The 114,844-nt window shown below is 40.2% G+C and overlaps 2 protein-coding genes across 23 annotated transcripts; both read left to right on the top strand.

The window, feature by feature from the left end:
• Window positions 1-9,939: 9,939 nt before the first annotated feature.
• Window positions 9,940-36,909, top strand: LOC125467450 (nuclear transport factor 2-like). Of its 3 annotated transcripts, none has more exons than XM_048563294.2 (5): window positions 9,940-10,009; window positions 17,436-17,562; window positions 18,319-18,390; window positions 23,845-23,943; window positions 36,434-36,909. In XM_048563294.2, exons 2-5 carry the CDS (start codon window positions 17,464-17,466, stop codon window positions 36,545-36,547), a joined length of 384 nt encoding a protein of 127 aa, XP_048419251.1. In that variant the 5' UTR covers window positions 9,940-10,009; window positions 17,436-17,463; the 3' UTR covers window positions 36,548-36,909. The 3 variants fall into 3 exon arrangements, with proteins under 3 accessions (XP_048419251.1, XP_048419233.1, XP_048419241.1); XM_048563276.2 differs by lacking the exon at window positions 9,940-10,009 and adding an exon at window positions 10,236-10,342; XM_048563284.2 differs by lacking the exon at window positions 9,940-10,009 and adding an exon at window positions 10,305-10,390.
• A 22,449-nt stretch (window positions 36,910-59,358) lies between these two features.
• LOC125446315 (activity-dependent neuroprotector homeobox protein 2) lies at window positions 59,359-96,792 on the top strand. Of its 20 annotated transcripts, none has more exons than XM_048519893.2 (10): window positions 59,359-59,492; window positions 60,407-60,569; window positions 60,690-60,852; window positions 64,032-65,380; window positions 69,076-69,174; window positions 70,709-70,804; window positions 71,924-72,058; window positions 81,944-82,062; window positions 88,792-88,881; window positions 90,364-96,792. In XM_048519893.2, the coding sequence occupies exons 8-10, from the start codon at window positions 81,955-81,957 to the stop codon at window positions 93,055-93,057; spliced, it is 2,892 nt and encodes a 963-aa protein (XP_048375850.1). In that variant the 5' UTR covers window positions 59,359-59,492; window positions 60,407-60,569; window positions 60,690-60,852; window positions 64,032-65,380; window positions 69,076-69,174; window positions 70,709-70,804; window positions 71,924-72,058; window positions 81,944-81,954; the 3' UTR covers window positions 93,058-96,792. The 20 variants fall into 20 exon arrangements, with proteins under 20 accessions (XP_048375850.1, XP_048375826.1, XP_048375886.1 ...); XM_048519869.2 differs by having other exon boundaries at window positions 64,032-64,139; window positions 65,308-65,380; window positions 69,076-70,804; XM_048519929.2 differs by lacking the exon at window positions 69,076-69,174 and adding an exon at window positions 70,217-70,267 and having other exon boundaries at window positions 64,032-64,139.
• Window positions 96,793-114,844: the final 18,052 nt, after the last annotated feature.

Genomic DNA, 114,844 nt, shown 5'->3' on the forward strand with positions numbered 1-114,844 from the left:
CCAAAGGGTTCCCGCCCAAAACGTCAGCTTTCCTTTTCCTCTGATACGGCCTGGCCTCTTGTGATTCCCCAGCTCCACACTGTGTTATCTCTGACTCCAGAATTTGCAGTTCTTGCTATCTCATCACATCACCTCCCTTTTTTTTAAAAAAGAAGCTTTGACCTTTGTATATTTGGAAACTTTTACCCCATTTCCAACCGCCTTTGCCTCTCCAATGCCCTGCCACCATCCAAATTGTCACATTTCATTCATTCCATGCGTTAATCCAAGCAGGTTCCTGTCCATCAAAGTTCCAAAAGGTTCTTTATCATAGTCATATAGGTTGTCTTTGCCAACAGTGATGACCATTGTTAAAAATCACTTGCTAACAAGTGTGGAAATTCCCTGTCACTGGTAATGAGTTCTTGGGATTAGGGTTATCCTAAAGAAGTCTGGGACATTTATCCGATGGGCCAAGGAGTGGCAGATGGAGTTTAATCTGCATAAATGGTAGGGCAGATCAGGGTAGGTCTTGTACACTTAATCCTGGGGAGTGTTGCCAAACAGAGACCTTGGAATGCATGTTCATAGTTCCTTGAAAGTGGAGCCACAGGTTGACAGGCTAGTGAAGAAGGCATTTGGTTTGCTTTTATTGGTCAGTACATTGACTATAAGAGTTGAGATGTCATGTTGCGGCGGTGCAGGACATTGGTTAAGTCACTTTTGGAATACTGTGTTCAGTTCTCGTCTCCCTGCTATTGGAAGGATCTTGTGAAACTTGAAAGGGTTCAGAAAACGTTTACAAGGATTTGCCAGGGTTTGAGGGTTTGAGCTGCAGGGAGAGGCTGAATAGGTTGGGGCTATTTTCTCTGGAGCATTGGAGGCTGAGGGGGTGACCTTTAGAGGTTTATAAAATCATGAGGGGCATGGATAGGGTAAATAGCCAAGGTCTCTGCTCCAGGATGGGGTCCAAACCTAGAGGGCATAGTTGTGGTTGGAAGGATCACTGAGCTGGTTCGTTGTTCCGCAGACATTTCATTATCCTGTAGCACTGTTGTATTTTCCCACCTGTTATTTAAACTCTAGTGTCCATTGAGCTGGATTACCTCCCTTCTGGTTTTTTTTTCATGATGGAGTGCATATGGGGTCTAGGTCAGTGTTTATTGATGGCTTTCTTAGTAGAGAACCAGGCTTCTAGAAATTCCCATGCTTGTCACTGCTTCGCCTGTCCCAGTCAAATTGGTGGTTCTTATCCATGTGGATGGAGATGAGCGAGTATTGGTCATGTCTTTTTGCGCCAGTTGATGTTCATGTACCCTTGTGGTTAATTTCCTTCCTGTTTGTCCAATGTAATGTTTGTCGCAGTCTCTGCAGGAAATCTTGTATATGACATTAGCGCTGTGCATAGTGAGTAATGGGACTTTGGTTCGTGAAGGGTTGATGTTGGTTTGTGTGCTACTCTGGATGCCCAGTGGTTGTAGGAGTCCTGTGGTCAAGTTCAGATTTGCTCTTGATGAAAGGTAGCGGGATGAGTGTGTTGGGGCGTGTCGTATCTTCCTGGTGTCATTCATGTAATGGGCATCTTCTGACCCAATTTTTCAGGTATTCATTGTCTTTGAATACTTGGAAGAGGTACTCCTCTACTTTTTGGCAATGTTCCGTACTGCTGCAGTATGTTGCCCGTTTAATAATGTCCTCAAACAACTTTGTGTTTCAGGGTGGTTGTTGTTGAAATTCAGAGCTTGGTCAGTGTGTGTGGCTTTCCAGTGTACTGAATTGTTCAGAATTCCCCATTGGTCCTGCATTCCGTGATGTCATCAAAATAGTATATCCATAGTTTTGGTTGGATTAGCAGAAGGGCCATACTTTCAAGTCTTTGCATTACTGCTTCTATTATTAGTCTGGAGATAAGTGGTCCCATTGGGTGTCCTGTTGATCTGATCGTATATTTGGCCTTTAACTGTGAGGTGGGTGGTGAGGCACAGGTCCAGTAACTTCAGTATGCTGCCTGGAGATAGTGTCACTAGGATCTTGATCTTGTTTTAGTAGTGTTGCCACTGTTTCTTTTGCTATTCGTAGATCTATCAATATTCTGGTTGGCGTGGATGAGTTGGACTAAAGGGTCCGTGTTTGTTCTGTACATCAGTGACTCTGTATCGCACTTCAAATGTTAACTGTGTTTCTCTTCACAGGTGCTGCTCGACATACTAAGTTTTCTTCTGCATTTGTGGGGTTAATTAATAACCTAGAGCGACCAGAGTGGTGGTTCAGTGGTTAGCACTGCTGCCTCACAGCCCCAGGGACCCGGGTTTGATTCCACTGCCAGACGACTGTCTATGTGGAGTTTGCACATTCTCCCTGTGTCTGTGTGGGTGTCCTCCCACAGTCCAAAGATGTGCAATTTAGGTGGATTGGCTCTGCTAAACTGTCTATAGTGTCCTGGGGGTGAATTAGCCATGGTAATATGTAGAGTTATTGGGATAAGGTGTGGGACTGGGCAGGATGCTCTTCAGAGGGTTGGTATGGATTCAGTGGGCCGAATGGCCTCTTTCCACACCGTAAGGATGCTATGGCTCTAATGACACTTCATCGGTCAATTAGGAAACTTGAGCCCACAGCTGGAGTACTATGTTTGGTATTGGTTTCCTTCCTTCAGAAAGGATATAAATGCATTGAAACCAGTTCAGAGAGGATTTTCCAAGCTAATTTCTGGAATGACTGGATTGTCTTACGAGGAAAGATTGGACAGGCTAAGCTTGTGCTGCTGGAGTTTAGAGGAGTAAGTGGTGAATTGATCGAGCATATAAGATCCTGTGGAATCTTGACAGAATAGGCGAGGAGGTAATATTTCATTTGGAAGAATACAGAGCCAGCCATCACTTTTTAGGGAGTGACCCTGACTTACTTTTTCACCTTGAGGGTTACAAGTCTTCCAACTCTCCCCCAAAAAGTAGTGGAAACAAAGTCCTTCAGTGCTTTTAAGAGGTACTCCTCCCTTGTAAGCATTGCGCAGGAACCGTTCCTTCTGGAATACCATGATCCAATCCTCCAAGCTCAATGTCCCCATGGCACGTTTCCATCAACTGCAGAAGAGACTTGCCGTTTTAAATCTTACCTCCTGAGGCCCCAGTTATGCTTTCCAGGTGAAGCACTGATTTACCTGCACTTCACTCAATCTAGTTTACTGTATCGCTGCTTACAATGCAGTCTCCTCTACATTGAGGTGATGAAATGAAGGCTGAGTGACTACTTCACGAAACACCTACATTTGATCTGTAAAAATGACTTTAAGCTTCCAGTTACCTGCCACTTCATAACACCATGCCAGAATTTCTTTCTCAGGCCTGCTGCAATGTTCCAGCAAGGCTTACCGCAATTTGGAGGAACATCTCATTTTCTGCTTGCAGAGCTTGTAGCTTTCAGTACTCGATATCAACTTCAATAATTACAGAGGCTTAACGTCTCCTTCCATTGTCTTGTACTCACCCCCACATCCCAGGACCTGTCATAATGTGGGTTGCTTTCAGCACAGCCAGCCCATTTTCACCCACTCAATCCCCAGCATCATCTTTCTAGCTTTTCTTCCCTGGCTTCATAGTAACCATCCCTTTGCCTACTTTTTTTTTGTCTTTCTAGACTCATATTGGCCCTTAATATCAAGGCATATCCAGGACAGTCATCTCAGCTCGGGAAACAATATAAGTGGACATTCATCAGACTCTTAAGCATCATTTGAGGTAATCATCTTTCTTTTCTTCCATAGTACATTTTTTTCCAGTTTCCTAATCCACACCTCAAATAGTGGAGATGTTCTGGGATAATGCACTGCAACATGAAAGCATGAGAAAAATGTTTGACTACACTGGGAACATAGCAGACTTGTCAAAGACAATACGTTAAACAGAAAAAGATTAGAGTTTTTCCAGAGTTGGCTTCCAATTTATTTAAAGTGCCATTTAACAATACAAGATAAGGCATTGTAAGGTGTGAATATATTGAATTTGTTTTTCCACACTTAGTTACTGTTTTCATTCTTTGACACAGTTTGTAGGCAAAGCACAACAATGCAAGTTAAATTGGGGCTTCCTTGGATATCTTGAATTTCCACGCAACACTAATTAATTCCCCAACATATGATTTGATTTATTACTATTTTATTGTAATTTGACTTTTTTTGCCATTTGATGAAGATTGAGTCTAAGTTATGCATTTGAAAATTAGGATTCTTGATAGTGAAGTATGTGCAAATTCTCTACTGGCCAGTACAAAGTTAGATCTCTCCTTTAATCCTAATACTATCCTAAACCATGTAGTTGCATTGCTGTCAGCTGTTTGTTTAACCTTTTACACTATCTGATAATTTAGTGTTAGTTCTCCAGTAATGTTAAGAGATCCATTGACAACTTTTTTTTAATCAAAAGGCTAGGCTGGATAACCTACTTCCTTTGGGAATGTCTTTGGCTTTTCTTTTATAGCTTATTTGACCTCATCAATTTCTTTGCATGAACAGCTATTTGACATATTGCTGCTCTGTGACAGTGTCCTTCATATTTTCTAAAAAAAACCTATTGTTTTGTAGATAGAGCATTTTTTTTTCACTTGCAGGGCACTCCTTGCACCTATGTGGTTTTCTTCCAACACAGCGCAGACAATTATTCACTCATGACAATTGGTCCTCAATGGTTAAACCAGTATTTATTGCCCATCGCCAGTTGCCTTTGAGAATGGCATGGTAAGCTTCCTCTTGAATTGCTGCAGTCCACGTTCTGTAGGTCGACCTACAATGGCATGAGGAAGGGAGTTTGAAGATTGAGAACCAGCGATTTATTACCAAGCCAGGATGGTGTGTAACTTGGAGTGGAACCTGCAGGTATTCCCATGTGTATGGTGCCCATGTCTTTTGAGATAGTAGTGTATGTGTATTTGGAAGATACTGTCCAAGGAGCTTTGGTGAATTTCTGCAGTGCACCTTGTAGATAGTACACACTGCTGTTAATGAATATTGGTGGTGAAGCGAGTGGATATTTGTGAATGTGATGCCAAACAAGCCGGCTGTTTTGTTCTGGATGATGTCAAACATTGAGTATTGTTGGAGCTGCATTCATCTAGGCAAGGGAAGAGTATTACATCACACTTTTGACGCGTGCCTTGTAGATATCAGGCAGGCTTTGGGGAGTCAGGAGGTATTACTTGCTATAGTATTCCTAACCCCTGACCCTCTCTTGTAGCCATCATATTTATGGCTAGTAGAGTTTTTGATCATGGTAAAATACAGGATGTGGATGGGGGATTCTGTGATGGTAACACAATTGAATATCAAGAGATGATAGTTCAATTGTCTCTTATTGGAATGGTCATTGCCTGCCATTTGTGTGTCATTAATGTTATTTGTCAGTCTTCAACCCAAGCCTGGATGTTGTTCAGGTCTTGCTGCATTTGGACAGGGAATGCCTCAGTATGCATCATGAATGTTGTTGAACATTGTGCAAATATCAGTGAACGTCCTTTCTTCTGATCTTATGATGGAGAGTTAAGGGCATTCATGAAGTAGCTGAAGATAGTTGGGCCTAGGACACTACCTTGAAAAATGTTCTTGAGCTGAGATGACTGTCCTGAATATGCCTTGATATCAAGGGCCAACATGAGCCTTACCTCTGGAATTCAGCTCTTGTCCATGTTTGAGCCAAGGCTGTCATGAGTTCAGCTGGGTGGACCTGATGGAAAAGAAACTTTGCATTCACAAGCAGGTTATTGCTGAGCAGTTTGATAGCACTGTTTATGACCACTCTTACTGTGGTGATCGAGAGTAGACGGACAGGTATTGTAATTGGTCACATAAGATTTGTCCTGATATTTGTGTACTGGACATACCTGGACAATTTTTTCCAGACTATTGGCTAGATGTCAGTGCTGATGTATTGGAACAGTTTGACTAGGGGGCCTACTCGCTGAACTGGTTTCTTACATAGATCTTTAGGGACTTTGAATCTTAAGAACTGAATACATTCCTTTGATCTCCCATGAAAGGTATAGAACATTACAGCGCAGTTTAGGATTAATGTTTGCTTCTAGGTGCCAATTTTACTCACCGTCTGTATTGCATTCTCTCAAGTCAAATCTTCTTTTCAGTGTAATAAATCAAAGACAGCCTCAACAGCAGTTCCAATAATAATTCTGTCTGAAGTTCTGCCTTCAAATCTCTATAGTCACTGTTCCACTGATCATTAATGAAATTATCCATACATTTGCCAGGATGTTGAACTATTTTGTTAAGTTTTGTTCTTTCAAGATTTTATTTGTTCCATTTAAGTAGTTGCCAAAGACTTGCTTGATTAAACTATCAGTTGTTCTTTTACTCCTACAGTAATTTACTGCATTCTGTGTCTCAATAGAATACAAAAGTACATTTAGTTGTACAGCTTCTAATTTAGTAAGTAGTTTGGAATTGATTCCCAGTCATAGACATTTTGGAGAAAACTATTCCTAATTCAGTGTTCTATTCGATCCATCTCTGAAATTAAATCTTCCTGGCAATGTTAATTCTAATGCTACGTCTTCCTAAAGCAATTTTGCTTTTTTTTTGTTGCTTTTCTTGCTTTAAAAGACTTTAATTCTGCAGTATGGAAATGGCAGTACTGTGCACTGCTGTTCTGGATGTTTTCCTTGCACTTTGGTCAAAACTGCAGAAGGCAAGAATCTGCTATAAGATGGAATATTCCTGCCTTATGCAAATAAATTGGGTGATTTCTACTTTTTTGTGGCACTGTAGACAAATCCTACTAATCACAGTCTTCAATAAATGATTCCCATTCTCTTGACAGCTTTATCAAATTAATCCCACTGCCTGTAAAACGAAAGATGAAATCTTTTCCTGTAATGGAGCAACTTAGGTTATTCCCATTATCTGCATGTTGCAAATAGACTCATCCTTCAATTTTCTTTCGAGGTGACCCCTGCTGCCTGTAATTTGAATAAATGTTTTCCACCTTTTTACAGCTGTTTAAATAATGGATGTCATGCCTTTCCTCTGCATGTCCACATGCGCCAACATTTGGACAACATCATACTTGGACTGCTTTGTGGCAAGTAACATTCACAAGGGGCTATCACCCCAGGACATTACCATCACTGAATACCTCACTATCAACAATTTGGAGTTATGATTGATCATAAACTGAACTGGACAAATCGTATAATTACTGTGGCTACAAGAGCAAGTCAAGTGTTCCGAGATCTCTGGTAATTAACTCATGTTTCCCAAATGCCTGTATACTCCTTGTTTGCCTGTTTGATTGGAACTCTATTTAAAGTCAAGAAGCTTGATATCATCCGAGAGGAGAAAATAGCCTGGGCTTGATTAGCACTCAATTCACCATTCACTCCCTTCACTGCCAACACACAGTTGCAACAGTGTGCACCATTTTCAAGCTACATGAACTCGCTAGGGTTTTCCAACCTTCTGCTACCTCGAAGGACAAGGGCAACAAATGTTTTGAAAATACCACCACCTGCAAGTTCTCTAAATCACATATTGTCCTGAGTTGGAATTCTAACACAATTCCCTACCACTGGGTCAGAATCCTTGAATCCCCTTCGTAACACCATTGTGGTGCCTGTACCACCACCACCACCACCACCCCCAATGACTTATGCAATTCAAGATGGTAGCTCACTACCACCTTCCCCAGCACAGTCAAGGATGAGCAATAAAAGCCAGCCTCAGCAGTAATGTGCACATCTATTGAAGGGGGAAAAAAAATGTTCCTAACTCGTGCTCACTTCTATTCATCTCTTACCAGGTCTGCAACATTTTTTTTACTATTGACTGAAGTTTCTCCCTTGCAGAATCATACCATATGGTTCTCTTCTGCAGAGTTCTTGCATGTTCAGCTCTTTCAACCGCTGAATGTGTGCTGCAGCAATCATCTTAAAGCTGAGTCCAAAGAATCTTCAGGTCACTGTGCTTGACTACATTTTCCATGTGGCAGCTAATAGAGTCCATGTGAGGAATCCATACCACTGCTTATCATGTAGGAGCTCCTCTATAATATTGCCCTCACAAAGTAGACTTCCTGCCACCATCCTTTAAAGGTAAAAATCTATAGAGCATCCTCGAGGTCATTTGGTGGAGGAAAGCTGCATAATAAACTAATCGAGGTTTTGTCTTAAGCGAGATGTAGGTTGTTGCAGGATAGCAACTATCTATAAGTTACACCAATGTGGTAAGCGTTACAGAGACTGAAGAAGAACCAAGGTGGTAGGTCTTTCTCTCTCAAGATGTTCCCTGCACAAGTCCATATCAAATCACAATGGTTCATGATGGTACTTAAGGCACTTCTGAGCATTAACTCATTCATAGCAGCATCTGTGCTATTTACTGTGCCATCCAGTTTGGTGCTCATGTGAACTTGCACGTTTATCTATATATATTTATCCATATCATTGAAAAATATAGTGTAAAGCTGCACAGATTCCCATATCTAAATATCTGTTGTCTCTGGATGGGAGTTTGCTGGCTGAGCTGGAAGGTTAGTTTTCAGTCGCTTCTTCACCATTCTAGGTAACATCATCAGTGAGCCTCCGACGAAGCGCTGGTGTTATGTCCCGCTTTCTATTTATCTCGTTAGGTTTCCTTGGGTTGGTGATGTCATTTCCTGTTCTTTTTCTCAGGGGATGGTAGATTGATTTGGAGCCAATGTGTTTGTTGATGGAGTTCCGGTTGGAATGCCATGCTTCTAGGAATTCTCGTGCATGTCTCTGCTTGGCTCGTCCTAGGATGGATGTGTTGTCCCAATCAAAGTCGTGTCCTTCCTTATCTGTATGTAAGGATACGAGTGATAGTGGGTCATGTCGTTTTGGGGCTAGAGCGAACAGCCAATGGGGAACTTCAAACCAGCGTCTACAGGAAAACAACACATATGGACCAAATACTGAACTACAGGAGCAACCATCCCAACACCCACAAACGAAGCTGCATTAGAACATTATTCCAATGAGCCACCACACACTGCAGCACAAAGGAACTATGCAGAGCAGAGGAAAATCACCTATACAGCGTATTCAAAAAATTGGGTACCCTATGAACACAGTTCGCCGATTTCTCAGCAACAAACCCAGACAAAACGGGCTCAGAAACCATAACCACTCTCCCCTACGTCAAAGACATTTCCGAAATGACTGCCAGACTACTTGGACACCTTGGCATCAGGGTAGCCCACAAACCCACCAACACACTAAAACAGCAGCTAATGAACTTAAAAGACCCTATACAGACAACAAATAAAACGAACGTCATCTACAAAATACCTTGCAAGAACTGTGACAAACACTACGTTGGACAAACTGGCAGAAAGCTAGCCACCAGGATACATGAACATCAACTAGCCCCAAAACGACATGACCCACTAACACTCGTATCCTTACATACAGATAAGGAAGGACACCACTTTGATTGAGACAACACATCCATCCTAGGACAAGCCCAACAGAGACATGCACGAGAATTCCTAGAAGCATGGCATTCCAACCGGAACTCCATCAACAAACACATTGATTTGGAGCCAATCTACCATCCCCTCAGAAAAAGAACAGGAAATAACATCACCAACCCAGATAAATAGAAAGCGGGACATAACACCAGCGCTTTGTCGGAGGCTCACTGATGATGTTACCTAGAATGGTGACGAAACGTCTGAAAACTAACCTTCCAGCTCAGCGAGCAAACTCACATCCAGACCCTCAACCTGAGCTACAAATCTTCTCAAAATCTGTTGTCTCTATTTCCAGTTTCCTGTCTCCTGACTGATGATGGGGTAGCTGTTATTCCAGGATTTTCCTGAAATTTTCAGGAATTAAAAATCAATCGCTGGACGTTGCTACAAGGAAACCATTATATGAAAGTGACAAGGGGCATTAAAACGTATCTTAATTTTGCTTTTAACACTTCTGTGCTCAGTAACTGAGGAAGAGTGGTTGACTCACATGGACTGTTAGAACTCTCCTAATGAAGGCACACAAGAAAACAAAGCCGGTAATCCCAAACTCGAATAACTTTGGATAGATGTGTCAAACTAATTATTTATTATTTTAAGGTATTCAAAACGTTTAAAACATTGAAATGAAACTACATCCACGTGGATCATGACGCCAAGCAAACAAATGACATTTCTCCACTGGGCAAACGGACCTTCCGGTTCCATGGACGGGCTCGTGGTCTCGTGCGCTGGCCTTTTGGGCGGGGCCCGGGGTCTCGTGCGCTGGCCTTTTGGGCGGAGCTCTTTGTTTGATTTTGGTGTCAACCTGCTCTCCCGCGCACCCTGTGAAAGGCTGCTGGTTCGCGAGTTTCATGGGCAGACGAAACGAGGTCGGAATGAGCTTACTCTTAAGTTCCGCATGTCTGCTTACCAGACTGGTAAAACTTTTGTATTGGGTTTGATTATATTCCCCTCATTTCGTCAGTGATCCTAACCCATGGGCCTTGTTGCAGATTGAAATGTAACATTCTGTTGCTTCTTTTCCCCACAGTTGTCTTGTGCAGTACCTCGCAGTTTTATGTGTTGCGCCGATTTTGGCCGCAGAAGGTTGGGACGTTTTCTTTTAGTCATCGGCTCAGTCGGGTTCGGTGCATTCGTTCCGGAGACTTTGTAGAAACAATTCCCTGATTATTTCAGTCATTTGCGATGCCCGTAGAGCTCGGTGTTTACCTTTTGGGCTTTTCTATTTTGAATTAATAAGTTTTAGACGTCAGAATTCCCCCCCCCCCCCCGTTATCGTTTTAGAATATGTCAACGTTTGAAGTGAAATGAATGATAACATAAACTATGTTAGTTTATGTTAGTTTCAAAACTTAGGACGTGTCAAGTGATAGTTCTTGTGCCACACAAATGCCAGGCAATGACCATCTTCAAAAAGGCATAATCTAACTGCTGTCATTCAATGGTGTTCAAGATTGAGATGGTTGGAATGTAGTGGCTTCCGTACAAATGCTGCTAGTCTGCATCCTATAGATTAATAACTAGTGCTCGCCCGTTGATGAAGAAACTGCATGCTCTTCATGACTGCCGTTTGTTATATGTACTTTTCCTAACAGGCGAATTGATAATTAAATACTTGAAAAGCATACATTTGAATTTAATATAATTGATATCCTTCTGCCGATCGTGTGATCTCTACACTTTGGTCATTTTAAAACTGTTCTTGCTCGTTTTGCATTTAGCATCGAGTGGAATTGTAGTTTTTGGGTTTTTAGGCAAAGATTTTTTTTAAAGACACGCAATACGTTACAGTGTGTTCCTTGCTTTCTGATAATTTCTACAGTTTGCTGATTCAACTTCTCAAAGTGCGAAATAACTGAAATTTATATAGCTCCTTTCAAAGCATCAGAAAGTCCCCAACTACACTTTTTACATACTTTTTGAAGAATGGTTATGTAACTCGGTAGCTGATTTGTGCACGCAAGTTCACATGAAGAGTAAGATAATGATCAGGTAATCGCTTTTCATAATAGCATTTGAGGAATACATACTGGTCAAGGCACCTGTATAATTTCTCCGTTTTACCTTTGAAATAGTCCCATCGGAATTTCTTTTACCTGCCCTGACAGGGCACTTCTGTTAAGAAACTCATTTGAAAAACTGACCAGAATACTTTTGTACTCCTGGATTTGACAACTGTCACATCAAAAGTGTTCAGTCATTTCAGTGTTATTTTTGTTTATCGAAGATTATAAAAATCTTGATCACTTGAGTCAATGGGCTGAGGAATGGTGATGAAATTTAATTTGGATAAATGCAAGGTATTGTATTTTAGTAAAACAAACAAATGCTTGACTTTGTACTATTAATGATAGGGTGCTGCTAAATGTTGTAGAGCAGAGACAGGGTTTGCGATTCTTTGCAAATTTGCATCGCATTTGGGTGTTTAACAAGGCATTTAGCATGCTTGGCTTCATTGGCAAGGAACAGTCCTTTGAGTATAGCAGTAGGGACATCATGTTGAGTTGTTCAGGATGATGATGCCCTCTTTTGGAGTACTGTGTCCAGTTCTAGCCGCCTAGTAGAGGAAGGATATTGCTCACCTGGAGAGGGCTCAGAAAGGATTTACCAGTATGTTGCTGGGAATAGACGGCTTAAGTTACAGTAACAGCCTGGATAGGCTGGGACTCTTTCTCTGGAGTGTAGCAGTTTGGGGTGGGGTGACCATTTCGAGGTTTATAACACCACAAGGGGCATAGAAAGGATAATACTACGGGCCTTTTCCCTAAGGTGTGGGAGTGCAGAACTTTGAGACATGAAGGACAACTTTTCTAGTGTTTCATGTGTGCAATGAATTTTCAGAGAGAACGATGCATGCAGGTACAGTTATAACATTTATAGATATTCCAAAGACATTTGGATAAGTAGATGAATTGCAATAGTTTGGAGGGATATGGGCCAAACATAGATGGGACTAGCTTAGTTTGGGAATATGGTCAGCATGGCCTGTTGGAAGCAAAGGGTCTATATCTATGCTATGTAACTTCATGACGAGCTTAGGGTTGTCATCTGCATCTATTTCTATAGGTTCGCTTATGTGATGTTTACCAGTTTATGTGCAATTCTTGCATCCACACTGGTTTAGTATCTCTGTAACTATTCAAAATGTTGTCATTGTATGAAAGATTGTTCAAATTCTGCATTGCTTTAAAACAAATATTTTGGGAAGTACTATGTAGGCATTTGTCCTAAATACCAGAATTATAAGAGCATGGAAAGACAGGACTGCAGCCAGTAGTCATTATTCACTTTAGAGGAAGAAATTGTATTTATGTTAGTTTCAAAACTTAGGACGTGTCAAGTGATAGTTCTTGTGCCACACAAATGCCAGGCAATGACCATCTTCAAAAAGGCATAATCTAACTGCTGTCATTCAATGGTGTTACCATCAGTTGATCACCCCCACCCCCTAACTATCAACATTTTTGGGGTTACCATTGACCAGAAACTCGACCAGAAACTCAACTTGCAATTTAAATATGGTCGCTACAAAAGCAGGTCAGAATCTAGGAATACTGCATTGAGTGACTCCCCAAAGTCTGTCTGTCATCTACATTTCATACGTCAGAAGTGTAATGGAATATTCCCCACTTGTCTAGATGAGTGCAGCTCCAACAACACAAGAAGCTTGATGCCATCCAAATCAAAGTGAGATCTTGAATGGCATCACATTCGCAAGCATCCACCAAGAATGCTCAGTAGCTGTAGTGTATGTTGTCTACAAAATCAATTGCAGAAATTCACCTAGTTCCTTAGACAGCATCTTCCAAATCCACAACTGCTTCCATCTTGAAGGACAAGGGAAGCAGATGCATGAGAATGCCACCATCTGCAAGTTTCTATCCATTCTGACTTGAAAATATATTGCCATTCCTTCACTGTTGGGTCAGAATCCTGGAATTGCCCCTCTACCGCATTGTGTGTGTTACCTACATGCACTACAGCAGTTGAAGAAGGTCCAGTTCACCACCAATTTCTGAAGTACAACTAAGGGCTAGCAATAAATGCTGGCCAGCCTGCAATGTCTATGTCCCATGAGAGTTTTTTTTTGTTTAGAAAAGCTTCACTGTATTAGTAGATACAAAACGTCAGTTTTTGTGCTCCTCTGATGCTGCTTGGCCTGCTGTGTTCATCCAGCTTCACACTTTATCATCGTAAATGTAATTGCTGTTGTAATGCTGGTAAATGCAGCAGCTACTGTGTACATTGCAAAGTGCCAAATTCAGCAGTATAACAGTATGAGAAGCACTGTAAATTGCTTTCTTCAGTTAGGTCAATACCGTGGAGGAAGCTTTTGAGTTACAGTTTTTTCCCTTCTGACATGAAACAGAAAAAAAATTAGGTGAACGTAATTTAAAATGCTAGACAGTCCACTAATATACATTGCAAATGCATTAACACCCACAGTTACTGTGATTGCACTTCACATCATTAACACTATCCTCTATTTTGATTAACCCTCCCCCTTTGTTTGCAAAATCTGCTCTCAGCAGAGGTGATCTATTTCTCTGCCATTAAAATTCTATTTTTCTGTATATTTTCTCTAATTCCAATAACATTCTTGCTTTGGGTATCCTTCCCACTTGTCCACTTGCTCCTCCTTGCCCAAAATTCACAGCATAAAACCCATCACTTTTCCAGCCCCCTTCAATTCTAAAGTTAGGTCACATGTGATTCAGTGTGGCTTGCCAATTGATTTTACATAATTGGCTTAATGGCAGGAAATAGACACCGGTGATGGAGAGTTGTTTTCAGACTGGAGGCCTGTCACCCACAGTGTTCCACAGGGGCCCATAGATATGATTTGGTTGGGAATATAGGCATGTTCATTAGTCTGCAGATGACACCTAAATTAGTTGAATAGTAGATGGTGAAGAAGGTTTTCTAAGACTGCAAAGAGATCTTGATCAAATGGGTCAATGGGCTGAAAAATGTCAGATGGAGTTCAATCTGGATGAATGCAGGGTGTCTCATTTTGGTACAACAAACAGAGGTAGGGCTTAAACAATTAGTGGCCGGGCCTTGGGTAACTCTCTAGAATAGAGAGACCTAGGGGTGCAGATACATAATTGTTTTAAAATTTTCATCACAGAGACAGGATGGCTAAAAAGGCATTTGGTGTGCTTGCCTTCATGGCTTGGACCATTTGAGTGTAGGGGTTGTACGGGACGTTGGTGAGGTCTGTTCTGGAGTACTGTCCAGTTCTGGTTGCCCACTTATAGGAAGGATGTTATCAAGCTCGTGAGGGTTCAGAAGAGACCTACCAGAATTCGCCAGGTATGGAAGGTTTGAGTTAGAAAGAAAAGCTGGGACTTTTTTTCACTGGAGCGTAGGAGGCTGAGAGGTGACCTTTTATGGAGGTGTATAAAGTTGTGAGGGGCCTTGATAGGGCTAATGGTAGGTGCCTTTTCCCTAGCAAGGGGATTTCAAGACTAGGGGCACATTTTTAAGGTGAGAGGAGAGAGATTTTAAAGAGTTGAGGCAAATTTGTTTTAGAGGGTGGTTCATGTGTAGAATGAGCTTCCTGAGGAAGTGGTGTCTGTGGGCACTGATCAAAGTGTTTTTTAATACACATTGTAAAACTACATGAGTAGGAAATGTTTGGAGGGATGTGGGCCTGGATCAGGTAGGTGGGACTAGTTTAGTTTGGAATTATGTTCAGTATGGATTGGTTGGAACAAAGGGTCTATTTCCCATAATCTATGATCCTATAAGCCTAGTATTGGACTTGAAATTTCGACTCTGGTTCTTTGTCCATAAATGCTGAGTTTGCTCCACTGGTACGTTTACTGACTACCAGCCATAAGATGGACTTTTTCCCTTCCTGATGTGGCATGAGCACTGGTGAGGAAGGTCAGGAATTATGAAGGCAGTCAGTTATGCTATACTGTGGTAGTTGCATTCCTGTGCATTATAGAAGATCATGTTAGAGACCAATGCTTTATCCTAGCCATTGTTTGTCTTTTTTTCTGCTTCACAATAATGGCCTGAATACACCACAGCCACTGTCATCCTCCAACCTTTGACCCTTGCAAGTTGGCTTCAGCAACTCCTCGGCCCATTCACCATGTCTGCTATTGGACCAACTCATGCCACATCAGCCCTTTGACGCTTTATATTGCAGTATGGGGACACCTGTGATGTGCATGCTTCTGCCAGGTTGCTTTGCATATGGGTGTACACTTGCACTCATATATGCGTATACGACGCATTGTTGTGGCTTTTGGCTGCTTTTGTTTTTAGTGATTTCAGCTCTGACTTAGTCTGCCAGCTTCCCTGAGGGTCACATTACTTCATTATCTGTGTTTTGTGTTCAATTAGAGTCTGTGAGCCTTTGGATTGCATTGCTTTTTAGCAGAAGGAGACGCAGGTAACTTATTAAATTTGGAAGTACTGAACAGTCAAGTGGGTGTTGTTGCCCAGCACTGGGCAACATCAGTGACTCACCTTAGCATCTGAAGGCAGTTTACACAGCAAACATACACTGCTTCAAGCAAATGGCCACGTCTGAAATTCAAAGGGAACCGGTTGGGTGAATGGCAACTACAGTCAAGGGGTCTCCATCTGATTACAGTCTGAGTTTTTTGTCATAGTCAGTCAGGTGCTGGGTCTTATCTGAGCCTGGGCACCCATGACCTTGTAGTTCAGAAATTGGACTGTGGTCAGTCTTGCAGGTCAAGTTTATCCAGGGATACAGGTGGGTTAGTCAGGATGCTATGGAGGCATCTATCCAAGGTGCTTGGTTAGCATTTCCTGTGGTGCGATTAAGATCCAAGTGGATGAACAGCAGTTAGTGGTGACGCATGGGCTGGTGAGGAGATGAGTTATCCTTGGTGAGTGAGTTGGAAGCACCGGCCAGAGTCTGTGAGGATACGTTGGAAGACAGCCATCAAAAAGATGTGATGCATATGATGGTGAGAGTGGCCCATGATCCTTGGTGTATAGTGGCTGAGTTAATACTTGAGACTGAGACATAGCAGGGAAAACACGGTAGTACTTAGCCTTGAGGTGCAAAAAGTCACTGACCTTCCTGCAATGTTGGGCATGCTTTTTCAGCTGACCTAGTCTGCCTTTAGGTTCAGATTTTGATTGGTCTAGTGGTGTGATCTCCACTGGCAAGATGAAAGACTGCTGTCCTCACCAATATCCTGTCCACCAAGATCTTTCAGGCCCCTGTCAGTGGGGAGTGAGCTTTCCATTCTTAGTGCTAATGTCGAGCACCATGGGCATGAAGGCTAGTTTCTGGTTTGCAGTTACTTAAGTTGTGTGCAGCCAGGCTTTAAATATATGCCAACGATGTGAATGCCAGCAGTAACGAGCACTTTTTTTCTCTTGCTCGTGATTCCCCGAGTTCACAAAGGACTTTCGTGTTGCTAGCAGCAGTTGACAATCACTCCTCCATGCATGGAGTTTCCCAAGTGGTGCAGAAAGAATGGCAACTCTGGATCTATGTAGAGGAATGGATATGATGACTTGTGCGCACAGTGGTTGTGTTCCCATGTTGGTACTAACAACGTAAATAGGACTCCTAAAGAAATTCTTTTTAGGGAATGTGAGCAACTAAGGGCTTAAAAAGCAACTCAAGATAAGTATTTTTGGATTATTATGAGCCATGAATGAATTGGCAGAGTAAATAAGGTTATATTTCTGACCTGATTGTGACTGAAAATTGCCAATGTGGAATTTGGACAGAGAGCTGGCTTTACACAATTACAATTATTGGTGGCTGTATTCAGAGCATGATTTGTAATGTCAGAGTCTGCAGTTTTACAGATTGCATAATTTGAGATATAATCAAGAGTATACAAAATAACTTGAACATTTACTGTGAACATTCTAGAATAAATAGTATTGTATTGCCAACAGCTTAATTCAACTTGACATGCTATAGTTGGAAATATTAATTTCACATATCTTCAACAGGATTGAATCTTTGCTATTACACATCAGAATGGCTGAACACCCGTTGTGGGAACAAATTGGCAGAGGTTTTGTGCATCATTATTATCAACAGTTTGATGTAGACCGAACACAGCTTGGGACTCTGTATGTAAGTTATGTTTTGTATTTAGTGCTCATGTTGTTATATTTCTGTTTGTGTCCCGTTTCTTTAAAACAGAGCATGTGGTTTCTGCTTCACTGGTTTCACTGTATCACAATATTGAACTTGTGCAGTTTGCCATCTGACGAGTAGGATTGGTGTTTATCATCACCAGCATGATGTGATGAAATACTACTGACAGAGAATCCATGTAAGGGGAAAAGGAGAGCTCAAGCCTGGCTCAGCAAGAAGTGACACAGTCAAGTGAAGTCTCTCTTGAACGTATCCACTTCTGTGTAAATTGTAAAGGCTAAATGAGGTCCCAGCAATTGTGCAAATTTTGAGAATCGAGAATCATGATATTTTTGTTACAGGAGGAAAGCGGTTGTCCCAGTTTCAGTGATTGCTTCCCCCATTGGTGTACTAACCTTTCTTTTTACCCCCGGACCCTCTTGTGTGTATCATTTCCTCTTTAAATATGATTGACTTGCTTTCAGTACTTGTGCAAGGCAAAATGTTCTATTTCTTAGCAAGAATATTTTAAAAACTAAAAATCCTGGGACTTTGTAAAAAAAAATTAGATTTTTGATATGCAGTATGCTTGGACTGTGCAAAGTTCTAGTTTCTGTTTTACATGGGACGGGGTTGGGGGGGGGGGAGGGGAATAGCCCTGTTACAATAATTTGAGATGCATGAGATTTGACAAAATTGTAAAAATCTGCTTTTGATCAAATGCAAGTAACTTTAAAACGTTTTTGCTTCCAGAGTGACTGTTCCTGCTTAACATGGGAAGGACAACCTTTCCAGGGGAAAGCTGCAATAATGGAGAAAATAGCTGTATGTATAATTGTTATTTTGTATATCTGTTATGTTATCACATGTTGTTCTTACCATGGTAATGAGTGTGCTGGTCTGATGCAATGTGACATTTAGGGACCTTTTCAATAAAACGTTTAAACCATCATTTTAGCCTCTATTCAAAGTCACCTCTGGATTCTGCAGGTGAGCTTTTCTTGCTTTGTAATGTTGCTGATAGCCTGCAAACTTGTAGAGTTTGTACAATAGTCTATCTTTTTGAAGTATGATAGGGGAGAATGTTTAAGTTTAGTATCACCCTTTCTGTATCAGCTGGTTGTGCTTGTGCCAAATTCAAATTAACTTACTTTATCTCAATCTATTCAATTACTATTTCAGATCATCAGGAATATTAGTGCAATTTATCAGAAAATCAACTTCTGGTCTTGAGTCCATAAATTAATTAATATTTGTAGCGAGTACTTCTTTGTAGGTGCCATTCTTTGGCAAAATGCTAAACATATCTCTTCTGCCCCTCAGATATATGCAAAAGATCTTGGAGCACTACTTTGAGCCACAGCACAGTCCTCACTAGTGCTCAAAGCAATGTTGATTCCTAAAAACATTTGATCATACTTGCTTAGTTGTTGTTTCACTGCATAGGCTCTGATTCTGAAAGTAGTATTGAGACTGCATACAAATATATCAAAAAGAGATTTCTCTAATAGAAACATAAGAATTCTTCCAAAAAGTCTGGTTTCTGCCATCTACAATAGAATGATTTTCGTTGCCTGGGAATGGGTTCATGCCATTTCTGTGCATCAAATCAAGGGAAGATTGCTTCTGTGGTATTGTATTTGCAGCATGGCTGAAAAGTGGTGCAAGGTGCCATCAACAGTACTGTGTAGCAGCACCTGCTCTGAAATAACCTGTTCACTGCCCCGTTTGGATTCCACCACAACAACTACTTTTCTGAAGAAGGGTCGAGGCACGAAATGTCAGCTGTTCTGCTCCTCTGCTGCTTGGCCTGCAGTGTTCATCCAGGTCTTTGTTATCTCATTTACTCAACTTCTGACCTCCCTACAGCCTTGGCTCAAGTATTAGATAAGAGCTGAATTCCGAAGGTGAGGTGAATGTGATAGCCCTGACATCAAGGCTATATTTGACTGTGTGATATCAAGAAGCCCTAGCAAAACTGTAATCAATGGGGCAAACTCACCATTGGTCAGAGTCAAGCGTGGCACACAGGAACTTCATGTGATTGTTAGAGGTCAATCATCTCAGCTCCATACATTCCTGTAGGTCATCCTCAGTAGTGTCCTATTTCCAAACATCTTCAGCTGCTTCATCAATGACTTTCCCTCAGTCATAAGGTCAGAAGCGGGGATGTTTATGATTGCACGATGTTTAGTACCATTCATGACTGCATTTGAACACAGACAAATATCCAACGAGATCTGGATGATATCCAGGCTTGGGCTGACAAGTGGCAAATAACGCTTGCTCCCCAAAGGCCAGGCAATGGCCATGTCCAACAAGAGATGATCTAATTATTGCCCCCTGACATTCAGTGACTTCCCTGAATCCTCCACTAACATCCTGGGTATTACCATTTATCAGATGCAGTTGGACTTGCCCCACACAGTGGTTACAAAAGCAACTCAGAAGCTAGGAATACTGTGGCAATGAACTCCTCTTGTGACTCCCCAAAGCCCGTCTGCCATTTACAAAGTGCAAGTCAGGCATGTGATGGGATACACTCTGCTTGCCTGGATGAGTGCAGCTCAACAACACTCAAGAACCTTGACACCATCCAGGGCAAAGCAGCTTGCTTGATTGGCACAGCATCCACAAGATCCATTCCCTATACCTCAGTAACAGCATTGTGTACTATCTACAAGACGCACCGCAGTAATACACCAATGATCCAGACCCAGGACCACTTCCATCTGGAAGGACAAGGGCAGCAGATACATGGGAACATCAATACCTGTAAGTCCTGCCCCAATCCACTCACTGCCTTGACTTGGAAATATATCACTCTTCCTTCAGTTGCTGGGTGAGAATCCTGGAATTCCCTCCCTAAGGACATTGTGTCAACCTACAGTACCATGGATTGCAGGTGTTCAAGAAGGTAGCTCACGCTCACCACTACCACCACCACCAACAACAATTTCTCCCGGGCAGCTAGGGATGGTCCAATACATGCTGCCCAGTTAGAGATTCCCACATCCCATGAGTGATTTTTTTTTAAAACAAAAAGCCGTTGGATTTAGATTGTTGACAGGACTTGGCGTGTAATAGTTCAAGTTTGTCTGTTCCTTTTTTAAATTCCAGTTAAGAAGTAGCGACTCTAGACCTTTGAATGATTCTGGCAAGCCTTGGAAGCTGCAAATTTTAGCTTGTGTTAATTTTCAGGATGATACTTAAATTATCCATGTACTTAAGTTGCTGGTATATTCTTAACTTTGGACTGATAGCAAACCAAATATAGGTGTTGGCCCTACAATGAACTTTATTTGCTGAATCAGAGCATGTATGCTGTTTGGTCACATAAAATATTTTGTAGTCTCTAATATCTTTTGTGTTTTAAGTCTCAGCTATTGTTTGCCTTCACTGATAGAATCTACCTAATCTATCATTGGCCAAAGGTATTTTTAGGCCAATTTCCAAAGCCTGAGGGGTTGAAGTTGGGGCCTAATGATTGTATAAAACTAACAAAGGTGCTTGGCTGAACCTGGCTTCTTTTAAAGAAGAAGAAAGTTACTTGTATTTAAGGACATTCTTAATGTTTCATAGTGTGCAAGTTGCTTTTAGTTGTAATGTTAAGACAAAGCAACCAGTCAGCCAAGTAATAAAGTATGAAGCTGGATGAACACAGCAGGCCAAGCAGCATCTCAGGAGCACAAAAGCTGATGTTTCGGGCCTAGACCAGCCTCACGCTTTATTGTCTTGGATTCTCCAGCATCTGCAGTTCCCATTATCACAGTCAGCCAAGTAAATAGGTTAGCTGTTTGTGATTTTGATTTGGGGTTGAATACTTACCAGGATACCAAGAGAATATTTGATATACCCTTTGAACAGTTTCAGCAGGTATTTTATGCCCATGTTTGGGAGCAGATGGGACCTTTTTTGATTTTAATGTGTCATTTTAAAGTAAAGCACCTTCAGCCGTGTGGGACTCCCTTAGAACTGCACTGACATGGTCGTTTAGGTTCTGTAATCAAGGCACTGGTGTGGAGTTTGACCTCTGGATTTTTGAGAGTTGAGTGTTACCACTGAGTCAACCTAGGCATGGAAACTGGTGGGACTGAAGAAACATTCTGTAATGATATGGGATTACATAATACCCTTGGATAACTTGTTTTTGGAGCAGCCTTTCTGACAGGAAGTAAAACAAATAAAATTCTAGCCTGTGAATATTTTTTGAGCTCAAATGATCAACTAATTTTTGTAACAGTTATATCAGGTGCGATGAAAAGAGTAAGTTGTCGGGTTTGTTCCTGAGTTTGTGTGCTAGATTGTTGCTGTCTATGACTCCAAAACAGTATCAGACAAGAAGGCTCAACTTGCATAATTATTTTCAAACATGATGTTGACTGAGTGTTTTCCTTAACTTGCATGAGTGGTGATAAGAATCATGGCGTCCTCCCACTCTGTAGGGATTCTATTCAGCCCATTGATTCCATATCAATGCTCTAAAGAGCATCCTACCCTGTCTCTCTCCCTGGACACTATAACCTAACCTTCACATGTTTGGACTGTGGGAAGAAACTAGAGCACCCGGACGATAAGAGGCAGACACGGTGGTTGGGGGGTTGGGGGGGGTGGGGGGGGAAGAGAGAGAGGGGAGAGGGGAAGAGATCTCTGCAAACTCCGTACAGGAACCTGAAGTGGAATAGAACCTGAATCCTTGGTGGTTAGCACTGCTGCCCCACAGTGCCAACCTCCGATCCATCATGCCACTTCACTCAGACCTATGATCAACACTGGATAGACAGCCATACTGGGGAAGGTACGTGTGTTCCAGCTGAATCCTAATACCTGGTCTGAAACGTGGGTAACTGCGGTCAAGGAGGAGAGTCAACAACAGACTCTCGGATCTATGTGTCTCATTGGAAGCACCAGTGGCATGAGTTGTAGAAGTTATCAGCTAATCTGCAATACATACCTTACAGCTTCTCCAGCACCTTGTCCTTAGTGCTGGCTACTTGACTCACTTTGCCCCCTGACTCTGTTGAAGTTCTGGTATGCTGCTGGTGTCTTCCGTTGTAAAATCTGATGTAAAGTACAAGGAAACTAGGGCCTGAATAAGATTTGTAGCAGAAAGAAGGAGCTTTGCCTGTGGATTTTCAGTTTTCCCAAAGTCATGTGTGTGTAGCATGGTGGCTCAGTGGTTAGCACTGCTGCCTCACAGCGCCAAGGACCTGGTTTCAGTTTCACCCTTGGGTGACTGTCTGTGTGGAGTTTGTACATTCTCCCTGTGTCTGTGTGGGTTTTCTTTGGGTGTTTCGATTTCCTCCCACACTACAAAGATGTGCTGGTTAGGTGGATAAACCATGCTAAATTGCCCATAGTGTCCAGGGATATTTAGGTGGCTTAGACATGGGGAAATGCACGGGTAGGGGAATGAGTCAGAGTGGGATGCTCTTCAGAGGGGCGGTGTGGACTTGCTGTGCCGAATGGCCTGTTTCTACACAGTAGGGATTCTGCGATCGATGATGAATTTGGCTAGGAGCTGAGGTTAAATTGTGGTGGAATTTAAAATTGGACAAATAAGTCAAGATGTTGTGTAATGTTGTTTAGAAAACTGGGAATATGCTTGAATAGTGTTTTTTTTTGTAGTCAATATTTTCAGGCTGCAGGGTCTGTAAGGAAAAGTTATCCATCAGGCCTTGTAACCCACTCTATTCAAAATCTTTTGTTAATGGTATGTTTGGTGATTCCAAGAAATAGCAGTCTGAATATTTACCAGGAAATTTCAAAAATAATCGGTTTTCATTAGAAAACCTCTGGTGAATGCAATCTGGGATCTACTGTGTAGTTTGCCATTTTGAATGGGACTTATTTGTGGATGATTCCACACACAGGTATTTCAGGGGCCTTTTACCTGTGATATCCTAAAGTGTATGCTTCCTGCAGTGACTCTCCTCCCTGAGTGTGCCTGATTGCGCAGAAACCCGGTGTTCTACAAATTAAAGCATACTGGTTATTTTGCATTTTGTGATACATAAGCTGTCTAAGCTTAAAAAAGTAACTAGCTAGCAGGCCCTTTTGATCAGGTTGTCTGCAAAATATCTCTGTCCTAAATAATGGGATTTTATATTGTTTTCAAGAATTTGTTCCTTCCCTCAAGGTTTGGAAATTTGCAACATCACAGTTTCAGCTTTCGAGTCTCCTATTGGTAATGATTTGTCGTTTTATGCTTCAGATTTAGTCTAAATTATTAAAGTAAAGCTTTATTTGCCACTTCTTTCTTTCTTAAACTCTCTCTAGAGCCTACCGTTTCAGAAAATTCAGCATAGTATAACTGCAGAAGACCATCAACCAGCACCAGATAGCTGTGTTCTAAGTATGGTTGTAGGGCAGCTAAAGGTGAGTTGTGGAATTTTGGAATTACCTCCTTTTAGTGTGTGGCTCAGCTCAATAATGACTTAATGGAAAGCAATTTCCTTGACAATAGCAAAATGGATGTTTAAAATTGGTAGTATGATCACTTAAAATGCTGACACATTGTATTTTCCTTCATGTTCATTTTTTATTAAAACTAGTAAAATTAGTAATTACACTTACTTGAACTGTTAAAGGGCAGAAAAGCGGATTAGGCAATTGATCCTTGCAGGCTTCTTCTGTCATTCAGTTTGATCGTGCCTGATCTGTATCTCTGAATACTTCACCCACCTTTGTTTTGTAATCCTTTAGTAGTATTTCCCAACAAAAAGCTTATAATCTGGTTTGGGAGAAAGTTCCCACATTTGCACTGCCCTTTCGCATGAAGTCCTTGACCTGATCAAACCTTGTCCTTATCCAAAGCACCTTTTTAATTAGGTTTTCCATTCAAAGAAATAAAGCCAAGCCTATTCAATTTGTCCTGTTATCATAGCTCCAGTATCTGCTGGATCTGTGGTGCAATCTAAGACCAATCATGGAATTGTCATGTCTCAGGAGGAGGCCATTTAAGTTAGTGTGTCTGTATTGGGGCTTCAATGAGCATCATGACTTGGACTAAAGGCAAAAAATTGACACCATATTCTTCTATTTGTTTCTATTCACATAAACATTGAATGCCTCAGTTGACTGTGTCTCCATTCCACTTCCAGGCGGCGCATTCCAAACGAAAACCCAGCTTTTGTATAAGTTTTTTTTTCCTCTACCAACTTTCTTCTCTTGCAAATCACTTCATCTGTGCCATCTTCTACAACTGGAAGTAATTTCTCCGTATGTACTCCTCCCGGACCCCTCATAATTTTAAACACTTCTATTAAATATATTCTTTGCTTTCTTTCCACACAACAGCCCCAGTCTCTCCATTTAATTCTCATGTGAAGTTTCTTATTCCTAGAATCGTTTTTGTAAATCTCTTCTGTAATCTCTCTCAAACCATCCATCCTATCTTGTGCCTAGGACTGTACTGTAGACTCCACCTGAGGTCGAATTAGTATTGTACAAGTTCACCAAAACCTCATTGCTCTTGTACTGTGTCCCTATTAATAAAGCCTGAGGTACTGTATGCTTTAACTGTTTTCTCCACTTGTCTTGCCATCTTTAATCATATGTGCCTTGCTCCTGGGCCACTTATGTATTTTTTTTAAGTTTGCTCATGGAATGTGAGCATCTCTGGCTCTGCCAGTATTTATTGCCCATTCCTTATTGCCTAAAGGGCAGTTAAGATTCAATCACACTGCTGAGAGTCTGGAGTCATGTAGGCCAGATTAGGTAAGGATGGTACATTTCCTTTTCTAAAGGAATTTGTGAACCAGATGAGTTTTTTCAGGCAATTGACAACTGTTTTACGGTTGTCATTAGACCTTAATTCCAGATTCTTTATTGAATTCTAATCCCACCCTTTGCCACGGCAAGATTTAAATCCAGGTCCCAGAACATTAGCTGAGTTTCTGGATTAATAGTCTCGTGATAATAGGCCACTAAGCCATTACCTCTCCCATTACACCCCATATTTTATATTGTCCATCCACATTCTTCTTAGCAAAATGCATCATCTCATTTCTTCATATTGAATCCCATTTTCCAGCTATCTGCCCATTCCATCAACTTGCCTATGTCTTCTGCATAGTTTACGAATTCTTCCAAGCTTTGCAAACATTTAAATTGGCTCCTGCACATCAGATCTAGATTGTTTATACATCTGGTAAAGAAAAGGTCCCAATTCCAAATAGTTGGAGACTCCTCTACAAACTTACATCCAGCCCAAAACATTGAGTGATAGGAAATAATAGTGGTCAGCCAGTTTTTTTGGATTCACCTTTCTATTGTCCTTTTTTAAATTCCATGAGCTATAACTTTACTCATCTGTTATGTGACGCTGTATCAATGTCTTTTGAAGTCCGTATAGAGCACAACATCAACAGTATCCTCATCATTCCTTTCTGATACTTCTTTTAATAAAAAACACCCAGCAAGTTGGTCAAACTGGATTTCTGGCAGCAATCCATACTGGATCGCCTAAACAAGCTACCTTTTTCATGAGATTCCTAATTCTATCCCAGATGATTTCCTAGAAGCTTTCCCACCAGTAAGTGACAGTGCCCTTGCAATTTCCACTCACCTGTTTCAATTTCTATAGCTGTATCTCCTGCCAGTCCTCCTGCTTTGTCCACTTTGTCACAATAACTTAGCCACCACTTTCTCCATATCAATTTTGAACACTTCTGGTGACACAGCTTCCTCCTCTGTCACCATAGTTTTGATAACATTGGATGCAAAGTTTCTTCTTTTATTTACTCTCAGGATGTGGACATTGCTGGCTGGGCCAGAATTTTTTTTTTGTCCATCCCCAAGTGTCCTAGAAAAGATAGTAAGAATTCATTTAATGTGCTTTTCTCCACATGTAAATCCCCTTTTAGTTTCTAATTAGTTCTACACCACCTTTTTACCATACACTTGCTATTCATGTGCCTTTTGAAGATTTTGGAATTCCCTTTTATATCAGCCACCGGTTTTACCTCAATCCCACTTCGTCCTCTCGATTTTTTTCACTACCCCTCTTAACCTTCTGTATTCTTTGTTCTTTTTCTGCTACCTGACAGATTAGCATACTTCACTACTTTCTTTTAATTTGTATCTCCTTTTTTCCCTCCAAGGAGATCTACATTTGGTTGGGTTTCCTTTTTTCTTCTCAGGGATTATACCTTGATTGTATCCAAATCATCTCACTGAAGGTTGCCCGTTGTTCAACTACAATTTTACCCATCAACTTTTGGTTCCTTTATTTGGCCCAGCCTTGTTCTTGCTCCATTGAGTCAACTCTCCAAGTTGATTATTCTTACTTTGGATTTCCTGTTGTCCTTTTCCGTTATCATAAACCTAATGATGCAATGATTACTTTCTTCCCCAATGTATCCCCAGACGTTTGATCTACTTGGCCAACTCAGTTCTAAGAACGAGATTCAACAGTGTTTAAAAGGCATTGTTTAACAAATTTAATAAAAACACAATCTCAAGGCAAAATTGAAATAGCAGTTAGGAATTGGTTCACTATCTGAATGGAGTTAAGTCAGTGACTAGTCAACTTCTTTGGTTGAGTGTTTGTTTAAAGTGACTTTTGTCAAAATCCTTCATATAACTGGTTCAGTGCTATCTTTGGTGTAAAACTGCTGATTAGGAATGCAGACTCTGTCAGAAGCTAAACAAAATCCCACTAGCTACAACTCAGTTTTTTTAAATTGTCATCTCTCATTCTTTTTGCTGGCATTTTCATTAGCTAAGCAACAGGCATTTTTTGTTTTAAATCCTGTCAGTGGGTATGAGGCATAGCTGGCAAGGCCAATGTTTGTTGTCCTAATTAACCTTGAACAGAGTGGCTATTAGGCCATTTCACAAGTTGGTTGAAAAAACCAATACATTGCTTTTGGATTTGGAGTCACATGTAACTACAGTGGATTTCCTCCCATCCTTGAACACAGTGAACCAGATGGAATTTTCCAACAACCCGATAGTTTCATGATTTCAACGCCATGTGTTTATTTTGTTTTTGAATTTAAGTTCTGTATGTGGTGAGGTTTTATCCTATCTCTCAAGAATATTAACAATGCCATTATCTCCTTTTAGTGGCAGTTACAAGTTTTTGACATGCTGTTTAACTGTACAATTTTTTATCCCTTGGAACTGATAAAATGCCCAAGTTCAGATGTTTAGGTAATTAAAGTACAGTGGTAGTCCAACATAATATGGATTAATAAACCACTTATTGTTGTGTTTATAGAAAGATAGTTTTTGTGACCCCCAAATCCCAACTTGCACTGACTTCTTCCCCTGCTGCCATATTTTCTTCGCATGGTATCATCAATCAGCTGTTCACTTTTATAGGAGTCATTTCCAAAACACTTTCTCAAATGTAAGGTTCTTGTTGCAAATGGTGGGAGGTGATGGTGTCATTGTGATTGTCACTGTGGTAGTAATCTAGATTCGCAAACTAATTTTCTGGGGACACTGGTTGAATCCCACCATGACAAATGCTGAAATTTCCATTGAATAAAATCTGAAATTAAAAGCTAGCCTAATGGCAAACGTGCAACCATTATTAACTGTTGCATATACCTATCTTGTTCATTTATGTTCTTTAAGGGACTCAGCCATCCTTACCTGCTGGCTTACAGGTGACTCCAGATCCACTGATCTTTGAAATGGCCTAGTAGGTAACTATCAAAATGCTAAAAAGTCTAAAAGAAATGATACTCTGCAGACCACCTGACAGCCTGTGTGCCTAAATGGCAACATATCTATTGATCCTGCAAAGTCCTCCTTACCAACATCTGGTGGCTTGTGCCAAAATTGGGAGACTGTCCCACAAATCAGTCCAGCCACAGGTACTTTCAGAAGCATACCTTCTGATAGTGTCCCGGACATCACCCATCACTTTTTTTTTCCCCTGGATATATCGAGTCCAATGGTCCCTCAGCTTTCTTTCTGTTTCCTGAACTTAGCATATCTGGCAGAAACTTCAGGAACTGTAAGTGTATACCGTGATTAGCATGCAGGTACTGATTGTAAGCAGAACCTTGGAGAAGCTGTGTGCGTGGCTAGAGAGAATGTTGGTCTTGACCCACTGGATATACTTGCCAGATAGGTGACATGTTGGTAGTTACAGATGGGATTTACCCCAGGAATCCTGAAAATTCACTTCCAACCCTAGGAAATCTCATGGTATTGAATCAAACAAAAGCAACAAAAAACTGATTACCTATCTATCCTTCAGTTGGTAGTTTGTAAAGACAGAAGTACAGGAGATGACTCAAATAGTTAAGGGCCCTGTCGAGCATAGTGGGGGCGTGGAAGGGAATCCTTGAGGAAGAAAGAGGATCTGTTGGAGGCACCCCAGTGGAAGGTGACCTAATCACAGCAGTTTTGACATTTGTCAAACTCATGAGCCATGCAGCACAGAAATAGACCCTTTGTCCAACTCGTCCATGCCCAAGCTGAACTACTCCCAATTGTCTGCATTTTGCACATTTCTCTCAACCTTTCCTAATCAAAGAAATGGAGGATGGAGTGAAATCCATGCAGAAAGCAGGGAGAGGAAGTATAGTTAAGGTAATTGTGGGAATCAGTGGGTTTGTTGTGCATGTTTATGGATGCCTATCCCCAAAAATGGAAAGGTGAAATCAAGGATGGAAGTGAAGAATCTGAGATGGACCAGGTGAAGGTAAGAGAAGGACAGAAGTTGAACGCAAATTTTTCTAAGAATGAAGGAAGCAGTGCTGATCACATTGTAAGTGTATTGGAGAAAAGAATTGTGGGTGGGGTCTGCATGTAGGACTGAAACAAAAGTTCTACATCCCCCAAAGAGACAGCCATGTCTGGGTCCCATGCAGGTATCATAGCCACACCTTTGACATGGAGAAAATGAGATGACTTAAAGATAAAAGTTGTTCAATGTGAGAACCAGACAAAGGAAGTTGGTGGATGGTGACTGTTCCAGCCTCTTCATGGAAGAAGTGGTGAGCCTTCAGACCATCTTGATGAAGAATGAGAGTGTGGAGACATTATGTAAATATGGTAAGGAGGTGACTGCAACAGCCAGAAACCTAAATTATGAAGACAACATAAGTCAGACTAATTGTGAATTTAAGTGGGAGGAAACTGAATAAAGGGAAAAGTAGAGCCAAGATAGGAAGAAATAAGTTCACAGGAATAGGCTGAAATGATGTCCCTACCAGGACTGTCTGGATATTTGTGGATGTTAGGAAGGAGATAGAAGTGAGCTATGCACAGTTTGGGGATTGAGAGGTGGGAAGCTTTGGAGGAGACATCTTCAGAGCAAGAGGTCTGTGACAGCCTTGAAAACTATACTCTGATGTTCAATGGTGGGGGTCATGTGTGCGGAGATAGGAAGAAGTGTCTTGAGAGTTTGCACTCTGCTTCTGTCAGGTAGAGGTGAGCGTGCCAGATGACAACTACACCACCTTTATCAGCAGGTTTGATACCAAAGTCAGGATTGGACTGGAGGGAGTGGAATGCACCAAGGTCATGTTGAGATAAGCAAGAATGGATGAGAGGTGCAGAGAAATTAAGGCAGCCAATGTCAAGTTGGCAGTTCTTAATGATGAGATAAAGTACATGGGAGAATTCAGGTGGAGAGGGATTATAGGAGTGGTTGAAAGGGTCAGTGGTTGTCGGGGTGAAAAGAGGGTGGAGGGGAGGACTCTGCTCCAAAGAAGTGAGCACAGAGGTAAAGACAATAAGAATTCAGCAACATCTCATGGCTGAAATACATTGAGGTGGGGGATTTGAATGGATAGAACTAACTCCTTTGAGCACTGATTTAGCATCAGATGAGAATATTTGGCAAGAGGTGGTGGGGTGAGAAGGGATCAAGCCACGGGAGGAAGAATCCAAAAGGGCATTGGTACCTGAGCTTGTCTGTCTTAATGCCTGAATGGAAGAGAAGAAGTTTCTAGTTATAGAATCGAATGGAATGAAACTGTGGATCAGAAAGTTTTGCTATGTGCGTATAGTGGTGCAATGCACCAAATGTGGATCTCGATGTAGCAGGAGTAGCTGTCTGAGGAGCATATGTATTTGAGATGCTTGTAATCTTGGATGAATTTGAAATATGAAGAATGAAATCCATGCGGGTTAAAACTGAGCAAGAGACGTTCACTGAGGAGGGAGGTTTGTTGTAGAAGATGGAGACAGAAAACAGTTAGGTGGAAAATGCCAAAAGGTTAAAATGGAAATCTCGCTGGAGAAAATAGCAGAACTTCAAGGTTGGTATTCAGTGAAAAGTGGCAAATTAAAACAAAGTACTGCAGATGCTGAAGAAACTTCACAGGCTTTGCAGTAACTGTGGAGAGACAGAATTAATGTTTTTTTGAGTCTGATACGAGTCTTCAGAGTGGAAAGAACCTGGAAAATGGTAGCTTTTATTCTGACAGGAGAGAAGGCTTTTGTTCCTTAATACCTGAAAGAAAGAGACAGAGTGAGAATGGCTGCCCTGAATATCAAGGCAGCCATTCACTGAGCAGCATTAAGATACCCTAGCGAATTGCAGTCAGAATCAACAGAAAACACTAGTTTAAGTCATCCCCAGTAGAAAGGAAGATTGTTTTAGTTGGTCAATCATTCAGCCTCAGGACATCATTATAGCAGCTTCTCAGGCTGGTGCCTTGGTCCAAACCATCTTCAGTTGCTTCATGAATGACCTACCTTCCATCATGCGGTCAGAGTGGGGATATTGTGGAATCATCTGAATGTTCAGAACCATTTTTCACATTGTAGAAGACATGGACAACCTCTAAGCTTAGCTAAAAATATATTAGATAGTCAGCATGGGATTGTTTGAGGAAAATCATGGCTGACAAACTTGATTTTTTTTTCAGGAAGTTATCAAAAAGATTGACAGCAGTAGATGTTGGTTTTTGGATTTTAGTGAAGCCTTTGACAAGGTCCTGCATGGTAGACTAATTAGTAAGGTTGGGTCATGTGGGATTCAGGTGGAGCATGTCAATTGGATATATAATTGGCATAATGGTAGGAGATAGAAATGAAGGGTTGCTTTTGAGTGGAGGCCTGTGACCAGCAGTGTTCCATAGGGATTGGTTCTGGGTCCTCTTGTCTATATAAATGACTTGGATGAAAATAAAGAAGGCATGGTCAGTAAGTTTGCAGATGACACCGTTGTAGACAGTGAAGAAGGTTTTCTAAGACTGTAAAGAGATCTTGATCAAATGGGTCAATGGGCTGAAAAATGTCAGATGGAGTTCAATCTGGATGAATGCAAGGTGTCTCATTTTAGTACAACAAACAGGGGAAGGGCTTAAACAATCAGTGGTCAGGCCTTGGGTAGTGTTCTAGAATAGAGAGATCTAGGGTGCAGATACATAATTGTTTTAAAATTTTCATCACAGAGACAGGATGGCTAAAAAGGCATTTGGTGTGCTTGCCTTCATGGCTTGGACCATTTGAGTGTAGGAGTTGTGCTGCAATGTTGAGGTTGTACGGGACATTGGTGAGGTCTGTTCTGGAGTACTGTCCCTGTCCAGTTCTGGTTGCCCAGTTATAGGAGGGATGTTATCAAGCTTGTGAGGGTTCAGAAGAGATTTACCAGATGTCACCAGGTATGGAAGGTTTGAGTTAGAAAGAAAAGCTGGGACTTTTTTCACTGGAGCGTAGGAGGTTGAGAGGTGACCTTTTGTGGAGGTGTCTAAAATTGTGAGGGGCCTTGATAGGGCTAATGGTAGGTGCCTTTTCCCTAGCAAGGGGATTTCCAGACTAGGGGCACATTTTTAAGGTGAGAGGAGAGAGATTTTAAAGAGTTGAGGCAAATTTGTTTTAGAGGGTGGTTCATGTGTAGAATGAGCTTCCTGAGGAAGTGGTGAATGCAGGTACAATTATAATCTTTAAAAGATCTGGATAAATGTCCATGTACAAAACGCTATTGCGGCTTCATTTGGAGTATTGTGTGCAGTTCTGGTCGCTTCATTACAGGAAGGATGTGGAAGCATTGGAAAAGGTGCAGAGGAGATTTACTAGGATGTTGCCAGGTTTGGAGCGCAGGCCCTATGAAGAAAGGCTGAGGGACTTGGGTCTGTTCTCATTGGAGAGGAGGAGGCTAAGAGGGGATCTAATAGAGACATACAAGATGATCAGAAGATTAGATCGGATGGACAGTGAGTGCCTTTTCCCGAGGATGATGACTTCAGCTTGTACAAGGGGGCATAGCTACAAATTGAGGAGTGACAGATTTAAGACAGATGTCAGAGGCAGGTTCTTCAATCAGAGAGTGGTAAGGGTGTGGAATGCCCTGCTGCGAATGTAGTTAACACAGGCACATTAGGGGCATTTAAACAGTCCTTGGATAAGCATATGAATGATGATGGGATAGTGTTGCGGGAGGGGCTTAGATTAGTTCACAGGTCAGTGCAACATTGAGGGCTGAAGGGCCTGTTCTGCGCTGTATTGTTCTATGTTCTGTATATGAATAGGAAATGTTGGGAAGGTTGTGGACCTGGATCAGGTAGTTGGGACTAGTTTAGTTTAGGATTATGTTTTGCATGGACTGAAGGGTATGTTCCTGCTGTGACTCCAAGTGGCAAGTAACATTCGCACTGCTCAAATGCTAGGCAGTGACTACCTCCAAAAGGGAAAGAATCTGACTGTCACCATATATTTTACCAATGAATGCTAGACCCATTGCTGAATCCCCTACATGAACATTCTAGGGGTTATCGTTGACTAGAAACTGAACTGAATCAACAATACAGAAATTGTGGCTATAAGAACAAGTCCAGTTCGGAATTCTGTGGCAAGTAACTTAGTTCATGACTCCCAAATACAAAGCTGATGGGAATGTGATGGTATACTCTGCATTTGCCTGTTCCAGTGACATCATGCAGAACAAAGTGACCTGCTTGATTGGCACCCTGTCTCCCACCTTCATTCACACCCATTGCCACTGATGCACATTGGCAGAAGTTTGTAGTATCTACACAACATTGCACTAGCTCTGAACCTGATAAACCCATGACCTCTACCATCTAGAAGGAAAAGGGCAGCAGATACATGGGAATACCACCATCTAGAAATTCCAATCCAAACCACACTGCTGTGACTTAAAACTATCTTGTTTCTCACTGTCAATGGACTAAAATCCTGGAATTCTCGAATAGTGAGTTTCCCTACACCCAAAGGTGTATGTGTTTCAAGAAGGCAGCTGATCACCACCTTTAAGGCCAATATAATGATTACTAAATCGTGGTCAACTAGCAACATCTACATCCTTTTGAATGAATTTAAAAGCTGTAGAAGGGAGAGAACATCTAACATGTGAGGCTGCATTGCTTTTATGTTCATAGTTCATTTCTAAAGAGAGTAACTTTCACATGTTGCTTCTGATGGTGTTCCAAGGTTTGAAACAAGAATGGTATGATTTGTTTTATCATCTTTTCCTCTAATAAAAAGAGTAAAAAGTTAACAAGCTGTCAACTGCCATCTGAAGATGAAAACTTTTGTATCAAAATGTAGTGTACTTTTATTTCTGTACTTAATGTGTATCTTTCTGTAGTCTATATGTGCAGCTGTCATAAGAGGGGGGGAAATATGTTATGGTGTTGTTTCATGGTCTGAGCTATACTAGAAGGAGAACTGTTGAGACAGAGGCAAGGAGCCTTCTCCTAATATTGAATAGGACTATGAGATCCTTTCTGTTAACCAGAGAGGGCAGATGGGACCTCTGTCATGGGGTGTTGTTGAGATGAGACTTTCACAATGTAGAAGTCCTACAGTTGTCCACCAGAGTTTGAGCTTGGACCTGGTGCATTAAAGTAATATGTATGTCTGGCTGATCTTGAATATTTTTTAATCAACCTGTTCAGAGATGTTATTACATACCTCAAGACCAGGTAGGAAGTGAACCCACTCCTCTGGGTCCAGAGAATGAAATGCGAGGCTGGATGAACACAGCAGGCCCAGCAGCATCTCAGGAGCACAAAAGCTGACGTTTCGGGCCTAGACCCTTCATCAGAGAGGGGGAATGGGGTGAGGGTTCTGGAATAAATAGGGAGAGAGGGGGAGGTGGACCGAAGATGGAGAGAAAAGAAGATAGGTGGAGAGGAGAGTATAGGTGGGGAGGTAGGGAGGGGATAGGTCAGTCCAGGGAAGACGGACAGGTCAAGGAGGTGGGATGAGGTTAGTAGGTAGGAGATGGAGGTGCGGCTTGGGGTGGGAGGAAGGGATGGGTGAGAGGAAGAACAAGTTAGGGAGGCAGAGACAGGTTGGACTGGTTTTGGGATGCAGTGGGTGGAGGGGAAGAGCTGGGCTGGTTGTGTGGTGCAGTTGAGGGAGGGGACGAACTGGGCTGATTTTGGGATGCGGTGGGGGAAGGGGAGATTTTGAAGCTGGTGAAGTCCACATTGATACCATTGGGCTGCAGGGTTCCCAGGCGGAATATGAGTTGCTGTTCCTGCAACCTTCGGGTGGCATCGTTGTGGCACTGCAGGAGGCCCATGATGGACATGTCATCTAAAGAATGGGAGGGGGAGTGGAAATGGTTTGCGACTGGGAGGTGCAGTTGTTTATTGCGAACCGAGCAGAGGTGTTCTGCAAAGCAGTCCCCAAGCCTCCGCTTGGTTTCCCCAATGTAGAGGAAGCCACACCGGGTACAATGGATGCAGTATACCACATTGGCAGATGTGCAGGTGAACCTCTGCTTAATGTGGAATGTCATCTTGGGGCCTGGGATAGGGGTGAGGGAGGAGGTGTGGGGGCAAGTGTAGCATTTCCTGCGGTTGCAGGGGAAGGTGCCAGGTGCCAGGTGTGGTGGGGTTGGAGGGCAGTGTGGAGCGAACAAGGGAGTCACGGAGAGAGTGTTCTCTCCGGAAAGCAGACAGGGGTGGGGATGGAAAAATGTCTTGGGTGGTGGGGTCGGATTGTAGATGGCGGAAGTGTCGGAGGATGATGCGTTGTATCCGGAGGTTGGTGGGGTGGTGTGTGAGAACGAGGGAGATCTTCTTTGGGCGGTTGTGGCGGGGGCGGAGTGTGAGGGATGTGTTGCGGGAGACGCGGTCAAGGGCGTTCTCGACCACTGTGGGGGGGATGTTGCGGTCCTTGAAGAACTTGGACATCTGGGGTGTGCGGGAGTGGAATGCCTCATTGTGGGAGCAGATGCGGCAGAGGCAGAGGAATTGGGAATAGGGGATGGAATTTTTGCAGGAGGGGTGGGTGGGAGGAGGTGTATTCTAGGTAGCTGTGGGAGTCGGTGGGCTTGAAATGGACATCAGTCACAAGCTGGTTGCCTGAGATGGAAACTGAGTGATGTGCTGGAGATGGCCCAGGTGAACTAAAGATGGGGTGGAAGGTGTTGAAGTGGATGAACTGTTCGAGCTCCTCTGGGGAGCAAACCCCAAGCTGTACCCTCTGCCTCCCTAACCTGTTCTTTCTCTCACCTATCCCTTCCTCCCACCCCAAGCCGCACCTCCATCTCCTACCTACTAACCTCATCCCACCTCCTTGACCTGTCCGTCTTCCCTGGACTGACCTATCCCCTCCCCTCCCCACCTATACTCTCCTCTCCACCTATCTTCTTTTCTCTCCATCTTCGGTCCGCCTCCCCCTCTCTCCCTATTTATTCCGGAACTCTCACCCCATCCCCCTCTCTGATGAAGGGTCTAGGCCCAAAACGTCAGCTTTTGTGCTCCTGAGATGCTGCTGAGCCTGCTGTGTTCATCCAGCCTCACATTTCATTATCTTGGATTCTCCAGCATCTGCAGTTCCCATTAACACCTCTGGGTCCAGAGGCAGGGACATTACCACTGGACTTGCCATATCTTAAATACAGAGTGCTGTACAGAAGTTGTAATTTTTTGTGTTGCAGTATGTAACCTTGACTAATCTTTTGTTTCTCTCGTAGGTGGATGATGATCCAGTGATGGGTTTTCATCAGTTATTCCTTCTGAAAAATGATAATGATAAGTGGATCTGCACAAATGACATGTTCAGATTGGCTTTACATAACTTTTGCTAGGCTTGATTTGCAACTGTAGTCAGATTTCAATAAACCAGTTGTCTTTCGTCTGATACAGTGAAGCAGTGTATTCACATGGGCACTGTCGTGATGCAGGACCAATGTAATGAACTGAATTGCTTAATGAAATTGGTTGCAGTATTTTGTCTACTAGATTTTCAATCTGTTCAGCATTCAAAGGTCAAATAGATGATCACAGTGTTAACTCATCCAGTGAATGAAAATGACAATGTTTGAAGTTATCTGTAAATGGTTTCTGTGAGTGTCATTTTTTTCATGAAATATTTGAATCTTGGACTTTACTGGTTGGATATATCAAAATTTGTTCTCAGACGTGCTTCATTTGATTTTTGCAGAACGAATAAAATAGTCAAACTAAGCCATAATTAAAATGAAAACTTCTGATGTGACCATTTTATTCATGAAGGGTATTAGACAACAGTTACTAATCAATTCAGAAATTTCATCATACATTTTTACAGGTTCTCAAATTGTTCAAGACAAGAACCTGTTTTTTGGATTTTATTCTAAATAACTAAGGAATGTCTTTAGTGGGATCTATAAATATTTCATCCACAATGATGGACGTGGAGCTGTAAGAGTGCAATTTTGGAAAGCTCTTCGGTTATAACCAATCATTTGACTACAAAAACAGGTTGCTGGAAAATTTCATTAGGTGTGACGGCGTCTGAGAGGAGAAATCAGTGAATTTGTTGGTCCAGTAACCCTTCCTGAGAACAGAAGTCACCAGACCCGAAACGTTAACTCTGATTTCTGTCCACAGACCTGCTGAGCTTCTCCAGCAACTTCGGTTTTTTGTTTGATTTACAGCATCTGCAGTTCTTTTGGTTTTTTTAATCATTTGACTACAGTAACTGAGGAACTGAGTCAAGATTTTAAAAAGATATTTTTAAGTAGTTTTAAAATTAAAGGTCTAGGTGAATCTGGAAGTAGCAGCAGGATATCTTTGATTGACAACACTGATTTCAATAATAGAGAAAGTCCTTGGCTTTGGATTGCAATCAGTTGGTCACTAAATGGGAATTGATGAAACTACACTCTGGCTGGCAGTTCTTAAATCACTGGAAAGAGAACATGAATGATCAAAAGTCCACTTGTACATGTCAGGCTATTGTGGCGCTTCAAGTGCAGTTTATTGGAGCATATCAGAAATTTTGAAGGTACTTGGGTAACCAAGTCTAAAATTGGCAATATCACACCAGAATAGCACGTTGTAAACAATATTGACCACTATAGATTGTTTCAAGTAATTGATTTACACACATTACTGTGATTCAGCATTATTCTTCAGATGTCAGCCATTTGCCTTCACAAAGATCAGTTTATGTAGAAAGCTTCCAACAGAAAAGTAAAATAGAGGTTAAAGGAATGGCACGGAAATGCAAGTTTGACAGCACCTTTTATGGAGGTGGTGATGATACTAATTGAAGCAGAACTTTGGCAGTTCAGAGACTATTCAAAACTATTGAACGATACCAAGTTGTTCCATTCCATGAGCAAGATAAATATAAATTTTTGAAAAACAAAATCTGCTTTCTCGGTTTTAGTTTTTGGGGAGGGGAATGAGAGGAGATGATGGGTGAAATACATCATTGTATGTAAATAGTCAGGAGCAGGTTAATTGTTGAGCCAGGCTGTTCGGTTCGTGATCAAATTGAAGATCAGAATTGGGGGTGTTTGCTATTGATTTTACACTGTTCACTACTTGTATTAAGATAGTGAAGAAACCTGCATCCATATTCTGCAAGATCTAGACAATATGTAGGCTTAGACTGTCAAGTGGGAAGTAACATTTTTGTGCAAACAAATGCCAGGCAGTGACCATCTCCAAAAAGAGTCTGTCTAATCTCAACAATACTACCATGGCTGAATCTCCTGCTATCACTATACTTGAGGTTACTGCTCACCAGGAGCTGAACTGGACAACTTATATAAGTGCTGTGGTCACAAGCTAGTCAAAGCCTGTTCACTAGTTACAAGAGAGCAAGTAAAGAATCTGATGGAATATTCTCCATTTTATCTGGATTGGTGCTGTTCGTAAAATGCTGTAGAAACTTGACCATCCAGGACAAAGTCACCTGCCTGATCAGCACTCCCTTCACCCACTGATACGCACTGCTGCCACCATGCACCATCTATCAGGTGCTGTGCAGTGGTTCACTGCTGTTTTCAAAGCATTTCCAAAAAACCTTTGACCTTCACCACCTAGAAAAACAAGGGCAATAGAAGCGTAGGACCATCACCATCGGCAGGTTTCTGTCCAAGTCACACACCATTCTATCTTTAAGCTAGATTGCTGCTTTACTGTTGCAATGTTTAAAAAAATCATGGAACCCCCTAACAGGATACTTGGGGGGGGGGGGGGGTGGTAGTCATATTCAAAGGACTACAGTGGTTCAATTTGATGGCTCACTGCTATATGATCCAGGGCAATTAGCAAGGGGGAATAAATGTTGATCAGACCAGTGAAGTGCATAATCCCATGGATAACTGACTTAAATATATTCCTTAATTTTACACTATCATATATGATGCTTTAGCTATTCTAACTCTGCTTAGCATTACTTACAGCTTGAATATCTGAAGGAAAATGTTAGCTACTAGAGGTTGTATATGTAACCCATGATTCAGTCTATCGATTCACTCTGCAATGATTAGAATTGTCGCATTTGATCAAATCCTAAACAGGATTTGACGGTGAGGATTTATGGGTTTATATGTTTTTCCTATAGTTTTTTTTTAACGCCCTAGTGCCGTGAAATGGTCTAACACAACTGTCAGCTTTAGACTTTGCTAAACAAGGTGAAAGCTGTCCTACACCTGATATATTAGATGGCTGATGGAAATTTAAATACTGTACTGTGCAGTTTTTGGTTTGAAAGCTTTGGTTTACCCAATTTGAATGGGGTCTACCCTGCCGCTGCCTCTTTCATACTGTGTTGCACAAAATTGAAGTTTCCAGTGTTTTCTGGAGACTTGTTCCAGCCTTGGACTTGCTCCTGTACTTGGACTACATTTACTGACAGTGAGCCTCGACTCAAGTAACATGCTGACTAGGGAATGTCTGCCATTACATAAATCAATTCAACCAAGAAAACATTCTCGCTCTACAAGCTTAAAATATTGTTCTAATTTAAAAATAAATGAACAGAAATGAAAGTAAAATACTGAGCAATTAAGTTAACAAAGATCTTTCCTTCTGTTTCTACATTGGAAAGTCTTTGGTATATGAATAGTAATTTATATAATTCCATCCATAGTGAATAATACAGGAAACCGAGCCAAGTAGAATCCTAAGCTCTAAACAGCATTATTTTCATTAAGTTTCAACCATTATTTTTGAAATTGATACCAAAAATATAACTGTCTACCCCACTTTGTTAGAAAACCTTCTCAGTTATGCATTCTTTGAACACAGCTGGCAGAAAATAGTTAATTGCTGATTTTCAAGTTCTGAACATTTAATATTTACAACAACACAAACAAAATATTGTGGGTACTGAAAAGCTAAGCTACAAGCAAAAAGCCCACTAGCTAACTTGTCTTTAAACCAAAGTGTTCACCTTTCTTGGCAAGTGCAAATTTCACTGTATTTGGAGCTTCGTGAATCATGCTCGTATGTACCTTTAGAATAAGGTTATTCCTTGCCAGGGACCTAGAAGATTGGTTTCATTAGATTGAAGTAGTGGACAATAATTATTGAGCCAAGTAAGTTATCAACACTTTTTTTCTTTTTGGCAGTCTTGAACTACTCTGAGCTGAAGGACCTCAATATGCACCCAAACTGGGTATGATCATTTCTTTGCAGAATCTTGCATCCCTTATTTCCTTCAGTTGGAAATATAACATTTTAAGTATTACTGGAAAAAGTCCTATCAACAACTTTTGCCTTGACCTCATCAAGATAGACATGAGTACCAAATTAAAAACTAAACCGTTTATACTGAGTGATGCTGGTTGGTTGGTAAATTGACACTGGTCAAAGTGTTGGAAAGTGCAAATATACCAGTCTTTTCCCCATACTGTTACGATCTTTAAAAAATGCAATTACTGCACACATTCCATTCATTTCTTCCTTCAAAATATATCTTTGCATAAATCATTTCCAAGGTAATTTGTTTTCTGGGCAGTTTTCAAATGTTGAATGTGCTTTAGGATTTTAGAAGGTCTTGTATTGTGCTGGAACCATATTTAGGATTTAGTCAAATTTTGGGTTCAAGTTCCACTTAAGGACTGGATAGCCAAGAAAGGTGCGAGATTATCAATTTAAAGCTTTCAACATATCCTAATTGCAGGTTATAAGGGCAAGAGATTCCTGTTTACAAGAGGTTCTTTTTGAGAATATTGAGTATATTATGTCTTTAACTGCATTGTCTGAATATCATTGATTTAAGATCAGGATTTTAGATGATCAGGTCTTTTCTTTTTTGGCCTCCCTTACTGACTCCCCTGTGGCCTTCGACTCAATTGTATTCTTCAGTGCTATTTCATTTTCCAACTTCAGTTGGACTACCTGCCCTTTGTTTCAAACTATTCATTCAATTCGCATTTCATAATTTAAAATATCATTGTTCTGTTCTTCTCTTTTTTTTCTGTGGTTAGCTTGATTTTCTTTTTATTTGTCATACATTGCTTTTTAAAGTTTTGAATTTTAAGCTCTTCACCCAGCTGATGTTTCTGCTGACGCATTATTTTTCCATTATTTTTCCAAATGTACATTATAAATTGGTTCATAATTGTTCAAGGTTGATATTAGAAACTGCACTATATGTTGTCTTTGCTCAACAAAATGACTTATTTCACTACATTTTCCATGACTGACTCGAACGTAATGGGGGTGGGGTGGGGATTGCAAAGCAGGCCTAGACAGGGTGCAAAGACCTTTCAAAAGGTGGGTGATGGCAGCTGGTCTGAGGTCCAAACCACAAGTAGCATGCATTACCTTTTTATAAATAAAAAGTCATCTAGTCTGGGGCAGTGACCTAATTTGTTCGCTCTGCATGGCTGACTTGTTTCCATGTTTTGCTCCATGATAAGCAAGGCTAGCAAGTATTGTTTATTAACAAGCTAAAGGTAAGAAGAATAATTAAAATTAACCTAATGCATGGACTGCAGCAAGATACACCTGCAGTTCTTTTTGGGTGGAAAACGAATGGCAGTGTAGTTCCAAGTCAGGGATGTGTGTGACTTGGTAGAAAGTTGCAGGCATTAGTGTTTGATGTGTTGTCTGCCCTTGTTCTGAGAGATTGCAGTAGGTCAATACTTGCCTGTTTACCTGCTGGTGCTCTCACTATCCAAGGCTCAGACATCTTCCACATGAAGCGGCAATTGCCTGCACTCTAGAAACGCATGCTCACTACTCACAATTTGGTTTCCTCTAGACTGGGAGACAAAATGCGGGTTATGACTGCTTCACAGAACTCCCGTGTTATGTCCATAAAAATTACCCAAGCTTCCTGTTGTTGCAGTAGTAAGCAACTAAGTTCCCTAGCCACTATTTGTCTTGGGCTTTGCGCGTTGTTCTAGCAAGGCTCGATGTGAGCTGGAGAGCACCTCCAGGGAGTACTTGAGGAGCCTGTGACCTTAAGGATTCAACACTGAGTTCAGTGATTTTCGAGACAATCTCCTCCTCCTCCTCCTATGTCCTTTTAACCAGACCCCAGGCGCTGCCATGACATGAGCTTCTTTCAAACCATTTTCACATACTCATACGTCTCCATTGTTGGCTTTTCTTCTTCCCTGGCTTGGTTTCAGCTATCCATTTTGTCTAACTTACTTCCTCTCTCACCTCCTAGCCACTCAATCCTTTTTCCCCACCCACTGCTGTCTGTATAAATATACCTTTCTAGCTACTAACAGCTCTGAAATAGGATCAATGGTTAACAGTGTTAACTCTGTTTCTCCACAGATGTTGCCAGACTTAATAGTTTCACCAGCAGTTTGTTTTTGTTTTCTGGATGGTACTTGTCTTGGGTTTGAAAGGTTCCCTCAGAAGTCTTGGTAAATGGCTGCACTGCATCTTGTTTACAATGCAGTGTACAACGTAGGCATGGGATACCAGTGAAGCGGATTTCTTATTCAGAGATTTAGTTGAACTTGCATTTTCTCGGCGTTGTGGTCATCCAGATCAAGCCATGAGAATTCCATCATACGTCTGATCTGTGCCACATTGCTGCATACTTTTTCAGTCATGAGACATTGGATGCAGAAATCCCTATGACCTATGGCCTCTTGTTTCTGATCAGTGGTAATCCCTAGAATGATGGGTGATTCAGCACTGAAGTCTTCTGAATGTCACTTTGAGGTGCTCACGTTGCCTGACCACAAACCTAAGTTGCATTGTTATCAGCCTGTTCCTGAACATTAGCCAAATCTTGCTGCATGCAGTAAAAGACTTCTTCAATATCTAAGGACTTGTACAGTGTTGAGCACCATTCACAATTGTCAACATGTGTCTGCAATTCTAACCTTGTTGGAGTAAAGGATTTGGATGAAACAGCTGGAGTTATGACACTATTCTGACAAACTTCAATAGCGATGACTGACCCCCAACAACCACAATCATCATCCTTTGTGCTAGATGAGACTCCAAACAGTGGAGAGTTTCCCCCCTACCTTCAGTTCTCCATTGATCTTGACTTTACTATGCTCCTTCATTCCATATTTTGTCAAGTGTTGGCCTTTTATTTCAAGGACTTTGTTTCCTCTCACTTCATGTATCTTACTCTATGTATAGTCTCTTTGTTCCCTGTACAGCACATTCCATATTACTCTGCAGGTGAACACCTATAATCCTAACACAACATAGCAGGATGAAGTTGTGATTGCTGTGCAATTCAAAGTGATGCTGGCTGATCTTGGGCTTCAACTCCACCTTCCCATCTGTTCCCCTTTTCCTTTGACTCCCGAGTAATCGTTGTAAGCTGTAGTCCATAAAGGACCATTGGCATCTCTTCATTATCAGAAGAGAGAATTGGTTATACATAGATTGAGGGGCATCATTCCAGTTCAAGAATTGGCACAGCAAAGAGGTAGGCCTCTGCAAACTACAATAGGCAAATAGGCTATGTCAGTGCACCACATGAGCCACATTGTATCTGACCTTTGGTCTCTAGCAATCGGCCTTAAATACCCACTGAGGTAGAGAATTCCAAAGATTCCAAATCCTCTAAGTTTCTCCATCATAGTTCTAAATAATTAGCCCCTTATCCTGAAACTGTACTATTTCTCCTGATGGGAATATAGAGCTAATGTCTCTGTCACCTGTCAAGCCTCTTGGGGTGATAATTTTTCAATGAGATCACGACTCATCCTTTGAAATTCCAGATGTAGACTAAGGTTATCCGACTACTGCATATGCAGGGCTATGTTTCAAGTTTTTTCCTCGCTTGGGTGAGCAGATTTTTTTTAAGGCAAATGCCAGTATAATCTGAATAAAACTCTCTCTCCATCTTAATCAAAAGTACAAAAAATTGGGTTGGATGCTGACTCATCTGGAATAGTTTCTGCTTTCACAAGTAATCAATATCTAGGCTACGTGCTTGATGTCTTGGCAATGTGGAGTATTCTGGCTAAGTATAAAATTCTTTGATTAGCAAAGAGGATGGGGATATGAAATGAAAACATTCAGTCCAATTTGACCCCACTTAAAAAGCTTTTCGTAGCCATCTGTGCTGCCAAATGGGACAATGAACCAAGTTACTAGTTTTGCTGGATTTGGGAAGCTTCAAACTGAAAAAAATTGATTGTGGGAAGGTTATGATTTGCAAACATTCTCTTCAAGTCGCTGCAATTTTGGTCCTCAGTCCCAGAATGGACCACATTTTAGGCATTGGTCATATCAGCTCCAAATGCATCTGCAAAGAGCTTCAGTTCACCAGTCTTCTCTGAAATCCTCAAATCCTTGTTTGATCTCAGCTACTAATGAATGTGAAATACATTTGTGATGAACTATCTGAGCATGTTATGTTGCTAGTTTTCTTCATGATTGACTATTTCTGAAACCAGTCTAATTTCTGAACACAATTGGACTCATGCATGGTCTGAAAAATTTACCCTTGTTTCATGTTCAGGTCTTTGTACAGTTTTTTTGGTGGATGGTGCAGTAATATGTGATTTTGAGATACTGTTTTGAAGATCAGACTGACCTCCTTTGTGGTTGTCTGTCTGAAAAGCTTCATCAGTTGCCAAATCTCTCAGTCTGACCTTTCAGAAGACTGAATTTTACCAAAATGCTCTCCCCTTGTTTAGAAATCTCATTGTGCCTTTCATTGTACGTAGATTGAGCAAGTATTAATGATTCAAAGTTATCATGACCCCTTTTTAGATAAAGATTTTCAGTTGAGCTGTGTTACTCACCATCTGTCAGGTGAATTCAAAATTCTAAAATGGGCAGGTTTTTTTTGGGGCAGAGCTTTTGAAATATTAGATGCTAAGTCATCAGCTAATCTAGCAAAGATCTGATTTGAATGGTTACTTGGCTGTTAATTTTAATCGGGCATGCCACCCATGTTAAAGTACCCAAGCAGCCTTGCATAAATTCCAAATTAAGTGAGTGATACCCATTGTAATCACAGGAAAATGAAAAGTCTTGATTTACTACTTCAGAACTTGATTGTCAATTTAAAGAATGATTGCCCAATTGTGTTTTGTTTCAGTGGATTCACCTGCTTGATTCTCACATTACTCTTAAATTTGCTAGTATGCTTTGTGCAATAATGCCTGTTGTATTTTTTAAAACCGCTGTTTTCTCTTTACTTATTAGGTACAAAATGCCCCAATGTAGTTGATTTCAAAAAAAAATCAACCCGCCTACATGTCTAAGGAATCCTTGAAGACTCTGACCTCTGGTAGTGATCCATTTCAATGCAAATCATGGGTGATTTAGGTGTATAATTTCCAGTCCTGCTATATTTTAGCAACTCTCCTGCAATTCTGTCCACACCCCCCCTCAAATCCCACACCACCTGTCTGGTACTGTTTCCTGTACGATGGTCACCTCTCCCATGGGCACACAGGCTCTCCACTTCATCATGTCATAGAATCAGATATTCCTGGTATGAGAGAATGTTGGATGGAAACGGATGGAGAGGCTGCAAGTGGCTCACTAAGTCCCGAGTGCAACCACAGCAGAGAAAGCTGGTGAACTGTTTTCTGCTAACGCTAATAGGAAAAGCAAAAATGTTTCTCAGAATTCAGGTTTAGTCAGTCATGTATTGGACTCTGAAAATAAACAGTGGAGAAAGACGTCTTTAACAAAGACTTTTTTTCCCCGAGAGTGGCTGGAGGTGAGCATTCTGTTGTGGGATATTGTGAATATAATAGAATAGTCTATTTCTGACCCTTTGGTCAGTGAGTTTTGTTTTTATTAAACTCTGTTCATTCATGGTTAATGTGTTTATAATTGGAATAGGTATTTCCTGACACTGTTAATGTTGGGTCGACCGAACACATGCAAGTACAGGACAAGCACGAGCAGAGCTGCTTGCACCATGGTACTTGACATTCCGATTACTACTACCGAGTCAGCCTGGTTGCTGATGGAACATCAAGAATAGCAGACACCACCTCGTAATCCACATGCAAAAATGATTACATTGGTCTGACCTTTAATGTAACTTAAAATGGGCATCGCAATTATATTTGCGCTAACTCTACTGGCTGCCAGTTGTTCATTCAGCACCGTGGCCAGATCATTCTGGAAAAATAACTTCAAGGCTGTCCATTTGTGATCTCGCATTTCTGCCATGAAACCTCCAAGTCATAGCAGCCCGATTGGCTGATGTGTCCCTCATTTGAAAGCAAATGCTGCACAAATTGCACAGAAAATGAAGAGGGACACTGGGTCTGAGCAGCTGGGCAGGCTTCAAACTCATGGTTCAGAAGGCAGCTATTTTGTACCGCCATACTATTCGCCAAGACCTAGGTACTAATTGTGATGTGACCATATGGGTGCAGCATTTACTGTTGCATTGCACACATATGTGCTGAATGAAAAATGTAACCACGTCCATCTACCAAACCAAGGAGAACAGTATTAATTAGGTGATGAAGCTTCAGTATATCAAGTCTACAATGTGTTTTTCCTGATTTTTGTAGGAGTTAGAAAGTGTAGCAGACAGCGGTAGGCGCACCAGAGGGAACACACCACTGCCCTCTAATTGCCTTTTTAGGAAGATACGGGGAGTACAGACACAGAACAGAACCTGTTTCTTGGGGACCCAAACCTTCGCTTCTGGTGAATCCATGTGTTTATTCTTATTTGCAAAACTGCTGGTTCCCAATCTTCAAACAATCTGATTCTCAGCAGTGTTATGGTGCAAAAAGAGACCACTTGGCCTGTCGTGTCTGCACTGGTTCTCCAAATGACCATTATGACTCAATGCCATTCTCCTGCATTTTGCTGTTAACAATACATGTTATTTCTATTCAAGTACTCGTCCAATATCCTCTTGAATGTCTCAAGTGAACCTATCTCTGCCACTCTTCATCTGTGCAAATTTGCTTCGTTATTCTTTGCTGTTGGAGGACTTAGCCCAAGAGGGAATTATTGCCTTTGCCCCAGTGATGAAAGTTCAGAGCCCAGGAGGCCTTGTTCGGCAGAGGGAAAGGTTAACAAGGGCTCATACTACTGAAGTCCTTTGAACAGACTTACTGCTAGTATTCCTGCCTCTGAAAGGTCCTGCTGTTCACCCTTGCCCTGAGACTAGCTTGCTGTTTTTTCCAATTGCAGGTTATTTCTCAAGAATTTGCTGATAGACTCTCAACGTTTGTTTTTTGGATTTGTAAATATCTTTCACCTGGTCACTTTCCCATCTATTAAAGGCAGTTTTCCTTACCTTTACAGATGTTTAGTGTACTTCATAAAAGATTTGTTAATTAATAACTTTTAAAGAAGCATCTTAAAATGAAGGTGGGAAGAGACTTTAGGGAATGATTTTCAGGAGTTGACTTACTGTTTTTTTTCTCTCTAAGCAAGTATCTTTTTCTCCGCTATTGTAGGCAAGGCTAGGATGGAGGATCTGTTTGGGGATTATCAAGCACTAGGAACGAAATTAACGAACAAGTCCTCGAGGGTCATAGTCTCCGGATTACTGTCCGAGCCATGTGCAAATTGGCTTAGGGATAAGAAAAAATGAGGGAAGTGAACACATGGCTAAGGGAGTGGTGTGGAAAAGTGGTGTTCCATTTCATGGGGCATTGGCATCAATTTTGGAACGGTGGCGAGGGGGGGGGGGGTGGTGTTGGACATCTGTACTGATGGGACGTTCTCCACCTGAACAGATCTGGAACCAGTGATCTAGCGAAAAGAATAAATAGGGTGGTCACTAGGACTTTAAACTAGTGAGTCGGGGGAAGGGAAAAGGAAAATGACGGAGTATGATGGTAAATAAAAAAAGGTAAACAGCAGGTTAGCATGTGTGCAGGAGGGTTTAAGTTCAAGGTAGACTATGAAAGAAGCAAAAAGGAAGGATAACTCAGGAGATATTATTAGAGATGTTGAAATCATGAGGGTAAGAAAGCTAGCATAAAGGCACTTTACCTGAATGCTCATGGCATTCGTAATAAGGTTGATAAGTTCGTAACAAGGTTGATAAGTTAACGTCACAAATCATTGTGAATGAATATGATTCGGTAGCCATTACGGAGACATGATTACAGGATGGTCACAACTGGGAGTTAAATATCCAGAGGTATTGGACTATTCAGAAGGACAGACAGGAAGGTAAGGGAGGTGGTTTAGCTCTGATAGTCAAGGATAACATCAGGGCAGTGCTGAGAGATGATATAGGTTCTATGGAGAATGAGGATGAATCCATTTGGGTGGAAATTAGAAATTCTAGGAGGAAAAAGTCACTGAAAGGTGTAGTCTATAGGCCACCAAATAATAACATTGCATTGGAGTGGGTAATAAACAGAGATAACTAATGCCTGTTTTTTTTTTAAAAAAAGGTGCTGCAATTATCATGGGGTATTTTTAATCTGCGTGTAGATTGGTCGAACCAGCTCGGTCAGGGTAGCCTTGAGGAGTTCATTGAATGTATCCGTGATAGTTTTCTTGAATAGTATGTAATGGAACCAACGAGGGAGCAAGCTATCCTAGATCTGGTCCTGTGTAATGAGACAGGAATAATTTCTGACCTCATACTTAGGGATCCTCTTAGAAGCAATGATCACAGTATGATTGAATTTGGAATACAGATGGAGAGTGTGAAGATAAAATTCAATACCAGGGTCCTGTGCGTGAACAAGGGGGACTATAATGGAATGAGGGAGAACTTGGCTAAAGTAGACTGGAAACAAAGATTTTATGGTGGGACAGTTGACGAGCAGTGGAGGATTTTCAAAAAGTGCTGAGCAAAAGTATACCCAGTGAACAGGAAGGAAGAAAAACGGTAATCTACCATGGGTGTCTAAGGAAATAAGGGAGGCGTACAAAGTGGCCACAAACAGCATGAAACTAGAAGATTGGGAAAACTTTAAAGGACAACACAAAGCCACAAAAAGAGCTATAAAGAAAAGTAAGATAGAACATGAGGTGCAGGAAAAAAACTAGCACAGAACATAAAGACAGTTTCTATAAATATATAAAACGAAAGAGTGGCTAAAGTAAATGTTGGTCCTTTAGAGGATGAGAAGGGGAATTTAGTTAGGGGATATGATGAAATGGCTGAGGCATTGAACAGGTATTTTGTATCAGTCTTCACAGTGGAGGATGCTAATAACATGCCAGTAATTGACAGAGATGAAGGTAGGTGAGGACCTGGAAACAATCATTATTACGGAAGAGGTAGTGTTGGGCAAGCTAATGGAGCCAAGGATTGATAAGTCTCCCGGCCCTGATGGAATGCATCCCAGGGTACTAAAAGAGATGATAGGAAAAAAAAGCAGGTGCACTGGCAGTAATTTTCCAAAATTTGCAGTCCCAGCAGATTGGGAAACAGCAAATGTGACATCACTATTTAAAAAGGGAGCTAGACAAAAGATGGAGAATTATGGACCGGTTAGCTTAATTTCTGTAGTGGGGAAGATGCTTGAGACTGTTATCATGGAAGAAACAGCAAGGCATCTCGATAGAAATTGTCTGTTGGGCAGACGCAGCATGGGTCCATGAAGGGCAGGTCATGCGTGACAAATATTTTTTTGGAATTCTATGAAGACATTATCAGCAACATGGACAATGGGAGTCAGTGGATGTGGTGAACCTAGATTTCCAAAAGGCCTTCGACAAGGTACCGCACAAAAGGCTGCTGCATAAGATAAGGATGCATAGTATTAGGGATAAAGTATTAGCATGGATAGAGGATTGGTTGACTAACAGGAAGCAAAGATTGGGGATAAATGAGTGCTGTTCTGGCTGACAATCAGTGACTAGTGGTGTGCCTCGGACTGGTGTTGGAACTGCAATTGTTTACAATTTATATAGATTATTTGGAATTGGGGACCACGAGAAGGGTGTCAAAGTTTGCAGATGACGCTAAGATGAGTGGAAAAGTGTGCAGAGGACTGAAACTTTGCAGAGGAACATAGATACATTGAGTGGGCAAAGGTCTACCAGATGGAATACAATGTAAATGAATGTGAAGTCATACATTTCGGTAGGAGTAATAGTAAAAAGGTTTATTATTGAATGGTAAAAAGTTGCAGCATGCTGCTATGCAGAGGGACCTGGATATCCTTGAGCAGGAATCACAGAAGGTTGGTCTACAGGTACAAGTAATTAGAAAGGCAAATGGAATTTTGTCCTTCATTGCTAAAGGGATTGAGTCTAAAAGCAGAGAGGTTGTTTCAGCTGGACAAGGTGCTGGTGAGGCCACATCTGGAGTAGTGTGTGTAGTTTTGGTCTCCTTACTTGAGAAAGGATGTACTGGCACTGGAGGGGCTGTAGAGAAGGTTCACTAGGTTGATTCTGGAGTTGAGGGGGTTGGCTCATGAGGAGAGGCTGAGTAAATGGGATTCTATTCATTGGAATTCAGAAGATGGCGGTGGGGGGGGGGGATCTTGTAGAAACACATCAAAATTATGAAGGGAATAGATAAGATAGAAATAGAGGATGTTTCCACTGTCAGGTGAAGCTAGGACAAGAGGGCATAGCTTCAAGATTAGAGGAACCAGATTTTAGGACTGAATTGAGAAGGAATTTCTTCACCCAGAGGGTTGTTAATCTGTGTAATTCTTTTCCCAGTGAAGTAATTGATGCTACTTCAGTAAACATTTTTAAAGCTAAGGTAGGTATCCTTTATGAACAATAAAGGAATTGAGGGATATGGTGAGAGTGCAGGTAAGTGGATCTGAGTCTACGAAAAGATCAGCCATGATCTTATTGAATGGCGGAGCAGGCTCGAAGGGCTGAATGGCATACTCCTGCTCCTATTTCTTATGTATGAAGCCGAATTATGTTGTGATCATTGTTTCCTAGGTATTTATGAACCATTAAAATGTCTACCCAGTATCCTTGGGGCAGACCTAATATGACCTCTTTCTGTTTTTGGACATGTTCCAAGAGGCAGTCCTGAATCAACTAGGGAGAATATCCAAGTTCGATGGTACATAAAATATGGAGTTGTACAATTGCTGCCTGTCATATGCCTTGTCTGATTTTTGAATTTAATTGTAAAAGGAAATCAAACATAGTTTATCACCAGGCAGTGATCCTTCACTGAACAACAGATGGTGGCAGCATAGGGCTCCCAAGCTCAGGGCTAATCCATTCTTTATATTTTACTGGTTTCTTTTTTTCTCGCCTCTCTTTTCTCTTCTGTGAAGAGCATCATTGCAGCTACTGTGCCCAGTGTGTGGACTCGTGGTGGAAGATGGCGGCAGAGGAGTTGGTGGATGGGTGAGCACGGCACTTGATATCAGCATCAGCTGCTACAGTGGGGGAGTCAACTTCAGCAAGACAGGCCCAGCAGCAAAAGATGGCATCTAATGATCGGTGAAGTGGACATTTGTTGGGTCTGGCACTAGTGGTAGAGAAGCAGTGGCAGAATGAGCATCATCGCAACATCTGTGGTTGGCATTGGAATTGGAGATGCTGGGCTGCAGCCATGTGGTAAACTCGCATTGGTATGCCTAGAATGGACTGTGGATGTTGGTGGGCCTAGGGGTCATTTGTGGAGACCACCATCAATATGAGGCGTGCACGAGAGGGAAGATTATTCGTTTACTTAAATATAAGTCTTGTATCTTAATGTTTTCTGTATGTCAAAATGGCACCATATTACACTTTTCACCATTTATCTGTTAAATACAAGTGTCAAAACATTTGATTCGTTCAAATCACTCTTTGAGGATTCACAATGTTGACTTTTATCTCATATAAAATCATCCCTTGATTTACTTATTGTGAGAAAAAAGACATAGTCGATACTTTTTTATCTTGCAGTCCTCAGAAATGAAGAATTTTAAGGAACAATGATAGATGTAGCATGACAACGGGGTGCTGGTAAGTTGAACTGTTTGGCAGCAGGATCTGCTACATGTGTAATTTAACAGGGTAAATTCAAAACTGGCAAGGAGATTGGTTGTTGGCATTGTCATGGGGATCCAGCAGGAGTGGACTTGCTCCAATGTACCTTTTTCAACAAGCAAACCTGTCGAAAAGACAAGGAGGTGGCAGGGTTGCCTTGTTAGTTAGGAATGAAATTAAATCTATGGCACTGAATGACGTAGGGTCAGATGATGTGGAGTCTGTGTGGGTGGAGTTGAGGAACGACAGAGGCAAAAAAAACTGTAATGGGAGTTATGTACAGACCTCCTAACGGTGATCTGGACCAGGGGTGCAAGATGCACTGGAAAATAGATAGGGCAAGTCAGAAAGGCAAGATCACAGTGATCATGGGGGACTTCAGTATGCAGGTGGACTGGGTGAATAATGTTGCCGGTGGATCCAAAGAAAGGGCATTCATGGAATGCTTACAAGATGGCTTTTTGGAACAGCTTGTGATGGAGCCCACAAGGGAGCAGGCTATTCTGGACTTAGTGCTTTGTAATGAGCCAGACTTTATAAAAGATCTTAAAGTAAGGGAACACTTAGGAGGCAGCAATCATAATATGGTAGAGTTCAGTCTGCAGTTTGAAAGAGAGAAGGGAAAATCGGATGTAATGGCGTTACAGTTAAAGTAAAGTAATTACAGGGGCATGAGAGAGGAACTGAGGAAAATCGACTGGAAGCAGAGCTTAGCGGAGAAGACAGAGCAACAATGGCAGGAGTTTCTGGGTGTAAGTGAGGACACAATACAGCGGTTCATCCCAAAGAAAAGAGATTATCGGGGGGAGTGGGAGAAGAATTAGACAGCAATGGCTGACAATGGAAGTCAGGAAATGTATCAAAGGGAAAAAAAAAAGAGAGCCTATAAAGTGGCCAAGAGCACTGGGAAATCAGAAGATTGGGAAGGCTACAAAAACAAACAGAGGATAATAAAGAGAGAAATAAGGAAGGAGAGGATCAAATATGAAAGTAGGCTAGCCAGTAATATTAGAAATGATAGTAAAAGTTTCTTTCAATACATTAGAAACAAACGAAAGGCAAACGTAGACATTGGGCCACTCCAAATTGATGCTGGAAGTATAGTGATGGGAGATAAGGAAATAGCTGAAGAACTTAAGTACTTTGCATCAGTCTTCACAGTGGAAGACATGAGTAGTATGCCAACAATTAAGGAGAGTCGGGGGCAGAGTTGAGTATGGTAGGCATTACAAAAGACAGAGCGCTAGAAAAGCAAAAGGTCGAAAAATTAATAAATCTGGCCCTGATGGGCTGCATCCTAGAATTCTGAGGGAGGTGGCTGAGGAAATAGCGGAGGTTTTGGTTGTGATCATTCAAAAGTCACTGGAGTCAGGGAAAGTCCCAGATGATTGGAACATTGCTGTTGTAACCTTCTTGTTTTAAGAAAGGATCAAGACAAAAGATGGAAAATTATAGGCTGATTAGCCTAACCTTGGTTGTTAGTAAAATTCTAGAATCCATCGTTAAGGATGAGATTTCTAAATTCCTGGCAGTGCAGGGTCAGATTAGAACAAGTCAGCATGGATTTAGTAAGGGGAAGTCGTGCCTAACAAACCTGTTAGAATTCTTTGAAGAGGTAACAAGTAGGTTAGACCAGGGAAACCCAGTGGATGTTATCTATCTAAACTTCCAAAAGGCCTTTGATAAGGTGCCTCATGGGAGGTGGTTGAGTAAGGTAGGGCCCATGGTGTTCGAGGTGAGCTACTGGCTTGGATTGAAGATTGGCTCTCTGACAGACAGAGAGTTGGGATAAAAGGCTCTTTTTCAGAATGGCAAGTGGTGTCCCACAGGGTTCAGTGTTGGGGCTGCAGCTGTTCTGGTGAGGTTTGCTGGTACGAAGATAGGTGGACAGGCAGGTAGTACTGAGGAGGTGGGGAGGCTGTAGAAAGATTTAGACAGTTTAGGAGAGTGGTCCAGGAAATGGCTGATGAAATTCAACGTGAGCAAATGTGAGGTTTTGCACTTTGGAAAAAAGAATACAGGCATGGACTATTTTCTAAACGGTGAGAAAATTCATAAAGTCGAAGTACAAAGGAATCGGAGTGTGTTAGTCCAGGATTCTCTAAAGGTTAACTTGCAGATAGAGTCCGTGATTAAGAAAGCGAATATAATGTTGTCATTTATCTCGAGAGTTGGAATATAAAAGAAGCGATGTGCTTCTGAGACTTTTATGAGGCTCTAGTTAGGCCCCATTTAGAATACTGTGTCCAAGTTTGGGCCCCACACCTCAGGAAGGACGTACTGGCACTGGAGCGTGTCCAGCGGAGATTCACACGGTTGATCCCTGGAATGGTAGGTTTAACATATGATGAACGGCTGAGGATTCTGGGATTGCACTCATTAGAGTTTAGAAAGTTGAGGGGAGATCTAATAGAAACTTACAAGATAATGCATGGCTTAGAAAGGGTGGACATTGGGAAGTTGTTTCCGTTAGGCGGGGAGACTAGGACCCGTGGGCTCAGTCTTAGCATTAGAGGGGGTAAATTTAGAATGGAAATGAGGTGACATTTCCATTTCTTCAGCCAGAGAGTGGTGGGCCTGTGGAATTCGTTGCCACGGAGTGCAGTGGAGGCCGGGATGTTTAAATGTCTTCAAGACAGATTGATAAATTCTTGATCTCACAAGGAATTAAGGACTATGGGGAGAGTGCAGGGAAGTGGAGCTGAAGTGCCCATCAGCCATGATTAAATGGTGGAGTGGACTTGATGGGCCGAATAGCCTTACTTCCACTTCCTGTGTCTTATGGTCTTGTGGAAAAGGCTGCATGTGTATGGTTTTTGCCCTACAAAGATTTTAAACGTAACATACCTGCATTTCTATGTATATTTGCATAATTAAAATTGTCCACAATGAATCTTTTTCTTTCCACCATGCTATTGTCTACAATATATTGAGCAGCAATTCCCTCCATATTTCCTCATCATAACATTGTGTATTAAGCTTTTGACTAACATCCATGTCATTCTTTATTTGATACAATCTTTTAATTTACATAGCCAATTTCACACAAGACTACAGAATAGTGTGGTGTCGTCTCAAATATGGCTTAGTTTAATGAACAATGTTTTTGAAGATTACAAATCGCATTTTTTTATATCTGCTAATTATCTGCTTCCTTGCCTATAGATAACTTACTCGTCCAAGTCTGTGAAATAATTGTATTTCACTGGTTTACTGTCCATCTGAAATAGTCCTTAACTACTGGTTTTTAATTAAGCCTTCATCATTCTTTCCATGAGATCTCTTCATGCTACTTTTCATTCCAGTCTCTCTGACAAAATGTTGACAAACAGGAAAAATACAAAATGGCTGAAAACGCGTTACTGCTTTCCACCCATTTAGCTCTTCCGTTTATGTATTCTATAAATTAACACAAATTTCTGAAGACGTAACTAATACATTGAGAATTCTTCTATAAAAGAGACTAGAATTGCCTTTTCACAAGCATAATGCAAATGTTATAGGTGTACAATCATAAAATCAGTTTGAAGTGTATACATTAATAAACATTTTCCTTTTATCATAATTGTTGTGCTTTTCCCATGTTGGTGACTTTAGTTACATTTCATATCTTGTTCTGAATCAATCAACCTTTGAGTCAGTTAAACTAAAGAATATGTCAAACTTCAATTTAATTTACTGGTACTTATACAAACCTGACTGTTTATCAGATGGGAGCTTCTGGTATCTAATGACGTGAAGATAATGTATCTGTATCCTGTGGAAATTGGTTAAATTTTTATCTCCTTTTATCTGAAATAATTTCAGGGTCCATGATGCAGTTTTGGCATTCATTGGTCTTGAGAGCATCAGAATTGGTCATGATCTTAGAAATTTTCTCATACTCTCAAAGAAACGTAGAGCATCACAACATTAAACTCAATTTCAGTAACCATGAAACAATTTGATTAAGTAAATTAGTTAATAGGATGTGATAAACTCATTCATCAAAACAAATAGCATAAATAGATGTTGCCATCTTACCTGCTAAGTTGACATTTTTTATAATTTTACTTATGCAACTTTTTTTCCCCTTCCTGCCTGTGAAAACAACTAAGTGGAATAAACCTAATGTTGCTTGTTCCATTGTAATCTACTAAAATTCATCTTACCCTGGGTATTGAACTGGAATTCACTCCTTCAGTTTTTTTTTGTGGCTTTGAAGGGCCAGGCATTGTTGAACAAAAAGTTATGGGGTATTCTTTGATTTTTTTTTTCCAAAAATAATTTTTAACCTTGTCGGAATTTCTGCATGATGTTTTGTCTTTCAATTGTCATACACAAAAAGTGACCAAAATTAACAATTTGAAATCTACCTAACCATCATTATAAAACTCTACATATGCTCTGTTTCCACTGTTCCTATCATTCTAGAACTGTGAATTATTTGTAATCTAAAATGAGCACACAAAATTGTATAACCATTTAGGAGCCTGAGTTGTCTATCTATTTTAATATTGAGTCTTTGGTTAGCCTATTCAACTGCCAAAAAAAAACCTCAACTTCAGAAAATAGTATCAGAGATAATGGGAACTGCAGATGCTGGAGAATTACAAGATAATAAAATGTGAGGCTGGATGAACACAGCAGGCCAAGTAGCAGCTCAGGAGCACAAATGCTGACGTTTCGGGCCTAGACCCTTCATCAGAGAGGGGGATGGGGAGAGGGAACTGGAATAAATAGGGAGAGAGGGGGAGGCGGACCGAAGATGGAGAGTAAAGAAGATAGGTAGGGAGGGGATAGGTCAGTCCAGGGAAGACGGACAGGTCAGGGAGGTGGGATGAGGTTAGTAGGTAGAGGGGGGTGCGGCTTCCTCCCACCCCAAGCCGCACCCCCATCTACCTACTAACTTCATCCCACCTCCTTGACCTGTCCGTCTTCCCTGGACTGACCTATCCCCTCCCTACCTCCCCACCTATACTCTCTCCACCTATCTTCTTTACTCTCCATCTTCGGTCCGCCTCCCCCTCTCTCCCTATTTATTCCAGTTCCCTCTCCCCATCCCCCTCTCTGATGAAGGGTCTAGGCCCGAAACGTCAGCTTTTGTGCTCCTGAGATGCTGTTTGGCCTGCTGTGTTCATCCAGCCTCACATTTTATTGTCTCAACTTCAGAAAACTTTTGCTGTGCTGACTGGAATCATAAACAAAAACTACTAAATTAATTCAATTCTCACATTCTCTTACTTGGCAACAAATCATCCAATTATTATTCTAAAATAAAAAGTGAGAGGGAGTGCCACAAAACTCAAACATAACAGGAGCCCAGGGTAAACTAGTGATTAACTTATTGCAGCAGTATATCAGTTGCAGACATCCATAAAGTTACCCAACTTTAACATTTTTTGGAACCAAGGATGTTGTAACAGATCCAGATATCCAAATACCAAAAATATTGAATTACTTAGTTTATTCCTAATTATCAGTTATTATTTTTGTAATTTTAGTTGAGTAGATATGGCATGAGAGCTGACCGACATACTTTCAGATTGACACAAAAAATGTATCCATCAGCTAAAACCAAATCATGATTTCTTTTTCAAATTTACGTTCTAATCTATTCCAATATCTTCCAGCTTCAATTTCACATCTTATTTTACTGAACTTTTATTACTTGACAATTGACAAACAACTTTGTTTTCAGACTTAACTAGATTTATACTAAATTTGCTGAATGTTTCTTTCTCATGGAATCCGAATTCTTAGTTTGAAAGGAGACAATCATGTTTACGCTGGCTGTCCAAATGAACGTCTCACCTCTACACATTCTCATTTTCTTCTCTCTATAACCTTGCATCCTGTTTCTTTTCAAGTAACGATTTAATTTCCCTCTAATGCCTCCAGTTGAACCTGCCTGTTTGTACTCTCATTTCCAGACCGTAGCCATGCTCTTCATGAAAATGTTTTTCTTCCTCTTTTTTTCTTGCTTGAATTACTTTTGAATCTGTGCCCTTTCTGAATCCTTTCTGGGGGGGGGGGGGGGTTGTATTTTCTTACTATTCACTGTCTAATTAGATCTCCTTAAGGATACTTCAATCAATCTTTGTAACTAGAACCCATTCTCACCAGCCTCTTTTTGTGCTCTCTGATGCTTTCACATCATTCCTAATGTTTAGTACCCAATCTTGGTTGGATGATTCCAGCTGAAGCCAAACTATACCTTAAAGTCAACACAACCTCCTTTGTTTGCGTAATGTATGTCCCTATTAATAAAGGGTGGGGCACTATATGCTCTATTAATTGTCCTGTTCTGCAGTACATAGAAATAAGATATGTCCACGTCACAGTGCTAATATTTCTCCACGTTCTTTTTGAAATGTACCACTACTTCACACTTCTCCATGTTGAATTTCATCTATCAACTATCCATCCACTCCTCCGCCCTCTCTGTCCTCCTTTTTGGCTATACTTTTCACAGTTCATAATGCTGACTTGACAAATCCAAAGTTTAACTAGCCTTACCCAACTTGCTGGTTCCGATGTAATGTCAATGAACTCAAAACAATAACTCTGCTTTCTCCCTATAAGCACTGCCAGACCTGAATTTCACTAGCAAGTTCTGTTTTTGTTTCGAAGTGAACTATCCATTACTTGATATGTGCTCACCAAGAGATCAGGGCTATATAACCCTTCTCAGTCAACACAGCTATTATGGAATGCTTAATTCTATCAGTGAGAATAACTAGTTCCTTTATATACTTAGGAAATTGACATTTGTTGTTTATTGGTGATAATGGGAACTGCAGATGCTGGAGAATCCAAGATAACAAAGTGTGGAGCTGGATGAACACAGCAGGCCAAGCAGCATGTCAGGAGCACAAAAGCTGACATGTCAGGCCTAGACCCTTCATCTATTTCTGATATTACCCATGTTGGATCACCTTCATTCATTGAGTTTCCTTTTCCAAACTCAACGACTTGCTATTGCATATGACACCCCCCCTCCCTTGCTGCTATACCCTAGTATGTGCAAAGTAGGTCAAGTGTTAGGTTTCTCCACGTGTTGTTGACTGCCCCTTACTTCATAAGGCAACGCCTCTCTAATATACGCCCCAGTGACGTGGGCCCTTCATTCTCGCGAGGGTTACCCACTTTGGGGGCCCATCACCCAACTTAGTTGGACAAATCACAACATTCGTGAATATTGTCATGTGTTGTATTATATTTTTGAAGTATGTTGCAGCAAATTGCTCCATGTATATTTTAATAGGTGCATTCTGTACTCTATTCCAATTGGTCCATTCTTCGTTATGCAAATCATGTTATGCGTCACTTCCAGGTGGAATCGAGCGCCATTTTTATCAAGAACGTTGCGGTTCTGAAGTGAATTTATGATAAAAGATAAGAAATTAGAGAAAAAAAACATTGTGTTTTGACTGCGTAAGAGCAAGGCAGCGGAAAGTTGGAAAACGGGCTGAGGTTAGTCTGGTGAGGGAATTGGCGCGCAATGTTTTGAGTGGGTGTGAAGAGCTCCCTCTTTCAGCTCTGCCTGGTAGTGAGGGGGCAGAGGTAGCGGAGGGGGCTGAGGTAGCGGTGTTGGTCTCTATTAGTGTTTTCCGCACCCCCTCCCCATTCCTCAGTTCCAACGCAACAAGGGACATGCACAAACATCCCCTTTGATTCTCGTTGACAACTTTACACTTTATTTTCCTCGCAGGTAGTTGATGCGAGTATGGCTGAGCATTTTTTTTACCCTTTTTCTCTCTTTTGTATTGCTGCGTCTTCTACATAAACATCACCTAACAGGTGAACGGTTTCATTGCAGCCCAGCTACTCCCTATGGTGGTGGCGGGAGGGGCAGTACCTGGGCTGTTCTCCCCGCCCTCTGCCCACACACGATGCCTTCAACTTGCTAAAAGATGCACGCTTGGAGGGTTTGATGTGACATCCAGCGAGGCTGAGGGAAGGGGCATGTAAAGGTTTCCCTCGCAAACCAAACTGTCGGTGTGAAATGTATTTGTGCGAGGATGATTCGGTATTCCGAGTTAGTTAGTATCCGAATATTGTCTTGCGCCTTTTGAAGTAACTTTCATAAATACTCAACTGTATTTTTCAGGATGTGGCAAAATGCAAAACATTTAATAAAATATGAAACAAATAGGTGCACACACAAATTGACGACGAGTTTTTCTGCAGTATGTAGTTGCTGTGTTGTATCTGATTTGGTGTACTTTTACCGCAGTTTCTAAAGTACACGGGTGTAATGTTTAAAGTTTATATGGGCAGTGATGGTCAAATATTTCATTGAACGCTTGTGATGTTCATTCCACGTGATGGCTAACTTTTGTTTGAAGATTTCCGTATATCATTTCATAACTGTTTACGACTGTCAGAACAGTAAATACAACTCATCGCAAGAAGATCGAGCCATATTGGTCGCAAGAGTCAGATGTTTTGACTTAACCCTCTCTCATCCCATGGATGAATGAAGTATTGCAGCGATCTAGGCAATTAATACCTAGATCAACTTGATTTGGCTCCTTTCAACTACTTAAGGTGTGGAGTGCATTTTTTTTACAGCACTGTTTCTAAACTAGTCTAATTTAACCTGATTATTTTCTTCTTCCAGTCTTGCAGCTAATCATGTGATCCACTGGTATTCATTCTGTTTGACAGGGCTTTTAGCAAATGCCAGAGACGACAGCCGTGTGGGCGGGATTTGGCTTGTGTCATGTCAGTGTAAACCACGTGATTGTTTCCGTGGTAACCAGCGCTTTGGGTTCTGAATGGTGTGATTGGTCTGTGGACACAAGGTGATTGGAGAGTTGATCTGTCATTGGTTAGTAAGTGCTGAACTTTATTTGTTCCTTATAATCACGTGGCCACAATAAATTACTGCAAAGACCATGCCATCAGCAATTGTTCAATACTTCCAAGGGATCTAAAATAATAGCACAGAAATGATCCATTTGGCTCAACTGGTTGATGCTTTACTGGTGACATCATTGTGCCTTTTCCCATCTTCCTTCTCCAATTTTGTGGTTTCCACCAAAATTCTCATTGCTCCCTTCTTCATCTTATGGGTATTTCCATTTTTCAGAAGAACTGTTTCACTTTGTTAATAACTACATTTATATCTGCAAGCTGGATTTTAGGTTCTCAGGTGGATGCGTCTGCCCTATCGTACCTTTTTCACAATTTTAAAGAGTTCGCTTCTCAGTATTCTTCTGAGGAAAATAAACTCCAACCTTTTCAGTATTCCTACAGTTACAACCCCTCAGTTTTGATATCATCCATGTATTTTCTATTTGTATCTTTTCCACTGCTGCTGTAAATATGAATTAGGACGTTGTACCATTCTCTCAACTGAGTGCGAGCAAGTCTGCACTAGAATATCAGGGAACATGTTACAATGCACAAGGTGTACTGCAAACAACTACTTAAACCCCAGGTATCACACAACCAGCCATTTTCTCCAGTTATTCCATCTCTCTAAGCCAGTGGATTTCAAACGTTTATACCAAGTTCGTGCCCATTGGATACCATGGAAATTGTATCTGTTTTGTCAAGCTCATGGTGCTTAATGGAGGCTCAGTGTCCTGGATTTTAAATCGCAGTAGAGTTTGTTCTCTGTGGAAGCCTATTATGGGGCAGCATGGTGGCCCCGTGGTTGGCATTGCTGTATCACAGCACCTAGGACTCAGGTTCAATTCCATCCTTGAGTGATTGTGCAGACTCCACATAGACATTCTCCCCATGTCTGCATGGGTTTCCTCTAGGTGCTCTGGTTTCCTTCCACAATCCACAGACGCGCAAGCTAGGTGGATTGGCCATGCTAAAGTGCATGTAGTGTTCCGGGATGTGTCGATTACGGTGATATGTCTGGGTGGAATGCTCTGAAGGTCGGTGTGGACTTGTTAGGCCGAAGGCCTATTTCCACACTGTAGGGAGTCTGTGATCTGTGATCTAATCCTTTCTTGGAGATCAGGAGCTATGGTTATTCTTTGAAAACTTTTTAAAGTTAGGTCAAGTTATCAGATATTGAAAAACTGACATTTTTACTTTTTTTTTTGAAAAAGCATTCATGGAATGTGGACTTTGGCCGGACCAGTATTTATTGTCTATCCCCAATTGCCTTGAGAAGGTAGAGGAGAGTTATCTTAAAGTGCTGCAGTCATTGGTGTAGGAATACCCACGATGCAATTTTGGAGGGAGCTGACATTGCGACAGGGAAGTAACAGTGATTTATCCCCATGTCAGGAAGGTGTGAGAAAAGCATAAATAATTACAGTAACCAATTACTTTTCTAGCAAATAGAAAATTAATGACCCCTTGTGTCTGCTGACAGAACCAACTCTATTATAGCAAGTATGTCAGCAATACATGTCAGGTTATTTTCCTCCTGCCAGTCCTATTTGGTGCAGTAATCTCCTTGATTATACTTAGTGTATCTGTACAATTCCAAGATGCCTCTAATAATTGCATAGATTATAATATTTTGCTGATAGCCACTCACCAGAATATGCACTAAGTTATTTTTCGGCATTGGACTTTCAAGTTGAAACCTATGATGAAATTGTGACTTCTGGCTGATTTATAACAGGGGCTTTGCCTCAGCAGTATTTTAATTTGTGTTGTCTGAATGTGGGATGAAAAATTGGCAGGTAGGAATCTTCCGCACTTGCAAACTCCACTTCCATTTACCAATATTTATGATTGACTGACTATCAGTGATTCTCCATACCTTTATTGAAAATGATTATTGATATTGCTGTGGTGAAGCGTCTAGGCCTGAAACGTCAGCTTTCCTGCTCCTAAGATGCTGCTTGGCCTGCTGTGTTCATCCAGCTCCACACCTGGTTATCTCTTATCATTGATATTGCTGTGATGGAAACTGCCCACACTACTGCTGTGGTTCACCCCTTTTCATCAATGCTGATGTTGGACTGAAGTGGACAAAGTCAGAAGTTACACGACACCAGCTTATAGTCCAATTGGTTTGTTTGGAATCACAAGCTTTCAGTGCACTGCACCTTCGTCAGGTGAAGTGGGTTCACGCTTTGCCTGACGAAGGAGCAGTGCTATGAAAGCTCCTGATTGTAAATAAACCTGTTGGACTATGACCTCGTGTCATATGACTTGTGAACTTCTCATCAAATCATACTTTGTTCTCCCAGCTGCTTTGTTATCAGGTTCAAGCACTTTGGCTTGTACTGTGCCTCCTGTCATGTTTTTACAATTGCTGTTTTCAGCTGCCCCTTTTCCTAGTCTTACAATTTCTTTCAGCTGTCCTTCCTCAGATTGTCTTAAGTGTTTCTCGCAGTTTGTTGATAATCTTTCAACACATTTTGTCTTTGTCCTCTGATTTCACTGCCTTCAGTTCCCCACTTAATTTAGTCTTGTCAGTGTTCTAGCCAAATTTTATGCCCACCTTCAGACCGTGCTACTTTGTATGATTTCTGTATTCCAATAACTTTGTCAGTGATTGAGACAACCTCTGACTGTGACGTTGTATTCCTTACCACCCCCAATCTCTTTTGACTTGGTTTTCTTCTGTGCCTGTTGTATAGTGGGGATAGAGGGGTTGGGGAAATAGTCTTTCTCATGAGCTCTCAACTAACTGCATTTAACTTTCAAGCATCTAGTCTTTGACACTCCATTCAACAAGATGTGATTCCGGCTGTTGATTTTTTTGTTCAGTAATTTCTTATGCTTTTTGTTTTGCCCTTGTAGCTGGTAACCTTTGTCCTTTCTTGGTTATTTCTTCCATTATGTTTGCATTGTCGAGGTCAGTGTTGACGATTTTAGCAATCAGTCATTAGACTTGCTTTTGGTCATGCAGAACATGATTGGGCCTCAGTGCCCTCTATCAACATTGCTGACTACTCTTGGATCACCCTAACAAGCAAAGATCACTCCCTGATTTTTTTTTCCATTATATATCTAATTTGAACTTTTTATTGAATTTTTTCTGTTTGTTTGCTTTTTATCTACCTTTTCTCTAATCAACCTGTTCAGCGATGTTATTACACACCTCTGGAGCAGGTGAGACTTGAACCTGGCCTTCCCACTTCAAGGTTACGGACACTCATCCGCAGGAGGGCCCTGATTTAAACTTTTTTCTTGGTGAGTGTGGAAAAGACAGGTATGTGAAGTTAATTTCTTGTTAAGGCTGAAACCACCTGTTCAAATGCCTGTGTCACATTCCTTTTTTCTCAGAGCAAGTCAATACCTGCTTATCTTTAGATTCCCATCTTGCCATGTAACCCTAAGGTCATTTTGTTTACTTCCCGCTAAGAGTGCTTTTAGAAAAACACAACCTGTTTAAACTATTAATATTTTTGTTGGTTATCTTTTTAAATGTTAACAGGTATATTTAGTAAAAATACTGATGCATTTCTTTCAGCTCTCATTTTAAATTGTATTATCCAGAGATGGAAAAGGACAATAGAAAGGGAACAACTGTAGCAACACTTGCATAAAATACTTAAATATTACTAATGTGTCTTAAAGTCACCTCACTGGCATTTTTCTAATCTGCTTTCAATTTCAACTGCAATATATTAATGACGGGATGAGTACTTATTGATTTGTCTGTTTAGCTGTTTATTATTTTACATCCCTACTTTCTGCACCCTTGACTTAATTTCCACTGAACAGTTGATTATTCAACTTTCTACTAATTTTGTAAATATTCTTTCCCTTTCAAAATCATTTCTGTTATAAGAAATCTCACACTGCACCATGTTGTCCTTGTAAATTCCTTTCCTGTTTCCAGTCTTCCTTTCGGCTCAAGACTGTGATTGGTGATTCCTCCTATTTCCTTGACTACCTTTCTTGTAATTCCATGTATGAATCCTTCCCATCAGGATTATGCCTGTTTTAGAAAACTGGCATAATCAAAACATGTGTTATATCCTCTGTGACTCTGATCATGGTACCCCATCTCTTCCAATAGCACTCATCTGTGACCCAACTCACTTTTGTTTTGAAATCTTGTCCTGTGCCAGTGATCCAGTAGTTCTCCAAGAATCTGTTCTTGGTTGTCTCTTCCCTATCCAAATGTTGTTGCCTCTTCGTAATACTATACAAAGACACAAAGCTAGGTTCCAAAAAATTTCAAACAGCACCGATGTAGTTGGGCATGATTTAGCCATCTGAGTATGTTTTTTTGCACTGTTATTTTTTTAAAAAATCAATATATTTAAAGGTTATGACTTTTTTTAATGGTTGACAAAATGCTAACTCTGCAGTTTAGAGTAAAAGTACCAAATGTATTTTTTTTGTGTGTCAGAACTTACAAACCATCCCATTTGTGACTCAGGCTGACACAATATGAAGAAAAGCTTCAGAACTATTCTGCTTAGGTATATAATTTTACTTCAGTTAACAGTCTAAATTAAAACAAAACAATGTATTGGGGAGGTGAGGGCCAAGTGATAGTATTAATTACTAGACTATTAATCTAGAAACCAGGTAAAGTTCTGGGCACAAGTTCGAAACCCACTATGAAATTTGAATTAATTTAATATCTGACATTAAGTCTGATAACAACCATGTTGATTTCTTGGAAAACCTATCTGGTTCACTAATGTTCATCCAGCAAGCAAACTGCTGGTCTTACCTGGTCTGGCCCACATGTGACTCTAGTCCCACAGCAAGGACTCTGAACTGCTCTTCAGCTGTAAAGTCTCAGAAAAAAAATAGAACTGAACAAACCACCTGGCATCCACCCAGTGCCAGAAATAAAAATGGCAGAACTAGCTGTATTGACCCTGCAAAGTCCTCTATACTAACATCTGGGGATTAGTATCAAAACTGGGGAGAGCTGTCTCACAGACAGTATCCCAGACATAACATCACCGTCCATGGATGTACCTTGGTCGATCAGAAGGATGAAACCAGCAGAAGTTGTGCAGTTGGGAGACAGCTGCCCTGGAAATCCTCTACATTGGATACCATGCAGTCTCGTGACTTGAGGTCAAAATTGGGTAAGGAAGCTGCCATGTTGAGCAAGCACTGAGGACATCAAAGGGACAGAATGGATTCTTGGTGGAGGATTTCAGTGTCCACCACTGAGTGGCTTAGCAGCAACAGTATTGATCAAGCTAGTTGTGGTCTAAAGGTCATTGCTGCTAAATTGAGTCTGGGGCAAGTAGCGAGGGAATCAGCAGGAAGAAAAAACATAGTTGACGTCGTCCTCACCAATCTGGCAGCTGCAGATGCACCTGACCATGTCAATATAGGTAAGAGTGAACACCACATGCTCCTTATGGAGAAGAGGTCCCAGCTTCACGTTGAGAATATCCCCGATTGTGTTGTATAACTCTATTACTGTGCTAAATGGGACAGACTTCAAACAAGTCTAACAACTCAAGACCGGACATCCATGAGGTGCTGTGGGTTATCATAGTCATGCTTCAATTTAATCTGCAACCACGTGGCTTGGCATATCCCACCATTCTACCATTACCATCAAGCCAGGAGATTATGAGATAACATGGTGTGAAGCTGGGTGAAAACAGCGGGCCAAGCAGCATCAGAGGAGAAGGAAAGCTTGATGTTTCGGGTCGGGACCCTTCTTCAGAGATTAACCCTGTTTTAGAGAAGCGTGCAGGAGGGCATACCAAGGAGCAGCTCCGGGACTACCTAAAAATGAAATGATAACCCAGTTAAGCTACATAACAAGGCTACTTGCACCGAAGACATTATAAACAGCAAGTGATAAAAAGAAACGAGTGACTTCACAACCAACAGATCAGAGCTAAGTTCTGCAGATCTCCCCATGTCCAGTTGTGAATAGTGGAGAACAATTAAACAAGTCACCAGAGGAGGAGTTCACACAAAAATCCCCAATAATGTAGGAACCCAGCACATCTGTGCAAAAGACGACTGAAGCATTTGCAACAATCTTCAGCCAGAAGTGCTGAGTGGTCAATCCATCCCAATCTCATCCAGAGGTCCCCAGCACCACAGATGCCAGTCTCCAGTCAATTGGATTCATTCCACGTAATAAGAAGAAAGAGTTGGAGGTGGTGAATATTGTAAAGGCTGTTATCCCTGAGTACTGAATTGTTGTGCTTCAGAACTTGATGAACCCTTAACCAATGCTGCAGTACAGCTACAACACTGACATCTATTTGATAAAGTGGAAAATTGCCCAGGCATATTCTGAGTACACAAAGTAGGACAAATCTGCCTTTGGCCAACTGTTATAGTGATGGAAAGTGTCATCAGCAGTGCTTCAAGCAGCACCGATTCAGCCATAGCCTGCTCATTGACCCCCAATTTAGGTTCCACCAAGGGACTACTGAACTCTTTTTGCAACCTTGGTTCAAACATAGACATAAGAGCTGAATTCCAGAGGTGAAAGTAACAGCCTTGACATCAAGGCCTCATCTGACTGAGTGTGGCATCAAGAAGCCTTGGCAAAACTGGAGCCAATGAGAATTTGGGAGAAAACACTGCTAGTTGGAGCCATACCTGGCATATTGGAAGATTGTGGTAGTTGAAGGTCAGTCATCTAAGTTCCCACACATCTCTGCATGAGTTCCTCACAGTAGTATCTAAGCCTAACTCTTTTCAACTGCTTCAGCCATGACTTTGAACATCAGCAAACTTTGCAGATGAAGGCAATCAGTAAATGTTTAACACTATTTGCAGTTCCCCAGATACTGAAGTAGTCCCTTTAAAATGCAACAAGATCTGACTATGTCCATGTTGGTGCTGAAAAGTAACAAATAATATTTGTGCTGCTGAAATGCTAGGCAATGACCTTTCAAGTAACAGAAAATTTAACCACTGCCCTTTTACATTCAATGGCATTATCATCACTGGACCCCCAGAGTCAACATCCTGGGAGTTACCATTAACTAGAATTGACAAGGATTAGCAATATAAATACAGTGGCTACAAGACCAGGGCTAGGAGTAGTGTAGTAAATCATCACCTGACTCCTCAAAGCCTATCCACAAGCACAAGTCAGTAGTTTGATGGAATTCCCTCTAATTATCTTGAGTGCAGTTCCAACAGCATGCAACACTTAAACTAGATGCTGTCCAGGACCAAGCACGCCCCTTAATTAGCACCAAATCCACAAACACTTATTCCTTCCACTATCAACGTTCAATACCAACTACAGGATGCGCTGTAAAAAAAAATCACCAAAGATCCTTAGACAGGACTTTGCAAACACAACCACTTCCATTTAAGAATGATAAGGGCAGCAGGTAAATGGGAATACCATCACCTGCAAGTTCCCCTCTAAGTCACTCTCCATCCTGACTTGGAAATAAGTTGTCTCAATTGTTAGCTCAAAACTTTGGAACTTTTTCTCCATTAGTGTTTTGCATCCACTTGAATGCTGTGGTTCAAAAAGATAGCTCACCATCATCAAGTAACCATCAAGGAATTGGCAATAAATAGTGGCTAAAGTAATGCTCACACACCATGAGTGATTTCTTTTAAAAAGAAATGTTGAATCAAAATAGAGTTCAATTTTGATGGATCCCACTTTAACAGGTTTGGAATGTTTGGATTAGTTCTTCACCAGTTGGGGCCACAAATTTTCTGACACAAAACTCAGTCTGATGTTTGTGACGATTAATCCGTCGTTATTGAGGTGAGAATACCACAGGGGAACTTCAAGACAAAAGCAATACTTCGGGCGAAAATCCACATTCAGAGTTGGTACTCTGAACATAGGTGATTCAGGAAGCAATGACAAAGTTAACGTTAATAACATATTCTGGAGTTTTGCTTTACTTTTTGAGATTTGGTGGACTATTTATGTAGCTCTTTTTCTTGGGTGAGTACCGCTGATTTGAAAGAGTGACTTGACTGTAAAAGCAGTAACCTATGGAAGAAATGAACTTTCCTTACATCATAACTTAAGAGTTATATGCTTAATGCTGTGGTTTTACTCTTTCAGACTAGTGCTTATGCTTTTTGCAGAGGTGTGTATACTATAGCTGTATTATTATTACTACCACTGCTGAGCTATTGCATAGTTCAGTTGTACAATTAATTTATAACAATTTTTATTAAAATGGTGCCTAAACAGGAAAATGTCCGAAACTTCAGTGTTATCAAGTGTTGATGCAAGTCAAAGGAGGAGAAAAGATTACAGAGAGGAAAAAGAAGTAATGTCAAGAATAGAATGGTAAGGCTGTTGCTAGTTCGACCATGAGGATGAACATTTTCAAGTTTGGGCATTTGTGAACTAGAAATTGATGAAGGCTTGTCAGCCTTCAAAGATGCAAGTTAGGAAATAGGTTCAGTCAAAATTTCCTAAGTTTGAGGTGCAAAATAGGAAGGAGGCCAGATTGAGGTGCATCAGAAAGGCAAGTGTTAAAGTGACAAAATCTTGGCATGGATTTCAGCAGCACGTGGACTGTGTAGGGAAGGTGATGTTACAGAGGTAAAATTAGGCAGTCTTGGAGCTAGGCAGTATATGGTTTTGGACGATCAGCTTCAAGCCAAATAATATGTTTGCGTTGGAACCAGGCTAGTTCAGTTTAGGACAGTAGATATAACCATAGAGCTGTTAATACCACAGAAGGAGGCTTTTGACTGTCCGGCAGTTCGAATTGTTTTTTTTCAAATAACCATCAAATTCTCTTTGCCTTGATTTGAACGTGCCTCTACCACACAGGCAGTGCATTCCATAAGACTGTGAGAAATAAAAACAGGCTGTTCAACCCCTTGAGCCTGTTCCACTATTCAGTAGGATCTTGGCAACCCGACATTCCTCCTGTCCACTTTCCTGTGTTTTCCTTGTAACCTTGGATATGCCTACTAATCGAGACTCTATCTTAATCTCAGACTGAAATATCCACAAGGACTCTGCCTCCAAACACTCTCTATGGCACGGAGTTCCAAAGAAGCTCACCTCTTTGAGAGAAGAAACTCCAGACCTTAATCCCTTGTATTGATAAGAATTCTTTATATCACGCTTGATATACTAATTACTTTACACCTGTGCCCTTCTGTTCTTGATACTGTCACAAGTGGGAGCATTTTCTTATTTACTCACTGCAAAGCCCTCCTGATTTTGAATACTTCAATCCATCCTCTCTCCACCAAGGAGAACAGTCACAGCTTCCCCATCTGTTGTCTCAGTTGAAATTTCTGATCCATGGAGCAATTCTTATAAATATCATTTGAACTTTCTTCAATATCTTCATGTCTGTTTTAAAATGCAGGACCACACATCAGATGTAGTACTCCAGCTAAGTCTCTGAACTATGTCTTCTGTAAGTTCAATATGACTATGTTGCTTGTACTTGTACTTCCTGCTCTTACCAGTAATTAACACAGAATGCATATAAACTGCTTTCAACCTACCCTGGCTCCCTTTTTAATGATTTAAACCGCCCATCCTGCAATGTACACAAAATGATGGCCCAGCCAGTGATAGCCATATCCCATAAGCAAAGTTTTTTTTAAAATCGAAATCACTCACACACACGTACATCATTCGTACCTTTATTTTGTATTGCTTGTCCGTGTTCTTGCTACCAAAAGGGATCACCTTCCTCTTCTCCACATTGAACTTCGTTTGTCAGCTATCTGATTCTTCCAATTCATCAGTTTCTTTTCTGAAATTCAGCATCATTCTCAGTGTAGTTTTCCATGTTTCCAAGATTCATATCGTTTGCAAATCTTTAAAATTGTTCCTCTTGTTCCACATCTAGATCAATGCCCTCAACCTTCTTTTATGCACGAGATCACACAAAATTTATACGTGGGATCCAGCCCTGAGGAAAATGTAGAATCAAATCTAAAACCAAGTATGTATGATTATTCATTTTGCCCTCTACTCAACAAGTCTTTGTGACACCTGTGACTGCACAACCCTTGAAATTGTACTTTGACACTGTTATTGGTGTACAGTTGATCATTTGGATATACGAGAGACAAGTGTGACGTGTGGCCTTGATTTGGGAGGTAGCTGTCTCATGGAGGTACATGGAGCCAAAATAAGAATTCATTTTAAAAGCTTAGGATGGTAAATGCAAGCACAGCATTGTTGTGCCTTGATTTGACTTCAGATCTACATTGTTTTGCACAGTAATTATCACCATAATAACTTTTGGTTTGTAAATTAAACATTCAATGTAAGTTTGTAACCTCCCCACCAAATGTCTGCTTGAAGGAATGGATTTGAGACCAACATGATCTGTTCCATTGCTTCTAATTTCTGAAGTTGCCTGTTCAATTTCCCTGTTAACTTTCTCAGTTGTGCTCAGAAATTTTACTGGCTAGAACATGTTTTTATTTGTTTTTCAATATTTTTCAAGTTTTGGTTTTGTCCTTTTAATTAGGAGGAATGCAGACCCAGTTTCAATTTGAATACATTCACAGCACTGATAATTGCGAACCCCAATCCCATCCCCGCAATTCGCAGTTCAGCTCATTCAATTTTGATGTTATGTTTTGTGAGGAATCATGCATTGTCTGACACCTCGTTGCACACACACTTCCTTGATTTAAAGAAGTGGTGTTTCTAAGCATTAAATCTTTACAGCAGCTTTGCTCAACTTAACCACCTCTTATCAGTGTGGATGAATAGTTTGCTGTAAGCATAGAGTTTGTTGAGTAAGAATTTAAACAAGTAGTGCCAAAGGGCTCTTGTTTGAATCAAGTTTACAGGCCTTAACAATGACTTTCATTGCATGAATGTTGTCCATAAATTTACTTGTTAAGGTTTTACTGGATTATACAGTGATCATTGACACAAGAGACAAACTCTGAGTTCTGGAAAATAGAACAAAGGCTGCATTTATGCCAAGCAATGCTGGTGCACCATCAATTGTAATGGAAACCAGCTTCTTGATTGATATGTTTTTCTTAAGCACATATCTTTTGAGTTGATTGTTGATATTCTCACCTCTTGTTCTCTTTTTAAGGGCAGAAGGGTGAGAAGATCTCTTTAGTTATCACAGTACTATTCTTAAAAAGCATGCGTACAAAAGCAATCAACTGGGCTGTATCATGTCGACGGATTCATCGAGCTACAGTGTGAAGCATTCGCAGTACTTCAGGTGCTACTGTAGTTGTTGAAAGACACCTTTGAACAAAGATGACACTCATTTTTATGTTGTAGAAGCATCAAGTGATGTGCTTTGGATTGCTGTTATTATTTCTTTGTTTTAAAGTGAATAAAAAGTCAGCAGCCACAGCTATTGTATCTTTAATTACTTTGCCACCTGTACATTATACATTGTGTTTTGCCAAGAAATGGCAAATGTGAAATCATGTTTCACTGCAGTCCTTATCTTTTGCTGGTTGAGAGAAAAATGACTTGAGCTTTCAAACTGGTCTTCAGCTTTGTACAAAGCATACTGTTCAAGGGAAAACTATCCTTAAATTTGCTGTATGTCATTATTCCAAATTACCTTTATACTACTTGACATGCTTTGATGACATATAAAACAAATGCTCATTGCAACTGTTAACAGAGATTCATTTCCCATTCTGTGTGGAAGTTTTGATTTCTTAATAAATGGTCGCATTATTGCTTGATGAGATTGTACATTTTAGCAAAAAGTAAAAGCCAGTCTAGCAGTACGTGCTAGCTTGCAACTAAGAGCACACCTTTGGGTTAGAAATGTGCACTAGGTGTGATAAACAACCAAGTGTGAAGGTTTTTTTTGCACCAAGTTTTAAGATTGATTGAACATCAAAGTTGAATTCTGTACTTGCACCCAATCATGAGTTTTAAATGTGGCTCTGAAAGCTGCTTTTCCCTCTACTGTCTTCACCTTGTGGTTCATGACATTACTTGGTGATCACCATGGCTGCAGATTGGATCTGTAGCTCCTGATCATCTGCAGTGTTGCTGGCTACTTTCAAATATATTGACTCAAAGGATTGTTTCTGGGGCTCCAGATTGGCTTCTGTCACTTGGGTCTTGCACGCAGGGCATGGTAGGGTTCTCCATAATTTTTCTTCTCGGTGACCAGCACCTTCTGGAAGCAGATGTCATGCAGCAATAAGAATTTTGTTTTGCAAACACAGCTTAGAGCACTGGTGCTATGTTCTCTGTACTGCAGAATTCTCAGAGGAAGATGAGGGGCTGAGACTGGTATTCTTTGACTGTCAACCATCCAGTCAGGGTCTGCAGTTTGGAGACCATCGATCCAGATCATTGATATATAAATCTGGGAAAGCTAGGGCCCAAACACCTGGGAAGCTCCAATTGAAAACTTGCCACACTATGTCAAACATCCATTATCCATTGCTCTGTTTTTGTCACTCAGCTAATTTTGTGCCTCTGTTGCTAATGTCACTATTTTTATTCCATGAGTTCAAACTTTGTTCATAAGTATCAAAAACAGAAATTGCTGGAAAAGCTGAGCAAGTCTGGCAGCATCTGTGAAGAGAAATCGGAGTTAACATTTCAAGTCCATTGACCCTTCCTCAGAATATCAGGTAACCCTGATATACCCTTCATTAGTTTCTCATTACTCTGACCTCTCCGATTAACTAACTTCTTAATTTTAGCGTTGCCTCTGCCAAATTTTGTGTACCTTTCTCTGATATGCTAGTTCCTGTAGCCATGTCAAGTTAATTTTAAACCCTCCTAGCGCTATCAGAACACCCCAAAAGGACCTCTGTTATGGCTCAGTTCAGGTGTAGACCATCTGGCCTATATGGTTTCCATCCTAACTATTGAAATACGTATCACTGTAGCTCTTCCAGTTTTCCTTGTACAACCTCTACAGCTGAGCCACCTTGAAGTGCCTTGAATTTGGGTCTGACTGTAGTCCCCAGTCAAACCAACCTTTCATCAATGTTCAAACTTGAACAGCGGCTGGAGACCATGATGTACTCTGAGCATGCCCTGTCCTACCAACCTAGTGTGTTTTGACTGCTTGGTGGTCACCCATTCCCTCTCCCTGCGTACCGTTGAGCTGGGGAGTGACTATATCTATAAACCCACACAGCTCTCTCTCTCTCACTGATGCACTGCAGTGACACCATCTGCTGCTCAAAGTCTGAAATGTGGAGGTGAAGCTGCTGCAACTGATTACACTTGCTACACATCTGGTTATTGCACGTGTCCCGGAATTGCACAGGACATGGATTCTCAGGGTTGATGCATCCCTGCCATTTCTTTTTATTAACTCTCTTACTTCTAAAACAACTTGCCAGAACAATAAACCTTGCAACTGTTACTGAAATCTTATTATTGATAAATCTGATTAATACTTGACATAATTTACTTGTTGTATTAAACATTGAGGCACTTCTTTCCCTTTTGTGCACCAAATTCCCACAAGAAGCAAATTCAATACCAGAATCAGGTATGATCCCCTGACCAAATGCCCGTTACTGATGGAGAGGGATTGGAATTGGCTAGAGAATAGTGTTGGACTAAGACAACTGCTTCAGTATTCATAGGAAATTATGGCTAATCTGGCACGTTGGGCAAGGAATCTGACAGCACTGACATTGGAGGGGTTGAGAAATTATATTGAAATAGTTAGGTGTCCTCTATCTTGAATTTATACATTTGTAAGTTTGAAGTAAACTTGAGTGAACAATGTAATGTTCCGTGGATGCCTCAAAATGTTTGGGGAGCCTTACTCTTTTAATTGATACTCAAAAAGCTGGCACTAGATGTCCTTTTTTTTTCACACCAGCAAGTTAAAAAGGATGTTAGAGTTTGATTGCAGGGTAAAGTTAATAATGTGCAAGTGGCATTACATGATATTCTCTGCCAAGCTGAGTAGACCCAGCTAAAGGAACCATCAAATTGAACAATGGAAGGGATGTTTTGGAGGATGGAGCAGTTTGTTGTTGAAGTCTAATGCATCATAAAGTCACAAATGGACTGGTGATTATTTGGTGTCATTTCAGTGCTGTGGAAACATTTGAACTGTTTGAAATATGGGGATAACTGGAGAAGTGTGCAGTAATTTAAGACTAAAACACGTTTATTGACTTTGAGTCAGAGGGGAGTTTGCCATCGTTGTAATTTGTAAAGCTAGCAGAGTTGAGGTTCCCTGCCGCATGTGGATTGCAGTGGTTCAGGAAGGCAGCTCACCACCACCAGTTTGGGCCAGCTTGAGATGGGCAATAAATGCTGCCCAGCCAGTGGTATCCATGACCCACAAGTGAACAAAAATAATGTTTCTGAAGAGTTCAATGAAATCATTAGCTTGACTGCCGTTTCATCTGTGTTAATCTTTGCTGGCATTCAATTCTGCTGTGTTCCTTGTGGGTAATTTCAATTAGTTATCTCTTGGTTGCTGGTCAGCTTCTAAAATTTGTTGAGGTACGATAACTCAGTGTAGAAATGATATGCTTGTAGGTTTTAACTAAACTTGAATGAACAATATAATTTTGCAAATTGATGACTTGGAAGCATTTTTGAGCTCTCTATAAAAGTGTATTTTCTCATCAGCAAACTGTGAAGTCCTGGGATTAAGAGAGCACTTTTGCTGTGACCCAGACTGGCCGTTGGTTAACTACCTTCTGCAACAACTTGCATCAGTTACTGATCGATGTAAGAAATTACTTTCTACACATAAAATGTACTGCTGTTCTTCATTTAACTACATCACCATATAGTGTAGCAGGACTGTAAAATGTTTTTTCTTTAAGCAACTGCAGAAACAAAGAATTTCTATTGCTTCTCTGCTTCATAATCTTGCCAAGCGGCACATCATGTATGCTTTATTGCCTGTCTTGTGCCATTCTTTGACATCTACTGTTGCTTGTCTGCGAACGCTCTGACGTTCATCATCCAAGTATATGGAGGTTGATTTCTTATGCTGTGCTCCATTTACAAAGAGATTTGCGTAGCTTTTCAGCTCTGATCAAATGTCCAAAATATTAACTTTTTTTCTCCTGAGTGCCACCATTTTAGGCATTTTTTCAAGAATGTCAAGTACCTTTTCCATTTACAGACCATACGACAAAAATAATCATTAGCTTGTGTCTTAGCGTCCGCATTTAAAAGACCTGTATTTTCTTCCGAAAGATCTCTCCTCAGTTTTCTAAGGCATGTGGGAAACTTGATCACGGTAAATTGAGTTTTTTCTTAAATTTGGGCAGTCTAGTTGTGACATTCTTCATTTTTCATAAAACTCGCTTCGGCTGTCTTTATCCTTCTAGCTTTTTTGCCATTTTCTGTCATTGTTTGCTCTAAATGGACAAATATTTCCTTGTTCCAGTGTAACACACTCCATTTTCAATGTTTAGTTTCTTTGATAAATGTGAATTGTGTATGAATACCTTAAAAAAAAGAGAATGGAAGTTGGAAGGGATACATTTGAAGAAACCAGAGTGATAATTGAAGTGAATGGTGTTGCTCCTGAACCAGTAGATAATTTTGTCCATTTGGAATAAACAGAGGCTGCAGTAGTAACTAGAAGAATGTGACCCTCCACTCCCAAATTTTCAATACCATTTATTTGGCTAACTGCTGGCATAAAGCTTCTATCTTCCAGCAGTTTTTGTTTCATTGGTTTTGTTTTCTATATATTGCTGAGGATATTGATGTATTTGCTCATTAACATTTTCTGCATTTGCTTAAAGAAAAAACATGTTACAGTCCTTCTAGTCCTGCTACACTATATGGTGATGTAGTTAAATGAAGAACAGAAGTACATTTTATGTGTAGAAAGGATATTGATGTATTTGTTCATTAACAATTGCTTTTTTTGTAAAGCTAAAAACATTAAGCTGACTGTCTTCTCAATATGAATTCAGTGTTCAAAAGAATTGAAACAAACATTCTCCCAATGACCTTTCTTGGGTTTGGTCATACTTCAGAAGTGTGAACGTTCTAATTGCTGACACTACTAACAAGGTAACCTCTGAGATATTACTCCCATCTTCATTGAGTGCTTTTACATTTTGTAAGCAAATGAATTGATGAGGAAAAAGTAGTTGGAGAAGGATAGGTAGATGTGGACATTGTCCAGTCATGTTACCTTTTGGATTGAGCACTGGGTGAGGACAACACAGATGCTGGTGAGACTGAGGGGTACTTAACATGGGAATGAGAATATAAAGATATGTAAAATGCTTTATTCATGGAACCTGAGCCTTGCTGTTAGGCTAGCCGTTGTTGCCCATCCTTCATTGCCTGTGAGCCCCCAACCCTTTTGTATACCCCTTTTGAGTTGTACCCATTTTCTGATTGTAACGCTCGAGCCAGATTGGAGGATGAGACTTGGCTTTATAGACAATAAGTTTTATTTTACTTTTTGCTTACAGTATGGGTCAGGCACTGAACAGTGTCGTTTTTTGTCCTGTTTGTAATAAATTTGTGTTATTACATGAACCATATAAAGTAGTCTTATTGTGAACATCAGAAAGAAAATTTCAATACATTTTACTCCCACAACAATCTTACAGCTCTGAAACTTCAGTGAAGGATCACTTCTGTCTTCACACTAAAACTTCTTGTTCCTTTGGCTTGTTTTTAATTTGTTTCCTTTTCAGCAATGTTCTGTGCAATCACTCAATTTTTTTTAGTTGACGTATTTTTCTGAGACCCTTTTTTAAAAAAAGCTGCTCGCTCTGGTTACTTACTACTTAACATAAGAACATAAGAACTTTGAGCAGGAGTAGGCCATCTGGCCCCTCGAGCCTGCCCCGCCATTTAATAAGATTGTGGCTGAGCTTTTTGAGACTCAGCTCTACTTATCTGCCCACTCACCATAACCCTTAATTCCTTTATTGTTCAAAAATTTATCTAACCTTGCCTTAAAAACGTTCGTTCAGCAAGTTAGCTTTAACCGCTTCACTGGGCAGGGAATTCCACAGATTGGAAACCCTTTGGGTGAAGAAGTTCCTCCTGATCTCAGTCCTACATCTGCTTCCCTATATTTTGAGGCAATACTGTCTAGTCCTAGTTTCAGTTGCTAGCGGAAACGACCTCCCTGCCTCCACCTTACCTACTCCCTTCATGATCTTATATGTTTCTGTAAGATCTCCCCTCATTCTTCTCTAACGTGCTCCTTACACTTGCATTTTTAATAGCCTAGGAGAGTGGCTTCCTCTTTGGTACATGAACAGCCTTCTGTTCATGGATCTTTGACTTGCTGACCAATAAGTCAATTGGGACTTCTTTATGGACTTCTTTATGTCACTAGACTTCTGTCTTGAGGGAGACAGCAGTTTCATAGAACCAAAGAATGAATCATGGAATACTTGCAGTGTGGAAAAAAGCCATTCATCCCATTGAGTCTGCACTAACCCTCTGAGGGCCATCCTACCCAGATCCAACGCCCTGCCATATCCCCATAATCCCTGAGTTACTATGGCTAACCTACACATGCCAGGACACAGCAGACAATTTAGCATTGGCCAATTCAACTAATTTGCCCATCTTTGGACTATGGGAGGAAACCAGAGCACCCAGCAAAAACTAAAGCAGATGTGGGGAGAACATGCAATCTCCACGCCCACAGTTACCCAAGGCTGGAATTGAACCTAGACCTTGGTGCTGTGAAGCAGCACTGCTCATCACTGAGCCGTTGATCCTTTTTGTAATTTTTTTTTGCAAATTCACTGAGCTATACACTTCCAAGGGTTTAAAGACCTTATTTAAAATGCATGTAAACAAAGCAGACCTCAAGAAACACTGGTGCCAGTCATGAAACAAATCTAGTGAAACTAAAATCCATGTCGTCTTCTTAGCACAAAATAACATCAGTGATAAATTATGAGCCTTCATTTTATCTCCCAACAGGAAAAAATGAAATATCTTTGAAATGCATTTTCATTTTCAGTTACAGTTCCCTCATCTCAGTGTAGCTATCCTTCACTTTGACAATAGAAACACACTAAATTTAAATGTGCAAAACTCTTTCATGGCAATCATATTGTACACAAATTAGTTTTGACTATGATATTGTTTCTTCCTGCAATGTGATTTTTAAACTCTGTGGTCTTAGCGTTAAACTCCCATGAAACCATCTCCGATTTTTGATATGAAACCTTGCTGAGTTAATAGATTATGGTTAGCATAAATAAGTCTTTGTAACTTCTTCAAGGCGGGCATCTTTGGAGGACGCTCTGCAATAGCGTTTTCAGTCACTCACACAGCAAGAACTGCAGATGCTGGAGTCCTGATGAAGGGTGTAAACACAAAATATCGACTTCCATGCTCTTCTGACGCTGCCTGATCTGTGTTCCTCTAGCTCCACACTGTATTAACTCTGACTTCAGCATCTGCAGTTCTTGCTATCTCGTAAGTCTTTGCAAAGTTGTTGGATATGTAGACTTCAAGGTATTGTAAAGCCAGTGTCAAACTAAAAGTCTCTGACGTTGAAAGTTTCTGTTGGCATGAATTCACCTTTCGTGAAAAAAACACTGGTTGTCAGTCTCTAAGTCTTCCTCTTGTTAGAATACTGCACCAGTACAGTCTTCATTGGCATCAGCAGCCAATTTAAGGGGCTTAGGATTATTTATTGCTGCTAAAATCAGTGCACTAGGGAGTACAGCTTTCAGTCTGTCAAAGGCACCCTGGCGTATATTTTGCCTATTTAAGTTTTTCTTAATTTAAAAGACTTACCAAAAGAGCCACTATAATGCTGAAATTAACAGATTTCAGATAAAACTTGCTTGTGGAGGTATGTAACACAACTTTTTTCATTTTGTCTTGGGCGTGAGTAACCGCACAATTTGCTTTTACTTCTGCTTGTGTGTGTGTGCACCCCCGGCCTTGTTCCACAGTGTGGTCCAAATAGGTTACATCTGCTTTAGCGTTTCACTTTTAGCCAGGTTTATAACAAAATTTGCTGTTTGTCGTACTTTCTTCAGTGGAAGTAATTCCAGCTAATGGTAATATTAGATAAGTCAGTCCCACAGTGAGATCCAGCTTGATAAGCTGTTTTTTTAAAGTCTTACTTTCGTTTACTGTGAAGGCCCAGTCACTGAATATGTTTGTAAAAGTTTACCGGTGTGCTTTTAACAAAGGAACATAAAACTTTCTTATATACCAATTCACAAACTATGGTACATAGAAGGACCATTTGAAACAGTTTTGATACAGAAATATTTTGTCAGAAATAAAGATTTCCGCAACAAACTTACTGGCTCCCAAGTCTCAGTGAAGACTCATCACTGTCGATGTGCTAACTCTCCATGTTCAGCTGGCATGGTTTTAATTGGTTTCCTTTTCAGCAAACTTCTATGCATTCACTCAATGCTATTTAGTTGAGTTTTTTTCTCTCGGCCCCTTTATAAAAAGCTGTTGACTCAGCTGTCTTGTGAGTTTACATGCATTCTTTAAACTGCTGTCTTTTAATAGCCTTGCCAGGAATTTTTCTCTCTGACACCTCAACAGCCTTCTGCTTCTGGAACTTAACTTCTAAAGCTTCAGAACTTATTTCTAGTCAAGGCTACTTAGAAAGTTAATAACTACTGTTCTGCAGTTGTGGATCGTTTCTCTCTGACTGAACTAGAACACTCTTTCCTGTTGCATTGAGCTGTTCACCTCAAGGGTTTAAACACCTCATTAAAATGCATATAAATTAACCAAATCTCCCAACACTCTAATGGCACACAGAAGAAATCTAAAATGAAACTAAAATCTGTCTTGCCCTGCTTAACACACAATAAAATTACACTTTCCACTTGAAGCTATATGTTCTACCTTAGAACCCAGGCTCTCAAACAATAAGAGTTTCATCATGCCACCACTGTTAGGAAGTTCCAGGATTTTGATATAGTGGTTTTACATTTGATTCTGCATGTAGTGAAGGCTAGTTTACTTCAGGCTTTTAAAAGGAAATTTGTTAAGTACCTGCAGTTAAATTTGCAAGGCTGCAGAAGAAGGCTAGTAGAATTGGACTAGATGTGTTCTTGCAGAGAATCAAGATGGATACTCCTGTACTCTAACGATTCTACATTAATCTGTAAGTCTGGATGGTGTATATCTTGGAGGGTAACTGGTACTGCTGGTTTTGCCCTGTCAGACATTCAGCTCTGGGTTTCGTGACTGCAGACTAGGAAAGTGATTTCAAAGCCTTGGCAGGACACTGCAGTGACTCTTGTAGATTCTAATGCTGTAGTGATCTTGTGATAGTGGTGGAGAAAGTGAATGTTTAAAATGGTAAATGTGATATTGATCATGCAGGCTGTTTCTTATGAAGTTGGAGCTGCAGTCATTCATGCAAGTGGAGAGTATTTTGTTGGGGCTTGGTGCTCGGTGCTAGTAATACTGTTGAATCTCGTAAAGATCTGATTAGTTTTATAATGATTCCAAAAATACCATTGAACCTGAACATTTAGTGTTTTAGAAAGCAGTAAAGGATGAACAAAATGCTGATGAGAAAAGAAAATGAGTAACCAGGGAAGTAATAACAGACTGCAAGAGCTTTTCCTATAAGTATATGAAAAGGAGAGTAGATAAAGTAATACCATCTTTTCCTGCCATGTAAGATCTTGCTTCCTTTTGACTTTATGAAGCAGCCAGTAAAGGAGTGAGGAAGCCATCCATGGGATGAGAATGTAACATGCAGATGAGAGAGACTTGTCAATGTCTGATGAAAAGTAGTGTTGGGAATAATCCACTATTATATTTGAGTCCAATAAGTTATGTCCATCATTGTGAAGGATGTTAATGCTGGTGAGTGAATTACGTGCACAGTGAGTATTTGACAATAATATAATGTGCATTAAGCCCAACTTGAAAAGTTTTTCTTACTGTAACAGTGCAATGACTTTTAATTTCCAACTGCAGCATTGAGTGAAATTGCTAACTTGAAAATTGTTGCTGCATACCAGCATTGATAAATACCTAAGCCGAGTGCAAATTAATTTTAGGCCAAAGCAATTAATGGGTGAGATTAGCAAAAGTGCTTTCATCCTGTTGACCAGGCCTCACTTGGGACTAAACATTTCAAAAGTGCAAAGAATCTGGTTTTAACCTAGTGCTGACCTTCATTTCCTTATTTATTAAGTCAAGGTAAAAATGTATCAACTTCCTGTTACCAAGCTAGAAACCATCAGAAAATCCAGAAAGAAGGTGAAAAGGATCCTGTCCGATATTGGTCTGGAATACTGTAAAGAACTACTGGAGGTATGTAATGAGGATATCTATAGAAAATTTAAAAAGTAACCGTTCCTCTATACAGCTAGCAAGTAAATTTCTAATGCTAACTTAATTATCTAAATTTAAAATTTAGTGTTTTATATTTTTCCATAAGTTATGTCTATTCTAACCATTTTTCAGTCTTGGATAACATTCACTGGAGAGCAAGGGTGGTATCAGTGATTTGTGATATCGGTAATTTGATAACCTCCGGTGTGGTTTTACTTGTGTGTTATTATGCCTCAGCTGGCTAGTGGTTGATCTTCCTAGAAGTTGGTAATATAGGGATTTAAATAGGATTTTTTAGAATGCACTAGCTTATTAGTATTCCTCAGCATGAAGTCTTTGTAAATTCCCTACCTGATCAGACTTTGTGATATTGCATTCATGTATACATCTGGCAAAGGCTGGGACCTGAATTTTCAAGAGCGTGTGCTATATTGAAGGACAGGGAGCTAAAACAAGTATAAACAAAAACAGAAATTACTTGTAAATCTCAGCAGGCTTGTTAGTATTTCGGGAGAGAAAGCAAAGTTAATGTTTCAGGCCCAGTGATCTTCAGAACTGATTGTGGTTAGGAAGTGCTATGTATGCTGAATACGGGGTGGTAGGTGGGACAGGAGGAAACAAATGTTGGAAATGGAGCTGAGAGAGGGAGAGAAAAATAGTTGGGCAGACAAAGGAATGAGTAAAGGTCAGTCTGGGAGAATCAATAGCTGGCTGCTAATCTGGAGCATCAGCAGCTGGTAAATAAGTTGTTTGTTATAGCAGCTGTGCCAGGACAAGGTCTGGCGTTTGAGAGCTGGGATAAGGACATGGGACTAGGTACTCAAGCCCTACAGTTATTGAGTTTGATATTGAGTCTTGAAGCCTTCAGACTACTCGGTAGGAGCAATTTTTTAAATCAAAAATGTTGAGCCATTGGAGGTGACTCAGCCAATTCCACCCCATCAAACTTGGACCCAAGCCATTTACTACAATCAGTGGTAACTGAACCAGCTGCTTCTCGTAAGAGACTGGAACTGAAATTGTACCCTTGATAGATTCTCAGTCTAGCTGAGGTCTTGTGCAAGCTTAAGGGTTGGAGTCCAGAGTTAACTTTGTAAAAGACTGGTTCTGTGATGACAAACAACCACGCCGGTATCAACCTCCATTAGAACTAGGTGACCATTTAACCAGATGTTTATTTTGATTCGTTCTGGTTTGGATGTTCCAAGCCAGATGTAGGTGAACTTTCCAGGTTGTGCACCCTCCTGGATACTGGCCTCTGAGTTCTCTTACTCAATTTAGGTCTTGCTGTCTCAAGTCCACATGCTGGCAGCAATTACAATAGCTTGCCGGCCCAGATCCTGATGAAAATTTTAACTGTTTGGCAGATGCTTGCATTTGTTTTGGGGTTTTCTGTATGCTGACCTAGAGTTCCTCTGTTCAGGATAGGTCCTGAGTGTAGCTATCCCTTCACTCAAGTGATGTTCCCCAGGCTCAGTCAGACTGGCGAGGGTGTCCACATTTGTTGAAATACCTTGCAACTCAAATGTTCCACTTGTCGCACTTTCCAACGATAAAGCCAGATGTGCTGCCTGTTTGAAGTCCAGTTGAACTTCAGCTAGTAGGCACGTTTGCATGTTTATATCATTGACCCCACTCTCATCACCACTGAAATAATTCCACATGCTGGTATCCTGTCACCAAGTCATCCTTTATTTATATGTGGAGTCCTTAACATTGACCCAGTTCTCGATGAACAAGGTGTATGATACTGCTGTTGTTATCTGTCTGGGAGGGCTCCTTGGTTGGACCAGACTAATAGCCTCAGTCAGGGAACTCATTTTATGAAGTCCACCTTGCTGACCTCATTACAATCACTACACTCCAAAAGAAGAATGAAGTTATTGGTGATTAACTGGGGAAGTTAAAGATATATCAAATTGAAAGGAAAATATACATTTCAGTGATAGGTACAGCATGTTAGAAGATCAGATGGAATGTAAAAAGGAAATCAAAGAATGACTCAAAGGAAAAATGATGTGAGAGAAAGCTAGCTAAAAATGTAAAAACAATAAGATTTTCTGTAGGTAATTAAAAAGAAAGAGTAACTAAAGGGAGAAAGTAAAACTTTGGGAGAAAGAAATGGTGAAAACATACCAAATACATCCTAGAAATAATGATTCAGAAGGTGAAACAAAAAGAGGAACCTAAAGCAGTTACAGTCATGGGGAAAAACAGACTTCATTCTAGGGTCTTAAAAGATGTGGTTATTAAGATAGTAGATTTTAATTGATTGTAATCTTCCAATATTCCCTAAATTTTGGCAAGTCATATCAGATTGGAAAATAACACGTGACTCCACTGTTCACGAAAGGAGTGAGGCAATAAGAACTGCAGGCCAGTTAGCCTGACATCTGTCAAAGGAAAGATACCAGAGCCTATTAAGGGGGTTAAAGTAGTTCATCTAAAACACCTTAATGAGGCAGAGTCAACATGGTTTTGTGAAAGTGAAATTGTGTTATTAAAGTTGTTTGAGAAAGTAAGAATCAACATAGATAAAGCCAAACCTGTAGGCATGATTGTTGTTGGATTGCTGTAAACTATGTAACGAGGTGCCACATCAAAGTTACTACATAAGAGCTCTGGGTGTAAATTTTACTTAACAATTTGGACAAAGCTTTAGAAAATATCACATATTTCCTGCCCTTCAGAAAGAAGAGAGCAGAAAACAGGAAACTACAGACGAGTTAGCTTGATGTGTGTCACAGGAGAGAAGTTCACAGCTATCATTGTGTGTGGCCATAGTCTTGTTAGAAAACCTCAAGATAATTGGGAAGAATCAGCCTGGTTTATTGGCAAGGAAATCTTATTTAACTGATTTGATGGAGTCCTTGAAAGGAGTAGTATGCTGTGCCTGTGGACCAGGCTTGTCCAACAGCTATATCTTGGTTCACAAAGGATGTATCTGTGGTCCACCAGGCATTGTATAGTTGTTTGTCCAGTCATAGGCTGTTTCACACCTGCATGTGCCGTAAGCCATCACTTGTAAGTCATCAGCAGAAAACTCCTAGGGAAAAGCATCCTGTAATTGGACACAGCATGCAGTGGGAAGGCAAGCAGCGCTGACCAGGTTTTAGTTTCCAGAGCAGTGTAGTGTGGCAGAGAGCAGAATGTGCGTATGTGGGAAACACCAAGAATGCAAGGCAACAAAACTCATGAATATCAGTCTGTGAGCATGAGTGACAGTTTCTGTTTGTATGTGTGCCTGTGTACAAATAATTCTATATGAGTTTGAGGGATTGGGAGAGCAAGTTGGCACCAGACAGAAAAATGTTTCCTCCTCAAAAACCTAGCCACACAGTGATCAAGGACATAAGGATTTCGTCAGGTGATCTGCTTCCAGAAATCTTCTCCCGTGCTCCTTTACCCTGGCCAGCCACAGTGTCCATCACTTGACGTAGAACGTTTCATTCAAATGTTTACCTTGACCCCAGTCCTAACCTCTACCATGGTGATCAGGATATGGGTCCTAGTCTCTCTCAAGTTCTGCTTCCTAACAAAAAACAAATTTTCAAGGGTTTACTTGTGATGACACTTATTAACTAACAAATTTTGTTAAATATTCATTTACCAAAATTACTGCTTTTGGATTTTTTTCTTGAAATTCATCCTCCCCTGAGGTGAAACATTTTGAGAACGCTACTGTTGGCATACTATATTTGAATTTCTAGAAGGCATTTGAGAAGATGCCACATGAGTTACCATGCAAATTAAGAGCTAATAATGTGGAGAGTAACACTGTAGCATGGAAATAAAAATGTTTGGCAGGATGTGATGAGTAGACTCCCACAGGTGTCTGTGCTAGGTTATCAACTTCTACAACTTATATCAATGAGTTGGATGAATGGACTGAAGGTATGGTAGCTAAATTTTCACATGAGAAGACAGGTAGGAGAGTGCTGTGTAGAGGACATAACAGATGAGTGTAGATTAAACAAGTGTTCAGGAATGTGTAGCTTAGGTGCGTTATAAGGGGATGGGTCTGGGTGGGATGCTGCAAGGGTCAGTGTGGACTTGTTGGGTCGAAGGGCCAGTTTCCACACCAAGGGATTTTAAGATCTATGAGTGGGGAGCTGTCTAGCAGTGGGAGTATTATATGGTAAAATGTGAAGACTTAAATTGGTAGCAACTACAGAATTGAGGTGCCGAGGGATCTGGATGTTCTAGCGCAGTAGGCACAGTTGGCATGTATGTACAGCAAATAACTAAGACAAGTGGAATGCTGTCCTTTTTAATACAAAACAAATTAAACATGAAAGTGAAGATGTTATTCATTTCACAGGGCATTGGTAAGACTGTATCTTAAATGCCGTGTGCACTTTGGTCTCCATATTTCAGAAAGGATGTAAATGCATTCAAAGGTCCACCAGACCCGAAATGTTAACTCTGATACTTTTCTTCACAGATGCTGCCAGACCTGATAACTTTTCCAGTGACTTCTGTTTTTGCTCCTGATTTATAGCATCTGCTGTTGTTTCAGTTTTTATGAAAAGACTACTGTTGGGAAGGGAAGCAAAGATTATTAGGGTGGATGAGAATGACATTTGAGACGCAAACCAATACCATGACTTTTCTGAATGGCAGAGCAGGCTCAAGAGATAAAATGGCCTCCCTGCACTTTTAGTGTGTGTGTGTGTGTATATGTATGTTTGTATTGCTGCTTCTTTGTTGTTGTGGGTTCACATTCTTGAAACTGACTCCCTACTAGTACTCTGGGTATGTGTACATACCAAGGTTTTCTGCAGTTCAGTGCAGTTCGCCGTCACTGCCTTGGGCAGTTACAGATGGGCAATAGCTACTGGCCTGTTCCACAGTCCCATGAGCAAATTAATAAACGGGCAAGTCAGAGAAGGCCACTAAATTGATTCATTGGTTTAAGGCATTATCTTTCCAGGAAAGTTGGGCCTATGTATCCATCAAAGTTTAGAAAAATTAGAGAGGATCTTATTGAAACATCTGAGATTCTCAAGACATTTGACAGGATAGATGCTGAAAGGATGTTTGCCCCTTGTTCCAATTAATTGCCTTTAATGCTGAGTTGGACAGATTATTGATTGACGAGAGTCAAAGGATATATAGGGCACAGAAGGGGGAGAAAAAGTCAAGACCTTTGATTAGCTCAGCTCCATGAAGCTATCAAATGATAGAGCATGCTCAAAGTGCTGAATGGTCTACTTCCTCAAAACATTGATTCGTTGTGATATTCGCTGATGTTATTACCGGGCAAGTCAAATTCCAGATTGAAATCTGGCTCAATGGGTCATGTTTTGTTTTGGTTGTACTGACGTGGTTTCACTGAAACATAAGCACACAACATTGCAGTTTTGGTTTTAACAATAAAATTAGTTCATTAAGTTGGGAAAAAAGAAGATTGAATAGAATAGACCAACCTGTTTACACTTTGTACACCTTTAAATACTTTGAAGCATGTGATGAAAGTATAATCACATCAACGTACTCTTGATAGTACCTAAAAATACCCCTTGTACAGTACTCATATGAGAGAAAAATGTTTTTCTACCACCACCAACAGGCTGAACTTAACTGACTTCAGGTCACAGTCTGGGAAATCTGATCCTTTTCCTGGATCTTTCATGCACCCAAGTTTAAATGTTCTCAGTTTCAAATAACCTGTATGTCTGGGACAATCATTAAACTCGTTACCTCAAGGTAATCTAGCTTTGCCATCTTCTCCCATTCTCGGGAATTCTGCTTTATATGTCCATCGCTATCCAAGGATTTCCATAAAACTGTCCCACACTGGGGAGAAAAATCCTTTTTCCAAGCTATAGGTATTTTCCTGAAGTTTAAAATAAAAGTCCCGAACCTTTTAATGTACAATTGTTTACCTCATTTGTGTAAACCCTCCTGAGGTAAATAAAATCACGTCAGTTCCAGCAGCTACTCCCTTCAACTTATTTTAAAAGAAATCGTCCTGGTTACAGAAATAACTAAGTTAAGATATATTCTTTAGACATGTGAAAAGAACCATATGTTACCAACTCAAAATTCAAAAATTTAAAGTAATTAATATGAAAAATATGTATAAATCACCCAATCTATGCCACGGTTGGGGAAGAGCGGTAATAGAACAATATTACTGAAAAAGGCATTGCATTATAAGTTTTGTAGAACTTAATTAAAGTGCATAACATTAGTAGCCATTTATCAGGTCTTGTTCGACCTTGCTTTAATACTGTCTGGCCTGAATTTCAGAAAAGTGACTGCTGTAACTTTTTTTATTTTTGTGCAGTCCTCACTGTACTGATACGGTTCAGGTGTAAATGTCTAAGCGTCCTTCTTGATGTGTGAGCAATTGACTCAAAAATTAATATTATAAGCAAAGTAAAAAAAAAAAGTCGCCCAGGTTAACAAACAACCTGAAGTAAGGTACATTTTTGTGTGTTTCTTTTCTGCTGAATGTATTCATTTCCTGATGTCTCCAGGCATGTACTATGCTGCGTCTGGTCCAGAATATCACTGAATGTCATACCAGAAAGTCTGTTTGGGTATATGCATTATTTCTTAACATTTTGTGTTTGTTTGCTTGCTGTGAGTTATCAATTAACTGGTTTGACTCTTAATATACGCTGTGGATTGAAAACACCAGAGTAGAACACTTATGTAAATGCCAATTTGCTACTAGTGAAAATGTTTATATATTTCCAGGAATTTAGAAGTTATAATCCAGGAGAATACTACGTAAAAAACACAACATGGAATGATGTTTCAGTGTGGCAGCCAATCAAAAGGTCAAAGGTAACCCCAAGTGTTTGCTTGAGATTTAATGTATGCACTTAAGAAAGTGAATACTTGCGTTTGTTAATGCAACTTTTGTGACTCTAAGAAGGATAAAAGTTGCAACCTGCGTTGAGTTTGTGATATGTTCAGTAAGTCTTAAATCCATTATCATCTTAGTTGGGTTCAGGTACATACTACTTTGAAATTTGCATCACACATAGAGTGGTTAAGAAGGCATTTAGCATGCTTGACATCATTAGTCAGATCTTTAAGTTAGGATGTCATGTTGAGATTGTGCAGGACATTGGCAAGGCCTCTTCTGGAGTACAGTGTACAATTCTAGTCGCCCTGGTATAGGAAGGATATTATTACATCAGAGATGGTTCAGAAAGATTTACCAGGATGTTGCTGGGAATGGAAGGTTTGAGTTATAAAAGATAAGCTGGACTTCTTTCACTGTAGCGTAGGAGGTTGAGAGGTGACCTTCTAGAGGTATATGAAATTATGAAGGGCGTAGATAAGGTGAATACCAAAGGTCTTTTCCTTAGGTTGGGGAGTTCAAAACAATGGGATGTATTTTTACGGTGAAGAGGAGAAGGATTTTAAAAGAATATGTGGGGCACCCTTTTTTACACAGAGAAGGTGTTTTGTATGTGGAATGAACTGCTGGAGGAAGTGGTCGATGCAGGTACAGGTACAACATTTAAAAGCCGTTTGGGTAAATAGATGACTAGGAAAGGTTTGGAGGACTATGGATCAAACTCGGGCAAGTGAGACTAGTTTTGTTTGGGAACACAGTCAGCATGGACAAGTTGGACTGAAAGGTCTGTTTCCATTCTGTATGATTGTATCCTGTCAAAGTAACAATGCTTGAAAAACAGGTATGCAATCTGTCTCAGAATGGGTTGATTTTAAAAAAAAATTACAAATCTGTGGTCTTGTGTCTTAGTATCCCTGTTGCTGGGCCAGGTCTGGATTCAAATCCCACCTGGCACAGATTATCATAACCTGTCAGAACAGGTTGATTTTAAAAGTAATGTTTACAATAGGACTTTGTTAATGTCATTTAATATGCGCAACTTAAACTTCTGTGAAACCAACTTTTCAAAATCTTGTTGGGAATAAAGTCTACTTGTTGTAGAAAGTCACATCCAAGAATGTTGCATTGCACCTATTATTTGGAGTAAGTAGTACAAAGAGATTTCATGGTAGCGTGTCCTGTCTACGAAGTATTAACACTAACAATTTTCCTGATTTCCTGGATACCTTAATCAACATTTATTCTTTTATTAACCCATTGAATTTTTTAAAAATCAAATTAGTGCTTTTGGAATTTTTTTTTGTATAAATTGATTGTGTTTCCTGCATAAAACATAACCACACTTCTGAAGTACTTTATTGGCTGTAAAATGCTTTGAACTGTCCTAAATTGTGAGAAGTCTTGTATAAATCTCCCTAATTTCTATTCACTTTTAAAAATGTGTTTATTCTTGTTTGCAGGCTTACCGAACAAAACCATATTGCTGCAGCCTTTGCAATTTTTCAACAAAATTTATTTCTGCTTACAAAAGTCATATGCGATGTTCCCATGAGGATGAGATGGATGTAGAACTGATGGCTAGTTGTCCTAATTGCACATTTATCTCTCATCCCAAGAGTATGAAAAAGCATGTTAAAATATTTCATTCTGATTCTCGGAAAGTGCACAACACTGTTAACCATGTCAATACAGATCAAATAAGACAGATCCAACCCAAAATGTTTCAAGGCAAAATGTCAACCCTAGTCCAGCCTGTTTATTTTTGCAGGGTATGCTCATACAAAGAGGTGTCATTGTATGCCATGAAGAAACATGTTTTTCTATCACACTTTGGCAACTTAGTCAATAATTACATTGGTGAGGTGGAGGAACCGGTATTACTTTCTGTTTACAAGTATTTTTGTAAAGGATGCCAAATGAAAATGGTCACCTATGATGCCTTTCTATATCACATTCTGGATAGACATAAAGAAGTGGAAGGTCCTGTAAAAGCTACAATTGGACACATGGCAGAACTAAGCCCTAGGCTACACATTGCTCCTAAGGCACAAGTGAGCAGTGTTTCTCTGCCAGTGCTCCCGAGTGTGGGATCAGCAGTACCATCACTTAATACCAAATTAACAGGACATATGCTTTCCTGTGTTAAGACTGCTTCACCAGCACACAGTATCAGACCAGTTGGACCAGTACTTTCAAGTGTGAAATCAACAGCTAACATTACCCTACCTGTACCATCAACTTCCTGTGTGAGATCACCTGTAACAGCAGCTGTGCAACAGGCCGTTAATATATTGACCCTTCCTCAAAATATTAAACCAGTAGCCTTGGGATCATTAAGACCAAGCATGAGTTCTTTTCCTTTGCAAAACAATGTTATTCCAGTAACTGTACCCACAGCTGGTCCTGGAGATTTTTCAAAACCCGCACATGTTAACCTTGTATCTGCTACTTTTCAGGTCACTCAGAATAACTTTACAATCCAAGCAGTAAGCCCAGTCCTTCCTCAGGCATTTTTGATGCCGCAGGGATTGACCGTGGATCATACAGCAGGAGCTAATGTTCCTAGAAATGCCTTGCCATCTAATTCACAGACAGTGAGACATTTAATTCAAAGCAACAAACATATCAATGGTGTACCTGCATACACTCTAACCCCAGTTCAGTTTTCTTTGCCTGTTACTCCAGGTAGTATATTGAGTAACAAACCTGCGATGATTTCTACGACACAAGTGCCACTTAATATTTCCCAAACAAATACATTTACTTCTGTATCTCAACAACAAACAAAAGAGTTGCCCACTGAAATTACAGTAATGTCTGCAGTAGGGGAACAGAAGCAGAGTGCAGTAGAATCAGCCGCTGCTGTAGATTATTCTTCACAAAATATCAAGGCTCAACAGTGGAAGAGTTGCTCAGTGTGCAGTGCGTTGCTGCCACTAAGTGCTTATGATAATCATGTTGCGACAGCACATAAAATTGAAGAATATTCTGACAAACCGGAGAAGATTGTAGCCTGTGCTACTTACTTGCAGAGAGTGCGTGCTCAAACAAGTAAGTGTCTTTTCTGTCGAAGTTATATGGATAAAAACGTATTAATGTCCCATTTGCTAATGCATGGCCTGACTTGTTTATTCTGCTCTCTGACATTTCATGATCTCCCAAAACTTTCTGAACATGTGAAGGCTTTGCATGCAGGATTGAGATTTGAGGCTGTTGAAAATGTTAAAGATGGAGTATCAACTGTTTGTGAAATAAATGGTGGTAGTTTTAATTTAACTGTAAAATTGCCAGAAGCTGAAATGGGTCCTAATGATATTCACTTAACACTTATTCCAAACAAAATGTCTACTCCTCATGCACCTTTAGTAATTGAGGTGTGCAGGCAAAAAGAAGAAATTAATATGGAAGAAACTGTAATAGAAGTGCCCCAAAGTTCGAAATGTCCATTTTGTTCAAAACACTTGTCGAGCACAACCTATGAAAACCATTTGCAAGAAGATCATCATGTAGCACCAATGGTACATCCACTGCTGAGAATACCAGCTTTCAAGTGCATTCACTGTCTTGGTGTATACACAGATAGCATGACAACTTCAACAATATCTCTTCATCTGTTGCGTTGTAGAGGCCTTAATAAACAGCAAAGTAATATGTTGTCAAAAAGTGTTCAATCAAAGTGTGAGTTTCCAGAAACTGCCAAGTACAATAATGAACTTACCAATGGGGATAAGATAGATTTGGTATTGCCTCCTCCTAAACGAATAAAGGCTGATGCGATAGCAAATAATTTTGATATCTCCCCTGTGGCAGTAACTGACTCTGCAAACACTAAACATTCTCCACCATTATCAGACCCATCTGCAGTCTTGGCTCTGGTTCCAAAAGGCTTTGAGGATCGCTCGTATGAAGAAAGGAAGCTATTTCTACTTGACTACTTTCATAAGCAACCGTACCCCAGTAATAAAGAAATTGAGATGCTATCTTCAATCTTGTGGCTTTGGAAAAATGATGTTGCCTTTGTCTTTGGCAATAAGCAAAGGCTCTGCTTGAAAGCAATGAAGTACAAACCATCTGTGCTTTTGGGATTCAATATGACTGAATTAAGGAAAGTGAAGCACAATCTGAAACTGGGTGATCTTGATACAAATATTTGACAGCTGTTCTCCCAAACTTGCATAAAGGGATGAATCTAATGGCAGTGAAGATATGGGTGGCCCACAAGTTGGCATAAATGCAAGGAGACAACTATACTCTTAGACAATCAGAGATGAAGAGCAAATGGTCAGATAATTTTGCTTTTGAGGGGGGGGGAGGTGTGCCTTTTGTTCTAATTAGGCTAATTTTCTTATGGCTGGGAACTAGAGGCCAAGAGGAACTTAAATACAGGGTTTAACTTGAATCCTACTTGAAGCCAAAAATGTTGTTATGTTCATTTTAAAAACACTTAGTATGCTGCCAAGTTACTCGCCAATGGTTTTCAGAAATATATATCCTTCTGTAAAAGCAAGAAGGAGTTTAACAGTACTGGATAACTATACAAGATAGATTGTGCTGCCAATACGTTATTACAGGATGAGATTAATATATAATCCTGCAATGTTGATCAACTAAGTTTACATAATTTATGTCCGCCTTGTATTTTATATTTTACTTTAAATTTGGTTGATGTGATAGTCTCTTCCTCTGGAAAAATGGATTTTTGAAGTATTTTTACACCAGGGTAAGAAAATAAATAGAAATTTGGTCATGTTTGATGCAAAGTTGCTTCTGGCACAGCTTTTACTCTTTTGGATGAGCATTATTTTGCTCAACTGATAGTTTCAATAGTTGTTAATGAGGACTGTAGCTGCTCTTTATCTCATTCTATCTATTTTTGACTCAATTTGCTGTTTAAACCTGTAATCCCTAATCATCAAATCACTTGGACTATGCCATAATTACTAATATTTTAATCCCCTGAAGTCATTTTCACAAAACTTTATTTTTCTTGAGTATTTTATCATACATAATTTAGGTATTGAACTTATCTTCAGCTATGATCAAAAGGAATCTTGGGTCTTGCATTGTTTTTAAAATCTACCTTTCTGCACTGTAAAGAATGCACTGCTGTTTCTTTCAACCCTCACCTGTCAATCCTAAAATTTTTAAACACAATTTTTAAAAAATGATATTGGTGTCTGCCACTGTATGTATTGTCCACTGGGTAGCTAATGAATGTACAGGAATGGAGGAAATGATAACAGCTAAGTGTCATCTGATCTGTGGACCACACATTTGATGTTTTTGAAATTAATGGTTAGCTTGTTGTTTAGGTACTGTTCAAGCATGGGATTGATTTATCTTTTGCTTAACAATGATACATAAATATTGCTTCTGAATATTGTTGAAAGTTGTTTTTAAATGAAGATTGCTTATTGTGTTTTAGTCTCAAATGCTTATCATTCCTGAATACAGACTTGATGGCAAGAAAATTATGCTTACCATTGTTTGCAGAAAACAGATGAATACATATTGCAGATTGAAAAGCTCCATACAAGCTAATATTAGTGTTCATTTAGGTCAATAGCATTCGTGTCCATGACTTTTTTTTAAAGAATGTTCATATCTGCAACTTATCCTGTCACCTGCAGAACTGTTATATTATGTAGTGGTTTTCTGTCAATTTAAATCTAAAATTAATCTGAGATTTTCAAATTATGTAAATCTCGAGCTTCTTGGAGAGTTTCAGTAGCTTTGCAAGGATGGTTTTTTTCCCCTCAGTTACTAAAAATTGTATCTATTAGTGCTGTATAAAAGTGAGATTGGTCAAGCTACGGATTTTCCTTTCACAAACCCTGCAAAATTTGTATTCTTTCTTTTGAGGTATAAAATTTGATGTTAGTTTCTTTTAGGAAATGTTCAGGTCTCTCTCTACTGACTTTGTGTGACCATGTTTAAATTAGCTTATAAATTTGCTCAGTTTGAGTTGTAACTTGCTGAATCCATTGTGCACTTTGTAGCCTGATCAGATGTGTTTTATTTCTGACCAAGAGATGTTGCGAAGTTAAGTTTCATTGCCATTTGACATTAATGATATTTATCAGGAATATTGCTTGTACGTTTGTTTTATTTTTATGTGAGTATTCTATTTTCAGACAAAAGCACTGACTTCACTGCCTTTGCTAGGTTGGTTCATTTTCCCTCGCTGATTTATGAGATGCCATTGATTTAGAGCAGTGGAGATCTTCGCAGCAGCAACAGGCAGTTGCTGGTCTTAAATAATGCCTGATGCAAAAAGAACTAAATGGCAGTAACCTCTTTCGGGTTTTTTTGCAATACTTTTTTTTAAACTAATTTCACTTTCTTTTGTCTCAACATTTTTCAAATTATGTTTTACTTTCCAATTTAATGCCTGTGATCATCTAGTCTCAAAAATGAGTGATTTTATTTTGAACTCTTCATTTAAACATTGTGATCAGAACAGAAATGGACAAAATCTTTATCTGCTAAATGTTCATCAAATGTTGACCATCTATACATGATATGTCAACCTCCTTCATGCCGTAACATTTTTCTTTTTCAAACAGTTGATTTTTTGTCCTTCTTCCAGCAACTGTGCCTAGTAGACAATCGGATTTGTAGTCCTGGGTAAGAAGCTGTTGTCTGCATATCTTGCCAATTGTGTCCAACTGATACATAATCAAATCTTATACTGTGCACTGTTTAATTTGGAATACACAGATGAGTTTTGTAAAAGATGGAGTAGTGAAAGAAGGTGGTCAGCAAGGTAATTACCAGCTAGAACATGAGTCCTATTGTATAGACTGTAATTCAAATTAGGGCATCTGTTAGCAGTAGAAAAAAATAATGGGGATGGGGTAGCTGGGGGCAGAGAGAACAGAAAGCATAATTAGTTGGACTTTAATTGTGTTCTGATTTATAAATAACATGTTTTCAAATTGTCCTTAATTGCTAACAATTAAACCATGAATGTTGACAGCCTGTTCACTTATACAATTGATTGATTGAACTCCATTCCTGTAAATTGGGTTTTCAAATTGAACTATTTGCAATGTATTCTTGGCTAATTTTCATGTACAGCCTAGATATTGACTCTTTGTTTTTAGTGCAGTTTCTTTCATGTTTACATGGTTTAATGGTCATGATGTATTATTGCATTCTTAATGGCTAAACTCTGATGTAGCCTCCCTGAAATGCTCAATTAAATTCTTATGATAGAACCATGATTGTACTTGGTAAATACCTTTAATTAAAGGTTAAGTTTTTAACAAAGTAAGATTTAACAAACACATTATGTTGGTCTGATAATGTTTGTGTTTTATTTTGATAAATTTAAATACAGAATATCCATAAGGCATCTAAATAATGTTAGCCTTTGGCAATAGTAAAAGTTTCCTTTTTAATGTATTTGAGCTGTGATGATACTCAAAACTAATTAGAGTTTGTTCTCTACTACCATTATTGCTTAATTAAATAGGCAAGTTTTTTTGCATTGTTGTAAAAGGTGCATATTACTGAGCATCTATGGTCTGGTCTATTTGTATGCCTATTTACATGCCCCTCCATCACTTGGTTTATAAGCTAGTTAAGCTGTCACTTGTTTTTATTTGTTGATTGGTTTTCAGTTGTACATTAGATATGGTTTGTCCTAATATGTTCACAGTTTGTGCATATTCAGTTTAAAAAAAGGTGCTTGTGGCCCATGTGCTTCTGTGTTTCAACAGATTTTTTTGTGTAGGTTTAGTGGTGTAATTATTTGTACATAGTATTACCTTTTTAAAAAATGTTTTTTTTTCTGTATTTGTGCAGTGATTTGTTTTATAAAATTACATTTTATCCCCAGGACAGAAGACCTTTTTATGAAGTACTGTATTAGAGCTTGGAATTTTATGGCCTTTTTATATTCATTCATTGGTTTAATTTTTCTCAAGTAATTAAAAAAAACACAACTTTTGCATTTTTGTCGTTCTTGGTCGTCAGTTTTCGTCCTCACATGTCCACTTTCAATATGAAACAATTGGAATAGATACATTGAAATGTCACCTGTTAAGTTTCTAAATCATGTGTAACTCTGTATCTAGTGGTCTTTATGATGCAGATTTTAAAACTGGGTCAGAAACCTAATGAATATCTTGCACCTTTGAAGCCAACTTATAATGTGGCAATTTAAATTGCTGATATTAAACACAGATATGAGACTCTTGCTTTCCCAAGGTCAGGAAATGAAACTGAAATTGAAATGAGTCTGCATTAAACAATGGAACTTCAAAATGTCAGCAGCTTGGTATTTTCAGCATGTATAGCATAATGACCGTACAGTGTGAACTGCAACCAAAGGTGATAGTAGAGTAAAACCTGCTCTAGTCATCTACTGCAGCTGTTGAGTTACCTAGACATCTTGGATCCTCCTCACCATTGGGATTGTGCAAAACTTGCCTAGAGGACAAAGCAGCATGCACCAGTCACCCCAGTCTGATCAAAATCCTCAGTGTAAGTTTAGCTGTAAAAGCACAACTGGTGGTGGATTTCTGTTCACAATATTCCAGATGTAGTCTGACTAGTTTCTGGTACAATTTTACCAAGACCTTTTTTTACTCCCTACTATCTGCTGAACTCGCATGCTAACTTTTTGTGAGTTTATGCACAAGATCTCCCAAATTTCTTTGAGCTTTATGTATTTTTTAATTTCCATTTAAGTATATTATATTCATCACCTTAAATCATGCAAAGTAGACAAGAAAAAAGTTACTCTTTTTTAGTGGAGAGATGGAGATTCAGAGCAAACTGATTTTAAAGTGGACCTCGAACTTCACTGCAGTCATTATTAACCTTTATGATCCATTTCATCTACCTGTGATGTTGGACAAGGATTATGAAAACACAGGCAGTCAGAGATTCAATAGAGTTGGTGGTGCTCCAGAATATGGTGGTGTTAGTATGCACGTGAAATATGACACTACAGCTTTGGACAATGTCATTAAAGGACACTGGATTATTAATAGCAAGGGTAATAGGAAATAGCCGAGGATCGATCCTTGAGAGTTGAAGATTTTGGTCTCCACACCCAAATTCTGAGAAACCTACAGAATTAACTTGTTCCAAAGCCACAAACCTACATTGTGACAATGGCAGTTTATCACAAAGTTTTAAGTTTGCAATTCAAAAGGTTTTTGATTTATTCTTTCTGTGCCAAGATCCAATTTTTCCTTCTCTCCTGTTCCTTTTTCCCATAGCCCTGCAATTTCCTTCAACAATTTATGCAACTCCCTTTTCATTCCAGCCTAAACCCACATTTGTTTTATGATCTAATTAGGGACCAGTAACTTTTCATGAAATAAACAAAATCTGAAATTTGTTCCCTACTAAGTCAATCAAAAGATTTCATGGCTTTGAGAAAACAAAAGAAAATTGAAATGTCAACAAAGCAAACAGTTCTCTAATTCATAATTATGAGGTAAACAAATTCAGTCAAATTGTGGTTGAACGTTCTGCAAAATGCACATCAATAGCAGACGGTGTGAAGACGTGCCCCCTATATTTCTCAGTAGCAGACTCTAATGTCAGACGTTACTGAGTCACTAAAGTTTCTTAGATCAGTTTTGTCTCTGAAGGATTGCAGCTGCTCTCTTTTGAGGATATAACAACTGACTTCACCAGTGGATCCATCTCACCCAGTTGTTCAATCTCTTGCCCTGAGACATTTTCCCACTGTACTTACAAGGTGGCATTGTAGCATTTAATTACCAAAATGATCACATCTCTACGAAATTTATGGTGCTCATGAGCTTTTCTTCCCAAGTGCACTGCTTCATTGAGTAGACTGCTGATCTTTTTTCTATTTCTGACTGTCACAGGTTTTTTATGGCAGTCCTCAAAACCCTAGTCCTGTGGTCAGGTTTTCATGTCACACAGTATCGTATGGCAACCTATCGCACCAAAAATTCCACTCATGGTTGACTTTATTGTTATCAAAATACTTTAGACCATCTTTTGCATGTTCAGTACCTGTCTGTTTGTGCCTGTACATGTTGGAGGGTGTAGTCCTAAGCCTACACCCCAAACATTTCTGATAGTGCTTTGGAATGACTCCTCCTTCCTCTTCCCACAGTTTGAATTGCACTTGGGAGTAAGAAAGCTGCACCATAGTTGAGTTTTCTTTGCAATCCTAGTTGTTTATATGTCCTTACTGTGCACTCTACCAATTTTACACTGCATTGGTCATCTTTTCACATGTCTCAATTGCACATATTTGCCAAGTTTTATAAAGGCCTAACTGAAATAAAAATAATTTGTATAGCAAGTATGATTGGCAAGATCTTAAAACTAAAGAACTGTATAACTGTGATCCTAAATATTTTCTTATGCTGTTGATATCTTGTTTTCAGTTTAAAGAAATAATTACTTCTGTTTTTCTTGCAATCTTATGATAAACCAAATGTAGTAAAGGCACTCTATTTGTGTCATGTATTTTCAACTTCAGCTCCAACTCAACCCAAATGCTCACTTGCTTCTTCTGCTTACATGAGTTGTCAGGCAAACAAACTCCAGCTCATATTACTTTAATGAGTGCTCACCTTTCCAAAGCAAATGTGGGCAAAAATAGAGATCTACCAGACATCAATGGAATATTAGATTGGGTGATAGATCAACAGCTATGCTGTGGCAAAAATTTGAGCTGATATGTTAGAATTCATTAGTGTATTTCTTCTATAACAAAAAATATTCGAAAAGGGGGACCACCATTTGTGGAAAACTAAAGTTGGGCACAGCATCAACTTAGAGATAGCATTATGATGTAAGGTGTATGATTTATTTATATTAATATGTTTGAACAAGAGACAAGTTTTTGGCTGACGTGTAGGGAAGTGTTTAATGGTGAAGTCCGTCCTTCTGAAACCAGAATGTGCTCAGGTGCAACGGACTGACACCCCTCCTGATGGGATTACTGGATTTGTCCATATTATGACAGTGTTATGACTAGAGATAGCAAATGTTAAAATACATTCGCCTGCCTTTTGTTTAGAATAATCAAGGATTGATTTTGGCTTGTAGAAAGACAGATATTGGCAAACCATTTGGGCTGTTTACAGAAGACCTGGCAGAGATCAGATCCAAGAACAATTTCTGTTGAAGAAAAATGTTAATTCAGATAGTTAGAAAATAGATTACCTCAATGTAAGCATTTTAATTGGAAAATTCCAAACCTGAAGTGTTTGGTTAAGAGATCTGAAGGGACTATTTGGAGCTACGTAAGTATTCACACAACTGAGCTGAAAATCAAAGAAGAGGTTATTAAGTTCTCAGGACTAGGAATTGCAAGTAAAGAATAGTTATGTCCAACCTGTCAATTTGATGGAAAAGGTCTCTTCCCTCCCCCTCCCTGTCTGGTATATGTGCTATAAACAGATGTTGGGAATAGATGATTATATTTGCTGTATATTTTGAAAACTTTCAGAGTATGGCGTATGTATATAGCTTTGGTTTTTCAAAAAAAAATTGAGTAATATGCTCCTGATTTATTATTTCAGGCAAACCTTGTTTTGTGTGCTTTTGTTTCAGTGAAACACCACCACATTAATTTAATAAAAATGATCAATAAAGATTTCAGTCTGAGATCTGACATCTAATAGTAATATCAGCTGAAACCATAACAGGTGGGAGGTGTTGCAGAGTTCCAGTTCATTCAATTTAAGTGGGATCTGTCTCTTTTTCTGTTTCTTTCTTTTTAAAATAACGGGAATATAGAAGTTCAGGTCATATAATGGTTGTGTTGTGCTGAAGTTTATTGTAAGGAATTTGAAGAACACTTCAATGTTTCTAAGAGTTTTCTGGAAATGTAAGATATAACTGCGGATTATTTGAAATCTTTGATTCCAGCTAAACAGAGAGTGTTAGCAGATAAAGTTGAAGGAAAGCAGAATTTTATAAGGATGAGATAACTTCAAGTGATGACCCAACACACACAACTGGAAGAAGGGGAAACCCCTACTGAAATTAACACAGCAGCTGGAATTAGCAAAGATAGTATCAGCAATTTTAAAAAAAAAACTTTGGAGGGAAGAAAAATGAAAAATGATGAGTTAAAAGAAAAACAAGATGATAAAGTGAGGATTTTTTTTTAGAAAAAACAGGAGTTTAGATTTAAAAAGAAGTTGAACTCCAAAGGAGACAGGGAAGTTGGACAATATGATTTGGCTAAATAAAAGCTTAGAGTAAAAGAAGAAAGAATACAATGAGAGATTTAATTTAACTAAAGTCTATGCTTACTGCCTAAATTTACAGAGGAAGGAATTGAAAGACATTTTACCTCATTTGAGAAGGTGGCTGAAGTGGAAAAATGATGTTTGAATCTTAATATTAGCATTTTGGAAGTACTGCTGTGTATTCCCATGAGAGTATATGCATGTCAATTTTTTAGGAGAACAATCTGCAGATTATGAAATAGTCAGCAAAACAACATTCATGGTTATGAGCTTATCAATTAGAATTTAGGATTACAAGAAAGGAAGCTCAGATAGTTGTGGAATTTGCAAGAAAAAAGAAATGGTGTGGGATCAATGATTCAGACTTCTAAAGTCAGAGAAGTTTTGAGATTGTAAAGGAAATAGTGATCATGCAAGAATTGAGAAATCCAATTCCTTCCAATTTGGTAGTGCAAAGAGAACACATTTAGAACTTATCAAGAAAGAAGGTTTACATCAATCGTGAGAATTATTCATTGAATGTGGATGAGACAATCAGACCACTGGAGGTTCTGAGCATTTTTTTTGTCCAAAAAGGGAGGTATTCCCTGATGCTTTGAACCAAGGAGGAAAACCAATGGGGATATTGAGAAACACTGGGCCAAGTCAGTTCTGATGCTGACTAGAGATACTACCTGTGTTCCAAAGGAGTTAATGCAGGAGAAAGTGTTAATTGATGGTTATAAATCAATCTCAAAATTATAGAGAGTTAGATTAAAGAGTAATTTTTTAAAGTGGAGTTGTTGTGGGATAAGTGCATCAAATTCCAATGGAAGGAATTGCCTTTGCTTTGGGAAATGATTTGGCAAGGCCAAGAATGTTGGCATTACCAAGGATAGTGGGGAAAAAGCAGTGAAGGTAAAAGAAGCTATAATGTTACAGAGGAACCTTCTGGATTGTTTCCTGACTCTGTTGTGACTAGGTCTCAGGTCCATAGAATTATACAAGGCAAAGAGGTTCAAACAGGATGATTGATTTGGAATAGAGATAATCGAACTGCAGATGCTGGAGAATTCAAGATAATAAAATGTGAGGCTGGATGAACACAGCAGGCCAAGCAGCATCTCAGGAGCACAAAAGCTGACGTTTCGGGCCTAGACCCTTCATCAGAGAGGGGGATGGGGTGAGGGTTCTGGAATAAATAGGGAGAGAGGGGGAGGCAGACCGAAGATGGAGAGAAAAGAAGATAGGTGGAGAGAGTATAGGTGGGGAGGTAGGGAGGGGATAGGTCAGTCCAGGGAAGACGGATAGGTCAAGGAGGTGGGATGAGGTTAGTAGGTAGCTGGGGGTGCGGCTTGGGGTGGGAGGAAGGGATGGGTGAGAGGAAGAACCGGTTAGGGAGGCAGAGACAGGTTGGACTGGTTTTGGGATGCAGTGGCTGGGGGGGAAGAGCTGGGCTGGTTGTGTGGTGCAGTGGGGGGAGGGGACGAACTGGGCTGGTTTAGGGATGTGGTGGGGAAAGGGGAGATTTTGAAGCTGGTGAAGTCCACATTGATACCATTGGGCTGCAGGGTTCCCAAGCGGAATATGAGTTGCTGTTCCTGCAACCTTCGGATGGCATCATTGTGGCACTGCAGGAGGCCCATGATGGACATGTCATCTAAAGAATGGGAGGGGGAGTGGAAATGGTTTGCGACTGGGAGGTGCAGTTGTTTGTTGCGAACTGAGCGGAGGTGTTCTGCAAAGCGGTCCCCAAGTCTCCGCTTGGTTTCCCCAATGTAGAGGAAGCCACACTGGGTACAGTGGATGCAGTATACCACATTGGCAGATGTGCAGGTGAACCTCTGCTTAATGTGGAATGACATCTTGGGGCTTGGGATAGGGGTGAGGGAGGAGGTGTGGGGGCAAGTGTAGCATTTCCTGCAGTTGCAGGGAAGGTGCCGGGTGTGGTGGGGTTGGAGGGCAGTGTGGAGCGAACAAGGGAGTCACGGAGAGAGTGTTCTCTCCGGAAAGCAGACAGGGGTGGGGATGGAAAAATGTCTTGGGTGGTGGGGTTGGATTGTAGAAGTGTCAGAGGATGATGCGTTGTATCCAGAGGTTGATGGGGTGGTGTGTGAGAATGAGGGGGATCCTCTTTGGGCAGTTGTGGCGGGGGCGGGGTGTGAGGGATGTGTTGCGGGAAATACGGGAGACGCGGTCAAGGGCGTTCTTGATCACTGTGGGGGGAAAGTTGCGGTTCTTGAAGAACTTGGACATCTGGGATGTGCGGGAGTGGAATGTCTTATCGTGGGAGCAGATGTGGCGGAGGCGGAGGAATTGGGAATAGGGGATGGAATTTTTGCAGGAGGGTGGGTGGGAGGAGGTGTATTCTAGGTAGCTTTGGGAGTCGGTGGGCTTGAAATGGACATCAGTTACAAGCTGGTTGCCTGAGATGGAGACTGAGAGATCCAGGAAGGTGAGGGATGTGCTGGAGATGGCCCAGGTGAACTTGAGGTTGGGGTGGAAGGTGTTGGTGAAGTGGATGAACTGTTCGAGCTCCTCTGGGGAGCAAGAGACGGCGCCGATACAGTCATCAATGTACCAGAGGAAGAGGTGGGGTTTGGGGCCTGTGTAGGTGCGGAAGAGGGACTGTTCCACGTAACCTACAAAGAGGCAGGCATAGCTGGGGCCCATGGGGGTGACCATGGCCACCCCCTTAGTCTGTAGGAAGTGGGAGGAGTCAAAAGAGAAGTTGTTGAGGGTGAGGACGAGTTTGGCAAGGCGGATGAGGGTGTCGGTGGAGGGGGGACTGGTCGGGCCTGCGGGACAGGAAGAAGCGGAGGGCCTTGAGGCCATCTGCATGCGGAATGCAGGTGTATAGGGACTGGATGTCCATGGTGAAGATGAGGTGTTGGGGGCCAGGGAATTGGAAGTCCTGGAGAAGGTGGAGGGCGTGGTGGTGTCACGGACATAGGTAGGGAGTTATTGATTGGTTTGAAAAGTCCATTATGAGATACAATTTTTGAAACTTTTAACGAAGAAGGTAAAATGAATAAGGCTGATATGTTTGGCCATCATCTTTAAGTGAAATGCATGAAATGGATTCCATATTAAGAGTTATACCAAACAGCCTGTTCAGAATTGAATCAGGAACAATACCTGAAGGTTGTTACTTGAAAGACAGAAGACCATTCTTGCAGGTAGGTTTCCTAGTACAGGGAGAAGTTTAATTTGGCAGGGGGAGAGGACACAGTGTTAGATCAATATGGATACAGCATACTTTATTAAAGAAATCAAGACAGAGATATTTCAGTCCTTGTTAAGTTTTAAGGGAATGAGAAGATGCTGAATGGCTTCTACTTTAATGCTTGAGTATTATAGGTAAGACAGCTGAGTGAAGGGCATGGATTGACACATGGAATAATGACGTTGCTGTCATTAGAAATGTGGCTAGTGGAGGGCCAGATCTGGAAACTCAAGGGAAAAAGAGGGAATGGTGTCACATTATTAGTTAAGAAAGTTACTGCAGTAAGGAGGGACAATATCTTAGAAGGGTCTTCAAATGAGGGGTTATGTGGGTAGAGTTTAGGAATACAAGGGGGACAGTCACATTGCTGGATATATATTAGAAATTCCCAGTCAGTGGGCAGTAGAGGAGCAGGTATGTAGACAAGAGTATGATCCATTAGGAGCCAAGGGGAAATCTGAGTGGGGGTGGAGGATATTGATAGGATGTTAAATGACATCTGTTTTTATTTTGAAAATGAGGGTATAGGTACAAACTTTGAAAAGAAACTCTGGTTTTCAGCAGTTTGACCTGGAGAGTGAGGAGCTAGCAGAGGTTTTGGCAGGCTTAAATGTGGACAAATGCTCATGTCTGGTTGAGTTGTATCCCAGGTTACTGTGGGAGACAAGGGAGGAAATTATAAGGGCTGTGATCAAATTTTTAATTCCTCCCTACCCACAGGGGAGGTGCAGCTAATGTGGTTCCACTTTCAAGAAAGGTTGTAGAGATAAACCAGGCAATTAAAGATATGCATCTTGTATCAGTGGCAGGAAAACTGTTGGCAAAGATTCTGAAGGAGAGAATTAATCTCCACTCAGAGAGGTAAGGTTTGATCAGGGATTGTCAGCATAGCTTTGTCAAAGGAGATCAAATTTGATTTACTTTTTTGAGGAGGAGGCCAAGTGTGTAATTTGAGGGTAATGGATCCACCAGTATGGAAATGTCATCCTGCATGCAAAAAAAGGGTGCCTTGAGTGTAGGAGAATGTTTCAGTCATATCAAAATTTCTTTTGAGTGTATAGCTGCAGAACCATCCCCAGAACAAATTTTCTATAATTATTCTACAGTAATTATTACTTTTTAAGAGTGGTCTTATTTTTGAAGTCAAAGCAAGTGGTCAATTTGAAAACACACGTCGCACAAAATAGCAACGAAGTGGACAATTAGTTTATCTGTTTTTGCTGAGGCTGATTTAAGGCACATCAGTTATGACAAAGGGAACACTTCCCTGAGTTTATTCAAATAATACAATGAGATATTTTTGTCTAGTTTTTCACAATCTGATCGATAGTACATAGTGCAGCATTCATTCAGCACTGTAACCAGCCTAAATTGTGAACAAAGCGTAGGTCAAACATGTGACCTACAGCACTCAGAGGTGGATATTATCTTTGTGATAATGCTGACATCTTCATGATGGAATAACACATCAGTCTCCAGGGGAAGGAACCGGTAATGATGACCACATTTCAAAACTAATTAATTGGCTGAAAAATGTTTTGGGATAGCTAGAGGATGTGAAGTACTTATTCTAAAGCACCAATTCTTACTTGAAAACTATCTAAAGCCACTACTGAAATAATAGCAGTCTTGCTCAGATGCCACAGGGCACAAATCCCTTGTTAAGGACAGCATGCTGCTTTAGATTTCAACTAATCACAGCATTCAATACAAAATTCCACACAAAGGGCTGAATATCATGGGCTCCAGCCAGTCTGACTATTTTGCACAGCCTCTACATGAGAAATCATTTGGAGTCTGGATCAGTCTCCTCATGGAGAGACACAGGTCATTTTTAATGGTCAGTAATAATTAATATGTCTAAGCACCAGTATAATCTCTATATGGTTACTGAAATGTAACAAACCTTGTTTTCTGAGATAAGTCTTCTGCTGAGACTTTGTTGTGTCCATCCCCCACTACAAGGTCCTGATCAGTCCCTTGATCAAGCATCAGGTGAAGAACTGGTGCCAGCACTTTACCCTAACCACAAGCCATCAGTGATTGGAAGCCAGGCTTCACATCATATCATATGCTGGCCATGGCAGCAACAGTTGAGTAATACCCAGAAGAGACCCAATGGTAGAAAGAACTCAGAAGAAGCTAAAGAAAAATGCTTTTGCAGCCAAAGGAGTTGCCAGGTTTCTAGTGCTGCTGTTTTAAGAAAGGTTCAGATATTCAGTCAGCTCCTGATAACATTACAAAAACTTCAGTCTACATAGGCACATAGAAGATGTAACAGCTTAGGAGCCCTAGGTCATGGCAAAAAGGCAGGCAGATCTTGGTAGAAAGAGAAGTGCAGAGAAGCCAGTGTTGGGCTACAGAAAGTCACAACTGGGCAGAATGAATGCTGTATGAGTTGGGATTTGCTGCAATGTAAATGGAGATTGGAAGCTATAATACTATGTTAGTTCCCTTGGGAGAATCACCTTGAAAGGCACAAAACGCAGGCTCAGAGAGTGGGAAAGCATAATATGAGCCCATATGGGTCAAAATGAGTGTTGCTGTAATTGTGAATGAGCTTGTTGCAGCTGTACAGGACATTGGTTAGGCAACTTTCAGAATACTACATTCAATTCTGGTTTCCTTACGACAGGAAAGACATTGCTGAACTGGAAACAGTGCAGAAAAAAATTTACAAGGATGTTACCTGGGTTGGAGGTTTTGGGCTGTAGGGAGAGAATGAATAGGCTGGGGCTGTTTTTCCTAGAGTGTTGGAAGCTGAGGGGTTACCTTATAGATAAAATCATGACAGGCATGGATAGGGTGAAGAGATGAGGCCTTTTGCCCAGGGTAGGGGAGTCCAAAACTAGAGGGCATAGGTTTAAGGTGAGAGGGGAAAGATTTAAAAGGGACCTAAGGGGCACCTTTTTCACGCAGAGGCTGGTGCATGTATGGAATGAGCTGCTAGAGGAAATAGCAGAGGCTGGTACAGTTACAATATTTAAAAGGCATCTGGGTGGGTAAATAAATGGGGAGGGTTAAGGCGGCTCTGGGCCAAATGCTGGCAAATGGGACTAGATTTATTTAGGATATCTAATTGGCATGGACGTGTTGGGCTAAAGCGTCTGCTTCCATGCTGTACAGCTCTATGGCTGTATGACACCAAAAACATCAGCTGCAAAATTTAAGAACAATCATCACTTTAATTTATATTGAACAGAGGAATATCAGAAATTTAAAAATTGCAAGTCCAATGCAGAAGAAGTTTAAAACCAGCAAAGCATTTCAGAGGGAAGAAAAACAATTACTGAAAATTTTGAATATATTTTAGTGGTGCAAAAAGGACGAATATGCTATTTTGTTAGGACAGAAAGGCATAAATACTTCAAGAAAAGGACTGTGGTGAAATTTATACCAATTTTTTTTCTTTCAACTATTGAACAGAATTTACAAGTTCTGAATTGTTTAAAAGTTGTAAATGCTTCAGTAAAACAATATTTCTCCAGCACCGAATTATATTTTTAAAATTGTTTTGAGTTTTACAAATGCCTTAGAAGAAAAATGTATTTAAAGCTGGAAGCAGCAAATCACTACAGCACAACCAAGCATTATAGCTGAAATCAAGCAATATAGTCCCCTGAGATCATTTATGCTTAATTAAGGACCTCTTTCATTACTCCAGGTATTTTACCAGTCATGAATATACCTTTCATCATGAGAGGAGACTAACTGATGAACACCGTCCCACAGATTACTCTTCGCTACAATGGCTACCCTTGTGGAAACACTGCTCCATCCTTACCCTGCTTCTGGCATTCATACCAGGATTAACTGGCAAGAGCTGGAGATGAGCTTCTTTCCCTAAAAGGTACAGGAGTCCCAGTAGCAGCTCATCAGCAGCTAGGCTGGCATGGTATCTTGGCAGGACTCTCAAAGTGACAGAGGCAGAGTTGCTGCCTGGGTTTTCCAGCCCTGTTATCAGAACCGCTGCTGACTAAACTAAATCCAATCCAAAGTCTGTGGCAAATGTAACTACAGTGAATGGTTACTAGAGTTGATGGGAGCTTTTAGGTGAGTTGTTGGGATCTTCACCTCTGTGCCAGAGCTCAAGATGTACAGCGGCCAAACAGGTTGAGTGTAAGTCTGTAAATACCTCCAATATGCCTGATGACAGGCCAGCCATTCCAGAGAAGACAATAGCAAACTATTGCAATATTTTAGTATGCATCAAGTGTACTGTCTTCTCAAAGTGCCTAACAGTTTCAAGATCTGATCACAATTAATCCAAGAAGACCAATGCACTTTAATATGAATCATATTTATTTGCCTAATCTATTTAATGTCTATTAGAGATATATGCAAACTCATGTCTGAATCTATTACCTTAAACTACATAATATATGTATAGATACAAGTAAGTGAGTCTCACTCTGTCTTTTATTTGTTGGGAACGTTGGTGACGGTGGCACTCTGAGCATTGTCTCAGATTCCATGGCGTCTGTCCTGTGAGCTCCAGTCAGATGGTGAAAAGTCTGATAAGTGGGGCCAAATCCCTGATATTAATACTATTCTGAATCTAACATTACATACTGAATCTCCATTTCATACTACTTTCAGTACATATCTAGACATTCGATTGTACACAAGATAAGCTGAAAACATCTCCAGGTGGCTCCAGGCAGAGAGTGGTGTGTGTATGGAATGAACTCCCAGAGGATGTGGTGGAGGCTGGTACAATTACAACATTCAAAACACATCTGGATGGGTACATGAACAGGAGGGGTTTAGAGGGATATGGGCCAAATGCTGGCAAAAGGACTAAGTCAGTTAAGGATATTTGGTCAGTATGGACGAATTACACCAAAGGGTCTGTTTCCATACTATATAACTATGACTCTAGGATGCTGTGTTACTTTTTCCCCATCACTATTCTTTCATTCAAAGTGTGGCCCCCGTTAATTACCATTATAACTGATACAGGAGTTCGGAGGAAAATCTTACTGTCCAGAGTAAACAACAAAAAGACAAAGTCAGAAATTATTCCCAATTCAAAATTAACAACAATAGACTCAACAGTTTTCCTTGTGCACAGCCTCAGCAGCGTTGTTAGGCTGATATTTCATTAGTTATCAACTAATATTTTTCCCAAACAATCTTTCCTTTTTATTAGATTAAACTAGCCTACAGTGTATTCATTGGCTTCTGTTTTAAATTGGAATTTAAAGATTTAAACTTATTTGCCCTTGAAACTTCAATTGAATTTCCCATTGCATACTTGAGTTAACAATTTGTATCAAGTAATTTTATTAGTTGCAATTTCAGAAACAATAATCTCTAGACTTGGTGGTTTTAAACAATGCCCCTATATTGAATATTCAAGTGCTTGTAGTCTGTTCAGGGTTCTCTTGTTTTCAAAGATTTTGACTTTCTAAGATGTCCGACTTTCTAAGATGTCCAACTTCCTCACTGTGTTCTTGAAACCTTGCCAAAAACAAATCCAAACAAAATCTACTGTGGATCCTGAGAGAAGACCTGGTAGATTAATAATATCCAGTCAGAAGTTGTGCGAGAAGATGTAAAACTGTCAGCAGAAGATTTAACTCTGAGAAGGGGCATAGACCAAGTCACCAATTGGTTATTTTGTACTTTCACATATTCACTTCAAAAACTGTCAAAAAATCTTTTGACAAACTCAAACTTCTAAATCTCTATTGTCTTAAAGAAAACATTTGGTGGATCATTCTTTGAAGACCACCTTCTAGAAGAAACATTACAAGTTTAGTATTTCTTATTCCAAATCCTGAATTCAAATGGGATGTCTTTCAAACGCATTTACCTATATTTTAAGAGCAAGCTAAACCATTTTTTCTACAACACATCTTTTTCACAGTAGTTTTTAAAAGAAATTTTTTAGAAACTTTTCAATGAAGTAAGATTTGAAAGCTTTGAACTCAGGATGCTTTCAGACTATTCCAATTTCAGTCAAATGTAAGGAATACTCTAATTGTGAGTTGTATGGGAATTCTGTGAACACAATCTAATTTTCACAGGGGCTTCTTTAATTTCACTTGAGGAAAGGGACTTGGTCTCTTCCTTAACTATGTCTTAGGGTCCTACTTCTTCATTCACCCTTTGCAGCTCCTGGGTGACATTACACATCAGCTCTGTCTTACTACATTAGAAATAGAACAGTTGGAAAACACTAGCAACTCCATTCTCAAGGTTACTTGCCTTGTCTTGCAAGCAACAGCCCCAGCTGCTGCCTGTTCATAGATTTCTGTCTGGCATTTTTTGAGTTTTGCTGTAGCAAGTGAGAAGTCCATTTTCTCATCACTATCCATCTTGTAGAGCTGTAATCCAGGAAGTCTGAGGACGATTTCAGAAATTCAAAGCTGTTGGGAAGAAAAACCTTCTGTATTTGCCATTATCTGAACATCCCACTTCAAGCAGAATGGATATCTGCTGCTACATCTGATAAAAATTATATATATTAAACATATAAATTTTCAGAGGTGATGCAGATAGTTTACTGCTGAAAGGAGCGAGATGAAGGCTCTTAAATATAAATACATCATTACTTGCCTCTTCCATGTGCACAGAGATGAGGGACATATATACTTCCTTTCTTAACAAAAGAAAAGTTTACTTTCTTCTTTTGACTTTATCTTCCTCCAACTCTTTAACATTGATTTTTCTCAGATTTTGGCAGAGAAAATTACCTTTCCCAAAATTTCAATAGTCCTTCTTGTTCAGAGCACCATTCACACGAACAAACATAGATAAGCAAATCAGATTTAAAGATATTTTTAAAATTAAAGATTTGCTCATATAATGCAATTATATTTGGAAGTTCACTCTGGCCAGAAAATAATATTCCAAACTGAGTAATTCGATCAAGAAGGTTTTCAAACTAACCATTTCCCAAGACTCTCAAACTAAATACAACAGACACAGTACAGTGTTTTATGGAAAGAGGAAATAAATCATACCATTTAACTTAATTTCCTTTCTTCAATAGGTTTCATACAAGTGCTCCCAATTCCAAGAGGTAAATGTTCATTAAATCCTTAAGAAACTAATTCCACATAAACACTCCATAGCAGGGTTCTTTTTTCACAAAACCACGGACAGTTCCTCAAAGGGACTTCAACTAAAAGCCTTCGCAGATGTTGAGCTCCAGGGAGGTAACACACAAAAGACATAGGACAGCATTTTGGCAGCCATCAAACAAAAACACACAAGAACCAGATCACAAAGTGTTAACAGTTAGTTCAGAGACTGGACACAGTCACTTGAATTCATATCCAAACAGAAAAGATATATTACCTCAACCAAACACAAAAGCTGGTCTCTCTCTCTCTTTCTCTACTACAATTTGTGAACATTTTCTCCCTTTGCTTGTAGTGACAGTGAGATGTTTAACTAGTTTTATATCCAATGATTTACCTTCCTGATCCAGCAGATATAGTAAACCGTAATGACATTACAAAGGTAGATTATGATCACCTTCTATTCAACAATCGTCACATTATCCCAGCTTTCTCTAGTCCAGGCCTGCTTGTGAGTGCCCACTGTCAGAAGTCCATCTCTCAGGACTCGTAGCTACCATTCCATGTAGCCTAGCTAACTTTCAACAATCTGACAGGTCATGACTATGCCCCATAGCTCCACAGAACTAATCTGCAATCTACTACCCTTTGATATAGTGTGGACCAGTGGTACGACTAAATTAATTCACTCAACACCCAAAGTCCACTCACCACTGGAAGTACTCATTGTAGGTGTCTTTTTCCCTCTTTGTCTCATACAATCAGCTGAAGCTAATAAAGGAGCACACTTTTATTGGATTCATCTTCCAAGTTTCGCACACTTGTTCTGCTGGACCGTGACCAACTTGAGCTGTCTCTGCCAGTACTAACTTCTACTGTTTTGTTGTGGTCAGCGCAGCAGTCGAGGTACCGTTCACCTCCTTCAAATTTCGCACCTCCCAAGATAACATAGAGAGGCTGGTCAGCAGATTCCACCCCTTCCGGGCGACACCTTCGGTTCGCTTTGGAAATCTACTTCCTCCAAACAGTCTTTCTTGGTATGGAGTCGCCCCTAGGGATTTTTCTACAAATTCCCCAAACTGCAGAGGCTCCAACCCAGCTGAACCCATCATTAGAGGGTCAGTGTAGGACATGGTATGTTTTCCCCGCCAGAATCTGCTTGCAGCACCAATTGTATTGTTAGGCTGAAAGTGCCTAATGTGTTCTTAAAGATCTGATCACCATTAATACAAGAAGACCCATGCACTTTAATATGAAGCAAATTTATTTGTTTAATCTACTTAATATCTATTGGAGATCTATTCAAGATATATGCAAATTAATGAGTGAACCTACTAGCTTAAACTACACAACACACATATCCTGGACCCAAAACTCTGATTCTTTTCTTACAGATGCTGCCAGACCTGCTCAGCTTTTCCAGCAACTTCTGTTTTGTTATTGAGAAGCAACCATTGAGTTTATTCCATGATGAGGAATATTGCAGGAAACCATATTCTGAATCAAGTTATGGAATTCGCTCGCATACTCACATTATTGGAGTTGTTTCTTACAGTCAACTTAAGCATATGGTCCAACTTTTTCATGTGAAGAGCTATACTTCAATTTTTTTTCTCACTCAGGAGGCCAATGAAAAAATTTTAATAAGAGACACAACATTACCTTTTTAAAACAATAAATGCTGTAGCAAGGAAGAAATCATTCTAAAACAATTGTAATTATTAAAATATTCATTCAAATATACCATGTACTGGAGGTAACCGGTAAAACCTTTTATGTCTTTTCGCTTCAGAAGCAGCTAGAAGAAGACTCGCCTCTAAGGCCTGATCACCATGGAAATGAAGACGAGGGCCCGACCAAAGAGTTGGGTTTATCTAATACCAGCCCTGTGTTCACCACTCATGGCACATCCTCTAAGATAGAGTCAGTGAAACTCGTATGAAAGTCGGGAGTTGGGACCTGAATTTTCCTCACCTCCTAGGCAGGTTTTTTTTTGGTGGATGGGGGGGTGGTGTGGGGAGGAGATGAGATGGGAAAAGATTTCCTATGTGTCTGATTCGCATTCAGTGTTAGGGTTCACATGCATTCTTTCTCTCTCACACTTCCGGCCTCTCTCTCTCAACTTTTTCACACATGCACAAAGATAGTCTCTCTCTTTCCCAGATTCCCACCCTCATTTGCGCTGTCTCTGCAAGATTTGAACATTTTATCCCGAGGACTTTGAGGCATCCTCTCACTCATTTTATTGCACTGCACTGTTTCAGTGTCCTGAACAAGCAATGCTGTTCCTCGTGCCCTCGTCGATTCTGCATTAACACATTATGTCCCTTTATGGATCTGGCCTGAAGTAGAGAGAGAAGCCGATGGAAAGAGAAGCCACTCGCCATGCTGTTTGCTGCTCCTCCAATCATAGGCTGCTTATTTTGTTTTATTATTTATTTATGGGATGTGGACATTGCCAGCGTTTACTACGGTCCTTAGCTGCCCTTGAGAAGGTGCTATTGAGCTGCCTTCTTGAACCACTATAATCCATGTGCTGTAGGTAGACCCACAAACCGTTAGGGAGTGAAGAAACAGTGATGTATTTCTCCTTCAGGAAGGCTTCGCATGAAGCTGTGCAGCCCGGATTTGGCCATTCCATGAAGCACATTTTCCAAAACTATTCGACTCATGCCTTCATTGTCTACAGCAGACTGTCATGTTAGAGTAGAATTCACTTTCTCATTTTTGCTTTTTTTCCCACAAATTACAAAGGGGATAATTGCCTGATTTAAAAATCCTTTGTATTTCGAAATTTTCGGATGGGGATTAAAAAGAGCAATGACCATCAGATGTAAACTTCATTTTCAAGCATTTTGTCGGTTTACATGCTATGTACCCTCTGCTAAAAATGCCAGACGCACGCACGCGCACGTGGCATGCCCTCAAAAAGGGGAATTTGATAGCTAGAATGTAATAAAGATGACAACTTCTGAACATAATGCAAAGAGTGGACAGGATTGCAACATTTCTACAACACAATAAGTCTACATTTAAAAATCACCAGTTTTGTCTACACATTTTTAATATGCACTCGCCCTCTCTCACAATCTTGGACGCTTTTTCCTGCTGATCTATTCCTGATTTAGAAGTCATGCCACGTTTTTGGATTAGTCACTGCAATCAGATGCAGAATAAACTATTTGATGGGGAACACAGCCTAAGAATAGGAATTGAAATACTGAACATCCTAGGCAGTCTGTGAGGTGCATTAAAACTGTTTTTGATACTTTCAGTGTTATGGAGAGTGATGGCATTTTCAACTATGTCTGTGATAGCCCAGAGCATGTTAACTTGGTGACTTGTGCTTAAGGTCACAAAATAACCAGAAGAATTTGTTAGTGTTATGCTCTGGTAAACAAATGATCAGTAGAATTTATGGGGAATGTAACTGAGGTAGTAAAATGATTATAAGAGATGGAGAAGAGCTATATAGATTTTGCTGGACTCGTTATTATGTCTT

Source organism: Stegostoma tigrinum, chromosome 2, assembly GCF_030684315.1.
Source record: "Stegostoma tigrinum isolate sSteTig4 chromosome 2, sSteTig4.hap1, whole genome shotgun sequence".
NCBI classification, from domain to species: Eukaryota; Metazoa; Chordata; class Chondrichthyes; order Orectolobiformes; family Stegostomatidae; genus Stegostoma; species Stegostoma tigrinum.

What these genes read in the sequence shown, in the direction of transcription:
- LOC125467450 (XM_048563294.2), top strand. Translation starts at nt 17,464, where the DNA reads ATGGCTGAACACCCGTTGTGGGAACAAATTGGCAGAGGTTTTGTGCAT. An exon ending in CAATAATGGAGAAAATAGCT is followed by an intron (nt 18,391 to 23,844) that starts GTATGTATAATT and finishes AACTCTCTCTAG; the next exon opens with AGCCTACCGTTTCAGAAAAT. An exon ending in TGGTTGTAGGGCAGCTAAAG is followed by an intron (nt 23,944 to 36,433) that starts GTGAGTTGTGGA and finishes TTTCTCTCGTAG; the next exon opens with GTGGATGATGATCCAGTGAT.
- LOC125446315 (XM_048519813.2), top strand. Translation starts at nt 81,955, where the DNA reads ATGTATCAACTTCCTGTTACCAAGCTAGAAACCATCAGAAAATCCAGA. An exon ending in ACTGTAAAGAACTACTGGAG is followed by an intron (nt 82,063 to 88,791) that starts GTATGTAATGAG and finishes ATATATTTCCAG; the next exon opens with GAATTTAGAAGTTATAATCC. An exon ending in AGCCAATCAAAAGGTCAAAG is followed by an intron (nt 88,882 to 90,363) that starts GTAACCCCAAGT and finishes TCTTGTTTGCAG; the next exon opens with GCTTACCGAACAAAACCATA.